Here is a 134,166-nt window from a genome sequence, read left to right on the forward strand (position 1 = left end):
GACATTATAGACCATTCTGTGCTTCCAACTTTGTGGCAACAGTTTGGGGAAAACCCTTTCCTGTTTCCGTATGACAATGCCCCCGTGCACAAAGCGAGGTCCACATAGAATTGGTTTCTCGAGATCATTGTAGAAGAACTTGACTGGCCTCCACAGAGCCCTGACCTCAACCCCATCGAACACCTTTGGAATGAATTGAAACACCAACTGCGAGCCTGGCCTAATCGCCCAACATCATTGCCCGACCTCACTAATGCTCTTAAATGGAAGCAAGTCCACGCAGCAATGTTCCAACATCTAGTGGAAAGCCTTCCGAGAAGAATGGAGGCTGTTGTAACAGCAAAGGGGGGACCAACTCCATATTAATGCCCATGTTTTTGGAATTAGATGTTTTACGAGCATGTGTCCACATACTTTTGTTCATGTAGTGTATTTTCCATGGAAACTAAGGGTTTGTATGGGACTACAAAATGTATCTATTCTGGCAATGTTAGAGCAGACAACTTTCAGATTTCAATCTTTCAACCAAAAGTGTTGTTTTTTAGATTGTGACCATTCTGTCCCAAACCAGAATGCACCAATTGTTTTAACATGGGTAATCTCTTTGGGTATATCGTGCTCTATCACTAAACTACTAGTTTACAAAAAGCCGTATGATTCTCTCCTAGGTGACCACAGTAAGTACGTCAACACGGAGAAGTTATTCCAGACGTGTCATCGTAGAGGAGCCCTGGCTACTGGGGGAATGGCAGCCCTGCTGCTGCCTCAGGACAAGGACCCCTATAGAGCAGCCTTGGTAAACATCACCAGGCAAGGACCTGTTCTACAGTCATTTCAGACTGAAGTTACTGGAGATCAAAGCTGGTGTTGATGGCTTCATGGTGTATGACCTAGGCTTGATAGAGCCCATGCAGAAAGTAAGTCCTTGATGTTTGACTCATTGAGCTGTTGTGCACAAGCTATACCTTTCAAGGAACTGTTGTCCTTCTCACTTGTCAGTCTCACACTATCTGTATCCCCACTCTTTCTCTCCCACTTCCTCCTCAGCCCTTCCAGCTGCATACTCAGGGTGACAACCAGATGCACCTGCTTAGAGATGACCTCCTGGTTACCCCTGATGAGCTGCTCTGGATTCCAGCTGATAGTTACTCAATAACATTGTGCTACTCTATATTTATACTACACAATGCTATACATTTCTCTGGAATACAATTCCACATCTCATGTACTGTTCTGCTCAAAACGTTATTCTAGGGTGGAGTAACCCTGACCGGCTTGAAGTATATTGCTGTAGGAAACCTGTTCATAGATGCTTGGCTCACAGGTGAGAATTCAAGGGTATGCATCATCCTGATGAACCATCGTACTTATTTGGAACGGATATGTGATTGAGTAATGTTGATGTAATGTTCCATGGCTCTCCCCTAGGCAGAGGTCACTTATATTACAGGGGACAGGTGGAGGATTCCATGGTCCATTTCATCAAAGATGTCTGTGTAGTATTTTGTGTCCAGGTGTGGCAGTGGATCTGCCATCAAACACGGCTGGAGGATGATGGGAGGGTGGTGACCTGGGATCTGGTGACAAAGCTGACCCAGGAGGTCATGGGGAAGCTGAGGGGTGTCACACACTGTCAGGTAGGAGTAGGACAAGCGCTTGAGGTTTCCAAAATAACTTTGAACTCCTTTAACATTCCACCATCCTAGAAATGTATTCTGCCGTTCTCTTCCCCCTCCAAGGAGGAACAGTGGTTGTTGACGGCTACAGACATGGGGAAGAGAGGTTTCCCCAGAGTTCCTCACCACCGACAACACCATCCTCTCCTCACAAGCCAAAAGGCTGGAGGGTGGGGCAGTAGAAGACGTGCCCAGGCTGAAACTTCGAAGACCCAGTCCAACCTAGCATGGTATTTACACCCCTCATCTCCCCCATGACCTCCTGGGTCAGCTGTCACCAGACCCCAGGTCACCATCCGCCAGCTGGGTTTGTAGGCAGTCATTGTAAATACGAATTGTTCTTAACGGACTTGCCTAGCTAAACAAAGGTTCAATTAAAAAACACCCGATAGTTCATACAGCCTATGCATGTGTTCCTCTTGAAGATCAAACTATTTAGTCTTTCTTGGCATTTGGAATGCTGATCCTGAATCCTACAATAAAATACAAACTTTTGCAGGAAAAACAATCAGGAAATATATTTTTATTTAACTTTAGTTTTATTGAGAACTCCTTGGTGTTAGAGTGGTGTGGTCTATGTGCAGAATTCAGTATGATTGAGAAGGCCCCCCCCCAAAAAAAAAAAGAAAAAAAAAGGGGGGGGGGACAACTTGGATTAAGCCTTTTTCAACATTTGATCAAGAAACAGATCCCAAAACAAACATTTGTTTTATCATGGTGGTTTTATGGGACTTTCACATGGGTACAACTAGAAAGGAAAATACTGAGCGGAAAATAAAATAATACCCGATAAATCTGCACGTCAGTCATACAGCAGTCCAGGTGAGCTTTGAGTTCTGTCTCCCTGCATTCAGATCAGCAGTCCTGTCCCCTCCTGCAGGCCACGCCAGGAACTACCACTGCGCCCCCTTGTGGCCAAGCAGAGGACCGTTTGAGTGCGTCGCTCGTACGCCTCCCCCAAATAAGTGATGTCTCCTTTTAAAAGTTCCACCTTTCTTTATTGGCACACGCCAGCCCACAAGTACAACCACAATCCTCCATCACCACCACTACAATTGATATCTTTCAACTTTTGCAAACTTTTTTATTCTTTGTCATTTTTAATATATAAATTACCTTTAAAAACGTGAGAAGCAGATGCACATACAGGAGAAATACAGGCGTGAAAACACAGGAGTAAAAACCTGACTTAACGGCAGCCACCCTAACCACTTAACACTCTTCTCATACTGTTTATTTTGTTTCAGTTAAAGAATAGAGTTGTCAACAGGGTTTAAAAAAAGTAAAATAGGCATTCGTTTTTTCCTCCTCTTCCCTCTGCGGCTCTCAGTCCAGGTCAGTGCACTGCAGGGGGCATTCACGAACAAACAACCTTTGCTGGGGTTTGTCAGACTGCCGACTGGCAGCATGTGTGCTCCTCTACTCTCTCGCTCTCTTCTCACATGTCATTTGCCATGTCGTCGTGCTCGCCGGCTGACAGGTCTCCATTGGCGTTGATGGTGGAGGCGTTGTCCTCGTAACCAGGGGGCATGAAGGCCAGGGTGTGGGGGTACAGCTTGTTACATGCGGCGCGGTACACCTCCGCTGCCTTCTGCTGCCCGTCGCCCAGATTCCCATCACGCAGCGCCTCCAGCACCTCTGTGCAGATCTGACAGGAAAGACAAGATAGGGTGTCTGCTTAGACTTGGGTCACACCACATTCACAATTGTTCCTTGCCTTTGTTTTTCCGAATACTGTTTCAGGCATAGATGTGGTAAAGAGGTCAATGGAACTCGACCAAAACTATGGAAAATGCCATGGAAATGTTTGGGGTAAAGATCCCAAATCTCCATTGCTCCCCAGTAAAATGCTTTTACGGATGTCAACCGCAAGACATGTTCATGTCATCTTAACCAATCAACTGCATTACAGTTAAAAACAACAACTGACTACCGCCACTGATTTCTGTATGCTAGCTATTCAACCAGTTTATACGAACGGGAGCTAGCATTTTGCAGTCACTTCTTGCAAACCTAAAAAGTGACAACTTATAAATGTTATGCAGTGAAAACAGACAAATCAGACTTCAGTAACCACATTGTGGGTCTGTCAGTCATGACAAATTTGACGAATATCTACTATGTTAGATCAGATTCGTTGAATGTGCACCAATCAGTGGTCCTATCCCCCCTGGTCTACGTTCCATTGACCTTTACCGAATCTATGGGACTACCATGCCAAAAGGTACTTGTTAAAATAAAAGCGCAGTGAGTAAGTGCTCACCGTGATGCTTCTCCCATTGAGGGACTCATCCAGCGCTGTAGCCAGCTCAGAGGCCATCTTGTCTGAGGACGGGTCCAGATAGAACATCATCTTAGCCGCTGCAGGAGGACAACATGGTGCTGATCAGTCACAAGTTCACACTGTGTGTGAGTGGTAATGGTACAGTCTGATGTGGGCTTGGTTGGGAGTGTTGGCTCAGGTAGTGTGTGTACGTACCAGCCACACGGTGTGGTATAGAGTTGGAGTGTTGGCTCAGGTAGTTCTTGTTGAAGCTCTGTGGGTTGCTCTCCCCAAACAGCCGCGATATCTCCTGCTTCAAAACAGTCCGCACAGCCTGTGGTAGGTCCTTACTGTCTGACACTGAGGAACACACCCATTACAGTGGTCACCAATCGGAGTCAAGATCACTTTCGCATTCAAAAAGTAAGCTTAGATCTACTGCTCAGACACATTTTTTTATATTCTTTAAAATGTAATTTAAATTTTTTTTTTTTTTAAACCATTAACCTAATAAAAACAGTTCTGTACAAACCTAGTTGTTATAGTAGGCGTAATACATTATCACAGCATATTGGCTATATGCCCGGTCTATTGTTGTTTTCAGACCAGATTAGATTTCAAAACAAGTTTGATTAGAAAATAAGATTAATTTAACCTTTATTTAACTAGGCAAGTCGGTTAAGAACAAATTATTTTCTAGAATGACGGCCTACACCGGCCAAACCCGGACGACACCGGGCCAAATTGTGCGCCACCCTACGGGACTCCCAATCACGGCCAGTTGTGATACAGCCTGGAATCGAACCAGGGTGTCTGAAGTGACACTTCAAGCACTGAGCCACTCAGGAGATCAGTTGGTATACCACTTGCGAGGCACAGCTGAGCATAAATTGAAATTAGATTTTTTTTATTTTACTGTACTGATGGTACCTGCATCTGAGGGCCATGGTGCTTTCAAGACAACAGGGAACTTGGGGAAAAAACAAGGTCAAAACATTACGTCAATACTCTTCAGGTCGGAGGACTAGAAAGATGCCAGTTTCCGAGTTGTATAACCGTTCAAATCTATTTTTCCCAGTTGGACCTCATGAGCCGTACGATTGGCCAGCGCAGTAGGCACACTCGATTTGGCCACAGATCTTCCAGTCCGCCAGGAAGTTGAGGAGTTCAACATGGGAACCCTTTGCTTACCTGGTGCACAGGGTTCCCGAATCAAGTGCACCTCCCTCCAACAGCACAACACAAATAAATGCCTCGATCACACCGACAGAGTTGAAAATTGCTACGCAGCATCATCTGGATGTGTGCAACAAAAGTTCAACATTCACCTTCTGCTACCATTTCTGTCAAGCCGTGTACGCATACAGTCTGAGGCATACGTTCAATAAATCCAACGTATGCACCACCCAGAACGCACTGCAACGAGCTCTTCTAGCAACGCTGCAAGGCAAACGCAGCGTTCCATTGGAAATTAATGTACCTCTGGTGAAGGAGTAAAAAAAATAAAGAGCGCAAGCCGTTATCATGGGCTTTTCTCCAGAAATGTTTTGAGATCCACTAGGAATGCCTCGCGATCCACTGGTTGGTGACAACTGCATTACATCATAGAATCAGAACGTAGTAGAGATCTTTGTAGCAGAACACAGACAACTATTCAACAAAAGGGTTCAGAGAGAGAGAGTTGTGGGTATAATGACAAGGCCCCTCAGCCTGGCCGTGTGACAGAAGACCTACTCTACCGTACCTCCTTTGAAGAAGCGCACTAGACACTGGTGCAGCCACGGGTGGGAGGGCTCCATGGAGAACGCTCTCTTCACTGACTGCAACATCAGCAGGTACTTCTCTACGAGAGGGAAAGACACTTTGTTTTCACTGACAAAAGGTACCGGGATTCTTTGTGTGTCAGAATGTCAATCCACATCTTGTTCCTTTACCTTTCCTGAAATAGATCTCAAAGGCCAGGAGGTGGGTCTCAATCTTGTTCTTCACCAGGTTTTTCAGGGGGGTTAAAAACTTCACTGCCTCCTCGAGTGGGTTCTCCACCTGTAGGGGGAAGAAAACAAATGGGTCTTATTCCAAAAACAAACAGACACTCAGTCTCCTAATTGGTGTAATATCACCATGTTCTGCAGTGATATCCCACAAGGCTAATGGTAGTAGTCATGCGGGTAAAGCGTTAAACCACAGGTTTGTTCTTTGAGACATTTCCAACGACTAGGGCTCACTGGGAGGAGTCTGCCGGGATAGGCCTCAGTGATTCCTTCCATCTTCTACAGGCTCCACACACGCACCTTGGCTAGTTTGTCTGGTATGAGCTCCTCCTTGGGTCCTCCGATCTCCTCGTCGTCGTCCTCTTTCTTCTTCTTCTGGTTCTTCAGCTGTTTCTCCTTCTCTGCGTTCTTCTTCTCCTCTTCTAGTTGGGCTTTCTTCTGGGCTCGTCTCTGCTTGTTCCTCAGCTTCTTCAGCTCTTTGTCATTCAGGTTCTCTGTGGGACACATGGGTTCACTCAGAGATCACGACTCCACCAAACCCTCCCAAAATAAAACATTGTAGGAAACATTAAATTAGTGATAATCAAAAACACGTGGCGGTTTGGGGTATCGCAGACAGACTCCCTCTCTCTCGCACAGACTGGCGTTGACACACACACGTACCGGCGTCAGCCTGGTGTTCCTTGTTGTCGTCGGTGAGGGGGTTGTCGTGCAGGCCAAGGTAGATCTGGATGGCGGTGCGGGCAGCTTTGTAGTAGAAGGGATGCATGCGCAGCACGTCCTCCAGCTTGAGCAGGTCCACGTAGGATCGCAGCGTCATCTTCCTCATGCAGTACGTGTGGAAGTCAAACTGGTCGTCCGTGATCTCCACAAAATGCTGATGGGACACAGAACAGAGATGGTTTATGATGAAATCCAAACAGAGCAGACCTGCACTACCACTGAGCCATCAATACAGGTTTAACCCTCAGTGAATCTGCATGAGCATCATGAGCAAAAACAGGGACCAAATTGCTGTTTTTAATTTGAGCACATTTTAAGGGGGAGGAAATCTAACTTACTAATCACCTTCATCATAAAAAAATAATAGTAAGTGCCTGCTTCCCACCCAAGTTAGAAAACGTACCCTCTCGATCTCATGGCACTTCTTGAGAGCGTCTCCAAATTTGTTCATGGACTTGTAGGCCAGAGCACATTCTGTCTGGTACCACATACACTGCATCTCATTGAGATTCTCTACCGCCGACGCACCCTCCTGAAACAGACCGATAGCGCCACACACAAAGGGTTTCAAGGCAACAAGCATTATGTGGAGTCTACACAGACAGCTTAACACACACTGACTGACCCGTGTGAACTTTGAGCACATCTCCTCAGCCTCTTTGACCAGGCCGGCCTTCAACATGTACTTGGCACATTTTGAGTTGATGAAGCGGTCAGCAGTGTCCAGAGCCTGGGCCTCGTCCATCCACCTGGCTGCTTCCTTTATGTTACCTGCATGCTAGAGACACAAAGATGAAGAGTAATAGTCAAAATCAACAGAGATACCTTAGCAGAGAAGAACGCTATAATCACATTGAGCTACACTAAATGTTCACCATGATGGCAGCACTAGAAAGTGTGTGTTACCTTGTATATCTTGGCCTTGATGAGGAACAGTTCTATGAGCGTGGGTGTGCTCTCGATGGCTGTGTTGATGTAGTCCAGGGCTAGCGTCTGCTGGCCCACGTGGTCAAAGTGCTGGGCCAGGAAATACTGGACCCACAGTAGTGTGGTGGGGGGCTCCTCCTTACCACCATCTACACAGACACAATGACATTCTAATACTACTCCGATTAGATTTCCTAACACATGAAAATCTGATTGCACTCACCATTTTGATTGAACATTCGACAACTTTTCAAACACGTCTCGTATCCAACCACTAATTCTTCAACGATTGACACCTACACAGATGGGAACAAGGATACACAGGATTACCCAGACTTCTCAGCCCAGGGCAGGCATGTTATTTCAGTGACTTGCTGGGGCCAATGGAATGGCGGTGGTTCTCCCTCACCTTTTCCTTGTCGTGATACAGGGACTTCAGAGTGGTGAAGACAGGCGGACAGCCTTTACTGAAGTTGGTCCTCAGATAGCAGTCCAGGCATTCACGGAACTTCTCACCTGAAAAGAAAAGTGAATGGAGCTCAGACACTCCAGCGTTCCACAAACCACACGTTTCAACATGCTTGTGTCTACCCACCGTTGTCTTGAAAGGTCCTCATTCCAGGGATAATTACACTGTAATGATAATGGCAGGCTTATGTACCTGTGAGGAAAGTGAGAGGCAGCCTCCGGGGAACCAGTCCTTTGGGATACTTCACCCATGCCTCCTCATAGAGCTTCTGCCTCTCCTCTATGCTAGCTGGGGACACACAACAAGCCAACAGTCAGAGCATGGCATTCATACACCGATTCAATTCTAGTCACAAAATCTACCAAACACATTAGTCAATGTAGTGAGATGACTCATGCTAAAGAGGGGACTGGTGAGATGGTCCAGTTGGAATGGGGTGATGGGGGGGTTCAAAGGTTACCTGGTTTCAGTGCTTTCTCCAGACCCTGGTAGTAGGCCCAGTTCTCAGGGTTCCTCTCCTGGAGTTGTCGGTAGACTTCTGTGGCCTCCTCCGAGCGATCTAGCTGCAGCAGCAGCTCTCCTGCATGGATACAGAATCATGTTAGATCTACACATCTCTTCCCCCCCAGATGCAAACACTCAACACACAGGCATTCTTTCACACACCCACACACACACCCACCTCTGGTCTCCTCCACAGCAAGCTTGTCACAGATCTGTTTCTCGTAGGTGGTGAGGTGCTCCAGTGCTTCCTTGAACAGCCCCGCCTCCCTGAGCACCTGGTTCTGGTACAGCAGCAGCTCACTGTACTCGTAGTCCACTTTGTCCGGCGATGTCTGAAACACAGCACCACCAATCACATTTACTGAAACAGGCAGAGTGACCAATCAGATTTGCTGATACAGGCAGGGGGATGAATGAGATTCACTAATACATAACCAACAAATAAATTACTGACAGTCAAGTTAAAAATCAGGTGTACTGCTCCAGGCAGGGTGCCCAATCAGAATAATTGACAGACAGGTGATACAGGAACACCACAGAGTAATCAATGATACTTCTTTGACTCAAAAACAGAGGTCAGAGAGAGGTCAAGGCCAGCTCACCTGTTGTGTTTTGCGGAATTCTTCGACGATCTTGGCGGCCATCTCAAAGTCTTCCAGCAGGTGGTAGGCCACGGCGTAGCCGATCCACGAGGCCCTCTGCGCTGGACGCAGCTGCAGGAGCTGATAGCGGGTCTCCTGCAGAGAGAGCGAGAGACAAAATTATACACAAAGCAAGAGGGAATAGTTCAGAGGAGACAGACTCTATCCCGGTCCTCACCCTGTAGCCCTCCAGGTCTCTCATCTGGATTTGGAGCAGTGAAAGATCCCTGAGGATCTGCAGGTTGTCTTTGTCCCACTTCAGAGCGTTGCGGTAGCACTTGATGGCCTCGTCGTACTTCTTATCCGACCGCTGCAGCAGACCGTACACATGCCAGCCTGGGAGAGGATGGGTTAAGGAGGCAAAACAGACATACCCTCGGAGAAAAAAAATCCTTGCAAAAAAACAAATATTTGAAGGACTGAAAGGACATGGGAACAGAGAGAACGTAATACTTATGGTGACAAATCAAAACAGTGGACCCTGTATTAATGCAACCAGGCCTAGACTATTAGCCTCAACAGTAACAATCAGAGCCAATCTAGCTCTCTCGCATTCCCTGTCTGAATTACGTGGAGTAGACATGGCGCAGTATGGGCTTGTGGGATGGAGTAGAAAGTTTGGGCTTATTATGAGCCTTTGGTGAATGTCCTCACGCCTCTGAGTAGGAACTTCATACAAAACCTCACCTCATTAGCCCTAGTATAGAAGGATACAGACATGGCTCTTGAGGTCGTTGCGCAGGCCTCGTCTCACCAGCTCATACGCATCCTCCTTCTTCCCCAAACAGTTCAGGGTCAGGCCTTTCATCGCCAGTGTCTCTGAGTGACAGATGATTGAGAGAGGGATTAGTGTTAGTCACAGCCTAAACACTACACCAGCAGAGGATTTACCATCACGCATGTTCTAAACTGAGTAAAGGATATGAAAAATGTCCATGGTCACCCAGTTTGGATATCAAACCTGGACCAGACGGTTGTTGAGTCATTAGCTAATACAGCCTGATAGCAGTACTGGTGGAGGCTGAAAATCAGCATGTTGTTTGTACAACAGTATCTTCTAAATCAAAGAGAAATAGACAACCACGAGACACTTTCCAACTACTGAATGACAAGTGAGAGTAGCAGCTGTTGAAGCGGGCCTCACCTCCATGCTCTGTGAACTTTGGGTTGGAGAGGATCTGTTTGCAGAACTTGAGTCCATTTCTGTACTGCTTGTGCTCGTAGCATCTCTGCAACAGGGGAGAGGTGTTGTCATCAAGGTTTTTGTAAAGCTTGTTCTTAGAGTTCTGATCTGAGGAACCCCCCAAATATATGGTTACAAAAATGTACGCAAATATTCTAGAGGGGTTGACAGTATACCTTATTTTACGATATACCGATGTTTATGCACAGACCGGTCTATAACGGCATTTGAATGTTTGGTTTGCTAAATGTGATAAGCCGTGTGTAATGTCCATTTTTACAGTTTACTCCACTACCAGTCAACTCTCTCTCCCCACAGACATGGTCCCACCCACTCACTGAAGGAGCGCATTTGTTGTTGCTTGACCACGAGACACTTTCGTTCAGTTTGCATGGTCAATGCAGCACATGCAACAATGTTGATGACAACGATGTTTCCACTGATCTTAATATAAATCCACAAGCATTCTATAATTACTATATTAGTTTGTTTCTTACATCTGCAAACGGCTAGTTTGTATTTTCTTAGCAAGTTAAGCTAAAATTGTGTTAGCCACTAAAGCTAATCACTAGTTAGCTGGCTAGCGAACAAGCTTAATAAAAGTACAGAGTCAGAGCAAACGTAGCTAGCTAATACAGCCTGATCGCAGTACTGGTGGAGGCTTAAAATCAGCATGTTTGTACAACAGTATCTTCTAAATCAAAGAGGAATAGACGAAGCATGAATATGTTGCCTATATGAATAAAGATTTAATGTAGGCAAAGATCAGTCACCTAGGAAATACTGATCACTTTGGTTTCTTCCCTGTCACAATAACTCGTCCATGGCATTTTTCGTTTGTTGTCATGTCAAACACTGTATTGAAAGTACCCACTATTATTTATATACTAACTATAGAATTATAATAAACATTCTATTGCCATGATTCCAAAAGTTCACCCAAGTGTTTTGATCCAAATCGTAACATTTGATTAAAAATAAGGCCTAGTATTTTTGCCCATATCGTGGCAGTGTGGAAATAATCTTACATGAGTGCAGGAAATACAGAAATTTATGGAAATGCAGGAAATTATTTTAGGTTGAAGTTTAATTGAACAGTATAAAACAATCAGAATGGAGAAAGACCCATTGAAATAATGTATAAATATGTGTCACCACCCTAGGTTCACGCACTACTCATAAAGCAAATTTAGAACTTTATTATTTATTAATTTTTTAAAAAATGGTCAATTTTGAAAAATATATTTTTTTGGTATGATATTTTTGCCATGTCGCCCAGTCCTAGTTGACTGTCTATATAGGGTTGTGCATGAACACTTGCAGGTAGATTGTCTGGTGATAATATCCAGCAAGCAAGCACAGTAGCACGTCACAACCCCAATACAGTAAGACGTCTCTTGATTGAGTCTGAAAAAAAATCAGCTAGCCTTCTTTGTGGGAATGTATGGTCAGATGGGTGTTAATATGCAGTGATTAGAGAATCGGTCAGAGATTCCCATCTGCCTGGGTCAGCAGTGGCCTACCAACCCGGTAACCAGCCTGCCAGCTCCCCACACAAAGATAATGCCCAGGAATCCCCACTGGCATAGGGAGAGGGAAGTGGCTACGATAGAACTTGGGAGTGCTCAACACAGCAACTAAAACAAACGTTTTTATAATGTTAAACAGAAAGAGTGGGAACAGAATTCACATCTATGCAAAACATTACACTTGTGGTGAGTATTTAACAGGGAAACTAGTCCCGCCCACCATCACCTTAAGCGCTTCCAAAAACAGACGTGGCTTTTCCCATATGCAGAGTAAAATTTTGCAAGGATCTAGCCGACTAAACATAAATATTTACAATGGAGTAGAGGCGACTTGTGTGGGCGGACTAACACCGACTCGATTTTTGGCTGAAATAGCCAAATCCACAAATTTGAAGGGGTGTCCACATACTTATGTGTATATATAGATCTACTTAAGATATTTATTCAGTGTGTGCTCGGTTAAAAAAAGACCACTGATGCAAATCAAACATCTCTACCATATAATCCTTGCTAGACGATTTAACTCAACCTGCGATTTATGATGGAGTTGAGCGGCGACTAATGTGGGCGGACTCAAACGCAGAGTTCACGTAAAATTGTGTTTTGTTAAAAAATAAAAAAAATACTGATTTCAGCACCCAAAGAATAGCCCGCAATTAAACAGACCAATGTAGTTTGTAATTGCGGGCTATTCTTGTGGTGCTGAAACCAGTTTTGATAAAAACGTGATTTTATGTGAAGTTCAAGATTGAGTCCGCCCACACTAGTCGCCGCTCAACTCAAACATAAATCGCGGGTTGAGTTTAATCATCTAGCAAAGATCATATGGTAAAGACAAGTTTGCTTTGCAGCAGAGTGGTCTGTTTTTTTGGTACAGAGCAAACCCTGAAGAAATAGTCAGTTGGTCTATACACACACACAGATGTGGACACCCCTCCATTTCAACCAAAGATTGAGCACACAGCCATGCAATCTCCACAGACAAATAATGGCAGTAGAATGTCTTACTGAAAAGCTCAGTGACTTTCAACATGGCACCGTCATAGGATGCCACTTTTCCAACCAGTCAGTTAGTCAAATTTCTGCCCTGGTCAACTGTAAGTGCTGTTATTGTGAAGTGAAAACATCTAGGAGCAACAACAGCTCAGCAGCGAACGGGACCGCTGAGTGCTTAAGTGTGTAAAAAATTTCTGTCCTCAGTTGCAACACTCACTACCAAGTTCCAAACTGCCTCTGGAAGCAACGTCAGCACAAGAACAGTTCGTCGGGAGCTTCATGAAATGGGTTTCCATGGCCAAGCAGCCGCGCACAAGTCTAAGATCACCATGTACAATGCCAAGTGTGCCTGGGGTGGTGTAAAGTTCGCCATCATTGGACTCTGGAGAAGTGGAAACACATTCTCTAGAGTGAAGAATCACACTTCCCCGTCTGGCAGTCTGACAGACGAATCTGGGTTTGGCAGATGCCAGGAGAACGCTACCTGCCCGAATGCATAGTGACAGCTGTAAAGTTTGGTGGAGGAGGAATAATGGTTTGGGCTAGGCCCCTTAGTCCAGGGAAGGGAAATCTTAATGCTACAGCATACAATTAGATTATTTTACCCCTTTTTCCTCCCTAAATTTGGTGATATCCAATTGTGACCCAATAACAATCATCTCATCAAGGCAACTCCCCAACTGGCTCGGGAGAGGCAACGGTCGAGTCATGCGTCCTCCGAAACGTGACCCGCCAAACAGCGCTTCTTAATACCCGCATGCTTAACCCGGATATGCTAGCTGCCCCAATGTGTCGGCGGAAACACTGTTCAACGGAGGTCAGCCTGCAGGGCAATAAGCCAAGCAAAGCCCCCCAAACCCAACATCAGTGCCCGACCTCACCAATGCTCTTGAATGGAAGCAAGTCGCTGCAACCCGCAGCAATGTTCCAACATTCAGTGGAAAGCCTTCCCAGAAAAGTGGAGGCTGTTGTCACAGCAAAAGGGGGACCAACTCCATATTAATGCCCATGATTTTGGAATGAGATGTTCGACATGTAGGTGTCCACATATTATTAGTAATGTAGTGTACTTTGCTGAAATAAATATAGAAGTCGTATGAAAGAATATGTTTGTAACCAACAGGTTGTAGTTCACACTGTAGACGTGGGTTATTTTCATTTGCAGGCCCTAAGATATGGCGAGCTAATTACACCACCTAACTGGATAATAACTACAACAATTGTTCAACACCATGCCCAGAAATAGGACAAACGTGTGAATGGTACTCAATATTCAGCAGAGAAAGTCGACTAAATGTGTGCAGTTCGTTGGCATCATAGGACGCAAACTGTATAATTAGTCCCCATCTGATCTGTGGTTCAGCAAAGCGTGAGTGACAGCTAGTTGGCCGGCTAGCTAGCAAGGTTTTGTTAGCTAGCTAACTCTAGTAGTTGTACAATCAGTGGCAAATGATTGCATTAGCTAACACACCCAAGTTTGCAGTAATATAGTTGGGGACATCATGCAAACACGTTGTGCATGTGAAATGTAACGCGTACATGGTTACAGATAATCGTGTTGCTAAAATGCTGAGTAATGACGAAACACCTGTGCTTTTGGACGTAGAATGAGTTTGCAGATAGCTATAGTTCGCGTAGCTAGCTAACTGATATAGCCGTAGCTAGCAAGCATTTGCCAACCGTGTTTTTGAGTCATACATTTATTTTAAACTATCACCCTACAACAAACTGGGACCACACATAAGCCAAAGTTACCTAGCTATATGCCATGTTGCATGTTACCTAACGTTACCAGTTGCAAACAAACTGCTAACTAGCAGGCTAATGACAAACCGGCAGGCCATTTCGAGTGCCTCGAAACATGTTAGTCCACACGAGTTAGCTAAAGTTAACGTTCGTTGAGCAGGCGATGGAAGGAACAGCAGATGTCAGCTAACAAGACGACATGATTGCATGCTGTTTTATTACAAGCAACGCTACTCGAATCAGACCTTTAACGTTATAGTTATTTGAAATGGATTTAGCTAGCGACTGCTAGGCACTTAACGTTACCAATATTCTCTTGAAGAGAGCATTCTCCTTCGGCGGTAGAGTAATTGAGGGCATTCTGTAAACTGGCTACTCTTCTGTAGCTTCAAGCATGAATCGACGTTTCCTCTCTCTCCCCTCTCGGTCTTTTTGAGGCAAAGTTCCCGGAGTTGTCTTGCTCTATTTCGGGCTCTTCTTCCTCACGTGGTGACAGCCAAGGCCCCCTTTAGACCAAAATGGCCGAATACCTTCTCCCCCGGGTCAAGCTGTTCTCCGCGTCTGCGTGCGTGCTGTGCAAAATGATCGAAATGAAAAGTTGCAAATGTAACCAATCAATCAAAGACAGTTACAGAAGGGGGGACGTGTTATAAAGTATAGTGCATCGCTTCGGGAATAGACGTGATGTAAAATGGATTCTTTACTGATAAGGCTGCATTGCACTTTCAGCCCTTTTCTTAACTCCAGCCTTGGATTCTGGAAAGGTACTTTCATATATAGCCAGTCAATGAGAGGTATATTGCACTTAGCCAAAAGAAACAGACTCTCCTTAATTTATCTATCCCGAGTCGGAACCGTGCTATGCCGGGAAAGGTGGTCAGCCAGAGCACAGCGCGATATATGGCTGGGAAAACGTAGCTCAATCCAGGGATGGAATACATAGTTGTACTCATAATCATCCCGCAATTATTAAAGGTAAATCTAGAAGATCGAAATCCTGCTGTTTTTATTTGTAATAAACTGACGATTTCGCTGGCATAGCCGCGGGAGGTAGGGGGTGGTGAGGGTGCAGCAGCACCCCCCGAAAAATCTAAATAGAAAAGATATATACTAAACAAAAGTAGTGCATTAGGCTTTTACTAGTATTAGTAGACTGATATAGATGTATGTATTGTGGGAAACAAACACAAAATCAGCATCTCTGCTTTGTCTAACAGGGTACTTGTATAATTAAGAACAGTATCTTTCTGGATTCAATAGTTGGAATTGTAAGAGTTGTTGCCCTGTCCCCTTCTCTGGGATTATCATTCTAATGGAATCCAGAAAGAACAAAACCCTGTCCTTAAACAGGTGCAAGGTTATGAGCAAAAAGCATCCACAAAACATGCTATTTTATATTTTTCTTGACCAAATAACATGGAAAACAACCACTTTTTGTGCTGTATTAATTTACCATCCTTACAAACCACTTCATATAAAATGTACATGACTGTATTGTACACAACATAACCAAAATTATATGGACACCTGCTCGTCGACATCTCTTTCCAAAATCATGGGCATTAACTAGGAGTTGGTCCCCCCTTTGCTGCTATAACAGCCTCCAATCTTCTGGGAACGATTTCCACTAGATGTTGGAACATTGCTGCTGGGACTTGCTTCAACCACAAGAGAATTAGTGAGGTCAGGCACTGATGTTGGGCGATTAGGCCTGGCTCGCCATTCCAATTCATCCTAAAGGTGTTCGATGGGGTTGAGGTCAGGGCACTGTGCAGGCTAGTCAAGTTCTTCCACACCGATCTCGACAAACCATTCCCTCAATGGACCTCGCTTTGTGGATGGGGGCATTGGCATGCTGAAACAGGAAAGGGCCTTCCACTGCTCCAGAGTCCAATGGTGGTGAGCTACAGCACTTCAGCTCACACTTGGCATTGCACATGGTGATCTTACACGGTGCCTAAACCGGACGCGTCGCAAAATAAATGCACACATACATGTTATTCAATCATTGCACCTACACTGATCGCACACGCCAATGAGCGTCTGCGTTGCCGGGCGCTAAAATAGATGTTGCTTCTATTTGTGACGCAGAACATGATGCAAGTCCTGCCTCTCCCATCTCCTCATTGGCTTTTAGAAGCATATACCCAAGTGCCATCTCCTCATTAGTTATACCTACATGGGTGATTGAAAGATGAACTGAGGTCAGTTGTGGTAATACACCTTATTATGAAAGTTAGTTGCCAATCACCATATAAAGTCCAAAGAAGAAAAAGCCTGGAAGGAGGACAGATGACTAGAAACAATTTGTTTTTGTTTTTGGACCATTTATGTGTGGATTAATTGTCAGAGTAGAGGACCTTGTGCATTTCAGGTAAAATAACAACTCAATGTTTATATCCCAGGACAAATTATCTAGAAACTGCAAGCTAGCTAACTAAATTGCTATAAATGTTTAATGCTTTTCGACATGTCCCCAAATTAATATAATTGGTGCAGAGTTTGTTTTGATATACAGTGGGGCAAAAAAGTATTTAGTCAGCCACCATTTGTGCAAGTTCTCCCACTTAAAAAGATGAGAGAGGCCTGTAATTTTCCTCATAGGTACACTTCAACTATGACAGACAAAATGAGAAGAAAAAAATCGAGAAAATCACATTGTAGGATTTTTAATGAATTTATTTGCAAATTATGGTGGAAAATAAGTATTTGGTCACCTACAAACAAGCAAGATTTCTGGCTCTCACAGACCTTCTTTAAGATGCTCCTCTGTCCTCCACTCGTTACCTGTATTAATGGCACCTGTTTGAACTTGATATCATTACATTTTACATTTAAGTCATTTAGCAGACGCTCTTATCCAGAGCGACTTACAAATTGGTGCATATCAGTATAAAAGACACCTGTCCACACCCTCAAACAGTCACACTCCAAACTCCACTATGGCCAAGACCAAAGAGCTGTCAAAGGACACCAGAAACAAAATTGTAGACCTGCACCAGGCTGGGAAGACTGAATCTGCAATAGGTAAGCAGCTTGGTTTGAAGAAATCAACTGTAAATGAAATGCAATTATTAGGAAATGGAAGACATACAAGACCACTGATAATCTCCTTCGATCTGGGGCTCCATGCAAGATCTCACCCCGTGGGGTCAAAATGATCACAAGAACGGTGAGCAAAAATCCCGGAACCACACGGGGGACCTAGTGAATGACCTGCAGAGAGCTGGGACCAAAGTAACAAAGCCTACCATCAGTAACACACTACGCCGCCAGGGACTCAAATCCTGCAGTGCCAGACGTGTCCCCCTGCTTAAGCCAGTCCCAGGCCCGTCTGAAGTTTGCTAGAGAGCATTTGGATGATCCAGAAGAAGATTGGGAGAATGTCATATGGTCAGATTAAACCAAAATATAACTTTTTGGTAAAAACTCAACTCCTCGTGTTTGGAGGACAAAGAATGCTGAGTTGCATCCAAAGAACACCATACCTACTGTGAAGCATGGGGGTGGAAACATCATGCTTTGGGGCTGTTTTTCTGCAAAGGGACCAGGACGACTGATCAGTGTAAAGGAAAGAATGAATGGGGCCATGTATCGTGAGATTTTGAGTGAAAACCTCCTTCCATCAGCAACGGCATTGAAGATGAAACATGGCTGGGTCTTTCAGCATGACAATGATCCCAAACACACCGCCCGGGCAACGAAGGAGTGGCTTCGTAAGAAGCAATTCAAGGTCCTGGAGTGGCCTAGCCAGTCTCCAGATCTCAACCCCATAGAAAATCTTTGGAGGGAGTTGAAAGTCCATGTTGCCCAGCAACAGCCCCCAAACATCACATCTCTAGAGGAGATCTGCATGGAGGAATAGGCCAAAATACCAGCAACAGTGTGTGAAAACTTTGTGAAGACTTACAGAAAACATTTGACCTCTGTCATTGCCAACAAAGGGTATATAACAAAGTATTGAGATAAACTTTTGTTATTGACCATATACTTATTTTCCACCATAATTTGCAAATAAATTCATTAAAAATCCTACAATGTGATTTTCAGGATTTTTTTCCTCATTTTGTCTGTCATAGTTGAAGTGTACCTATGATGAAAATTACAGGCCTCTCATCTTTTTAAATGTGAGAACGTGCACCATTGGTGGCTGACTAAATACTTTTTTGCCCCACTGTATCAACATGTGTGTTGTGATCGTGTTTGGTGTGGGGGGGACAAAATCAATTTGAGGTCACAGGCTCATGGCAACCAATTTTATGAGGCTCCCAATGAACCGTTCTTGTACGGACATTGCTTCCAGAGGCAGTTTGGAACTCGTGAGTGTGTTGCAACTGAGGACAGACGATTTTTACGCGCTTCAGCAGTCCCATTCTGTGAGCTTGTGTGGCCTACCACTTTGAGGCTGAGCCGTTGTTGTTCCTAAACCTATCCATTTCACAATAACAGCATTTAAAGTTCACCGGGGCAGCTCTGGCGGTGCAGAAATTTGCTGACTTCTTGGGAAGGTGGCATCCTATGACGGTGTCACGTTGAAAGTCACTAAGCTCATCAGTAAGGCCATTCTACTGTCAATGTTTGTCTATGGAGATTGCATGGCTGTGTGCTCGACTTTATACGTCTGTCAAAACAACAGGTGTGGCTGAAATAGTGACAAATCCACTTTACACTGAACAAAAATAAACCCAACATGCAATAATTTCAAAGATTTTCATGAGTTACATAAATTAGGTCCTAATCTATGACTGGGGATGATATGCATCTGTTGGTCATTAACAGGGATACCAAATTTAAAAAATGGTAGGATTGTGGATCAGAAAACCAGTCATATTTCATGCCTCATGAAACATGGACAACACATCTCCTTCGCATTTTGTTGTTCTTTGAATGTTATCCACATACTTTTGTATAAATAGTGTACATAGGCTGGTATCTGGTTTGAACTGGAACACACTGTCGTAAAAAATCCAGAGCATCCCAAACATGCTCAATGGGTGACATGTCTGGATTGTGATGAAGGGCTCAGTGGAAGAACTGAGACATTTTCAGCTTCCAGGAATTGTGTACAGATCCTTGCGACATGGGGCCGTGACATTAAGACGCTGAAACATGAGGTGATGGTAGCAGAGGAATGTCTACTATAATGGGCCTCAGGATCTCAAGTTCAGACATAAGTCTGCATTCAAATATTTTAAGCCAACTAGAAAAAATGCAATTGTATTTTTATATCCGTATTATAAGATGAACTGTTTCCCATATCTGTAACCCCACCGCCCCTTGACCAATGGGGCAAAATATCTGTTCAAAACTCATTGACTTCAGCAAACCGCTCACCCACATGACGAGATCTGTTTCTTCTTTGCTCAAAAGGACACCATTGAAAGGAGTCATCTGCAGAGAGGGAGGAGGGGAGGTGGAGGGGAAGTTGAAAATTCCTGGTGGTTCAGGAGGGAGGATGAAGGTGGCAAAACAGAGCACTTCCTAGGGTTTTGAGGCAGATGCTTGGAATTTCATGTGGTAGAAATTGGCTTTAGCAGCAGAGACAGAGGAGGAAAAAAGCTCTAGATCCACTCCAATTTGCATAATGCCCAAACCATAGCTCAACACCATAGTGCCCACAAAGCTCACCACTAAGCTAAGGACCCTGGGACTGGGTAAACACATCTGCCACGCTGATCCCCAACACTGGGGCCCCTCAGGGGTGTGTGCTTTGTCTCCTCCTGTACTTCCTGTTCACCCACGACTGCGTGGCCAAGCACAACTCTAACACCATCATTAAGTTTGCTGATGACAACGGTGGTACATTAGGCCTGAACACTGACAATGATGAGACAGCTTATAGGGAGGAGGTCAGAGACCTGGCAGTGTGGTGCCAGGACAACAACCTCTCCCTCAACGTGAGTAAGAAAAAGAAAATGATCGTGGACTACAGGAAAAGGAGGGCCGAACACACCCCCACTCACATTGACAGGGCTGTAGTGGAGCAGGTCGAGAGTTAAGTTCCTTGGTGTCAACATTACCAACAAACTTTCAAACACACCAATAATGTTGTGAAGAGGGCACAACAATGCCTTTTCCCCCTCAGGAGGCTCGCTGTTTATTATCAATGCATAGTCACTTTACCCCTACCTACATGTACAAATTACCTCAACTAACCTGTACCCTCGCACATTGACTCGGTACCAGTACCCTTTGTATATAGCCTCGTTAATGTTTTTCATTGTTACTTTTTAATTTTAATTTTACCCCCTTTTTTCTCCCCAATTTCATAGTATCCACTTATATTAGTAGTTACTATCTTGTCTCATCGCTACAACTCCCGTACGAAGGTTGAAAGTCATGCGTCCTCCAAAACACAACCCAACCAAGCCGCACTGCTTCTTAACACAGCGCGCATTCAACCCGGAAACCAGCCGCACCAATGTGTTGGAGGAAACACTGTGCACCTGGCGACCTTGGTTAGCGTGCACTGCGCCCAGCCCGCCACAGGAGTCGCTGGTGCGCGATGAGACAAGGATATCCCTACCGGCCAACCCCTCCCTAACACGGACGACGCTAGGCCATGTTACAGTACTTTTTCTTAAGTACATATTTTTTGTATTCTACAATTATTTTGTGAACTACAATTCCGATATGCTGATATTCCCCTTATCTTTCATATCAGCGAGAAAGAATCTTTCAAATAAAGATACAGTTTTGCGCAGATCCATACGCTGTATGCCTCCAGTGCACACGTGTTCGGCATGCTAGACAGCTAATTTGCACAGGTGGCCGCTTATGTCTTCCGTAAACAAGTGCTGTTCAGTGGCGACCCGTCATTTAGTGCAGGTGGGTGGTGGGGTGGGGGGGACTTGCCTGTTTTGCTTGTGGCATTAATACGTATCACATATCAGTTTGCAAACAGTGTAAAAATATATATATATCATTGAGTTAATAAAGCCCCATACAAACATGGTCTCTTTTTTGTTTTCTTGAGTAAGGGAGCTCCAAAATGCAGGTGTTTCAGCCCAACTCAGTGCTTTCTGTGGTGGTGGTGCAAGCCAGCAGAAAATACAGAGCATTAATCCGTGATTGGATAAGTGTTCTGTCACTCAGGGGACAATACTTCACCGCCAAGTTTAAGGGTAGAGCTAAAAAATGAAAGCCTCTTGGTTGCTGCCATAGAGTTAGAAGTGCCCATCCAAGAAGGCTCAAGGTCATTCGCCACAGATAAAATGACATCAAATCACGTTATATCTACAGTATCGTTGATTGGACTGACCATGTCAACATCATATTTTCCAAATCTTAGCTAGCAGTCATCATCATGAATTAAGTCTACAATCTACCTTTTTAATCCTTGTCATATGAAGAGAAATGATAGATAAAATGTATCGGTTCTCATCGGCCATTGGACATAAACATTGCACAACAAGTTGGAAATTGCAAATTCAGCAATGAGTCGTTTGGATGGAATCAGTTGCTAACTTTAAGCATTACACATTGCAAAGCAATCATTAGCCTGCTATTCAGTGGAGTAGCTGTGTATTCCCAAGTCTAAGATTAAGGGTCTCTTTTCCTAGTTTAAAATTATAAACAATCAACATTGGCCATACTGTCAATGAAGCATGATTTCTGCCGCGCTCAAAACAACTTAACTCGGAACTGCAAAATCTGACTTTAGTGAGTTCAAGACAACTGGGAACTCGGGAAAAACGAGCTTCGACTGAAAAAATACATTTTGAACTTTATTCTTAACTCGGAATTGTTAATCAGGAACTCGGGCCTCTTTCTAGAGTTACGACCTGAAGATCACTGACGTCATCATGGTTAAACCTTTTTCGAGTTCCCATTTGTCTTGAAAGCACCATAAATCCAGAGAATGGCAGACAACATTTGCCCACGAAGGACCTCCGCTCCACCTTCCTGTTCAAGTGGGTCCAAAAATGTATTGTATGCTAATGCATAAATTATGTAATATGCCAGAGAGATATGTATACTGTAACAAAGAAAGTATTTCTATGTGGATGTTGTGTAGTAAGCTGTTAATAACCCATGTGCCTTACCCTAATAATTTGGTCTATTTACACTGCTTGATTTCACCTATTGTTCTGACTTGGTGGTGAACAGGTAGCCTATAACCTGTTTTGGAGAAATGTAATAATCAAATATTGTAAGAGCTTTCATTGTCTGCTTATATGCCCCCTTTATTTATCCTACAGCTCTGAATTGGTGTACAGGGAGAACACTGTAAGAACAGTCCATGTTCTGAATTCTGCCGCTGTACATGCTGAACAAATAGTTATATTGACTACGTCCGTCCTAGCTCGCTCATTAATGTCTTAAACGAAATTACGGATTGACGGTTATCCACTTATCGTACCCTTATGCCATAGTTTGTACATCACAATTGTAAGAAGAAACCACATTTGTTTAAGCAAGTCAGCCACATCAGCTATGTTTTTTTTAAAGGCAGTAAATGAGGCTTAATGAACTGTTTCATTGCCAGACAAGGCTCATCTGATAGCCAGGTGGAGCAGTGGTAAGGTTTGTGGGCAACAGTTCACCATTATAGTGCAATGAATGTATTGTTTAGGGTTGTGTTGTGTAGTGGCTTTGCTGGCATGCGTCCCACATGTTTTGTTTACATGCTAAATTCGCCACTGGTGCAGTTACATGGAGATATGGCTGTGTGGGAACACTACATAGAACCCTATAAAGGTGCGTAGTAATTTAACGCCTCGCCTGGTTCATTTAGTGTAGGGTTGAGAAGCTACTGGAAGTCTTGTTGAATCCAATGAGTTGCTTTACCATTAGCTGAGGCCCAAAATGACTGCCTCGCCTGGTTCACCAACTACTTCTCAGATAGAGTTCAGTGTGTCAAATCGGAGGGCCTGTTGTCCGAACCCCTGGCAGTCTCTATGGGGGTGCCACAGGGTTAAATTCTTGGGCCGACTATTTTCTCTGTATATATCAATGATGTCGCTCTTGCTGCTGCTGATTATCTGATCCACCTCTACGCAGACGACACCATTCTGTATACTTCTGGCCCTTCTTTGGACACTGTGTTAACTAACCTCCAAATGAGCTTCAATGCCATACAACTCTCCTTCCGTGGCCTCCAACTGCTCTTAAATGCTAGTAAAACTAAATACATGCTCTTCAACCGATTGCTGCCCGCACAGCATCACTACTCTGGACAGTTCTGACATAGAATATGTGGACAACTACAAATACCTAGGTGTCAGGTTAGACTGTAAACTCTCCTTCCAGACTCACATTAAGCATTGTAAGTCGCTCTGGATAAGAGCGTCTGCTAAATGACTTAAATGTAAATGTAAATGTAAAATCTCCAATCCAAAATTAAATCTAGAATTGGCATCCAATTTCGCAAAAAAGCCTCCTTCACTCATGCTGCCAAACACCCTCGAAAACTCACTATCCTACCGATCCTTGACTTTGGTTGATATAATTTACAAAATAGCCTCCAACACTCAACTCAGCAAATTGGATGTAGTCTATCACAGTGCCATCTGTTTTGTTACCAAAGCCTCATGTACTACCCACCACTGCGACCTGTATGCTCTCGTCGGCTGGCCCTCGCTACATTTTCATCGCCAAACGCACTGGCTCCAGGTCATCTATAAGTCTTTGCTAGGTAAACCCCCCCTTATCTCAGCTCACTGGTAACCATAGCAACACCCACCCATTGCACACGCTCCAACAGGTATATTTCACTGGTCATCCCCAAAGCCAACAGCTCCTTTGGGTGCCTTTCCTTCCAGTTCTCTGCTGCCAATGACTGGAACGAATTGCAAAAATCACTGAAGCTGGAGTCTTATATCTCCCTCTCTAACTTTAAGCATCAGCTGTCAGAGCAGCTTACCGATCACTGCACCTGTACACAGCCCATCTGTAAATAGCACACCCCATATATATTCCCATATATTTTTGTTGTTGTTGCTCTTTTGCACTCCAGTATGTCTACTTGCACATGTATCACGCCAGTGTTAATGCTAAATTGTAACTATTTTGCCACTATGGCTTATTTATTGCCATGTGTAAGTAACTCTGTTGTTTGTGTCGCACTGCTTTGCTTTATCCTGGCCAGTTTTGCAGTTGTAAATGAGAACTTGTTCTCACCTGGCCTACCTGGTTAAATAAAGGTGAAATAAAAAATAAAATAAAAAAAACGCATCTTATGTATTAACATGCAAAAACATGTAACACTTTCATTCAATACTCTCTCAGACACAACTAGACCTTCATAACGTTTTTATTTGATTGCAAAACGTTACAGTAACTGGTTTAAAGTTGTACTTTATTTGAAGAACGCAGACTCTCATGTCGCTAAATAAAATCATACCTGTTTGAAACCGATTATTCTGTGTTCAATTACAATTATACTAGGCGCTAGTGATGGGCATTCCGGCGCTTTTCAGTGAGCCGTCTCGTTTCAGTGAGCTGACTCGTTCGGCTCAGCTCACAAAAAAAGAGCTGCTCTTTTGGCTCCCAAACGGCTCTTTTAAAAAATATATGTTCTGTATTTTTTCAAGTCAGAAAGTTTGCGTTAGTTTGACTATGATTGGTGTTAAAACAGTTCTAATTAAATGAAATCATACTCTACCTTAACAAACCAATGCATTTTTAAATACACGGTGGTTATGAAAAAGAATGGTATTAAACATTTGCATTTAAAGTACTTTTGAGTGTTTTATTTTGAATGTATATAAACAAAGTGAATATAAATCTAACCATTCAAAACGAATACAATATGAACAGCATAATAGAATATTGCACCATATCTAAGAAAAATAAATGTGCATAACTGCAGCATCCCACAAATTGAAATGTAGAAAAGATGCTATTACACATGTGCATTTAAAGTATAACTTTAATGTACATAAATAAAGTGCATATAAATGTAACAATTCAAAACGAATACAATCTGAACATAATAATAGAATATTACACCATAAAGAATAAAAAATTATGTGCAAACTGCAGCATCCCACTTAAAACATTAAACTAGTCCCTCTTTTCTCTCTGTTCATTATTGCTATGCTATAACCAGCAGCACACAGCAATGCTGACCATATTTAGCTTTTATGAGATTTGCATTCAGAAATGCAAGCTGCCTCACTTTCGAGGGGCTGATGCGGTTTCTTCTCTCAGTAATTATTTACTGTTTACTGTTTTCGAGAAGACCCTCTGAGAGAACAGATTTGGCAAATATGCAGAGTCTCCCTGTCATGACTTTAGTAAGCCGTGGGTAGACGGAGGCCTTGTTCTTCCACCAGCTCAGAAGATCTGCAGATCTTCTTGCTGTTTCCCTGGTGCCTGAGCCAGCGGACTGCTGGGGCTGTCCCTCCCTGCAGCGGTGGTTATTCTTTGAAGTGCCTTACCAATCGCTCTGGCATCACTGAAGGCTAACTTCTTAAACCTGTGGTCAAGTGCAGCAGTTTTTGATAGCATGTGATTATATTCCATTCTGTGGAACCTTCTGTCTATTGATAAACATAGGGTGTCCATCAACTCTGTCACATGTCGAGTGGTTACATTTGCTTCTCTCTGGCGGCTGGCTGTGATTCGCTGCAGACCCTTACACAGGAGTATCATTTGAGGATGTCACATAGCTGAAAAGAGAGAACAGTAACTTATTAGTTCAGGTTTATGTTTGTCTACTGATACTACATAATTTAATACTGGATTAAATTATGTAGTAATAACTGCTTACTCCACTGATCTCCACAGCGACCTGCTCAAAGGCTTCCAGGACTCTGCACACCTCCTCTGCCACCTCCCATTCCTCTTGGGTCAGAGCATCAACAGGTGTATTGACAATGGCCAGGGTAGAGATGATGGCATCCTTTGACTCAAGAAACCGCTTCAACATATAACATGTTGAATTCCACCTGGTAGTGCAGTCTTGTTTAGGCCTCAGCTCAGGCATCCCCATCTGGCATTGTGTTGATTTGAGTTTTTCAGCACCTACTGTGGTCCTGTGGAAGTACTCCACAGCTGCTTTCACTTTGTCCACAGTGGTCTTCACCTTCAGAGCATCTCTTACAATCAGGTGGATTGTGTGGGCAAGACATGGATGATGCGTAAATTGTAAAATGTCCATGGCTTTGGTTATGTTAGCTGCATTGTCGCTAACACAACAGACCACTTTTCCATCTACTTGCCATTCTCTGGCCACTCTCAACAGTTCCTCTGCCAAGTTCTCTGGTGTGTCTGTCACTGAACTCAAAGCAGTCCAGAAGACAGGTCGACATTAAAATCTTCAATGAAGTGACATGTAACCGACAGGTACGAAGTGGTTACCCTTGATGTCCAGCAGTCAGTGGTAAGGCAAGCTGCAGTAGCTTTCTGGACTCTTTCCCACACTGAAGCCTGTGTGCTCTTGTACAGTTGTGGAATAAGTGATTTTGAAAGGGTTTTCCTGCTTGGAATTGTGTACATTGGATTTAGACTCTTGTTATAATTTCTAAAAACTGTCCTCCACGATCGAAAATGGCTGGAAATCGGTGGCAATCGTTTTAGTCAATGAATTAGTTAATTCTATTAATGTAAATATTTGGATTAGTCATATCTTAATTGTTTTTTAAAAAAATTTTTATGAATAGATTCGGCACTTCTGATATGCGATCCGGCTCCCAACGTTCACCTACAAGAGCCGGCTCTTAGAGCCGACTCGTTCGCGAACGAGCCATCACTACCACACATCCAGTGCTAAGCACAAGTGAGATAGGGCTCTGCTTCGTTCATCACAGGCTCGCACAACCTGTCATCTCCAGCCATTCATTCTGCCCTCCCTCGCTTCGGCGCACGCTGCATTCCTCTGGTAGCTTTTGGATAGCGCATAGCGATGTTTTTCTGCAGAACGGCCTGGCAAAGATGTGGGCATTTGGCAAGGAAGTCAGCCTACCAGTTATCTAGAGATGGTGAGTATGACAAAATCGGTTCAAATGATAGCGAAGTCTTACCACGTTAAAGTTGTAACGTTACGTGATACAAGATGGCAACTGTGTATCCCTGTTGGCTTTTCTTTCCTCTGTATGTATAAGCTAAGGGTAGCCTATGGGTAGAGGAATATTCGTACATTTCAGAATATAACATTTTGTTCTCATGTGGTTTGGCTTTACTGAAACCGTCTCATCCCAAATTTGAAAGATGGCACCTGTTTTACAGTACAAGGGACGTGAAGGTCAATTGGAATGTTGGCCAATTAATTATGTTCTAAATCTTTTCATTGTGTTAATTTTGATATTGGAGCGTTAAATTGTTACATTACACGTTTTAAAGAGAAACTTGTTTTCTCCATGTCTAATCCACTCCCCCCCCCCTCATTATACAAACCAAACAAGATAGGCCCATGTCATTTTGTTACGAAACGAAGTGCAAGTGTTACTATGCAGACTCCGTGGTGGACTGTGCCAACAAATCTTTAATCCTATCGTGAATTACTTTGTTTCCTTGTCGGTACCAGCTTGTCACTTTTGTCGAGGACGATGGCCTAGGTGTGCATATCATACATTTTAACTGTATTTACGAACCACGAGCTTGGAAGGTAACAACTGGTTACATAACCTTATTGTTATTAAACATCCTTAATATTTGACCTTAACTAAATCGGAGGTGGCATACATAAGGTTCCTACTTTGGCTCACGTGGTAGAGAACGTGTCACTGGCGTCTCAATGTATGGACTGCGGACAAAAGCACGCGTCACCATACAGCGCCCTCTGCGGGAACACTCACCAATGAACTTGCATTCTTCTGAACAGAACACGGTAACTCATGCATTTCGACGCCGCTTTAAACCTTAATATAAAAGAAATTCAATAGGCATAGATTCAAGAAATCAGGCAACCATATGCTGTGCTGACAACTACAGGTAACTGCCTAAATCACGAAAACAAGCTAGAACTGGGCGCTTTTATACGTGACCTTAAGCATGATGGGATGTTAATTGCTTAATTAACTCAGGAACCACACATTTTTTCAACATACTTCGCATTAATCAAGTGTTTATTTTTATTTTGGTAGTTATTTACAGGTAAGCTTCTGAGAGAGAAACATACTAAATGATCAACCCCCCCTAGTTTCCCTGTGTACTTTACCTTGCACTATTTTCCTTCACCTTTCAGTGGAATCTACACACTGTTTATTGGCACCATGGCATTCCTCATTCTTTGCTGTAGCCCCTGCAGAAACTGGTTTAGCTACTCTTAGAAATGGCCCAAGGGCTAAGCAAAGATAGCAACATGAACATGACATGCCTTGTGCTTTTGCTCCAGCATTCTCCCCACTGACAACACACACACACAAATATGAGCTTGTCCGATGTCCTGCTGCCAAACACCATTGGCGGCATTTTAGGAGATTACGGAACACTGGCCCCTGATTTGCGTTTGTACAGCATACAACTCTACATGCACAAAAGGGACTCCTGTTATAGCAGTGGGACCCTTCCTGCCCACTCCCCTCTCTTGACCAGTACTGAGCCACAGAGCGGGTATCATAGCTTAATCCTATGACATTGATCCACGGCCACTTGTGTTATCACAATCCCACGCCACTATAACCCTGGTACTGCAGTGGGGGTTGAACAGATTAGCTGGTCTAGAGCCTTGTTACAGAGGTAGGGCCACAGTGATTGGATTACAGGGATGAGAACTTTAAGGGTTAAAATTCCCCTGCAGTGACACTCCCTGTTTTGTCATTGGGGTGTTCCTTTTTGAAAGGAGAACCTACTGGTGCTCTTCCAATGGAACTAGTTATGTCTAGACTCAAATCTAGACTGAACTTAATTTGAGCCTAAATAACTGGTCCCCCACATATGCTCACTCAATGTGAAAGGCTTGCAGGCTCTCCTGTTAGTTTGGGGTGTGCTTGTTTGCTGGACAAGTGAAACCGGGGAGTGACTACTGTACATTGTGTCCTCAACTGTAGCAAGTTGACACATTTTTATTTTCACCATGGCAAAGCTGTGACACTGTTTTTGTGCTAGTCTGTCTGCACGATGGCTGTATATGCATGTCTGTCTTCGAAGGGTTGTGTTGTGTGGGTCACAAAAACAATCGTCTAGAGGTGTGTGTTTGTGGTGTTCTAAGTGGTGTGTAAGATTGTCTGCGTCTATGGCGTTTGTGTGCCTGTCTGCCATGAGGGCAGGGCACTGACCAACAGCAGCGTTAGGACAAAACGCTGACTCTGCTCCAGGTCTTGGCATAAGTAAGCAAAGCGCCTGGCTACACTGTTTTTTTTCTGCCGATGTAATGGCTCTCTGGGGAAAGCACAGTCAAAGTGAAAGAACTATGTCAAATGACAAAGCACCCCCTTGTGCTGATTATCATAAAAAATATGCTGCAGGAGAAAGATGAAAATTGGTGGTGGGTCATTTGACCTGCTGTTGAATATTGCTATTGCACTGACCTTCTAGGCAAATTTACGTTAGCTCGAATTCGACTAAACTTTTATTTTACACTAGCCTATTTCATTTTATTCCTTTTGCCTAGTGTTAGTCTGGTTGGCGTTCTACCAGCCGAGCACTGTTTTTCAGTTGGAGTCAAATGAGCTCTGACAGGCATATTCCTGGACACCTAAACCCATTCCACCTAATCCAATAAAAATCCAGGGCTCATGCTTCAACAAATCCTCTGTCCTCATGCTTCCCTCTCACTGCATTAGGTCTGTCCTATTGTAATCTTTTTAAACCAATCTTGTGGGGTCAAGATCAAATGTTGAATATCCTGTGACATCTACCTTGTTTCCTGATTCCCTCTGAAGGCCGGGTGACCTTTACCTAAATGGTGACCTTTATTGTTTTTTTGTTGTTGTAGTACTGCCACGGCGACAGATGTCGTCGCTCCCCGGTGGTACTGGTGATAATATCATCTATGCCCTGCTATGTGGTGGGGCCTTCGCTGGAGCTGTCGCCTATGTGAGTCTACACCTGTCCATTTTTACTTTGATCTGTTTGAGTTTAGATGACGTAGCTCATAGGGGGAAAAACAATACCAGACTGGCCTTTTCCCATAAACCTTGAACTTTATAATGTGCTCTTGTATTCTGTTACATGTCTAAAGTTGCCCTCAGAAGACTGTTATAATGTGTTTCATTGGTAGAGGAAAATATGTAACTATTTTGAGCATTGATCTTTTGTTTCTTCTAACAGACGTACAACACTGTGACCACAGACCACGCCAGATTCACCGACCGTGTAGCGGATATCAACGCTCGTCCCAAGACCGAGTGGGTTCCCAAACCATGGCCCCCCAAGAGTAAGTCTCACCTCACCCATTGTCTTACCTCACAACCTCACCCATAGTCTTACCTCACAACCTCAACTAACCCCTCGTGTCATTCACCTCCCAGATTATTGGATTAGACCCTGTTTGGTATGGGGTCCAACGACTGTGACCCCCCCCCCCCCTCAGTTCAGTGGCCTCAACTCTCTCTATTCATGAGTCATGGTTGGCAATGCAGCTCGACGGCCGTCCTGTCTGTGTGAGGCAGAAATCCAAGCTAGGGTTTGTGGGACAGCAGGCCTGGATAATCCTCTACTTACGACCAAGGAATGTCACTGAGTGACCACGCACCTAAAACTATAGCCTGGCTATTCTACACCCCCCTTTCTGCTGCAGTAGACAGCCTGCTGAGTTCATTAGAATTCACACACACACTGATAGTTGTCTCCGTCCTCCCCCTGTCGTTGTCATAGTTTATTAATAACTGTTGACATAGACGGGACAGCCCAGTCAACTCTGTGTGCTGCAATAACAAGCAGGCAGTGCTTTTGGCCAGACCACCATTGACTCTTAGCCAAGCGGGCCAGCCAACCCCCCCCCTCCCCTCACGTTCTCTGGTCATTGCTGTCCAGGCAGCTGTCAGAGCCCTGTATATCGTTCTCAAGTCATCCCACTATCACTCCTCGCTTTTTCCATAATCACTTCCTGAAAACACAAACACACTCTCATCCAATACCATTCTATTTATATGACCAGCTATTATGTCATCCAACAGTGGCCAGGCAGTAAGGTATTGATACTGGGAGAGGTCCATAATTGACTACTTATGCTGTATAAACGGTTGAGATAAGATGTATAATTACAGTACCTTTTGTCGTCCAGTGGTAATGGATGTTTACTTTGGCAGGCTACAGCATAACCATAAACTCCCAGCTACACAGCTTTCACACAAGCGCACGGCTGTCACGCTCATACAAGTGTGTAAAGATAAAACCCACCATGTCTGTATCATATATCATAACTGGGTACAGATCAGACATGGCTACTAAGACAACCAACCTCATTCATATCCATACACCAGTTATACACGTATCAGCCGGGTCACTATAATCATACACTCCATATAATCCACATGTAAACCTGTGACAATGCGTTTCTGTCTGTTTCCAGGCAGGGATGAGGAAGAGGAGGGTGAGTTCCTATGTGTGGCTTTTATAGCTAATGTCCTTGATTTATTTGAAGTCACAGCTTGTTAAATAACTCTTTCTGAATGACCAATGAAATGTAGTTTTTAGACTGACTAAGCGTACCTTGGCATGGATTAGAATTTTTTTTTCACTCTCTCACTGATTGCCTTGAAATGTATCTGTTTCTCTATAGTTACACTCACAAACCTAGGTTTTCCTCTTGACACGTTCAGAAAACGCATTCTGAGAACCAATGTTGGCGAAAAGGAGTGGATTCAGAAATGGGTGGAATCTTCACGTATTGCATTTCAGTGATTTAAAAAAAAGAATGCTGTGAAATGCCACGATAATCTACTTTATGGTTATTAGTGACGTCTCCACTCATCATAGGGTTCCTTAATCCTCATTGGTTATTCACTGCGGAGCACCAATCGCATCGATTCTTACACCCACGCTAGAAGGTCTCCCTGTTCTGGTTAATAACTGCCTGAGCCATTTGCCTCATCTGATCAATCTTCTGTCAATGAATTGATCAGCAACGAGTTCTAAGTGCTTTTAACCTTTTTAGTCTTTAATGTGTTAATGCATAGTGTAAATAGGATAACTGTCTGAGATTAACTCATTTATTTGAATTGAAACCCAGATAAGATGTCGGGTCTAGAACAGGTTCTACTCTTATAGTTTTCTGGAGTTGCTCTTGGCTTTCTGTCATTAGCTAGGTTTCCATCCAGTTCGCAACAGTCTGCAAAAATATAATTTGGATTTTCCCACCAGAGATGTTTCCATGGGTTAAATTCCCATGTACAGACAACAAGTTCATTGGGTTTCCATCGCATGTGCGCTCTAGCCAACCGCTTACAGATACAGTGCTGGTATAGCCTACATGAGATTATTATGGACAATAGAGCAAGATTATTTTAATTTGTGAAACTGCAGCCTAGCATCAATCCTCATGTAACCAGAATAAGACCCTTGCACTTTCACCACCCTGTGAAGTTCATAATATATTTAATCTGTAGCCTAATAAACTGCATGATTTCCCGAGTCATAGTGGGAGGACCACACAATTAAAACATTTTTACTTCACCTTTATTTGACCAGGTAGGCTAGTTGAGAACAGGTTCTCATTTACAGCTGCGACCTGGCCAAGATAAAGCAAAGCAGTGCGACACCACCAACAACAACAACACAAGAGTTACACATGGAATAAACAAACGTACTGTAAATGATACAATAGAAAAAGTTTTGCATTGTAGAGGAATTGTTAGTGTGTGCAAATGAGGTAGGATAAGGGGGTTAAGGCAATAATAGGCCATAGTGGTGAAATAATTACAGTATAGTAATTAAACACTGGAGTGATAGATATGCAGAAGATGAATGTGCAAGTAGAGATACTATGGTGCAAAGGAGCAAAATAAATAAATGGCAGTGTGGGGATGAGGTAGTTGGATGAGCTATTTACAGATGGGCTATGTACAGGTGCAGTGATCAGTGAGCTGCTCTGACAGCTTGTGCTTAAAGTTAGTGAGGGAGATATGAGTCTCCAGCTTCAGGGATTTGTATGTAGCAGCAACGAATATGTAGTGAGGGCCAGCCAATGAGAGCATACAGGTCATAGTGGTGGATAGTATATGGGGATTTGGTGACAAAATGGATGGCACTGTGATAGACTGCATCCAATTTGCTGAGTAGAGTGTTGGAGGCTATTTTGTAAAGGACATCGCCGAAATCAAAAATCTGTAGGATAGTCAGTTTTACGAGGATGTTTGGCAGCATGACTGAAGGATGCTTTGTTGGGAAATAGGAAATCGATTCCAGATTTAATTTTGGATTGGAGATGTTTAATGTGAGTCTGGAAGAAGATTTTAGTCTAACCAGACACCTAGGTATTTGTAGTTGTCCACATATTCTAAGTCAGAACCGTCCAGAGTAGTGATGCTGGACAAGCGGCCAGGTGCGGGCAGCGATCAGTTGAAGAGCATGCATTTAGTTTTACTTGTATTTAAGAGCAGTTGGAGGCCATGGAAGGAGAGTTGTATGGCATTGAAGCTCGTCTGGAGGTTAGTTAACACAGTGTCCAAAGAAGGGGCCAGAAGTATACAGAATGGTGTCGTCTGCGTAGAGGTGGTTCAGAGAATCACCAGCAGCAAGAGCGACATCATCGATGTATACAGAGAAGAGAGTTGGCTCGAGAATTGAACCCTGTGGCACCCCCATAGAGACTGCCAGAGGTTCGGACAACAGGCCCTCCGATTTGACACACTTGCCAGCCGTAGAGAAATGCTTATTGAAATTCTCAATTATCGTGGATTTATCGGTGGTGACAGTGTTTCCTAGCCTCAGTGCAGTGGGCAACTGGGAGAAGGTGCTTCTATTCTCCATGGACTTTAGTGTCCCATAACTTTTTGGAGTTTGTGCTACAGGATGCAAATTTGTCTGAAAAAGCTAGCCTTTGCTTTCCTAACTGCCTGTGAATTTTGGTTCCTAACTTCCCTGAAAAGTTGCATATCGCGGGGGCTGTTCAATGCTAATGCAGTATGCCACAGGATGTTTTTGTGTTGGTCGAGGGCAGTCAGGTTTGGAGTGAACCAAGGTCTATGGGGCATGCTTATTTAAGATGGTGAGGAAAGCACTTTTAAAGACTAACCAGGCATCCTCTACTGATGGAATGAGGTCAATATCCTTCCAGGATACCCGGGCCAGATTGATAAGAAAGGCCTGCTCGCTGATGTGTTTTAGGGAGCGTTTGACAATGAGGGGAGGTCGTTTGACCGCAGACCCATTACGGACGCAGGCAATGAGGCAGTGATCGCTGAGATCCTGATTGAAGACAGCAGAGGTGTATTTGGAGTAGAGGTCGACCGATTAATCGGAATGGCTGATTTAATTAGGGCGTGCCGATAATTATTTTTTTTTTTACACCTTTTATTTAATCTTTTTAACTAGGCAAGTCAGTTAAGAACACATTCTTATTTTCAATGACAGCCTAGGAACGGTGGGTTAACTGCCTTGTTCAGGGACATAATTACAGATTTTTACCTTGTCAGCTCAGGGATTCAATCTTGCAACCTTACGGTTAACTAGTCCAACGCTCTAACCACCTGCCTCATGAGGAGCCTGCCTGTTACGCGAATGCCGTAAGAAGCTAATGTAACTTGCTAGCTAGCATTAAACTTATCTTATAAAAAACAATCAATCAATCATAATCACTAGTTATAACACATGGTTGATGATATTACTAGTTTATCTAGCGTGTCCTGCGTTGCATATAATCGATGCGGTGCGCTTTCGCGAAAAAGGACTGTCGTTGCTCCAACATGTACCTAACCATAACATCAATGCCTTTCTTAAAATCAATACACAGAAGTATAGATTGCTTATATTGTAGGATGGCTGGGGTGTCAAGCATGTCTACGTTTAGGTCACCTAACAGCACGAGCACTGAAGATAGATTGGCGGCAATCAATTCACATATGGTGTCCAGGGCACAGCTGGGGGCAGAAGGTGGTCTATAGCAAGCAGCAACGGTGAGAGACTTGTTTCTGGAAAATACATTTTTAAAAGTAGAAGCTCAAATTGGGCACAGACCTGGATAGTAAAGACAGAACTCTGCAGGCTATCTCTGCAGTAGATTGCAACCACACCCCCTTGGCAGTTCTATCTTGTCAGAAAATGTTATAGTTAGGGATGGAAATTTCAGGGTTTTTGATGGTCTTCCTAAGCTAGGATTCAGACACGGCTAGGGCATCCGGGTTGGCAGAGTGCGCTAAAGCAGTGAATATAACAAACTTCGGGAGGGGGCTTCCAATGTTAACATGCATGAAACCAAGGCTTTTACAGTTACAGAAGTCAACTAATGAGAGTGCCTGGGGAAGGGGAGTGGAGCTGGGCACTGCAGGGCCTGGATTAACCTCTACAACACTAGAGGAACAGAGGAAGAGTAGGATAAGGGTACGGCTAAAGGCTATAAGAACTGGTCGTCTAGTATGTAAAAGGAGCAGGTTTTGGGGCACTGTAAAATGCATGTCATCGCGTGACTCCCAAGTTTACTTCCAATATGATGGTTATTATATCAATATTTGCGCATAAAAAGCATTTTCATCACCATTTCTCTAATTAATTGTACAGACACAAAGATCCCACCTTGTCTAGCGTGTTTTGTCGACATTTGGGAAGTTTAGACTTGCTGTTTCATTCAGGCCTGTCAAACTAATTCTGACATGTACTTAACGTGCATAAAAGGGTTGACTGGAAACCTGGTTAATGCCAGAAAGATTGTTAGGGGACCATAAGCATCTGGTTGGTGTAAAACCTACTGTTGATGGTAATATTTGGAAGGACCTGTTCGGTAATGCCTGCACAAAATATTTAGGTTTCTCAAGATGGTTAACTTCAGACGAATGCTGTTGATGATTTTATTGGTGGTCCTTTGGATTCTGAAAGGAAAGTAGTTTTTTTCCTATCTGATCCCACCCCATCCAGCTTCTCCTGTCTGACCCTAACCTATCCTTTTGTCTGAAATACCTGTTAATCAGAACAGGGGGTCCCCCTCCTTGACACTACTCCTTTCCTATTGGACGATCCATTCCAAAACATGTGTCCCCCTTCTCTTTCACTTTTAATCCTCTGTCTCCCCTTACCTCTTTAAAACCTGTACCTCTTTATTAGAGGCTCTTTATTTGCTACCAAACAGAGACAACAGGTGATGTTATCTTAGTGCGCCCTCAAGTCGGTTATGCACCTAGAATGCTAACGCACTGTTAGCATTATCAGTGCATTGCACAAGCAAGAGAATCACGTAGGGAATTGATTATCATATTCTTGGATGTTGAACTTGAATTTTCAATAATGGTGAAATTTTTCTGATTTGAAAGTTATTTTGGTTAAAGGTTCTCTTCCTCCCTTTCCGCTAACGCTCCTATTTTTACTCTTTTCAGTGTAAAAGTAAATTGCCTACACGTCAGGGGACTTTATAGCCTACTGGACTGTTTGGATGAATCTGAAAAGGGGGAAATCTCTTCTACTTTCCTGCTTCGTCCCATACATTCAACTATTGTCTGTTTCTGAAAGTTTCTCTGCTGGATGCTCCCTTCTCTTATTTCCCCATTTTTGATTTGATGAACTCTTGTATGTGGCCTCTTCCAGGATGGATTAATGTTAATGGGTACATTTGAAAATTAAATGTGCACAAACCACCTTGGTTGTCTCTGTGTTATTGTTGGAATTTCCAGGTACTGGTAGCTTTGATTGGATGGTAAGATTTGCCATCTTTATCCTCTCACCCTCTACCCTCTGACCTGACCCTGTCTACCTTCACTATGTCACTTTAATTTTGCCTGCCTCCCTCTGTCGTTTTTAGTCTTCTTTCCCTCCCTTTCTGTCTTTGGGTTTGCATGTGGTTCTGTCATGAATTCTCCTCTGCAGTGATTTGCTTTGCTGGGGTTTTCCCCTTCTAGGTGGAGTGTGGTATGAGCCGGAGGTGTGGTAAGAGGAGTGGCATGGGCATGTGTGACGTGGTGTATGATTGAGTGTGTAGTTGTGCACACGGCAGCTCAGGATACAGAACTAGATCAGAGCTGTACATGATCAGATATGACTTAGAAAAAGGACTTTATGTGAATAGTCTGTTATTGTAGGTGTTATGTAGGGTAATTCACATGCTCTGTAAATCCACTTATTTCTTTGAGTATTGTGTTGTAGAGCATGGCTTACTCGGGCAGTGTGGTGTTGGTGCCCTTCAAAGATCGATGCCATCTTTACTGATTTATACATTTTTCCCTCCCTCCTGTTTTAGGTGAGGAAGCAGTAGCTGATGGAGAGGAGGAAGCAGTAGCTGATGGAGAGGAGGAAGCAGTAGCTGATGGAGAGGATGAGGCGGCGGCTGGAGAGGAGCCTGCAGCTGAAGAGGCTGTAGAGGCGGAAAACGTAGCAGAACTTGCTGAAGAGACCGAGGCAGTCTCTGAAGAACCTGCTGTGGAGGCAGCAGTAGAGGAAGTGGCTGTAGTAGAAGCAGAGACTGTGGTGGAGGAGGTCGCAGAGGCTGTCGCCGAGGCTGCTGAAGTCATCGCCGAGGTTGCTGAAGAGGTTGTTGAGGTGGCCAAGGAAGTAGAGGCGGCAGCAGAGGAAGTGGTCATAGTGGCCGAGGCCGTGGAGGATGCTGCAGAGGCCATTGCCGTGCCTGCCTTCCCAGAGGAAGCAGTTGCTGTGGTAGAGCCAGAGAGCAATGGTACGGCCGCACAGGAGGAGGTAGCCCCCGAGGCTTCTGTTACTGCAGTGTAACGGGCGCGTACACTGTCCTTCACCACCAGCCCAACACGCATACACACTGATAGACAAGCAACTAGAGGAAGGTTAGGTGTGCACTATTTACCCACACCATATAATACAGTACCACCTAAAACTGATCCCACCTTTTCCAAAAAACACTTTAGAGCTTGACTCCTGAGATGTAAAGGTTCTTCTCTGGAAAGAACACATTTTATTTATTAGAGTTTATATAGATGGCAGAGGTGTAATTTAATGATATGACTGATTAAGTTAGTGAGAAGACTGAGTAGAATATTGTTATTTCCCCCCTTCACACTAGAAGCTTCCAGACTTTGTGGGGTTTGATTACTTTATGTAGTTCAGTCTCTCCTGGCTGTGTACAGTATAGTTGTTGTGATTCCTGGAGATGGTAAAAGCACTAAAAAGCTTTCATTGCTGAGGCTGTGTTTTCCTGAATTCCCAATCCAAACAGAACAGCAGATCGCCACAGTGAGACCCTTTAGAAAGTGGCAGTGATGTCATCAATGCTATCTCTTGCACAGTTAAGGATGCAATGGTTTCAACCTTGTGTCATTACAGTAAGGATAAAAACACAGCTGCAAATCACTTCTCCCCCAAACTACCTTTTCACCCTTCTCCCTTCCTCTCAACCATGGCCCACTCATCTTTCACCATTCTGTTTATGATCTCCACTGACCATCAACAGTCTTTAACCTCTCACCTGCCTTGCCTCAGAGGCCCGCCGCCGCATGCAACCAAAAACAGGAAAAACGCCTCAAATGAACCATTTGATTATTTTGTTTGTAATGTGTACGCCCAGTCCACGACTAACCAATCACGACTACTCAGGGTTTATGTGGGAGATATTACATTTACTGTACTTTTTTAAGCCTCTTTTAATATGCTTCTCTGCCAGATATCACGGAGTTGGTACACGCCGACGTAATGATGACAGCTTTGTTTAACCTAACCTGCTGCACATCTCGTGCAGCCGTGTGATAGCTTCTGCTAGTACAGACAACCCTACCTGTGCACGCTCTGTGACTGTAACACAACAAACTGTTGCCGTGTGTTTTATTCTCCACTGTAAAGTTGGAACTTTGAGGGAATGACCTCGTAAGGTTAACTTGATGAACTCAACCATGTGGTCATTCAGATTTTGCTCTTTTAAAAAAAAAAAACTGGTTCAACACAGTGAGTAGTTGTGTAATGGGATTTCATCGAGCCAAACAATAAAAGTATTGAGACTGGAAAGATCCCCTCCCGTGTTTTAATTTGTCTGGATTTGGTTTGCTTGCGCTAATACGCTACGCTTGTAGGGCTTTCGGCTGCAGAAAACAAGTGTCTTTCCAAAACAATGGTTTCCATCACAAGGTCAAATGACAAGACAATCTGCCTTCAGAATGTTAGAAATGTGATAATTGCGTAAATATCAAAACACCTTTAACCAAACGTTCTAATATATTTTGATACAATATACTATAGTTTTATCATTAAGGACCTGGGGATAAATTCACCACACTGACACGAGTTAATTCATCTCTGCCCTGTTGCCCCACGAGTCGACAAATTATTTACTTTAGAGTAGCACACATCCGAATCTCCCTAGTTGTGAAAATTTGTCAAGACCAATGTATTTCAAATCAAACCATTATCTAGTGTGTGTGTGTGCCTTTGTGATATTTGGCAGGAAGGCATCTTATTTGAGGTGGCCTCTTTTTATAAAGGGTGGTTGGCAACATGCAAAATGATGGTCTTTACATGTATATTCTGATACACTTATATTAATGTCTGTATTCACATTTAGAAATGACTCAATCATACTTCTATTCTTACAAGGCATTTTGTGCTGCGTACATGAACTATGTGGAATTTTTATGCTCTATTCCAGACACTAACGTCATCACTTTCTGTACCCTCATCTGCTCAATGGAACAATGTGGTGGTACACGGCAATGCCTTTCTTTGCTATGCCTGCTATCTGCACCCATGCCACTGCTGGTTGGAGGTGCTATAGCAGGACTGGCTCAATGGAATGGAGTCAAACGTGGTTTCCATATGTTTGAAACCATTCCATTCATGCCATTCGGACCTTAAAATGAGCCTGTCCTATAGCTCCTCCCACCAGCCTCCACTGTGTAGGGGTTGAAATTCTGCACCTGTAGGCTCCATCCTAACCCACTCAATACCACCCATTCTCCTGCGGTCACTCAGTGCTCTGGTGGGTACTTCTTTCCATTGTCTGCTAGCCTGCATTGGTCAAATGCATTTCTGCTTTGCATTATTCACCAAAAATGTACATGTCTTAGTTGAAATGTGGGAATTTTGGAAAACAAGATGAATGCAATAGAGGTCAATGCCACAATGCATGGTGAAGGTCTATATTCACCTCCAACTGGACAATATTGATGTAAATGCAAGAAATGGTCTCAACCCATTCGGATTGCCTTTTTCTCCTTGTAGAAGCTCTAGCTAACGCCTGTCTTGTCTTTAATTTTTGCAAAGATTTTTTTACTTTATTTGTACAACTCAAGCTACCTTTTTCGGATTAGTCTCACTGAGTCTTTCAACTAGCATGGCTTCCCTGTAAGTCATCGACATCTGTCTGGCTGATAGCTAAGTGGTGTTTGTCTGCACTTGCTCGTATTCCCCCTAACCCATGAAGTCAAGTGATTGTAACGTTTCTGGTAAAACTGCACTTTTCAAACAAGAATGTGTCACCATCTCTTGGGAATTGTACACAAAATACTACAACTTCCATGTTGGCATGGCTAACTGCTTCTGTTTTTCTCGGTCGCCTTTTTACACATCACATTGGGTGAGTGTGGTACAGTGACTTATTCCACATTTTGTTATGTTAGTCTTATTCTGAAATTGATTTTTTTTAAAGAAGTTAAATCTAGACACTACCCCATGATTAAAAACAGGTTTAGAAATGTTTGCAAATGTATTAAAAAATAAACTGAAATATCACATTTACATACAGTACCAGTCAAAAGTTTGGATGCACTTACTCATTCCAAGGTTCTTTATTTTTCCTACATTGTAGAATAATAGTGAAGACATCAACTATGAAATAACACATGAAATCATGTAGTAACCCAACAAGTATGAAACAATCAAAATAGATTTGAGATTCTTCAAAGTAGCCACCCTTTGCCTTGAAGACAGCTTTGCACACTTGACATTCTCTCAACCAGCTTCATGAGGTAGTCACCTGGAATGCATTTCAATTAACAGGTGTGCCTAGTTAAAAGTCAATCTGTGGAATTTCTTAAATGGTCAAATAAGAAAAGAGAAAGGACAGTTCATCATTACTTTAAGACATGAATTTCATTCAATCCGGAACCTTTAAAGACTTCAAGAGCAGTCACAATACCCGTCAAGCGCTATGATGAATCTGGCTCTCACCAGGACCGCCACAGGAAAAGGAAATCCAGAGTTACCTCTGCTGCAGAGGATAAGTTCATTAGAGTTGACTGCACCTCATATTGCAGCACAAATAAATGCTTCACACAGTTCAAGTAACAGACACATCTCAATATCATATGTTCAGAGGAGACTGTGTGAATCAAGCCTTCATGGTCAAATTGCTGCAAAGAAACTACTACGAAGAAGTGACTTGCTTGGTCCAAGAAACACAAGCAATGGGCATTAGACAGTGGAAATCTGTTCTTTGGTCTGATGAGTCCAAATTTTAGATTTTTGATTCCAACCGCTGTGTCTTTGTGAGACGCAGAGTAGGTGAACGGATGATCTTATGTGTAGTTCCCACCGTAAAGCATGGAGGAGGCGGTGTGGGGGTGCTTTACTGGTGACACTAGTAACCATCATGGCTACCACAGCATTCTGCAGCGATAAGCCATCCCATCTGGTTTGCACTTATCATTTGTTTTGCAACAGGACAATGACCCAAAATACACCTCCAGGCTATGTAAGGGCTATTTTACCATGGAGAGTGATGGATGGAGTGCTGCACTAGATGATCTGTCCTCCACAATCATCTGAATTCAACCCAATTGGAATGGTTTGTGATGAGTTGGATCACAGAGTGAAGGAAAAGCAGCCAACAAGTGCTCAGCATATGTGCGAACTCCTTCCAGACTGTTGCATTCCTCATGAAGCTGGTTGAGAGAATGCCAAGAGTGTGCAAAGCTGGCAAGAGTGTGCAAGGCAAAGGTTGGCTACTTTGAAGAATCTGAAATATAAAATATATTTGGTTGAACTTTTTTGGTTGATACATGATGCCATATGTTATTTCATAGTTTTGATGTCTTCTATTATTCTACAATGTAGAAAATAGTAAAAATAAAAACCTGAAATGATTAGGTGTGTCCAAATTTTTGACTGGTACTGTAAGTAGTTAGACCCTTGACTCAGTACTTTGTTGAAGCACCTTTGGCAGTGATTATAGCCTTGTCTTGTTGGGTATGACGCTACAACTGCCGGTTATGGGGCCAACCCCCAGGACTTTGGGCCTCTCGTCTGACTTGCACGGTCCCTCCAGCACCACGACAATGTACTCTATATTACAGAGAATAAGACAACTGTATTTGGGTAGTTTCTCCCATTCTTCTCTGAAGATCCTCTAAAGCTCTGTCAGGTTAGATGGGTTGTGTCACTGCAAGCTATTTTCAGGTCTTTCCAGAGATGTTCAAGTCCCGACTCTGGCTGGGCCACTCAAGGACAATCAGAGACTTGTCCTGAAGCCACTCCAGCATTGTCTTGGCTTTTTGCTTAAGGTCGTTGTCTTGTTGGAAGGTGTTCCTTCGCCCCAGTCTGAGCGCTTTGGGGCAGGTTTTCATCAAGGATCTCTCTGTACTTTACACCGTTCATCTTTCCCTCGATCCTGACTAGTCTCCCAGTCCCTGCCACTGAAAAACATCCCCACAACATGATGCTGCCACCATGCTTCACTGTAGGAATGGTATTGGCCAGGTGATGAGTGGTGCCTGGTTTCCTCTAGATGTGACGCTTGACATTCAGGCCAAAGGGTTCAATCTTGGTTACTTTTGACCAGAGAATCTTGTTTCTCATGGTCTGAGAGTCTTTTAGGTGTTTGTGGCAAATTCCTTGTGCCTTTTCTTGATTAGTGGCTTCCGTCTGGCCACTCTACCATAAAGGCCTGATTGGTGAAGTGCTGCAGAGATGGTTGTCCTTCTGGAAGGTTCTCCCATCGCCACAGAGGAACTCTGGAGTTCTGTCAGAGTGACCATCAGGTTCTTGGTCCCCTCCCTGACCAAGGCCCTTCTCCCCCGATTGCTCAGTTTGGCCAGGCGGCCAGCTCTAGGGAGAGCCTTGGTGGTTCCAAACTTCTTCCATTTAAGAATGATGAAGGCCTCTGTGTTCTTGGGGACCTTTAATGCTGCAGAAATGTTTTGGTACCCTTCCCCAGATCTCTGCCTCGACAGGATCTTGTCTCGGAGCTCTACAGACAATTCCTTTGACCTCATGGCTTGGTTTTTGCTCTGACATGTACTGTCAACTGTGGGACCTTTTATATAGACAGGTGTGTACCTTTCCAAATCATGTCCAATCAATTTAATTTACCACAGGTGGACTCCCAAGTTGTAGAAACACCTCAAGGATGATCAATGAAAACAGGATGCACCTGAGCTCAATTTCGAGTCTCATAGCTCGAATAGTTATGTTTTGTATTTTTAATATATTTGCTCATTTAAAAAAAACAACCTGTCTTCGCTTTGTCATTGTGTGTGTTGATTGAGGAGTTTTATTTATTTAATCCATTTTGGAATTCGGCTGTAACGTAACAATGTGGAAAAATTTGAGCGGTCTGAATACTTTCCGAATGCACTGTATGTTGATTGAGTTGGAGATATTGAGTCTTTTTGTAACATGAGCGTGAGTGATGTATCGGCGCTTGGTTTTATTTTTCAGTGGCACCAGTCGCTATGGCTGCAGCCTCTGCTTTGGCAGTGACAACAGTCGCTGAAGTAGTTTTAGAAGTCAAGGAGGCTGCCCCTGTAGAGGTCCCAGCTGCAGAAGAAGCCGCTCCAGTCGAGGCCGCACCCATAGAAGAGGCTCCAGCTGCAGTCGAAGAAGCTCCAATTGAGGCTGCCGCAGCAGAAATTGTGGAGGCAGACGCTGCTCCTGTGGAGGCAGACGCTGCTCCTGTGGAGGCAGACGCTGCTCCTGTGGAGGCAGACGCTGCTCCTGTGGAGGCAGACGCTGCTCCTGTGGAGGCAGACGCTGCTCCTGTGGAGGCAGACGCTGCTCCTGTGGAGGCAGACGCTGCTCCTGTGGAGGCAGACGCTGCTCCTGTGGAGGCAGACGCGGCACCTGTGGAGGCAGACGCTGCTCCTGTGGAGGCAGACGCTGCTACTGTGGAGGCAGACGCTGCTCCTGTGGAGGCAGACGCTGCTCCTGTGGAGGCAGACGCTGCTCCTGTGGAGGCAGACGCTGCACCTGTGGTGGAAGACGCGGCACCTGTGGTGTTAGAGACGCCAGCAGCTAAGGAGCGTCTCCACAGGAGCAGCGTCTGCGACATTGTCGTAGTGCTGGACGGAGCGGGCAAGTCAGACAAGAGGCCCAAAGTCCTGGGGATTGGCCCCATGACCAGCAGGATTATCCCAGACGAAGATGAGGCCCCTGCTGCTGAGGTGACAGGTAATTTGACAAATTAACAGGATGCAACTGATCAGGTAACCTAGCCTAGCAGCAGGTAGCCTAGTGGTTAGAGCATTGGACTAGGAACTGAAAGGTTGGAAGATCGAATCCCCGAGCTGACAAGGTAAAAATCTGTCATTCTGCCCCTGAACAAGGCAGTTAACCCACTGTTCCTACGCCGTCATTGAAAATAAGAATTTGTTCTTAACTGACTTACCTAGTTAAATAAAGGTGTAAAAAAAAGTAACCGATGATGCGACCAGTCATACTGGTACACGAAGTTGTACAGAGGTAGGATCTAAATTTGACCCGTTTCTCACAGCAGGAAAATAATCCCACAGCAAACGGAAATGTGGATTGTAATTCATTGATGTTTTTGGTAGGGGTTGATACATTTTTAGTTGGGGCAAATTAAGTCTGAAATGTTTAAAAAGAAATTACAAACTTCAGACGCCTTTTAATAGACTACACGATTGCATTTTTGTCCTGCAACAAACCGGGTGATCCTGTATCAAATTTAAGATCCTGTATCTGAAACCTAGATTAACAGGCTACTGCTATTTCAGTGTTAGTCAGAGTATTGTGATCTAATGTGATCTCACCACGTTGGTCTTCAGGGCAAGCGACGGCTGCTTAGGATACAGATGCAGTTGAACCAACTGACAGGTATTGAACTTCTGTAGTCACTTCTCTAAGTAGGCATCTATTCACCAGGGGAAAACACTACACAGGTTTAGGTTAGATTACAATACACAAGGAACATTTTCCTTTTTGGACATAGTGTAACCTAAAACGATAGTGTTTTCCCTTGGTGATTAGATGCATACTTGTTTGACTTTTTCTGTCTGGTCTGTCATGCACCAGTCTTGATACCATGTGTTTTTATTTAACTTTTCTTCTCATTCTGTTCTTCACAGTAAGCACTTGGAGACCCTGGATGATATATCTACTCTGAGGAAGACAAGGGATGTGCCTTCCCCCACACTTGAACCCTTCCACGCACTTTGACCCCTAACCCCTGACAGTCGACCCTTGATTTTTATCTGTAGTATAAACTTTTCTCCCTGTCTTGCATAAGGGAATTGTCTGTGTATATGTTCAGATAATGCCTGCTTTCTCTCAATGGGAGTTATTTTCTTAGTATTCAGTATGGTTGCAGCTGTGAAGGCTAAGGATACTCACAGCATAGTATGTCATAGTTTACTTCACCCAAGAAACCTCACACTAGACTCACTCCAATGGTGTTTTCTGATTCTCACCATCCAAGGCAATACTACACATCCGATGCTCAGCCAGCAATTTCCTCATGGCCGGGTAGGAATGTGACCAGCATTCTTCAACTATCCTCATGTTTGAACTCTTTGGGCTGATTCCAATGTGAACATCACAAGTATTTAACTCAAAGGGAATGCGATCAGACTGCTTTTGTAAATCAAATCAAAACAATCACTCTTTCTGTGTCACTGACTTGTTTTTGGGAGACCAGATCAATTAGGCTACCTTACCAGCTCAGTATTCCTCCAGCTTGTGATCCACAGACCTTTTATTCATGCAGTATTACAGTTGAACAAACCTTCGCAGTTGCATGCCAGACAAGTGATTCATATTGGGAAAAGAGCATGACAACGAATCAGTCAGGTTTTTACAGTCGGCGATGTCTCTTCAAGCTAGACTCCATTGCGTAGTCCATGATGTCGCTCTTCAAGATTTCACAAGGCAGACATTTTCATCTCTCTTTTAACTTTTTCCCTCCCCCTCTGTTGTAGAGCCTTTCTCTGCTCAGCACCATGACTATAGAGTACACAGCTGTTAGATAGTCCATTTATTTAAGTGACCCACTATAGCTTATTGTGGTGAAAAGCTGAATCTGAAATAGGAAAAGCCATGATTTGAGTGTATAGCATGTTTTCCTAGGCTGGTATAAACAGTTGAGTGTTGTGCTTGTTATCATATGAAAGCAGATTTTCTTTTTTACTCTGCAGTCAGGCTTGTGTGGTGGCATACATTCAGCTTTTCAAATTAGATGATTTGCTAGTTAGTTTAGATTCCCAAATACATGTTCGTAAGTTTGTCAGAACCAGTTAAAATAATCTGCAGGCCCTACAAGGCTTTCACTGTAGACATACTCTACATATTTGTTGTAGGACTAGTTCTCTTCTCACTTTCCTCACATATTATATTTCATTTTTGATATGTTAAGCATATTTGAAACGGTTCCGAGACAGTTGATAAGAAGTGAATGTAGGATCATTCCTAATTAAGGAGTGGGATAATTCAGTGTGTCTGTCCTAATGTTTGCATGCAGGTTTTGAATGGGCTATATAGTGGCTTGTCCTGTGAGTGGATGGCTTCACGCTGTGCATCTGGCCTAGCATGGGCTACAAACTGTGACTATTTGAAACATTGCTGTTTTTCTGAAATAAAGAAATATTTCAGTTTTGTCTACAGCTTTATTTTGTGTGTGTGTGTGTGTGTGTGTCAACTTTGAAACCTCTGCTATTGAAAATACACCATGACAAATTATGTCCTATATATGAGCATTCACTATCGTTGTCGTAGTAAACCCCAAAACCTCATTGCTACCATATATATAGTTAAAATTGTGAAATACTCAGGCAGTTATCCAGCAATCACAAAGGATGTATTCATGCAGCAATTTGTATTTGCAGAAGTGTGTCTGAAATCATTTATTTATCGATAAATTATTTTTTGTAAAGCTAGGGCCACGTTTGGATGGGTCCACTGCCAGGGGACAGTAGCGCGATGCTCTGACGTCATCGCGGCCAATGTGTCATCGCTAGCGGGCTACAGAAGGTTGGCCCGACTTCCCCCAGCAAAGAGACGGCGCGCAGGAAAGTAGTGAGATCGAAACATCCTGTAAAATAGGACTAACTTAAAACAAATGCAATATACGGAATTTCAGTATTGTTTTGTCGGTGAAAATCAACATAAGAGCACATAGCAAGCTATTTGGCTGAAATATTGTGCTTGCTACAGCAAGCTTGCAAACACTTGAGAGTATTCAAATTAAGGAGCGCGTCGACGTCGGCCTGGTCAATTTGGCTAGCCAGGTAGCTTACAGAGCTAGACCTATCTTGAAGTTATCGACTGCAGGACAAGCAACATAAGAGGTAAGGAACGTTATTTTGCCAAATGTTACTTAATAACATGATTGGATCTGTGGAGTTCAACGGGCAAGGATGGCCATATGACAGCCAACCGTAGTTAGTTGGCGCTGCTAACTATGTAGCTAACAAGCGAGCTATGTTAGCCGCTAACAAACGAACTAAAATATTATTAAGCATTTCCTGTGTAGTAGTTAGTTCGGCAAGTTAACTTAACGTGTCATCTCTCTGATAACACAACTTGGAACACACCTATCTACCAATCAATGTACATTAAAGCTACAATGTAGAACCTATAGTTAGCTAGTTCGCTAACGTTACTAGTTAGCTGGCTAATGAAGCTACAACGGATACTGCACAAATGATGTAAACATTGGGGTCACGCTTGTGAACGTGAAGTGCTTGTGAACGTGATGCGCAAAAAGCAACTATCGCGTTCTACAGAGTGTAGAGTTTCCTCAGCCCTATTGCTGGACATGGTCAAATTTTTGCCAAATTGACGTTTGTGTTCTTGTTACTGTTGCAGTGTAAGCTAGCTAGTTTCGTTTCTCCGTTAGCTGTGATGAGTACGCTAGTGCATACTTCAGAAATCAGGGCCCAATACAGAACTGTTCATAGTCTGTGTGATGGACTGTGGTTGGGGAAGAGGCTGGCTCTGATTCCCTGTTTTATTTCCATAGGAATGAGTGATGACCTCTGTTGTGGTGGCAGACGGTGGAGGGAATATGGTGGAATACGTCACTGTCATGGAAGAGACTGAGCAGGTAAGAGACAACCGGTCCTAACCTTCCCTATGCAACATTTAAAGGGTGTTTTAATTGTAATACCAGTGCCACACACAATCCCATTCCAAGCTTAAAGCTGGGTCAGGGCTGATAGAAATATATTATTGACATTAATAATATTGTGACATTAATAATATTGTGAAGTGAACCAATGAATAACATGTTTTTCTCGTGATATTGGCATCTCTGTTATCTCAACATTATAAATGATTCAACAAATGTTCAAATACACACAACACATGATGCATGTTTCAACTTGCTCTTCCTTCAATGTATCTGTTCATTCTCCAGAGTCAGGAGAACCTCTGTGAGGAGGGGGAGGTGGTGCAGGAGATAGTGGAGACTGTAATAGGGGAGGATGGGGAGGAGTATCCTGCTGTGGTGGTGGAAGAGGTGCCCAGTGCCCAGTTGGAGCAGTGCTACGCTGCCCAGGTGTTGGTCTACGATGACGGGACCTATCTGATGCAGGACGTGGGAGACGAGCAGGAGGTGGTCACCGAGGTAGTGGAGACAGGTGAGAGGGAGGGTGGTGCAGGACTGGACAGCAATATTTTTTTGTTGCTGTTAGAGGGTTTGGATAGTGGTTTTTTTTGATTGAGTGATTGCTTTAGAGGAGTGTGAGTGTAAAAGACTCTAGCCCTGTACTGGCCCTCCCGCACTCACCTATCGTCAAACCAATCATGTCCATGCGGAGCTATATGGAGCCCTCTGCATTGTTACAAAATTTGGGAGGTGCACAGCGATGCGGTGCTCGAGTTGGCCTCCGGAAGCTCCACAATTGTGTCACACAGAGCCCCTGGATCGCATTGCCTGAACAAGCATAAATGGGCTTTTAGACTTTCCAATATATCACAAGTATTATTTTCTTCTAGGACCATCTCAAGAAGGACATCTAGTGGTGTATGAACTGAGCCCACTGGAAGAGTGACAGAAGTCATGAGGTTTGAGGGAGGGGACAGCTTTTTAGGATGTTGACCAATGACCATCCTCAAGATAGATCTTCTGTAGGCAGTGGTTACTATGCACAACCGAATGCGGGAGGGTTGTGAATGAGTGAGATAAAGAGCGGCGAAATAGAAGACATGGGGTGATAGCTGGTACAGGCTACGTCACTCCTTCTCTCCAACGCCACAAGGATAAAGGCTACACGGTTTACTATCAGTGTCCCAAAAGTACAGGTTCACTTAGCCTAACCTCTCATTATTTAATGAAAGGAAACATCCATCTTGCCCAGCTAACTCCTTCCAAGTGTGAACGTCTGTGGTATCTACTGCTGTAGGGCCCCAGGCATAAGAAGATACGGTTGAATACTCATTGAAACAAAGTAATTGAACGAACATTACATTGAAATGAAATGTATTTTCGACACTCCTTTAAACTACCCCCCCGTCTCATGTGTTGTTGTAGTAGAGGTGTCGTCACACGGGGGCATGGTGTGCTTTGATAAGACCTTCGAGGCGGCCGAGGCCCTTCTTCACATGGACTCCCCCAGCAGTTTCCATGGAGACCGCAACAACACAGGTAACAACTCAACCCCTCCTCCATTGGCCTTGCCGGGGGCCAGGCATTATAAGTGTGTGGCGGGCCATGATGGTAAAATGTGTCAACGTTCGTTCTACCACAAAGTTACCATTTGGCAGTCTGAGTTGAATCTTCACACTGCTCTGTGGCTGTAATGATGAACTATTGTCTGTCTGTCTCAGTGGAGGATGTGATGATGGAGACGGTGGTGGAGGTGTCTACAGAGTGTGAGCCCATAGAAGAGGACAGCTTCCCTATACCCCCCGACTATGAGCCTCCGTCTGCCAAGAAGAAGAAAGGTCTGCCTCAAACACAACCACATGCGTTCTTGCCATCTGTCTCTGTGTTGGTCACTGTGTGCAACCCAGTATTAAAAGTTAAGTTGTATATTATATCAAATGTACGAAGTTATGTTTGGTTGGTTTCCTTGCAGGGGGACGGAAGCCGAAGACGCAACAGCCTCAGCCTGACACCAACGGCAACATTGACCTGGGGATCAGGCAGAGACCCAGAGAGGGAAAAGGTACCACACACACAGCGAGGGCTAGGGTTTGTCAAGCCCACGAAGGGATTCTCCTCTACGTAGAGCAACTCAAGATGGGGCCATATCCCTTCAGTAGATAGCCGGTGTGTGGGCCATCCTCTGTATGAATGACATTGGTCTTCTCTCTCCCTCCGTCCTCCAGGGAGCACCACCTACCTATGGGAGTTCCTGTTGGATCTCCTCCAGGATAAGAACACCTGTCCCAGGTACATCAAGTGGATGCAGCGGGACAAGGGCATCTTCAAGCTGGTCGACTCCAAGGCCGTGTCCAAGCTGTGGGGCAAACACAAGAACAAACCTGACATGAACTATGAAACCATGGGCAGGGCACTCCGGTAACTATGGGATACCATTCTACTATATTGGCTAGCCAATTCCTCACCATAGTTAGTGTGTAAGGCTTATTGTTGACCCAACATATCTTTACTGTTTTTATGCTAAGGAATGAGTAATGCAATTTTTGATTTGTCTTTTTAAAATGCATGCATTTAACCCTTAAGTTCCCCTCCTTAAAATGCATGCAATGGTATGCCACTTAGGTTAGGTAAACTGAGAGTACGGTTGTTCCTGTCCAGGTATTACTACCAGAGGGGGATCCTAGCCAAGGTGGCGGGCCAGAGGCTAGCCTACCAGTTTAAAGACATGCCCAAGAACATCAGGGTGATCGACGATGACAGGGAGGAGGAGGAGGGAGAGGGGGAACCCTCTGAGCACCACCAGACACTGATTATTGACCCTGCCACCTCCACCCAGACACAGCAGAGCTACGTCACCGTCATACCCACCTCGTCCGGCAACAGGTGAGGCATGATTGGAGAAGTCATGAAATAATGAATACATTTTTGTAGCAATTTTTCCCCCCAAGAGAAAATCTGCGGTATTTATTTGAAAAGGTGTTAGGGGCAGCAGACATAAGAGAACTTGTATGTGTGATTCTGTCTGTGTCCATTTTCATCCAAATGCACTGTGAAGTAGTTACATCTTTGTTTCTGTCTTATGTACAGGACCATGCGTTTGGCCATGCCCATGGTCATGACGACGACACTGGGTCAGATGACCCTCAACTCCTCCACCGTCTTCACCACCCAGGCTCCCATCACCCTGGGCAACGCCCACGCTGGCGGGCCCAAGCTGGTGATCCAGACCCTGCCTGCCATGATGCCCGCCGGGGCCAAGAGCGGAGAGAAGATCACCATCATCACCATCCCGGCGGCCCAGCTAGCTCAGCTAACGCAGGGCAACCTTTCAGCCCAGCTCTCAGGCCAGCTAGCTCAGCTCATACAGGCTAAACCAGTCACCCAGCTGGTGCAGGCTAAACCAGTCACCCAGCTGGTGCAGGCTAAACCAGTCACCCAGCTGGTGCAGGCTAAACCAGTCACCCAGCTGGTGCAGGCTAAACCAGTCACCCAGCTGGTGCAGGCTAAACCAGTCACCCAGCTGGTGCAGGCTAAACCAGTCACCCAGCTGGTGCAGGCTAAACCAGCCCCTCCACTCATACTGGCAAAGCCTGTGACTGTGACCCAGCAGCCACCTACTGCCTCCCCTGTAGGTAAACTACAGCTCCCTCCCTCCACCACCATCACAATCCCTGTAACTACCCCCTCTACACACCCTGAAAAAGAAGCCATCTCACCCCACACAGCCCTTCCAGAGTCAACTCCTACAGTCAGCACGGAGCTTCCCCAGTCTAGCCCGGGAGACCCCTCTGACTCGGGAGTCGGCACAGAACCCAGTGGACCCTGAATCTTGAACTCGAGGCCAAGGGGCCCGACAGCTACTGACTCCATATTGACCCTGTGTTTTGAAGTGGAGTCTTCCCTTCCCATCCTCCAATCACTGGGCAGTGGAGCTGTAGGACCATACAGAGGAGGAGAGCTCTGAACCTCTGCTATGGAGCTCCTAGTTACCAGGGAGCTAGTCTTCAAACTGGAGCTGCAGTGCCATCCCTCCCTCCACATCAGAAAACCAGGAAAAGAGATGGGGATAAAGGGACTTTGTATACATAATACATAGCTACACTCTCCTACGTATTGATTTGGACAGTGAAGCTAAAACGTTTAATTTGGCTCTCTACTCCAGCATTTTGTATTTGTGATTAATTATTTCATGTGAGGTGACCGTACAGAATGTCATATTTATTTGAGGGTATTTTCATGCATATCTTTTTCACCGTTTATAAATAATAATAATAATAATATATGCCATTTAGCAGACGCTTTTATCCAAAGCGACTTACAGTCATGTGTGCATACATTCTACGTATGGGTGGTCCCGGGAATCGAACCCACTACCCTGGCGTTGCAAGCGCCATGCTCTACCAACTGAGCTACAGGTCTGCCTGTAAATAATCACTATATGTATCTAGTCCCCCAACTTGAAGGTGTTATACATATTTGGTCAAATTCAGTAGTATGTGTATTAAAGTAGTCAAAAGTTTAGTATTTGGTCCCATATTCCTAGCACGCAGTGACACCAAGCTTGTGATTCTGCATTTGCACTTTGCTTTGGCTGTGTTTCAGAATGTTATGTCCAATAGAAATTAATAGTAAATAATGCATTGTCATTTTTAATTTAAATATTGCAGAACATTTCTGAACACATACCTTAATCGTGAATAAGTGAGAGAGTGTGAGTTAGAGGCATAAATATCATACCCCCCCAAAAAGTGATGGTGAGAGGTTAGCCTTTCTTGGGGGTCTGATCTTTGTGCCTCTAGCTTATCATTATTCACAGTTCATGCAAGATTATCAGTAATTATGGTAGCATCCACATTTAATGTAGAAGTGTTCACAAACATATTCCATTTGTATTTTTTTTGTGACTCCAAAATGACACATTGTTGTGCCAAACAGAAATGGTAAATAGTCTGAAACACAGCCAAAACAAACTGCAAATGCATCCAACAAGTTTGTAGAGTTACAAGCTGATGTAGTCATTGCATGCCAGGAATATGGAACCAAATACTAAACTTATGTATATTAAATACTTATGATACCTTTCAAATGGACTGTTTTCATTTAACGGTAAAACATATGTAGGAAAATACCCTCAAAACAGGTGACATTCTGAACGGTCCCCTCATATGAAACATTTAATTTTAAATGCTGGAGTATAGAGCCAAATTAAAAGTTTTAGCTTCACTGTCCAGATAAATATGTAGGGGAGTGTACATGCTTTAGAAGCTCTTTGGATCTCAAACGATGGGCAAGCCTTAGATTGTACATTGAACATGCTTCTTTTAATCAAAAACATAATAAAGGAAGCCTGAAAGATTTGTGTAAACTTTTTGATACTCTTCACAGGTTGCGTACAATGTATTCTAAGTTCAATGCAAGTTTAGTTCTTTTGTCTCGTAGTTGAAATTTTTGGGTTTTCCTCTGACTGGTTGGTTCCCATCATCTGGCTATGGAAAGTAGTCTAGTCCTCCACAGCACTGTCCCTCCACACTCAATGTTTTTTGTGTGTTTATTATATATATTTTTTACTGTTCAGAAAAGGGAGCGAAAGGATGTTTGTGTTAAGAAAAGATAGATCCAGATGGTATATTCCCACATTTTGAAGCATATGCTATTTTCATGTACTCTCAAAGTGTATTGATGTAGATTTTACTGAAGTATGTATTATATAAAAACATGAATTGAAACATCTTGTGTTGGTCAATACTTGTTGGCACTGAATCTCTTTCAGACGGAGTTGAAAAACATAAAGGACTAGGCAAACAAACTGTGTGAATGAATGGTGACGTTTCACCAAGTAAAATCATCAAATGATAGCTGGTGTTCTGTGGTCAAGTACCCAATTGCCATACTTGAGTAAAAGTATAAATACATTTTTTAATAGAAATTTACTCAAGTGAAAGTCAGCCAGTAAAATACTACTTGTCTAAAATTATTTGGTTTTATGTATCAAAAGTAATTAAAATTAATATAATAATAATAATAATAATATAATATATGCCATTTAGCAGACGCTTTTATCCAAAGCGACTTACAGTCATGTGTGCATACATTCTACGTATGGGTGGTCCCGGGAATCGAACCCACTACCCTGGCGTTACAAGCGCCATGCTCTACCAACTGAGCTACAGAAGGACCACATATACCTCATATACATTTACAATTCCTTATTAAGCAAAGCAGACAGCACCATTTGTTTTGTTTTTAGTGTATGGATAGCCAGGGGCACACTCCAGCGCTAAGACATTTAAAAAAGATGCATTTATGTTTAGTGAGTCTGCCAGGCCAGAGTCAGTAGGGATGACCACCTGTTATTTTGATAAGTGCTTGAATTTGACTGTCTTGCTAAGCATTCAAAATGTAACTTTTGGTTGTCATGGAAAATGTATGGAGTAAAAAGTACATTTTCTTTAGGAAGTAAAAGTTGCCAAAAATATAAAAAGTAAAGTACAGATACCCCAAAAAACTACGTAAGTAGTACTTTCAATTATTTTTACTTTACACCACTAGAATGGTAACCCACAGCTGATGTTTGTATTGGTCTTCAAACTCAGCTGGATACCTTTTACTGTCAATGGCCTTGTATTCTATATACAGTGCATTTAAACTATTCAGATGCCTTCCCTTTTTCCACATGTTATTACATCCTTATTCTAAAATTAAAGAAAACATTTGTCAATCTATGCCCCATAAGCAAAAACAGTTTTTTTAGAAATGTTTACAAAAATAATATATACTGACAAGATATCCCTATTTGGTAAAAGAACAAGTCCATATTATGGAACAGCTCAAATAAACAGAGAAATGACAGTCCGCCATTACTTTAAGACATGTAGGTCAGACAATCTGAAAAATGTTTGCAGTCACAAAAATGATCAAGGGCTATGATGAAGCTGGCTCTCATGAGGACCACCACTGAAAAGGAAGACCCAGAGTTACCTCTGCTGTAGGGAATAGGTTCATTGGAGTTAACTGCACCTCAGATTGCAGCCCAGAGTTCAAGTAAAGACACATCTCAACATGAACTGTTTAGAGGAGACTGCGTGAATCAGGCCTTCGCGGTTGAATTGCTGCAAAGAAACCACTAAAGGACACAAAATAAGGAGAGACTTGCTTGGGCCAAGAAACACAAGCAATGGACATTAGACTGTACTTAGGTCTGATGAGTCCAAATTAGATTTTTGGTTCCAACCGTCATGTCTTTCTGAGACAGTAGGTGAACAGATGATCTCCACATGTGTGGTTCCCACCGTGAAGCATGAAGGAGGTGTGATGGTGTGGGGGTGCTTTGCTGGTGACACTGTCAGTGATTTATTTAGAATTCAATGCACACTTAACCTGCATGGCTACCACAGCATTCTGCAGTGATACACCATCCCATCTGGTTTGCCCTTAGTGGGACTATCATTTGTTTTTCAACAGGACAATAACCCAACACACCTCCAGGCTGTGTAAGGGCTATTTGGCCAAGAAGGAGAGTGATGGAGTGCTGCATTAGATGACCTGACCTCAACCAAATTGAGATGGTTTGGGATGAGTTGGACCTCAGAGTGAATGAAAAGCAGCCAACAAGTGCTCAGTATATGTTGGAACTCCTTCAAGACTGTTGTAAAAGCATTCTAGGTGAAGCTGGTTGAGAGAATGCCAAGTGTGTGCAAAGCTGACATCAAGGCAAAGGGTGGCTACTTTGAAGAATCTCACATATAAAATATGTTTTGATTTGTTTAACACTTTTTTGTTACTACGTTGATTTCATGTGTTATTTCATAGTTTTGATGTCTTCACTATTATTCTGTCCAAAACCAAGCCATGAGGTCGAAGGAATTGTCCGGAGAGCTCTGAGACAGGATTGTGTCAAGGCACAGATCTAGGTAAGGTTACCAAAAGAGAGAGAGAGAGAGAGAGAGAGATCCTTGATGAAAACCTGCTTCAGAGCGCTCAGGACCTCAGACTGGGTCGAAGGTTCACCTTCCAACAGGACACCAACCCTGAGCACACAGCAAAGACAACGTAGGAGTCGCTTCGGGACAAGTCTCAATGTCCTTGAGTGGCCCAGCCAGAGCCCGGACTTGAACCCAATCGAACATCGCTGGAGAGACCTGAAAATAGCTTGGACGCTCCCCGTCCAACTTGACAGAGCTTGAAAGGATCTGGAAAGAAGAATGGGAGAAACTCACCAAATATAGTTGTGCCAAGCTTGTAGCGTCACACCCAAGAAGACTCTAGGCTGTAATCACTGCCAAAGGTACTTCAACAAAGTACTAGGTAAAGGGTCTGCATGCTTAAGTACATGTGATATTTCAGATTTTATTTTCCAAAATGTCTAAAAACCTCTTTTCACTTTGTCATTATGGTTTATTGTGTGTAGATTGAAGAGAAAAAATAAACAATTGAATACATTTTAGAATAAGGCTGTAAAGTAACAAAATGTGGAAAAAGTCAAGTGGTGTGAATACTTTCCGAATGCACTGTACATGTCCTATCCTGGCCTCAAGAACATCTGAAACTACTTGACACATGAATGGTATGGTAATGCACACAATATTGGTAGTAACCCATCCAGTCACATCACATTTACTGTCAAAGTGCCTATTTACGAGGATAATTTTTTATTTTACCAGGTAAATTGACTGAGAAAATATTCTAATTTACAGCAACGACCTGGGGAATAGTTACAGGGAGAGGAGGTGGGATGAATGAGCCAATTGGTGCAGACATTCTGTGCAGTCGTATACCCATCATTGCAGATGGAGGAGAAATGCTAAGGACTTGGATCACTGCACACTGTGCTATTTGGTATTAATTTACCTGCTGGGCTCCATCATCTGTTATTTCCCAGTGTTATGTCCTCTCACGGTATGGCCTGATGGGATTGGAAGGGATCAGGTGAGATCAGGGTTAGAAGCCCCATGTAACTTCCTGTCCACCCATTCCCTCACACTCATCCTATTCCGACTCACCATTGTGTCCAGAGTCATGCTCAAGGGCAGCAGACTTAAGGGCTAACCAGCTGAGAGGTCATTACCACACACACGCACTTACCTATGGTCAGCCTCCGATGCAACTAAATGTTTTCTTTATTATCCATCTCTGTGTTGTCCACTGCCCCTGTGTGTCTGTAATAAACATTAAGTTGTATATTATATGAAGTGTACTAACTTATATTTGGTTGGTTTCCTTACAGGGGGGAAGGAAGCCGAAGACACAACCTCAGCCTGACACCAACGGCAACATTGACCTGGGGAGACTTGGAGAGGGAAAGGTACCACACAAACCCGATTACTTATGCAGGGTGTGGGGGTCTTTCTCCAGTCCCTGTGGTGCTGGTTGGAGGGCTGTGATGGTCTCAAGGCCCTCTCAAAGTGCCCAGTTTCACACAGTGACAAGTATCCCTGTGAACAGTGTACAAAACTAAGAACACCTGCTATTTCCATGACATACACTGACCAGGTGAAAGCTATGATCACTTACTGACGTCACTTGTTGAATCCACTTCAATCAGTGTAGATAAAGGGGAGACAGGCTAAATAATGATTTTTAAGCATTGAGACAATTTAGACATGGATTGTGTATGTGTGTCCATTAGAGGCTGAATGGGCAAGACAAAATATTTAAGTACCTTTGAACAGGGTTTGGTAGTATGTGCCAGGTGCACTGGTTTGTGTCAAGAACTGCAATGCTGCTGGGTTTTTCACGCTCAACAGTTTCCCGTGTGTATCAAGAATTGTCCACCACCCAAAGGATATCCAGCCAATTTGATACAACTGTGGGAAGCATTGGAGTCAACACGGGCCAGCATCCCGTTAGAACGCTTTTGACACCTTGCAGAGTCCATGCCCCGATTAATTGAGGTTGTTTTGAGGGCAAAAGGGGGTACAACTCAATATTAGGAAGGTGTTCCTAATGTTTTGTACACACACATATAGATAGATATACAGTGGGGCAAAAAAGTATTTAGTCAGCCCCCAATTGTGCAAGTTCTCCCACTTAAAAAGACGAGAGAGGCCTGTAATTTTCATCATAGGTACACTTCCACTATGACAGACAAAATTAGAAAAAAAAATCCAGAAAATCACATTGTAGGATTTTTAAATAATTCATTTGCAAATTATGGTGGAAAATAAGTATTTGGTCAATAACAAAAGTTTATCTCAATACTTTGTTATATACCCTTTGTTGGCAATGACAGAGGTCAAACGTTTTCTGTAAGTCTTCACAAGGTCCTCCATGCAGATCTCCTCTAGAGCAGTGGTGTTTTGGGGCTGTTGCTGGGCAACACGGACTTTCAACTCCCTCCAAAGATTTTCTATGGGGTTGAGATCTGGAGACTGGCTAGGTCACTCCAGGACCTTGAAATGCTTCTTACGAAGCCACTCCTTCGTTGCCTGGGCGGTGTGTTTGGGATCAGTGTCATGCTGAAAGACCCAGCCACGTTTCATCTTCAATGCCGTTGCTGATGGAAGGAGGTTTTCACTCAAAATCTCACGATACATGGCCCCATTCATTGTTTCCTTTACACGGATCAGTCATCCTGGTCCCTTCGCAGAAAAACAGCCCCAAAGCATGATGTTTCCACCCCCATGCTTCACAGTAGGTATGGTGTTCTTTGGATGCAACTCAGCATTCTTTGTCCTCCAAACACGACAAGTTCAGTTTTTACCAAAAAGTTATATTTTGGTTTCATCTGACCATATGACATTCTCCCAATCTTCTTCTGGATCATCCAAATGCTCTCTAGCAAACTTCAGACGGGGCTGGACATGTACTGGCTTAAGCAGGGGGACACGTCTGGCACTGCAGGATTTGAGTCCCTGGCGGCGTAGTGTGTTACTACTGATGGTAGGCTTTGTTACTTTGGTCCCAGCTCTCTGCAGGTCATTCACTAGGTCCCCCCGTGTGGTTCTGGGATTTTTGATCACCGTTCTTGTGATAATTTTGACCCCACGGGGTGAGATCTTGCGTGGAGCCCCAGATCGAGGGAGATTATCAGTGGTCTTGTATGTCTTCCATTTCCTAAGAATTGCTCCCACAGTTGATTTCTTCAAACCAAGCTGCTTACCTATTGCAGATTCAGTCTTCCCAGCCTGGTGCAGGTCTACAATTTTGTTTCTGGTGTCCTTTGACAGCTCTTTGGTCTTGGCCATAGTGGAGTTTGGAGTGTGACTGTTTGAGGTTGTGGACAGGTGTCTTTTATACTGATAACAAGTTCAAACTCTGTCCAGTGTGTGTTCTTTTGTCCATCTTAATCTTTTATTTTTATTGGCCAGTCTGAGATATGGCTTTTTCTTTGCAACTCTGCCTAGGCCGGCATCTCGGAGTCGCCTCTTCACTGTTGACATTGAGACTGGTGTTTTGCGGGTACTATTTAATGAAGCTGCCAGTTGAGGACTTGTGAGGCGTCCGTTTCTCAAACTAGACACTAATGTACTTGTCTTCTTGCTCAGTTGTGCACCGGGGCCTCCCAAGGGTTTTCTAGTGATCAATTAGCCTTTTAAATGATAAACTTGGATTAACTAACACAACGTGCCATTGGAACATGGAACAATCTGCCGTTTCCAGCTACAACAGTCATTTACAACATTAACAATGTCTACACTGTATTTCTGATCAAGTTGTTATTTTAAATGACAAAGAAAATGTGCTTTTCTTTCAAAAACATTTCTAAGTGACCTCAAACTTTTGAACGGTAGTGTATGTATATATATATATATACATTTATATATATATATATATATAAAACATTTTTTAGGAATTCAGTCAGGTCTCAACCTACAGTTGAGTTAGTAGTAGAATACACAAGGTACAATTTCGAAATTTACATTTTCTTATGTCAGTCACTCAATTAGCATGTCAATTCAATATTAGGAAGGTGTTCCTAATGTTTGGTACACTCAGTGTATGCTGTCAAGCTGTTAGTTCTGCTTTCTACAGTACATGGCAGTATTGTTAATAGCCTGCTGTTGTTGCCTGATAGTCCACAGCACCAACTGCCCAACCAAAGGCTGCAGAAGTGAAGTGGGAAGCTAAAGTCGTGCATGTTTTATTCTCAATAGAGATTTGAGGGGGAGGCCCCAAGACAACGTGGCGCAGAACAATGGAGACTGAGCTCCAACCATATATATATATATATATATATATAAAAAACTGTTAAATTGTCGATGGCTACAACATCATCAGCAGAACTGGGTTACAGTGGAGAAGATGGCCTCGGATGGGGCCACAGTGTCTCCTGACCCCTCCTGTCTCAGCCTCCAGTATTTATGCTGCAGTAGTTTGTGTCGGGGGGCTAGGGTCAGTTTGTTATATCTGGAGTAATTCTCCTGTCCTATTCGGTGTCCTGTGTGAATCTAAGTGTGCGTTCTCTAATTCTCTCCTTCTTTCTTTCTCTCTCTCGGAGGACCTGAGCCCTAGGACCATGCCCCAGGACTACCTGACATGATGGCTCCTTGCTGTCCCCAGTCCACCTGGCCATGCTGCTGCTCCAGTTTCAACTGTTCTGCCTTACTATTATTTGACCATGCTGGTCATTTATGAATATTTTAACATCTTGGCCATGTTCTGTTATAATCTCCACCCGACACAGCCAGAAGAGGACTGGCCACCCCACATATGCTCTCTCTAATTCTCTCTTTCTTTCTCTCTCTCGGAGGACCTGAACCCAAGGACCGTGCCCCAGGACGACCTGACATGATGACTCCTTGCTGTCCCCAGTCCACCTGACTGTGCTGCTGCTCCAGTTTCAACTGTTCTGCCTTGTTATTATTCAACCATGCTGGTCATTTATGAACATTTGAACATCTTGGCCATGTTCTGTTATAATCTCCACCCGGCACAGCCAGAAGAGGACTGGCCACCCCACATAGCCTGGTTCCTCTCTAGGTTTCTTCCTAGGTTTTGGCCTTTCTAGGGAGTTTTTCCTAGCCACCGTGATTCTACACCTGCATTGCTTGCTGTTTGGGGTTTTAGGCTGGGTTTCTGTACAGCACTTTGAGATATGAGCTGATGTAGGAAGGGCTATATGAATAAAATTTGATTGATTGAGACCGTCAGAAGTGGAGAACAATTGTTGCTTGCCTATGCACTAGCCGGAAAGACGGGGGATGAGTGAGAGAGATTTTTCTGAATGTTTGTAGTTTGTGCTTAAGTATTTAGTAAGTACACTGGGCAAATTTGACATCAAGGACATTGTCACAAACAATATTAACAGGGCTGGGAATTTCCAGCGACCTCACGATACCATCACGATCCTTGGGTGCCGATACGATATGTATTGATATTCTCGCGATTCTATACTGCGATTTGATGTTCCAAACATATTGCTCATGATATGTCTGCTGCAGAGAGACATGACAAAACGAGTTTTAAATCAGTCATGAAGTACGTGCTGAAAACATGTTGGCTCACAAAAAATAAGCAAAACAAAAACAATGGTCACATACATTTTACTGTTTCAAAGGGTCAGCCATAGCAGAGCTACTGGATATAATGACCAGATGCTTGTGTCGCCGCCCTAACAACGGGATTCGTTGTCCACAGAGCAGAATGGTGGGCTGTCAAACTCCTGCAGAGTCCTCTCTTTGGATTGGTGGATACATCTTATTTGAATATTTGATGAGGGTTGTTTGACTTCAACTACCTGTAATCAATGGAGAGCGAGATGTTACGCTACCCTCCTGAATATGCATAGACTGTCTCAAATTACAACATGTTCATCTTAGATATAAAGTGTTGCCGGGATGTCATGTGCATCACATTTATCAGGACAGTCGTAACAACCTAAGGATTGCAACATTTCTATTAGATCAAATAAGAAATTCATTTTTATTTTTGACTAAATTCGACACATTGCCCCCGCATACAATAACTTAACAATTAATGATCTGCCTAATGTGGACAGATCTTGGGCGGAATAAACCCTCTCGCGGCACCCCTGGAGCAAATTAGATTTAAGTGTCAAAGTGCCATGCTCAAGAGCACATCAGATTTTTCACCTTGTTGGCTCGGGTATTTGAATCAGCGATCTTTTGGTTACTAGCCCAACGCTCTAAGATGGAGAACAAGCTATAGGATGAAAAATACCGGAGTTTTGGCCCAGGGAAAGCAGACCAGCGCTAACAAAAAAAAAAGTGTTTTTACAAATTGATATTTGTAGTCAAAGTATTGCATTAATATCGTCCAAAAATTATTTGATATATGTAACTGTATCGACCCCCATCACTAAATATGAACATACAGAACTAACCAAAGTATTAAAACACTAAAATAAAGAAGTAAACATGACATGAACAAAAACAAGATGTCAGAATGTAAGTATTTTATTTTGACATGCTCATTGGCATTCTTGTTGCCACAGCACTGAAAATAATATCAGTTACAGTATTGATAGGATCCTATTCTCCAATTACTTTAAACCAGTTATACACCTCATATGAAGAAAAACGATCATGAGGGATAACATCTCACTTGACAGAAAACAAGTACTGGTTTAAAAAATAAATAACTACTCTCTGGTGTAAAGTCTGCAGAATCAAATTTCAGCACCAGTTCAAGTAAAATAAGCATTCACTTCTCCAGTATCACACTCCCACATGTTGTTTGATCCAGTCGATTCTTCCAGGACTGTCCTGAACTGGGACCCTGTTGCACGAAGCCTCGGATAGGCAACCTACATCAGCCTATGAGGTTGATCCCGTGGCTCCCTGAAGCTGACATCACAGAGCAGTGAGAGGTGGTCGGAGGGGTAGTGGTATGAGGGCAGGCGGTCAGGTCCTATCTGTTCCTCAGTGGGTATGTCCAGCAGGGTGTCCACAGTGAAAGCACCGTGAGAGTACCAGATGTAGTCCAGTGTACTGCAGCTCTCCCCCGAGGGACGGATCTTCCAGGTAGTGTAGGCCGGCTCCGTCTGCCCATCTGCACTCAGCAGCTTATAGGCGGAGTCCAGACCCAGGGGGGAGGAGATAAAACGCCTGTACACATCCTCTGAGGGCTCAGCGTTAAAGTCCCCACACACTAGCAGAGGCACCCCCTCTGTCCCACTCCCTCCCCCAGGTCCCCTACTGACTGGGTCTGACCCAGCCGCCCTCGAGGTGATAGCCTTTAGGCTCTGCAGCAGGTCAGCCCCTTGGGCCCCCCTCAGCCTCTCCCAGCCACTCCTCGCCTTCAGGTGGGTCACAGCCACGCACAGCCTCTGGCCCGTCTCCCGGCAACGCAGCGTCTGCACGATGGCCACCTGATTGGTAGGCAGCATCATGGCAGAGAGGCGCAGGTGGGAGGTGTGGAGGAGGCTGAAGCGGGCACGGCGGTAGAAGAGCGCACAGCCATCAGGGCCGTTGTTGCTGGCCACTTCCAGGCAGGGGGACCAGGGCTTGGGAAGGAATGTGCTGTGGTAGCCCAGGCTGGCCAAGATGGGCTGGAAGGTGTCGTAGTAGTGGTCCACTTCCTGGAGACACAGGATGTCAGGGCGGTAGGTGAGGATCTCTTCCAGGATCAGGTACTTCCTCTCAGCCCAGTTCAGAGCATCCAGAGGACATTGCACAAAGCCATCCTTACCCTCCCCTAGAGCTGAGAGGAGGAGAGAGGACGGTTACCAGACATTAGCAGTAGACATTACTGTATAGAGTTGAACACTTCTCCCCATTTCTAATCGAAAGCCATTGTGAGCACTAAGCAGTATCATGGTCTGAAGTCTTGAGAGCTAGAATCTTGGATATTCATAGAGTGTACAAAACATTAAGAACACCTGCTCTTTCCATGACATACTGACAAGGTGAATACAGGTGAAAGCCCTTATTGACACCACTTGTTAAATCCACTTCAAATCAGTGCAGATGAAGGGGAGGAGACAAGTTAAAGAAGGATTTTTAAGTCTTGAGACAATTGAGACATGGTTTGTGTATGCGTGTCATTCAGAGAGTGAATGGGCAAGACAAATATTTAAGTGCCTTTGAACGGGGTATGGTAGTAGGTGCCAGGCACACCGGTTTGTGTCAAGAACTGCAACGCTGCTGGGTTTTTCACGCTCAACAGTTTTCCATGTGTATCAAGAATTGTCCACCACCCAAAGGACATCCAGCCAAACTCAATACAACGTGTCAACTGTGGCAGGCATTGGAGTAAACATGAGCCAGCATCCCTGTGGAACGCTTGACACCTTGTAGAGTCCATGCCCCAACAAATTGGGGCTGTTCTAAGGGCAAAATGGGGGGGGGGGTGCAACTCAATATTAGGAAGGTGCTCATACAGTACATGTTCTGGTGGTCTTCTGTATTCTATAGTACTCTATCATCTATCAGAGATCTATGTACCTTGAGCTAGGATGTTCCATGTCATGACCCGTATAGATGGTGTTTGCTGTTGCTCATTGTTCCTGTATTGGTGCTGGTGTTTAGGGTCTACAGGGTAGACCAGGTCCCTGTGTGGTCGGGCCGGCCGGTTCTGGAGGATCTTCTCGCACTCCCTGAGCAGCTGGTCTGGGTCGGCCTGCTCCAGGCCCTCCGGGTCCTGGTCTGAGTCCTGGTGCTCTGGGTCGTAGTCCTGCTGGGCCAGTGGAGCACTGTTCAGGGTCTGGGCCAGGGTACCAAACAGCCTGCTGCTGCTACTGCTGCCCATCAGACACACTGAGGACAAGGAGGCAACATATTAGAGAAATACAAAACACTGCACACATACAGTGTGCGCACATAATCACACGCACACACACACAGTAAAACATGAGCCCTGTCATGTTACCCTGCAGTCAGCAGAGACGGTGGTCTCTCTCAGGCTCTCACATGAAAGACCATGTCTGAATCAGACTAAATAAATCATCTGTCACCACTTGTATATGTGGCATGCAATATGCTCTTAGGTGGACGAGTCAACAGCGATACATTATTTTGCTCCATTTACCAAAACAATGCCCACAGATTAAGGCAAGCACATTCACAGGACGACAGACAGGCAGACACTCCCTCGTGAGTTAGGCTCCGACTCATCCTCTGCGTTCCTTGGAAGCCATTTTGTGAGCGAGAGCAGCTAGAAAAAGAATAGTTAGACAGAGTGGATCTAAAGAGAGATATACATAAATAAGCTTGATAGAACTGTGGTCTAACCGATCATCTGTGGTGTCGGATCATCTGTGGTGTCACTGTGGTTTAGTGAAATCCTCACCACTGTTTTGTCTAGGTGTCGGAGAACAGCAGCACTACTCTCTAGCTCTATTCCTCTCGCTGTTGATGACTCCTTCACTGTCTTTCTCCTCCTTGTACTTCAGTTTCTTCTCATTTTTTCCCCCTCAGTCGTTTTTCGGACAATCCGAGTGCTTCCACTTTAGTTGTCTGCTGCTTTCAGTTTGTCGTACTCAGTCTCTCTCCCCCTCTGTCTCAGTCCCTCCCTCTGTTTCTGTGTCAGTGGGACATTCCAGCTAATGACAGCGTAACTGTCTATACACAGTCTGTGTGAGACTGATGGGAGGACAAGGGAGAGAAAGGAAAGGAAGGGGGAGGGGAGGATATGAGGTCATCACCATGGCTTGTCATATGTCAGGTGGAGCTGACAGACTGATGTATCCGGATACTTGGAAAACACACAGAGGTTTGGAGTGCAGGGGTGCAAGGGTTGGAGAGTTACTCAATACCCAGGACACAGTGTTCGAGTTCAGGATCATGTTTACACACCATAAACTCCAGAGAGAGAGAGAGAGAGAGAAAAGCAGGGAGGAAGAGCACAGTATTTATTTGCCACCATTTGCTGACCTCTAGCTGCAGTTTTATTACTTATTCTCATCTGAAACATTTTTTTTAACCTACAGACACCTTTCAGATGTGAACACATATCTTCACATCTTACAACTATTTCTTAGAGCTCTCTTAAATATGGTCCAGAAAACTCTCAGTCGAACACTCAGTTTTTCCGATTGAGTTGAGAGATGATAGACAGTTACTCACAGAAAACGTAGAGTCGATGGAGAAGAATCACACACGCCCTCTTTTTAAAATCTTGCTTTTTGACTCACGCTCGACCCAGTGTCCAGGCTGTCTCCATGGAGCACTCTCTCACCTCTCCTCTGTTTCTCTCTCCTTCTCCAGGGGTTCTTTCTCCTGAGAGAGATTGGACTCTTCTGAAACTGATGTATTGACGTAAAAGAATGTTCCGGAGCACGCGGATGTGACTGGATTGCTCGGTGTGTGTGAGAGTATAAGAGACTGGACTGTTCTGTGTGTGAGTGAGAGAGTTTTCGAGAGATGGGGATTCTGCGAGCTACCGAGCATTCCTGAATAGACCAGTGTCAAACCCAGTCTCCTCTCTTCATCCCCACACTGCTCATTTGGCTGCCTCAATGGCTTATTATAACTGTCCCGTGAGGGTCACACACATGGCATACAACCACTCGCATAGAGATATGGCACACAAACACCACAAATGACCAAATTAAATGAGATTAGTGTGGCTTGTCCTTAGTTAATCTGTGTGATAGAGGAGAGACTCAACTGAGTGGAATGTGATTCAATAAGCTGACTCAGTCTGCTGCTCATAGAGCACATACACTGGAATGCTTCAGGGCCCCATTCAGCACGAGTATTCTACATGTACACTATGTAGAATGTACATACGGTATGTGGCATCAGAGAGTAGGTGTTTCCCAAACATAAGATTAAAAATAGCTGGAAACACCGGTGGAGTGGACATTATGTTTCTGACTCAACTGAGAAAGAACATGATTGTTTCTGTGTTTTCAGTTGGCTATACTTACTTTACTTACCATCTCCCTAGAGGACAAAAGCTAAAAGAAAGGAGACGAAGGAAACCGTTTCAATAATTGGTAGCTAGGCCTACTCAATTATACTGTAGACCTAAAATCTGTTCTTCTCCATAAAAATACTGCATTGACAGCACAGCAAACCAGGCCTATCTACGGGCCTACATTTAAACATCAGTGTTGAATGAGACAATCACATGACTGCTCCAGGCAATTATCAAGTGAAGGATGGGAGCATGACAGAGGCTAGGTAGCCAGGTAGACTAAAATTAAAACATTTGGGAAGCAGGGGGTCTGGCCCCGAATGCCCCTTGAACTCCTGTCCATGGACATGAGGGAGATGTAAGGGGAACAGCAAAATAGCCTGGCCCCCTCATTTTCAGAGTGTTTCTGAGCGTGTGCGTGTTTCAAAGATTGTCACTTGCACAGGATACAGCAGGTGTAAAACAGTACAGTGAAATGCTTACTTGCAAGCTCTTTACCATCAATGCAGTAATAAAACTAATAATATAGGTAAGAAAACACAAGAAATATGAGACAATGAAGTAACGAACTGTGTGCATTCTTAAATCTGGACTCCTTAATTGAAATAAAGTGGTCAACCGGCCTGTGTTTCGGTAAACAGCTGAGGGATGAACCTGGAGAAATATTCAAAGTGAGAGCTATGTATGCAAGAACTGACCATCTATGACATCACAATTATAGTTTTGACCATGTTTTGGAGGCAACAGTATTTGTTCACATTTACTTTGTTTACAAACATTGGCGTATAACAATCTTATATTTTGGGTTCTGATAAGGTACGACAGTTGAACTAAGCTCATGAGACATTTAAGTTAAAATCTTCAAGAACCAAAGTGCAAAATGGATACAGCAACTTAGGACTCTAGCTTTAATAAGGAAACCTCTCGAGTCGTAACACAGTTATGCACCACTAATCTCATTAAAACAGGCAGCACTCCAAGGGAGAACCCAAATTAAGCTATTTTGGTTTATACTTTATACCCATCATCATTAGATAAGTTTAACCCACTGGTGGAGTCAAACCAATAAAATAATTTAATGTTAAATCCTCGGGAATAGTGGGTTAATTTAGATGAAACCAACTCATCCACACTCTAGACATTAATATATCAGTGTACTATTAGCTGAGAGGTACAAGGGCTTCTCTCACCATGACCTGATTTTACAGACATGACAGAACCTAAAATAACTCAACCCTTCTGATCACCTCCTCAGTCACCATGGGTAGGAAAACGTGTGCTGCCAGTTTTAATGAGATTAGTGTTGCATAACTGTAATGAGGTCGCCATTTATTTTTTGGTCTAACCTTTTGTCTTGTTGGAGCCATTTAGCGGAGTGGTTGAATAGAGATGGCCTAGGAAGCATACCTTTTTTTATACTACAGTACCTTTTTTTATACTACAGTAAATGGTTAGAGGCTAGACCGGGGGTCTTGAGCGGAGGGTCAGAACATCATAAATCATTTGTACAATGCAAGTTGACTGCAAGTAGCCCAAACAGATATAGTATGACAAAAACAATGATTTCAAACATGCTTACATTGGGAACAGATTTCCTAAATTAAAATCACTGATCTGATTACTCTGTGCTCCCGAGTTCATATGCTAACTCTGTAGCTCGCTCAAGCGTTTCAAAGACTTTGTGGCTGTGTTATCTAGTGGGAACTCATTAGCACGGCAGGCTCTTGTGCCTTCTTGCGCTAATTGTGTAGTACCTTGTCTTTTCTCCATTTTGTTTTGTCAACTTTTTGGCATGTTCTCTTTGAAGTAGGCTATGGGAGTTCTGTAACCTTTCCCACCTTGGCTTAGTGCTAGTGCCCTATTTGACTGACATCTGGAATCTATCTATTTTGGTTCTCTCTCACTATATAGCTATTGGATTTCCCTCACCGACTCTCCCTCGGCCCGGTAAAGCACCTGCCTCCCCTGGCTTTGGTAGCCAACTCAGCCTGCCCTCTTTCACTATTGGATGGGCCCCAACCAACAATCTGTAAGTCTCTGCTCTCTCTCTTTGCTTGTGTTCTGTGGTTATGTTTTAGTTGTGTTCTAGCTGGTCTCCAGTTATTGGGCCCTGGCTTGCCGACCATAACCGTGATTGTTGGCTAGGCTGGCTAATATCTAGTTGGCTAAAAAGTCTGTCCCACGGTAGGGTAATCAAGGTACCAAGGATCACAGTCAGTGCTCGGTTGTCTCCACCAAGTCTGTCCACAAACAATTTTATTTGCTGGTTTTAAGCATTATCTCTTCATTGACTGTTGCGAGGTGTTATCATCCTTCATCAGCACCGGCCTGTACCCTACCTGCCCTAAGCTCTCTCCTGGCCTGAGAAATACGTGCACTCAGGCTATCCGGAAGGCAAAAGTTAGTTACTTTAAGGAGCAGTTCTCTCTCTGTGGGTCTAGCACCAAGAAGTTCTGGAAAATGGTTAAAGATCTGGAGAATAAACACTCCTCTTCACAGCTGCCCATGTCCCTTAAAGTTGATGTGGTTGTTACTGACAAGGAGGACATGGCTGCGCTCTTTAAAATCACCACTTCATTAAGTCAGGATTCCTATTTGGCTCAGCCATGCCTCCTTGCCCATCCAACATTTCCTCATCTCCCACCCCTTCTAATGCGACAAGCCCTGATGCTCCTCCCTATTTTTCCCCTGCCCTACTACAAAGTTTTTCCCTGCAGGCGGTCACTGAGGAGCTCCTTAAACTTGACCCCAAAAAAACATTGGGATCAGATGATTTAGACCCTTTCTTCTTTAAGGTTGCTGCCCATATAATCACAAAGGCTGTCTCTCCTCTCTGGGGAGGTTCCCATTGCTTGGAAGGCAGACACCGTTAGTCCTTTATTTAAAAGGGGGAGATCAAGCTGATCCTAACTGTTATAGGCATATTTCTATTTTGCCCTGTTTATCAAAAGTGTTGGAAAAACTTGTCAATAATCAACTGACTGGCTTTCTTGATGTCTATAGTATTCTCTCTGGTATGTAATCTGGTTTCCACTCAGGTTATGGATGTTTCACTGCAACCTTAAAAAGGTCCTCAATGATGTCATCATTTCCCTTGATTCTAAGCAATGTTGTGCTGCTATTTGTATTGACTTGGCCAAAGCTCTTGATACAGTAGAGCATTCCATTCTTGTGGGCCGGCTAAAGAATATTGGTGTCTCTGAGGGGTCTTTGGCCTGGCTTTCTAACTACCTCTCTCAAAGTGTGCAGTGTACAAAGTCCGAATATCTGCTGTCTTAGCTACTGCCTGTCACGAGGGTGTACCCTAAGGCTCTATCCTATGCCCCACATTCTTCTCAATTTACATCAACAACATAGCTCAGGCTGTAGGAGGCTCTCTCTCATCCATTTATATGCAGATGATACAGTCTTATACTCAACTGGCCTCTCCCCGGATTTTGTGTTAAATGCTCTTCAACAAAGCTTTCTCTGCCCTTAACCTTGCTCTCAACACCTGCAAAACAAAGGTCATGTGGTTTGGTAAGAAGAATGCCGTCTCCCCACAAGTGTAATTACTACCTCTCAGGGTTTAGAGCTTGAAGTAGTCACCTCATACAAGTACTTGGGAGTATGGCTAGACAGTACACTGTCCTTCTCTCAGCACATATCAAAGCTGCAGGCTAAAGTTAAATCTAGACTTGGTTTCCTCTATCGTAATCGCTCCTCTATCACCCCAGCTGATAAACTAACCCTAATTCAGATGACCAGCCTAGATTATGGAGGTAAGGGTACTCTCGAGCAGCAGGTAAGGGTGCTCTCGAGCAGGCTAGATGTTATTTACCCTTCGGCCATCAGATTTGCCACCAATGCTCCTTATTAGATCACATCACCGCACTCTATACTCTTCTGTAAACTGGTCATCTCTGTATACCCATCGCAAGACCCACTGTTTGTTGCTCATTTAGAAAACCCTCTTATGCTTCACTCCCCTTACCTGAGATATCTACTGCAGCCCTCATCCTCCCACATACAACACCCGTTCTGCCAGTCACATTCTGTTGAAGGTCCCCAAAGCATACACATCCCTGGGTCGCTCATCTGTTCAGTTTGCTGCTGCTATCGACTGGAACGAGGTGCAACAAACAAACACTATCTCAATCTTTTCATTCAAAGACTCAATCATGGACATTCTTACTGACAGTTGTGACTGCTTTGCCTGATGTTTTGTTGTCTCTAACTTCTTGCCCTTTTGTGCTGCTGCCATGTTTGTACCCTGTTTTGTGCTGCTGCCATGTTGCGTTGCTATCATGTTGTGTTGCTACCATGCTGTGTTGTCATTTTAGGTCTCTCTTTATGTAGTGTTGTCTCTTGTCGTGATTTGTCCTATATTTGTATTTAATTTATTTTTATTCCTAGTCCCCATCCCCACAGGAGGCCTTTTGGTAGGCAGTCATTGTAAAAAATTATTTGTTAACCGATTCTACACTGTGGAATAATAGTGAAGGGATCAAAACTATGAACACATATGGAATCATGTAGTAACCCAAAAAATTGTTAAACAAATCAAAATATATTTTATATTTGAGATTCCTTGAAGTAGCCACCATTTGCCTTGATGACAGCTTTGCACATTCTTGGCCTTCTCTCATATCACCATAACCCTAATTGCTCAATGGTATCTTGAAACATACTAGACAGGTGATACAAAATTAATGAGGCAGAGGCAAACCTGTATGCTAGGAGGAAATAGCCTACCCATACAAACAAAATGTCATTTTATTTCTATGGAATACCCTCGGACTGTTTTTACTGGTCCAGTCCTTAGCGGTGAACAAGCTGTCCAGGACAAGCAGCGTGAGGGAGAAAGGCCACAGGAAAGGAGACGCCGAAGAGTGTTGGAGAAAGGCCACAGGAAAGGAGACGTGACCTTTCTCCCTTGATTCCTTACCGTTCAAAAGATATGACCCAAAATACTAGCGCTACGTTCTTTCTGTCTGTTGTGAATTGGCGTGCCGCATTTGACATTTATCCCGGACCATTTTAAAACTAGGCTACTTGCGGATCGGACCGTTAACCATGTTTAGGCTACACCTTGTTCAGCCATGTTACCTCATTAGATAGCTATAGCTAACAACCTGGGGCGTATTCAGCAGGATGCAATGTTTTGTAACATTCAGGTTTAAGCTACATAGAACAAACATGCCTCTCTGACATGTTGAATAAGGAATAACTTTGGCTCTACTCATGGGATTTCTATCTGCAACGTTTAATTAAGAATGGTTTGCAACTGGTCGTGGTCCAAGTAACATTACCAGTAGACTATATGCAAACATTTGGTGCCACATAAAGAAAGAAAAAGGGATAGCTAAAATGTTTTGATTAAATTCCTCTTGCCACTACACTAACTTTATTTTGAGTTAATGTGGAGCCAACGACTCAGACTTGAGCACTGGGACTTCAGCCTTAGGGACTTGTGACTCAAGCACAGGAGACTCAATTCGGACCAAGGTTTAGTGACGCGACAACATCGCTGTTTATTAGCCCCCATTCTACCTTTGGACATCAAAAAATAAATAAAAAGTGCCAAAAATTAAGTATTGAACTAACTTTGTTATGGAAGTGACATGGGGCAAACAAACTAAAAACAATCAAAAAACAAACCAGTTCACACACACACACACACACACACACACACACACACACACACACACACACACAAAACATTTTTTGGTAATGATTCAGCCTCTACTACATATTTACCACGTCTGAGGATGTAGAAGCGCATGAGACTTCACATAGGCCTAATCGTTTTGAATAATCATTTTGGCCAAACAAGAGAAATACACCCCTCCCAACCGTAGGCTATATCGTTCCGAATGTTATTTAAACATAATCCAATAAAATTATATAATTGTAATTTTTTTTAAACAGACACGAGAAAGGTCTTATAAGATGCCTCCTGAACACTGAAAATGCCTACCTGGTATAGAGCTTGCTGACGCGGGCGAGGAGCCGCGTGATTTCACCTGTGGCTTGCCGCCTTCTCCTCCGGTGTGACAGTGCCGTGGAGCCGGGAGGGATAATTTCTTCGAAGGTGTCTGTTTCTTAGCTGCCGGCCCCAGGGAGGAGAGACACAACGCTGCCAAGTCTCGGTGAAGGAACGAACACCGACGAGCCGGATACATGTCTCGCGCCGGTTCTGTCACAACTAGTGTTGCCAAATGAACGAGAGAGCGGTGAGAAGCTACCCTAACAGCCTCACTTCAGTCCCAACACTCGATTGTCCTGTCAAATAATAACTATTTGCATAAAAATAGAGATCATTATACGGACACAAAATGTTGGTCACTGCGGCATTCTTTCACGTTTGTATCAGTAACAAAGTAGCCGGCAAATTTTTCATCATATTTCTGACAGGCTCTTTGAACTAGAGTTTAGAGGGTGGATAACGAAGAAGGAGGATTTCAAAATCCTAAATACAGAGGCTGGAAAATATCTTGTCAATACACATATATCCTTAGTAATTATTAGTTTAAAGATACCCGTAATCAAACCATATTCCGCATTATATTGAGAGATTTAAAGCAACTTCCCCAAAGAATTCCCCTGATTCAAACTGCCAATGGATTGATCTGTACAGTAGAGTTTTCATGACAAACCAGGAAGAGGGCGGGTTTAAGGGTAGAGGGAGGGTGTGTTCTCACCTCTGATCTAATCAGAGGCCAGTGCGCGTGTTGGAAACACAGCATAATGACGCAAATCTCTCCAAACAAAACGCCACCTCCCACGACCACATGCTTATGCAATGTCCTGTTATGTCAGCAACTGGACGTTTGGACTAGGCTCATAGCTTTCTAAAAACAGATTTACCCACAACATAACCTACACAAGCATTGTAATACAAATAGTGAAATAAACAATATCAAATAAGGTAGGCCTAGTGAGCAAAACAACCGTTTTACAAGGCGTACTTAGGGCTTTTGCATTCAGACATTTCCTATCAGTAAAATATCCATTAAAGTTGGGCATGCCACATAATCTATGACATTGGTTACCAGACTTGTGGTCTGTACCCCATGTGCGGTCCCCTGATAATTGAAATGTTGCCTGATTGAGAAAATCTGTAAATTATCAAACAAATGAATAACCGTTTTCTCTTTAAATGGGTTGACACCTTTTAGTGTCAACTAAGGACCTCTTAGACTATTACAATATGGTTTCATGTCATGATTATCTGTTGGGGTAGCCTGTGGGACCTAAAATGGAGTAAATATGCCCTAACAAAGTGGAATTAATAATGTATTATCTAATGTTGTTATATAACCAGGTGTGTCAGGGGTCTTCAGTAGGCAAAGTTTACTCCAGTTAATCATTGATCAGGGGGATCATTTACATACACACCACCCAGACAGGGTTTTCTAGTGCAGCAATTCTGCCTTGAAATATCTGCATTTATGTAACATTGTTATGAACAGCAGAATAGACCAATCAACAACAAATAACAGGTTTCTTGTTGCCTGCACATGTACAGTACGCTTTGCTGTAGAGAACAGGAGCTAAAGTAGAGAACAAGTTCTATAAATGTTGGCACATAGAAGATGAATGAGCGTTATATATTGTGTGTGTGTGTAATACTGACAGGTTTGCGGCTGAATTAAGACACATGCCCATGTCTCTCTCTCTCCGTTCTAAACACAGGGCTGCAGGTGGTAAAACTGATTACATTTTAATCTGGTTTCATTGAGGGGGACAATGGCTCTGTAAGTACAGCTGCTTGGCAGAAAGAGACTGAGATTAAAAGAGAAATCTCCCCAGCGATAGTATCTCTCTCAATCAGGCCTATTAAATTATGAATTATGAAATTAATGGGCTAAAGAGGAGAGCTAACGCACACACACACACACACACACACACACACACACACACACACACACACACACACACACACACACACACACACACACACACACACACACACACACACACACACACACACACACATTTCCCTCAATGGAACATGAGTGAACCTTAGCCCCAACCTGCGTACCATCTGTACAAATGTACGGTGCATTTGGAAAGTATTCAGACCCCTTGACCTTTTCCACATTTTGTTACGTTATAGTTTCTCTCAAGCTATGTTGGGTTGGATGGGAGCATTGCAGCACAGCTACAGTGGCAAGAAAAACTATGGGAACCTTTGGAATTACCTGGATTTCTACATAAATTAGTCATAACATTTGATCTGATCTTCATCTTAGTCACAACAATAGACAAACACAAAGTGCTTAAACAAATGACACACAGATTATTGTATTTTTCTTTTCTATATTGAATACATATATAAGTAAAACACACACAATTTGAGTTTGCTATTCACAAGAAGCATTGCCTGATGTGAACCATGCCTCAAACAAAATAGATCTCAGAAAACCTAAGATTAAGAACTGTTGACTTGCATAAAGCTGGGTTTCAAACGTATCTCTAAAAGCCGTTGATGTTCATCAGTCTACAAATAGAGAAAGTTCAGCACTGCTGCTACTCTCCATAGGAGCGGCCGTCCTACAAAGATGACTACAAGAGCACAGTGCAGAACGCTCAATGAGGTTAAGAAGAATCCTTGAGTGTCAGCTAAAGACTTACAGAAATCTCTGGAACATGCTAACATCTCTGTTGAAGAGTCTACGATAAGTAAAACACTAAACAAGAACGTGTTCATGGGAGGACACGACGGAAGAAGCCACTGCTGTCCATTAAAAAACATTGTCACACGTCTGAAGTTCACAAAAGAGCACCTGGATGTTCCACAGTTCTTCTGGTAAAATATTCTGTGGACAGATTAAACTAAAGTTGAGTTGTTTGGAAGGAACACACAACACTATGTGTGGAACAAAAAATGCACAGCACACCAACATTAAAACCTCATCCCAACTGTAAAGTATGGTGGAGGGAGCATCATGGTTTGGGGCTGCTTTGCTGCCTCAGGGCCTGGAAAGCTTGCTATCATCGACAGAAAAATTAATTCCCAATATTATCAAGACATTTTGCAGGAGAATGTCCGCCAATTGAAACTCAATAGAAGTTGGGTGAGGCAACAGGACAACGACCCAACACACAGAAGTAAATCAACAACAGAATGACTTCAACAGAAGAAAATGCGCCTTCTGGAGTGGCGCAGTCAGAGTCCTGACCTCAACCAGATTTAAAATGCTGTATCATGAACTCAAGAGCGGTTCACACCAGACATCCTACGAATATTTGTCACGCCCTGGTCTAAGTATTTTGTGTTTTCTTTATTATTTTGGTCAGGCCAGGGTGTGACATGGGTTTATTATGTGGTGTGTTTAGTCTTGTTTTTTTTGTAGGTATTGGGATTGTGGTATAGTGGGGTTTTCTAGAGAAGTCTATGGTTGCCTGAAGTGGTTCTCAATCAGAGGCAGGTGTTTATCGTTGTCTCTGATTGGGAACCATATTTAGGCAGCCATATTCCTTGAGTGTTTCGTGGGTGATTGTTTCTGTCTCTGTGTCGTTTCACCAGATAGGCTCGGTCACTTTGGTTTTTCTTTTTTACTTGTTTTGGAAGAGAAGAGAACGAGCGCCATTCTCCTTGCGGAGATGGTGCAAAATACATCAACACGGTCGGTCCCTGGGATTGGGCTGGCCAACATGATTTGTTTGCTTGGAAGGAAAAGGAGTTGGAGCCTTTAGGACGGGAATCTTTTAGAAGGATAATATTGATGGGGATTCTAAAGCTGACGGTGAAGGATGTGTTTTGTTTCCAAGGCAACTCGTTGGAGGGAGCATACGACGTGGCACTATATACAGAGGAAAAACACGATGATATCCTGAGAAGGGCAAGAGCAGTGGGAGGTGAGAGGCCGATGTGCCACTACAAAATAACAAGCCTGGCGAAGAATAACTTTAGGGTTGTAACTGTCAACATTTTACAACCCTTACGTTAAGGACGAAGAGGTGAGGGCTTTTCTGGGGAGATACATGGATAACGTCTCCTCAGCAAGGCACCTCAAAGACTCCCTTGGGTTTTGGAATGGGAGGAGAGGCTTCCAGGCCCTCCTCAGAGAGGACCCAAAGGGACATGGTGGCTACCTCCATCCTCCTGCTATGTTCTCCCTAGGGGCTGACAGGGGGACGTTGTTTTATGCACGTCAGCCCCTATTTTGCAGGCGCTGTATGGCCTACGGTCACATATTCGCCTCGTGCAGTACAAGAAAATGCAGATTTTGTGCATCTGAGGATCACGAGGCGAGGGATTGTGACAAGCCTAAGACGTGCCATGGATGTGGCTCGTCAGCACACCTGTGGCGGGGGTGCCCGGCCCGTCAGAGGTCATATGCGTCTGCGGCTGGGGGGGGAGCAGGAGCGGGGGATGGGGGAAGAAGAGGAGGGGAAGGAAGCACGCCTCATGGTCAGAGTACAGGTCCAGAGGGGAAGGCCACAAAGAAGGAGGAGGAGCAAGAAGCGGCGGATGGAAGAGAGAAGGAAACGGAAGGCACGGGAGTAGGAGAACCAGGAAAAGCGGCGGAAGAAGGCAACCGAGTGGAGGAGCATGTGAGAGAAGAAAGCGAGGGAGGAGTGGTGGAGAAGGAGACGGTGGAAGATCAAGTGGACTGGGGGGAAAGTGCCCTGGTGGAAGAGATGAGGGGTATGGTGGAGGAGCTGGCGGGGGGGAGGGTGGTATCTCTCCACTGCCGCCATCACCAAAGAAGAGAATGAAGAGGAGGGTGCGATTGGCCGACAGTGAGGGGGAGGGGATGGCCAAGAGAGTGATGGGGGTGGGAGAAACCTCTGGGTTGCTGCTGGTTTCCCCAGGCCCTCAACTTCTGTTGGGTGGGGACACACCTAACAAGACTCAGGACTGGGTACAGGAGGAGGTGGGAAGTTTTTTGTTTGGGGACTCAGCCTCCCCAATTTTTTTCCAAACCAGCTGCAGCACAGGGGAGGGGGAGGAGTGTGGGGGTAGACCCAGGGTGCAGGGCACCCCGGAGCCAAACACTATTCCTGCATCCTGGGTTGGTGAGATGGAGGAAGAGGGGGGGATGTCGGGAGTACGGATGGTGTTCTCACCGGTAGATATGGAGCAGGGGAGCATCGGGTGAGTCTCCTGTTTTAGTTTTTTTCTGTCGGCGGGTCGTTTGACTGGGAGAGCTCAGGGAGTTGCAGGAGCGGAAGGCTCGAGCTTTCCTGGAGCGTGCGCATAGTGGCTTTCTAGAACATAATGAGACTTGTTCTGCTATGTTCTTTAAGTCGGTTAGGGCCAGACAGAGTAGGAAGGTAATGCATGGCGTTAGGGAAGAAAATGGTAGTATAGTTAGAGAACCAGAGGATATGGTCAGGGTGACAACTGATAATTTCCAAGGTTTATTTAAGGAAAGGGAAATAGATGTAGAGCAGGGAAATGTGTTTTTAGAACACTTGTCCAGGCGGTTGCCGGAGGACATTATATAAGTGATGGAGGCCCAGATTTCACTAGAAGAGGTTGAGAGCGCTCTTAGGAGGATGGGAAAAGGGAAGGTGCCTGGGATGGATGGGCTGCCGGCTGAGTTTTATCTTAAGTTTTGGGGCATACTTGGACCAGTGGTCCTCGAAGTCTTGAAGGCCATCCTTGAGACGGGGGTCCCGGGGGGATCAATGGCTGTTGGTGTGCTGTCACTTTTATATAAGAAGGGGGAAGTAACAGACCTTGGCAACTGGCGGCCGTTGACCATGCTGTGTGTAGATTACAAGCTACTTGCAAAGGTTTTAGCAGACCGGTTGCGCACAGCCCTTCCCTACGTCGTCCATGAGGATCAGACGTGCGGGGTAGAGGGCCGCTCTATTAGATGGAACCTACAGTTAATCAGGGACTCCATCGCTTGGGTTGAGGATAGAGGACTGCCTTTAATGGTAGCAGCGCTAGATCAGGCGAAAGCCTTTGATCGCGTGAATAGATCCTTTTTATTCAGAGTGTTAGGTCGATTAGGATTTGGGGAGAAGTTCATAGGATGGATTCGTACATTATATGTCGGAGCGGGGTGCCGAGTTAGTGTAAATAGTCACTTGGGTGACGTTTTTGACCTCTCGTCTGGGGTCAGGCAGGGGTCCCCACTCTCGGCTCTCCTCTTTGTTCTGTACATGGAGCCTCTGGGGGCTGCCATTAGCAGACACAGGGGTGGAAGGCTTGTTGATCCCTGGAAGTGGTGGGCTGCGTGTTAAGATGACGCAGTACGCCGACGACACTTCCTTGCTGCTGTGCAAGGACTCGTGCCTGACAAGGTCCCTTGCCATCTTTGGGGATTTCACCCGAGCGTCGGAAGATGGCGCGGTAGAACGGATGTGCCTGGGGGGTTATCTCTCTGTGAGGGGGCCCTGAGGATTCTCGGGGTCCATTTTGAGACCTCCGGCTCAGCGACGCTAAACTGGAACATGCGTATCGCAGTGGTACAGAGGAAGCTAGCAATGTGGAAAGCTAGGTATTTGTCTTTTATGGGCAAAGTCCTGGTCCTAAAGATGGATGTGTTGCCGTCTCTTTTGTATTTGGCATACATTGGGGAGAAGTTCATAGGATGGATTCGTACATTATATGTCGGAGCGGGGTGCCGAGTTAGTGTAAATAGTCACTTGGGTGACGTTTTTGACCTCTCGTCTGGGGTCAGGCAGGGGTCCCCACTCTCGGCTCTCCTCTTCGTTCTGTACATGGAGCCTCTGGGGGCTGCCATTAGGGCAGACACAGGGGTGGAAGGCTTGTTGATCCCTGGAAGTGGTGGGCTGCGTAGAGACACAAGAAAGGAACTAAGGTCAGGACGTGACCCCCCCCCGCAAAGGTGCGGACTCCGGCCGCAAAACCTGAACCTATAGGGGAGGGTCTGGGTGGGCATTTCACCGCGGTGGCGCCTCCGGTGCGGGACGTAGACCCTATTCCACCTTAGTCTTGGCCCACTTAGGTGGCGCCTCTGGAGTGGCGACCCTCGCCGCGGGCCCCGAATAGGAGGGAGACTCTGGCGGCGCCGGACCGGCGGGAGGCTATGGCTGCGCCTGGCCGGAGGGAGGCTCTGGCAGCGCCGGGCTGGAGGGAGTCTCTGGAGGGAGGAGACGGATAGACAGCCTGGTCCTTGGAGGAGGCACAGGATAGACCGGGCCGTGGAGGCGCACTGGAGGTCTCGCACTAAGGGCCTGCACAACCCGTCCTGTCTGGATGGTGATTTTAGCCCGACACGTGCAGGGCGCAGGTACAGGACGCACTGGGCTGTGCAGACACACGGGAGACACAGTGCACAGCGCCGACGCAGGATATCCTGGCCCAAGGAGACACACTGGAGGTCTGGAGAGCAGGGCTGGCACCATCCGTCCTGGCTGGATCCTTACCCTAGCCCGGCAGATGCGGGGAGCTGCCATGTAGCGCACCGGGCTAAGAACACGTGCTGGAGACACCGTGCGCTCCACCGCTTAACACGGTGCCTGACCAGTACAATGCCTGCCATGGTAAGCACGTCTTGGAGAGCTGTAGCGCTGAGCTAGCACAGGACGTGTAGGGCTAGGGAGGCATACAGGAGGCCTGGTGCGTGGGGCTGGCACAGTCTTTACCAGACGGTTAGCACGCACCTCAGGACGAGTATGGAGAGCTGACTCAGGTGACATCAAATCCCGGACACGCTCCGTCGGGCGGATGTCGTGGCTCATGCACCAACACAGCAACTCCCTCATTACTCTCTCCTCCAATCTCCCCATTAACTCCTTCACTGTCTCTGCTTCGCTTCCGTCGCTCACCTCCAATTCCTCCCTGACAGGCTCTGGTTCCATCCTTGGCTCCTTACGGTAAGCACGGGGAGTTGGCTCAGGTCTGACTCCTGACTCTGCCACGCTCCCCGTGTGCCCCCCCCCAAGACATTTTTGGGGCTGCCTCTCGGGCTTCCTTGCCAGCCGTGCCAACTCCTCGTAGTGTTTCTGCTCAGCCTTCGCTGCCTCCAGTTCCTCCTGTGAACGGCGATACTCCCCAGCCTGTGCCCAGGGTCCCTTGCCTTCCAGTATCTCCTCCCATGTCCATTTCTCAAGATAGCGCTGCTGCTCCTCACCACGCTGCCTGGTCCTTTGTTGGTGCTGGGTAGTTCTGTAACAGTTGTCATAGGTGGAAGAAGATGAGGACCAAGATGCAGCGTGGTAAGTGTTCATCATTATTTTAATAAACTGAACACTAAATACAACAAGGAACAAAAGCAACAACCGAAACAGCTCCGTCAGGTGCAAAACACACTAAAACAGAAAATAACTACCCACAAACACAGGTGGGAACAGGCTACCGAAGTATGGTTCTCAATCAGAGACAATGATTGACAGCTGCCTCTGATTGGGAACCATATCAGGCCAAACACATAGAAATACAAAACTTAGAACAAAACAGAATGCCCACCCCAACTCACGCCCTGACCAAACCAAAATAGAGACATAAAAAGGAACTAAGGTCAGGACTTGACACACAGACATCACTTTAACGTCTAGTTTTGATTTAGTTTAGTCAGGTTGAGTTATCAACTAACGTGAATTAAATGTGAAATCAACAAAAAAGATCACCGTCATTGGATTTAGGTTTAAAGTTTGGTGAAAGAAATATGAATTTCCCTGGCATTTGCAAATCCAATCAGTATTCCACATTGAGTTAACGTCATCACATTTAATTTTGTTGTTGAAAGGATGTAGAAACAACATTAAATCAACCCGTTTTTGCTCAGTGGGTCACTTCTCTTTCACTTCTACCTCCTCTCTTTCTCCTGCAATCTCTCTTCCATTCTTTCCTGCGGATTTAGGGAGAGAACCAGCTAAAACGAGAACAAGCTGTAAGTGAGATTTATACCTCGGTCTCACCTTCCCTTCCCTCATCACATGATGAGCAGGCAGAGCTCCGCTCCCCTCAGCATGCTAACAGCTTACAGTACCTGAGCAGAGCTTTCTGTAATTAGTATCTTTTTGAAGCCTGTCTGGGAGGGATTGCTGCTGTGCTGAGTAGGAGAACAAGAGGACTTAGAGGGCATACAGCAGATCCTTACCCTAACGAGCACGCTCCACAGCACTGACTCCAGCAGAGAAACCTGCTCCCCGCAAAATGTGTGTTAGGTGTTTGAAGAATGTGTTTCCTTTGAAAAGAGAGATTATGGTTCAGCCACTCTGTGCTAATTATTACTTGTCGGTTTGACACGAGAAACATGCATTCATTCTTCTTCTTCCGTCCCAAAAGAGCTTTTAGATCTTAGGAAAAATGTGAAAAAATTAGACTGTTGAGGGGGGAGAAGGAGAGAGATTCATACATTTTAGAATAGGGCTGTAATGTAACAAAATGTGGAAAAAGTCAAGTGGTCTGAATACTTTACGAATGCAATGTATGTTTTCCCATGGTTTGACCACGCCCCTCACATGGCTGTCCTCTCATCACCTCCCCACTGGGCACAGACATCATTTTAACGTCTAGTTTTGATTTATGTCTGGTTTTGATTTACATTACGGGGCGGCAGGTAGCCTAGTGGTTAGAGCATTGGGTCTGTAACCGAAAGGTTGGTTGATCGAATCCCTGAGCTGACAAAGTATAAATCTGGTGTTCTGTCCTTGAACAAGGCAGTTAACCCACTGTTCCTAGGCTGTCATTGTAAATAAGAATTTGTTCTTAACCAACTTGCCTAGTTAAATAAAGGTTCTAATAATAATTCAAGGAGCTAATTTATCTTCATGAAGAGGTTGTGCATGTAGGTACAGAACCAGACATGCATAGGGTAGCTACCTAACACGTGATTCAGCTTGATAAATGACAACAGCTAACATCAAATGTTAGGCCGTGTCAGTATGGTGAACAGTGTGAGTTTTTGACCTTGGATTCTAGTGAGTGGTTTATGACCAACCTGTTCTAGCCTGCTTAACATAAGAGCATTTCCTCATGATTTTCCAAGCCATTGCCTTGGACATGCTGCTAAAGCAAAAATGGCTTATTGTGTGTGTGTGTGTGTGTGTGTGTGTGTGTGTGTGTGTGTGTGTGTGTGTGTGTGTGTGTGTGTGTGTGTGTGTGTGTGTGTGTGTGTGTGTGTGGTCAATGGCCATTGACTTGCCCCCTTGTCTGACACTAACCTTCTGGTTCATTAATCATAACAGGTCCTCAGTCATTTAAGTGGAGATTTAGTGGACCCCATTTAGATCGATACACATTGAATGTGATCTGACATTACTATTAGAGATTTGGTTGACTTATAACAACTAACATTAGCCTAAATGTATGAAAAAGAGGAACCGAGCATCTAACCATTGAATGAAGAGCTTACCGTCTCTATATGAGTAGAACGGGTGGTGTTCAGTGGTGGTTATAATTTGCATGGATAACAGCTATCACAAATCACACTTAAAACTGCTAGACTGTGTGTCAATTTTGATATTTTATAGATGATTGAGCACTGTGTGTGTGTGCCGCAGTTTTAGAAATTATACTTGTTATATCTATACTCAGCACTGGGTGGCGCTCCAACCCCACATTTGACTGACGTTCTGATAACTGCTCAGAAAAACAGGAAACACTCTTGCATTATCAAGTGCCACACCAGAAAAGGGTGTTTCCTACATAACTATACCATGTTGTATGCTCTTTGTCAAATTACAAAGTAGGCCTAAAGTCTTGATATGTGTAGCTTGAATTGACAGGTACATGAACACCCACCTGATATGTAGTTCCAGGACTGAAGCTGTGGCACAATGATCTATCTATCTATCTATCTATCTATCTATCTATCTATCTATCTATCTATCTATCTCTCTATCTCTCTATCTCTCTATCTCTCTATCTCTCTCTCTCTCTCTCTCTCTCTCTCTCCCCTCTATTGGACTTTCTATAATTCCCTGTATTACTACCCCATCGCTCTGAAGACGTCTGAGATCCAGAGAGAGATCAGACATCTGTTCATCACACACAGTGGTATAGATATGGAATAAACTCAATTCAATATGAACATAGAAACAGTAATAAAAGTGATGCCCTGAAGCAGCTCTCCTAACAGACACAGATAGCTAAGGCATACGTACAGACAGACACAGGATTGTACTGTGAGACTATCGATTATTTTTCTCTCCGCTGTTAGACATTGCCTGCATTGATTAATTCTCCCTGTGCAGCGGAGGTGTTGGCTGAGTGAGGATGTTGCCTGAGGGAGCGGAGAAGAAAAGATTCAAAAACTGAAAGCAGCCATGGGTGCCTACTCCTATCTCCTGTTGAGATGTGGTGTGGCCTGACGAGACGAGAGTGGGCTGCCAAGGTCGCAGGGGGACACTTCGTAACCTTTCCACACCGAGAGATGGATAGTTTCTGAATTCAAGAAAGCTTTTTGGAAGACAACACAGATGCACTCTCGGCTCCTGCGATCGCCTCTCTCTGTCTCTCTCGCCTCTCTCACCTCTACATTTGAACGTGTCTCTTCTCCTGCCGTTCTTCTCGGGTGGAGAAGTTCTTAACCCAGAGGCGCCTGAAAGGAAGATGACGTGTTGTGTTGTAGCTCAAGGCTGGAGGCTACAGAGGCTCCTTCCAGGACAGACTCAGCTCCTCGTACATACGCTCACAACCAACAGTTTTTTTGATGAGTTTGACGTCTTTCCGCTTGACATCTAAATCAAAAGGGTTGAGCGCTCTAAAAGCTCAGGCAGAATCCACAGGGGATCATTTTCATCTTTTTGTGTCTTTCCACCTCCTCTCTCTTTTTCTCTTGTTTCCTTTTTTCTCTCCCCCTCCCTCTCTGTGTTTGATTGATTTTTCACCGTAGTGTGTGCAGGTGCTAACACGACCCAACCCATCAACCCTTCATCCTGCCCTGCCCCCCCCCCTCTCCCTCTATCGCTCTTTCTCCCTCCTTCTTTCTCTTTCCCTCTTAACATGGTCCCTGTTCTCCTCATCTGATGCAGAGAGCTGAGAGGACAGGAGGAACAAACAGGGGAAAAAATCAATGCTGGAGTAGATTAGCTATGAACAGTGTATGTTTCAAGACGTGTTTGTTTTTGGTGTGTGCGTGCGTGCAGTGGAGGTGAGTGGTGAAAAGGTGTGAGGGACAGCTCAATGAGTGTATTAAAAGGGGAGAATGAATATGTCATAGTATATGTATGTGCGTGTATTTGTGTGAAAGGTGAATGAACAGCCTGGTCACCAGAAACACACACCGATTCCGGATGTTTGAACCCGGTAACCATGCAAAATGAACCCTGTAACCACGCAGAATGAATGAATGGGTTAAAATTAGACGTTCATCCACATTACGTCAAACTTGAAGCTATGAGATCAGGTTGCAGTGAACTGAACAGAAGAGAATGAGTGCTATTTAACTTTGACCTCTGATGCTCTCTGTGCTCTGTGCTTTGGCCTTCAGATGCTGGTAAGGAAGAGGATTGTCAAAGAGGAGAATACACATTAGCAAGTCCTTTATTTTCCAAAGTAGGGGACGCTCTGAGGCATTGACACTTGTACAATTTCACACACACGCACACGCCCACACACATACAACCAAACCTACATATTCAGAATAGAAACATCTCTCTTATCGCAGACCAGGATCCCAGCTCATATTTCCTCCTTCTCTCCCTCATCTATCTCCTTGTAAGTTATTATGAGCCAGTGTCCTGTGGGCTCTGGCTGCCCTCTGTTTTGTATTCAGGGTTGTTGTAAATTAACCAGTAGAGTATGTTTTTTTATATAACAGCCTCCATGGGCTAATGAGAGAGGACCGAGGACCGATGTACTCACACATAATGCATGCTCTGACGCATATGCACACACATGACACATACATGCATGCCAGAGTAAGCTGGTGGGAGGAGCTATAGGAAGACAGGCTCATTTTAATGGCTGGAATGGAATTAATGGAACAAAGTTAAACATGTGCTTTGACACCGTTCTATTTATTCCATTCCAGCCATTATAATGAGCCCGTCCTCCTATAGCTCCCCCCACCAGCCTCCTCTGATGCATCTTTACACACACTTTGATTTAGCAATAACATTTTCTCTCAGTTTTACCTGCAGCCTGAGTAGGCTATTTATCAATTAACATTATAACTGAATTTTGTTCCCCAAGAATAGATCATCTTCTAGGTTTACAGGAAGAGTAGCAGATACGCCATTGCTCCAGGCTGCTTATATATTACGGTAAACTAACCACTACTCGTCTTGCAATCATCTCAAACTCACTTTTATCCTTAAGCCTTTCTTTCTAGAGTACCCTCCCTCTCTCCGTTCCTCTCCTCTTCCCTGCCTCTCTCTGTATCCTCTCTCTCTTATCCTCCTTTACCTCTCTCTGCATCTTTTCTCTCCGTTCAGGGAAAGGAAATAGCACATAAACACATTCAGTGTTATGAATTAAATATGTAAAATAAATAATGTATTCTTCTGTTATTGGGTTTGCTTGTCATCCTTTTATGCAAACTGTGTTGTGAGGCGACTATTGAGTTGTGTTGCAGGCCCATTAAATTTGATTGTTGCCGCGGTTACATGACATTTATTAAAATGTCCCTGGCTGGCTCTGCTCTGGCATGTGTTAAGTTGGTTATTTTTAGAGGGTGTTAATGGCTTACAAATTGTAGCGGGTTGTGGAACGGACCGCAGAACTTTGTAATAAGACTTAATGGAAGATGAACCTTTCAGATTTGCTCTGGTTTCAGAAGTGCTGTGTGATCCTCTCTCTCTCTCTCTCTCTCTCTCTCTCTCTCTCTCTCTCTCTCTCTCTCTCTCTCTCTCTCTCTCTGTGTTTGTCTATGTGAGTGTGACTAGGTGTGCCATTCTCTTTGATCCTGCTCTCTCCCTTTTCTCCTCTTGCATCTAGATAAGTAGCTGTTTATCAAACCAACCGGATGGAGAAAAAGAATGATACTAACATAGAAATGTCTGTTAACGATTCGGGAAAGAGGGGAAAGGTTTTATTCCTCAGAACGCTGCTCCCATAGGGCGGCGCACAATTGGCCCGGCATCTTCCGGGGTAGGCCGTCATTGTAAATAAGAATTTGTTCTTACCTGACTTGTCTAGTTAAATAAAGGTTAAATACAATTAAAATAAAATTAATGTTTGCAGGAAAACATAAAGACGGCACAATGCTAGATCCTCATTTGAAAGCGTCACTCAGAGATGTGGATGTTTGTCTGGCACACGTATGCCAGACAAACGAAGAAGAAGGCTTTTTAGGACAGGGACTCTGAAGAGGTTGTGGCCTTTCCCAGTCTATTGGTGATAACTATTGGTCAAGCGTAAGGGACAAAATCCTTTTGATAAGAGATGCCACCTATATCTATCCTACCATGCCTTTCTAAGGTCTTCGAAAGCCAAGTCAACAAACAGATTACCGACCATTTCGAATCTCACCATACCTTCTCTGCTATGCAATCTGGTTTCAGAGCTGGTCATGGGTGCACCTCAGCCACGCTCAAGGTCCTAAACTCTGGATAAGAGCGTCTGCTAAATGACTTAAATGTAAACGTAAATGTAAACGATATCTTAACCGCCATCGATAAGAAACAATACTGTGCAGCCGTATTCATTGATCTGGCCAAGGCTTTCGACTCTGTCAATCACCACATCCTCATCGGCAGACTCGACAGCCTTGGTTTCTCAAATGATTGCCTCGCCTGGTTCACCAACTACTTCTCTGATAGAGTTCAGTGTGTCAAATCGGAGGGTCTGCTGTCCGGACCTCTGGCAGTCTCTATGGGGGTGCCACAGGGTTCAATTCTTGGACCGACTCTCTTCTCTGTATACATCAATGAGGTCGCTCTTGCTGCTGGTGAGTCTCTGATCCACCTCTACGCAGACGACACCATTCTGTATACTTCCGGCCCTTCTTTGGACACTGTGTTAACAACCCTCCAGGCAAGCTTCAATGCCTTACAACTCTCCTTCCGTGGCCTCCAATTGCTCTTAAATACAAGTAAAATGTATTTATATAGCCCTTCGTACATCAGCTGATATCTCAAAGTGCTGTACAGAAACCCAGCCTAAAACCCCAAACAGCAAGCAATACAGGTGTACGGTGGCTAGGAAAAACTCCCTAGAAAGGCCAAAACCTAGGAAGAAACCTAGAGAACCAGGCTATGTGGGGTGGCCAGTACTCTTCTGGCTGTGCCGGGTGGAGATTATAACAGAACATGGCCAAGATGTTCAAATGTTCATAAATGACCAGCATGGTCGTATAATAATAAGGCAGAACAGTTGAAACTGGAGTAGCAGCACGGTTAGGTGGACTGGGGACAGCAAGGAGTCATCATGTCAGGTAGTCCTGGGGCATGGTCCTAGGGCTCAGGTCAGTTGAAACTGGAGCAGCAGCACAGCCAGGTGGACTGGGGACAGCAAGGAGTCATCATGTCAGGTAGTCCTGGGACATGGTCCTAGGGCTCAGGTCCTCCGAGAGAGAAAAAGAAAGAGAGAATTAGAGAGAGCATATGTGGGGTGGCCAGTCCTCTTCTGGCTGTGCTGGGTGGAGATTATAACAGAACATGGCCAAGATGTTAAAATGTTCATGAATGACCAGCATGGTCGAATAATAATAAGGCAGAACAGTTGAAACTGGAGTAGCAGCACGGTTAGGTGGACTGGGGACAGCAAGGAGTCATCATGTCAGGTAGTCCTGGGGCATGGTCCTAGGGCTCAGGTCAGTTGAAACTGGAGCAGCAGCACGGCCAGGTGGACTGGGGACAGCAAGGAGTCATCATGTCAGGTAGTCCTGGGGCATGGTCCTAGGGCTCAGGTCCTCCGAGAGAGAGAAAGAAAGAGAGAAGGAGAGAATTAGAGAACACACACTTAGATTCACACAGGACACCGAATAGGACAGGAGAAGTACTCCAGATATAACAAACTGACCCCAGCCCCCCGACACATAAACTACCGCAACATAAATACTGGAGGCTGAGACAGGAGGGGTCAGGAGACACTGTGGCCCCATCCGAGGACACCCCCGGACAGGGCCAAACAGGAAGGATATAACCCCACCCACTTTGCCAAAGCACAGCCCCCACACCACTAGAGGGACATCTTCAACCACCAACTTACCATCCTGAGACAAGGCTGAGTATAGCCCACAAAGATCTCCGCCATGGCACAACCCAAGGGGGGGGGGGGCGCCAACCCAGACAGGATGACCACATCAGTGAATCAACCCACTCAGGTGACACACCCCTTCCAGGGACGGCATGTAATAGGGTTAGAGGCAGAGAATCCCAGTGGAAAGAGGGGAACCGGCCAGGCAGAGACAGCAAGGGTGGTTCGTTGCTCCAAAGCCTTTCCGTTCACCTTCCCACTCCTGGGCCAGACTACACTCAATCATATGACCCACTGAAGAGATGAGTCTTCAGTAAAGACTTAAAGGTTGAGACCGAGTTTGCGTCTCTGACATGGGTAGGCAGACCGTTCCATAAAAATGGAGCTCTATAGGAGAAAGCCCTTCCTCCAGCTGTTTGTTTAGAAATTCTAGGGACAATTAAGCGGCCTGCGTCTTTTGACCGTAGCGTACGTGTAGGTATGTACGGCAGGACCAAATCAGAGAGGTAGGTAGGAGCAAGCCCATGTAATGCTTTGTAGGTTAGCAGTAAAACCTTGAAATCAGCCCTTGCTTTGACAGGAAGCCAGTGTAGAGAGGCTAGCACTGGAGTAATATGATACTTTTTTTTGGTTCTAGTCAGGATTCTAGCAGCCGTATTTAGCACCAACTGAAGTTTATTTAGTGCTTTATCCGGGTAGCTTGAAAGTAGAGCATTGCAGTAGTCTAACATAGAAGTGACAAAAGCATGGATGAATTTTTCTGCATCATTTTTGGACAGAAAGTTTCTGATTTTTGCAATGTTACGTAGATGGAAAAAAGCTGTCCTTGAAATGGTCTTGATATGTTCTTCAAAAGAGAGATCAGGGTCCAGAGTAACGCCAAGGTCCTTCACAGTTTTATTTGAGACGACTGTACAATCATTAAGATTAATTGTCAGATTCAACAGAAGATCTCTTTGTTTCTTGGGACCTAGAACAAACATCTCTGTTTTGTCCGAGTTTAAAAGTAGAAAGTTTGCAGCCATCCACTTCCTTATGTCTGAAACACATGCTTCTAGCAAGGGCAATTTTGGGGCCCCTTATCTCAGCTCGCTGGTCACCATAGCATCTCCCACCTGTAGCACACGCTCCAGCAGGTATATCTCTCTAGTCACCCCCAAAACCAATTATTTCTTTGGCCGCCTCTCCTTCCAGTTCTCTGCTGCCAATGACTGGAATGAACTACAAAAATCTCTGAAACTGGAAACTCTTATCTCCTTCACTAGCTTTAAGCACCAACTGTCAGAGCAGCTCACAGATTACTGCACCTGTACATAGCCCACCTATAATTTAGCCCAAACAACTACCTCTTTCCCAACTGTATTTAATTAATTAATTTATTTTGCTCCTTTGCACCCCATTATTTTTATTTCTACTTTGCACATTCTTCCATTGCAAAACTACCATTCCAGTGTTTTACTTGCTATATTGTATTTACTTTGACACCATGGCCTTTTTTGCCTTTACCTCCCTTCTCACCTCATTTGCTCACATTGTATATAGACTTGTTTATACTGTATTATTGACTGTATGTTTGTTTTACTCCATGTGTAACTCTGTGTCGTTGTATCTGTCGAACTGCTTTGCTTTATCTTGGCCAGGTCGTAATTGTAAATGAGAACTTGTTCTCAACTTGCCTACCTGGTTAAATAAAGGTGAAATAAATAAATAAAATACAATTGAATGTTTTCAGTACATCCTGTAGCATAACACAGCCCAACGCATTGCCTCACAAATATGAAAGCTGACACAGTAACAGATTTCCATTTATTTGAAGTTTCCTCTTCTCTCTATGAGCTTGCCCAGCCAGCCAACTGCCCTTGACTCCAACACCTTCATTCTGTGACTGTTCGGGCTGCTTTCCTTCTTTGTGAAACATTGACATGTCCTTGTGCTACAGAAGATTGTTATAAGTGTGAATTAAAAAATTTGTTCGAGTGATTCGGCCCCTCCCATTCCTCTCTTTCTCTCTCCCGTCATATCCATCCCTCTCTCCCTCTCCCTCTCTCTCACACCTTGCTCTTTGTCTCTCTCCTGCATCCTCTGTCTCTCCTCCTCTCCATCCATCTCTCTCTCAGCAGGGTGCAGCCAGGCTGGTGGGGTGATATCTGCTGTGGAGCTGGCTGGCGGATCCTGGTGTGAGGTAGAATGAATGCGGACACAGAGAGAGCACAGTGTGTTTGTCTCTGGCTGCACTCTCATCTACGTGAGCCCCTGTAGCATTACAACAATAACACACCTCTCCTGCATTCATCAATAACACTAAAGACAACATGGCACAGATGCCAAACCATAATATTTATGATGAGACCGTGTTGAGATAGACTTACGGGGCCCTGCATATGGAAGTTCAAAGATTTTCATTTTCATTTGACAAGAATACATTGTTTTGAAATGTGAACCTTGACTTTTATAATCAGATGGCGTGTCTTTGTATTGGTGAGTGTCCTGTGTGCATCCCCCCCACACACACGCCCCCCTCCCCCCCACACACATACAATCAACTCCTCTCTGTTTCAGGTGTCTGTTGTTTCTCCCTCTGAGTTTCCAACTCATTTAACTTGATCAGTTCATTAAGGCCCCCTAATGAGTGCTTAATTCTGAGAGAGAGCAGATTGCCTCGACTGGCTCACAATCTAATTGGGAGGGGAGAGAGGGCAAACCAAAAAAGATGAGAGAGAAAAAGAGAATGGGAGAAAGGGGAAGTGAGTGATGTGAAAAACAACTTTCAGAGATTCTCAGAGACATGCTGATTGAAAACCAAGCAGACTGTGTTTTTGTGTGTGTTTTTGTGTGTTTTTTTTGTGTGAGAAAGAGAGAGAAAGAGAGATATGAGCTCATGCTGTGTGTGTGTGTGTGTGGTGTGGGAGGGTGTTTTTAGGAACATATTGGTTCTTGTGAAATGAAAACATTCAATGAGACCATTTTGTGGATGGTTTCTATTCAGCGGTAATTGACCCTTGAACTAACTTTCAGAGAACCCTGCCGTTTCTCAGATACCAAGGTCACCAACGTCACACACACACATTCAACTCTGGACCCCCGTAAGGTCAGAGTTCCACCCCTCCCCTAAAATAAAAATAAAATTAGAATGCATCAGCCAGACAGCCACTCACAAAGAATAGACTACTGATTGCTGTCCATGGTGCTGAAATTGCTACATGTCTATGCGGCTGCCTTTCGAATCGATGAAAGGCTTTCTGTGGTGCCAGGGCATGTAGCCTATAGCTTTGCTTTTGCTAATGGATAAATATTTATTGGTAGAACTATTTGAACATCATTTTCATTTTCATGTTATGCCTAACATTTCACGAAGCTTTAAATGATGTTGCCAGGCTGCCATTTAGACTGCTGTCTGGCAGCAATAATGTCATTAACTTCTTCGATATAGGGGGCGCTCTTTTACTTTTTGGATAAAAAAACGTTCCCGTTTTAAACAAGATATTTTGTCACGAAAAGATGCTCGACTATGCATATAATTGACAGCTTTGGAAAGAAAACACTCTGACGTTTCCAAAACTGCAAAGATATTATCTGTGAGTGCCACAGAACTGATGCTACAGGCGAAAGCAAGATGAAATTTCAAACAGGAAATGCCCCAGATTTTGAAGGCGCTGTGTTCCAATGTCTCCTTATATGGCTGTGAACGCGCCAGGAATGAGCCTACACTTTCTGTCGTTTCTCCAAGGTGTCTAAAGCATTGTGACGTATTTGTAGGCATATCATTGGAAGATTGACCATTTTACACTACATCTACCAGGTGCTCGCTTGGTGTCCTCCGTCGCAATTATTGCGTAATCTCCAGCTGCATGTATTTTTCCATTTGCTTCCGAGGAGAAACCCAACTGCCACCAATGATTTATCATCGAATAGATATGTGAAAAACACCTTGAGGATTGATTCTAAACAACGTTTGCCATGTTTCTGTCAATATTATTAGTTAATTTGGAAAAAAGTTTGGCGTTGTAATGACTGAATTTTCAGGTTTTTTTCTTAGCCAAACGTGATGAACAAAATGGAGCGATTTCTCCTACACAAATAATGTTTTTGGAAAAACTGAACATTTGCTATCTAACTGGGAGTCTCCTTATTGAAAACATCTGAAGTTCTTCAAAGGTAAATGCTTTTATTTGAATGCTTTTCTTGTTTTTGTGAAAATGTTGCCTGCTGAATGTTAGGCTTAATGCTATGCTAGCTATCAATACTCTTACACAAATGCTTGTGTAGCTATGGTTGAAAAGCATATTTTGAAAATCTGAGATGACAGTGTTGTTAACAAAAGGCTAAGCTTGTGAGTGACTATATTTCTTTCATTTCATTTGCGATTTTCATGAATAGTTAACGTTGCGTTATGGTAATGAGCTTGAGGCTATGATTACGCTCCCGGATACGGGATTGCTCAACGCAAGAAGTTAAAGATAAAAAAAATAATATACAACTGTCCTCTACAGAACCTGCATGTTGTGAGCCTTCCTTCCACTCTCTCCCAGCTGGGATAAAATGGTTTTATGCACAAAAACAATCTATTAAAACTCGATGTCTGTGGTCTCATGGAAATCAAATTAGCATATTTTAAAGATCTGTAAAAATAAGCTTGAGATATATAGATATTTGTTTGCATTGGGTGCGTCTCAATCTCAAAATGCGTCTCAATCCACAACATCCGCCTATGTATCACTTCTGGATCTGCGGTAAAAGGTGACAGAGCTAGAGCGGTGTTTGTCAGACCATGAGACATCCAGAAAATCGGTCTTCTCACAAAATCGTCTGTAGTGTACGAACGGTTCGGCTGCCTTGGAGGATCACATCGCTCACGTCCGAGTAGTCCTGAAATGCCTCCAAGCTAACCAACTGTTTGGCAAGGCCGAGAAGTTCCAGTTTCATCAGGAGACTGTCTCCTTCCTTGGCTACCAAATCAGCCCGCAAGGAGTGAAGATGGACGACAAGAAAGTAGATGCGGTCAGGTCATGGCCAGTCCCAACCACCATAAAGGGGTTACAACGGTGCTGTTTCATCAGGAACACCAGCTCCTCCGCTGCTCCTCTCACCTCTCTCCTCAAGGGTGGTCCCCATAGGTTGGTGTGGAGTCCAGCAGCTGACGAGGCCTTCAGCCTACTGAAGGGACTTTTCTCCTCCGATCCATTGCTTAAACACCCAGATCCCACGATATCATTTGTGGTGGAGGTGGACGCTTCAGAGGTGGGTGTGGGGACAGTTCTGTCTCAACAACATGGTAATCCACAGAAATTGTATCTGTATGCGTATTACTCTAAGAAATTGTCCCCTGCAGAGAGGAATTAAGACGTTGGTGACCGAGAGCTCCTGGCTGGGAAGTTGGCATTAGAGGAGTGGAGACGCTGGCTGGAGGGCGCCAAGGACCCATTCATCATCCTCACTGACCATTGGAACCTGGAGTACATACGGACAGCGAGGAGGCTGAATCTGCACCAAGCAAGGTGGTCTCTTTTCTTTACAAGATTTGACTTCACGCTGACCTATTGCCCAGGTTCAAAGAACACCAAAGCCAATGCCCAGTCCCATCTCTACAATTCAGGAGAGGGTCCAGAATGCACCCATAGTCCCTTCCTCTCGAGTCGTAGCCCCTGTGGTCTGGGATGTAGATGTGGACATCCGCCAGACTCTGGAGAGGGAGTCCGCACCCACTACCTGTCCTCCTTTGTGCATCTACGTTCCCACGGGGATAAGGGATCGGCTGCTGACCTGGGCGCACACAGCTGTTGTTGCTGGACATCTAGCTATTTCTCTCACTACCCAATCCATCTCCGAGAAGTATTCGTGGCCTACCTTGGCGCAGGACGTTAGTCGCTATGTCAACTCCTGTTCAGTATGTGCTCAAACCAAGTTGCCCGGCACGCTCCAGCAGGGAAACTCCTTCCCCTGCCTCAGCGTCCCTGGTCTCATCAATCCATTGACTTTGTTACTGATCTCCCCTCTGACGGTTTCACCACCATTTTGGTGGTTGTGGATAGATTTTCCAAATCCTGTCATTTCATTCCTCTCTCTGGTCTCCCTACTGCTCTCCAGATCACCGAGGCACTATTCCAGCAGGTCTTCCGGCATTATGGCCTTCTGGGGGACATTATCTCAGACCGTGGGCCCCAATTCACATCATGGGTATGGAGAGCCTTTATGGAGATGCTTGGGATCAAGGTCATTCTCATTTCTGGGTATAGTCCAACTGGCCGGTGGAGAGGATGAACCTGGAGCTGGGGAGGTTCCTGAGGAGTCACTGCCAGGACCGGCAGGGAAGGTGGGCCCGATTCCTTCCATGGTGTAGTACGCCCAGAATTTGTTCTGGGTTTTCAGCCAGCTCTGGCTCCCTGGACCTCGGGCCAGACCGAAGCTCCTGCGATTGATGAGTTCAGGCACGCAGAGGAAGTGTGGCGCGAGGCTCGCATGAGACTCCAGCGCACCGTTCACCACCAGAAGGAGCAGGCAGACTGCCACCGCAGTTAGGCGCCCGTGTTACATCTTGGGGATAATGTCTGGCTCTCTACCAGGAATCTCCCACTCCGCCTGCCCTGCAAGAACCTGAGCCCCCAGTTTGTTGGGCCATTCAAAGTTCTCCGGAGGGTTAACGAGGTGACGTATAGGCTACAACTTCCCAGTGACTACCGTATCTCACCTTCTTTTCATGTCTCAGGCCGGTGGTTCCTGGTCCCTTGGCTGATGCTGTCCCCCACGACAACTCTCCTCTCCCTCAGATCTCTACTGGATTCCCGACATCGTGGGTGTCGGGTCTAGTACCCAGAGGAGTGGTGTTGGATTCCAGTGGAGAACATTCTGCATCCCAACATCATCCATGATTTCCATCTTCGCCTGGACCGGCCCGCTCCTTGTCCTCGGGGCCGTCCCCCTGGCTGGCGTCATCCTGCGGCTGGAGCCGCGCGTCAAAGTGGTACTGTCATGACTACTCCCGCTCCTCCCCTCCAGTGTTTGACGTCGCTGATTTACTAACCACCAGTCCTGGGAACCATCATTACGCACACCTGGCTTTCATCATTACACACACCTGCGCTTCATCTTTAAGCACATCTGGACTCCATTACCTCACTCATTACCTCCCCTTTATCTGGAACTCCCTTAGGTTCCTTCCCCAGGCAGTATTGTTTCTGTTTTTCATGTCTAGACGCTACTCCTACGTTGTATCGTTCCATGTTATTTGTTATAACCTACGTTACACTATATGTGACTCACCACCTGGATTCGGTCTTATGTAGCAACATTAGAATTTCATTTTTTTTTACATTGGATAAAAGTAGAGACTCAGAGCTACAAAATGGTATATCATTCACTGCATTTGAGGAAGCAATGGGAAAGTAATTATGTTTTGAAAGTTGATCAACTTGTGACCTCACTTTTGAGAAAACTGCCTGTAAATGTTTTGGTATTACTAATGGAGATTAATTCTTTGTCTACATCCATTCAGCATTGTTTACACCTTCTTAAGCCTTAGCCCCACCCATCTCTAAGGGTTGATCTAAACGTTAGGTACTAACTTGCCAGCTACGTACAGACATCTAAGAGAGAGAGAGAGAACAGCTCAATGAACATTACTTGCCCTATCGCTCTATCTGTGGTTTCGCGCACACTGGATGCTCTGGGCAATAAGTAGGGTTGTTCCGAAAGCTCTGACCTCACAACTACAGTCAAACACCCATGCTAAATGGCTAACATTGGCTAGCTACCTCCAGACACATAATGAAAGAACACCCCACTCTGACCAATTTACTCACCCTAGCAGAGCTGGTTAGGCTTTTTTCATGTTATCCAGAGTGTTGGTGACTGTAACATTTACTGACACCGGACATATTCAATGGGTGTTGAGCGTGAAAAAATGCATCAGTTATTCTGTGCTCTGGAACACTAAGACGAGAGTATTTTGTTAAGAAATGTAGCTAGATAGCTAGGTAAAAAATGAATCCCAACGCATGATGTAACATTAGTTAGCGAGCCAGCCAGCTAAAAATAGCTAGCTTGTTAACAGTACACTTTAACTTGAAATTAAGATACTTTCTCAAAATTAGAGTGGAGTCTTTTGTTAAGACATGTTGCTAGCTAGCTAAACAATGGACCATAATCACAACTCATGACATTACTACCCTGCATGAATCTGCAGGTAGCTAACCAACCAGGTTCTATGGCTATAACTAGTCAAGAAACTGTGTCTGAGATACGAAGAATAAGATCATATGCATAACGTTAGCTAGCGACCCAGCCAGCTAACGTTAGCTAGCTAACAGTACATTTGAAATTAAACCACTTTCTGTCAACATTAGAAATGTGTAATATCTGAAAATCTTACCAGTATACATCATGGTTGGACACGTCTTCTGTCTGATGTCATGCATGGTTTCCTTAGTTTGACGATGTAATCCAGACTGGTGCTTTCTCCATCTCCTTAGCTATCATACTCGAATTCCACTGATTTCAAAACTCCGTCCTCCAGAAAGTGGAGAGCATACACATGACGTTAGCTAGCAAGCCAGCCAGCTAATGTTAGCTAGCTAACAGTACACTTTAACTTGACATTAGGTTTATGCAGTTTTACTACACAATACATTTTTTTTAAAGCCGTGTTTGACACGATTACCTAAACATACTGACCAGATCCAATAGACAGACGTGTGCTATATGGTAGACCAATCCAAACTCATCTCTCGGCATGTCCAGCCCACTCATTATCTCAGCCAATCATGGCTAGCGGGAAGTTTACTCACTTTGTCTGTGGCTAAACCAACTAGGCTCGAAATGTATTTTTTAAAATTTGTATTTACAGAGAAGTTTGACATTAAGGCACATGAAAGTTTACATGTTCGAGAAGACATTTCTGCCAAAAAACGCATTTTGCAAAAAATTTTTTTTTACGTTCAAACAGCTCTCCTGAGAATATGTGACTTGTGACATACGCCTACTTTCCTGAATCGGGTCACCTATATAGCATTTAGTTGCTATTTACATGCTTTAAAAAAAAAAGTAGCACATCAAATAGCCTAACAATGAAGAAGAAACTATTTATTGTTGGGTTTTGTCTGGCTAATAGCCTACAGAAATGGGATGCGATCAAGGCAAATTAAATGTAATCAAATTAAATTAAATCCAACTTGAGATACTCCCCTGGTCTACTGAAGAGCTCCTTGCTTATTCTATCTCTCTCCCTTTTCTATTTCCTTCTCTTACATCTCTTTGTGTCTGTGCTTATCTCTCTCTTTTTCTTCTACGTAGAGGCTTATTACCTACAGTATGCTACTGTGTCACTTGCATTTGTGAGCAAATGTTTTCACCACAGCCTGTCGGTCCAGGTTGCTGGCCCAACTGTTTTCTATAGGCCTGCTGAGTATTGTCAACCCAGACAGTCTTTCCTGATACATTGTGCATTATATGTCCCTTGCGCTGCACACAATTGAAACTTTGTCTTGAATGATCCCTGCCAAGATATACCAGAGATAAGGGACTGTTGATATTGCAACCACACAACTCAACTCGGGGGCTGCGCGGGCGTCCAGTACGCCAGTGCATCCTTTTAGAAACACAGATAGGATTATCATCATGACTCATTCGTCTGTGTTGATTCTCTCTCTCCATGGCTGTGCCCACACTACTCCTCTCTCAGACTGAAACAGAGCACAGAGCAAAAAAAACACATCAATGTGATTATTTTTATGTGATAGGGTCCATTGAATAGAGAAGAGAATCAGTTAATAGTATATATATTTTTTAAATTGTACCTTTATTTAACTAAGCAAGTCAGTTATTAAGATCAAATTCTTATTTTCAATGACGGCCTAGGAACAGTGGGTTAACTGCCTGTTCAGGGGCAGGACGACAGAGTTGAACCTTGTCAGCTTGGGGATTTGAAATTGCAGACTTTCGGTTACTAGTCCAACGCTCTAACAACTAGGCTACCCTGCCGCCCAGGTGTTGTATAGAATATATTGTAGTTGATACTGTGATTAAATTCTAAGTTAGTTGGAAAGGTATTCAAAGGCATTCAATGGCAAGTTCCGTCACAATTAATTATCCTAACTATAGAAGTATTTCATGAGAGTGTCACGACTTCCACCGAAGTTCCTCTCCTTATTCGGGCGGTGTTCGGCGGTCGACGTCATCGGCCTTCTAGCCATCGCTGATCCATTTTTCATTTTCCATTGGTTTTGTCTTGTCTTACTTCACACTTGGTTTGAATCCCATCAGTTACATGTTGTGTATTTAACACTCTGTTTCCCCTTTGTTGGTGATTGTTTGTTGTATGTTTTGTGCAAGTCATGTTCTGGTGTGCGATGGGTTTTGTACCCTTTTATATGATTTTTTGTATATATTGGTTATTGGAGTTTTTTAAACATATATACTCCGTTTATACCAAGTTCACTCTCCTGCGCCTGACTTCCCTGCCACCAGCACGCAGCCATTACAGAGACATTTATATTTTCTAAGTCACTGTTGAGTAGCTCTAATATGTTGAGTCAGTTGTTTGCAATTAAAGGGGTAATTGATGATCTACACAGCAACTACTTGATCTATTCTGATTGGTCAGATGTTCGTTAACTTCTTATGGTATAGGGGACGCTTGCGTCCCACTTGGCCAAAAGCCAGGGAAAATGCAGCGCGGCAAATTCAAATAAAATGATATAAAAATCAAAGTTTCATTAAATAACACATGTAAGACATTAAATTAAAGCTACACTTTTTGCGAATCCAGCCAACATGACAGATTTTAAAAAGGCTTTTCGGCAAAAGCATAAGAAGCTATTATCTGATGATAGCACAACCGTAAACAAAGAGGGTAGCATATTTCAACCCTGCAGGCGCTACACAAAATGCAGAAATAAAATATAAAACATGCCTTACCTTTGACGAGCTTCTTTTGTTGGCACTCCAATATGTCCCATAAACATCAGAATTGGTCCTTTTGTTCGATTAATTCCGTCCATATATATCCAAAATGTCCATTTATTTGGTGCTTTGATCCAGAAAAAAACAGCTTCCAAATTGCGTAACGTCACTCCAAAATATTTCAAAAGTTGCCTGTAAACTTTGCCAAAACATTTCAAGCTACTTTTGTTTGGCCCTGTCCGAGGGTGTCCTCGGATGGGGCCACAGTGTCTCCTGACCCCTCCTGTCTCAGCCTCCAGTATTTATGCTGCAGTAGTTTATGTGTCGGGGGGCTAGGGTCAGTTTGTTATATCTGGAGTACTTCTCCTGTCCTATTCGTTGTCCTGTGTGAATTTAAGTGTGCTCTCTCTAATTCTCTCTTTCTCTCTTTCTTTTTCTCTCTTGGAGGACCTGAGCCCTAGGACCATGCCTCAGGACTACCTGACATGATGACTCCTTGCTGTCCCCAGTCCACCTGGCCGTGCTGCTGCTCCAGGTTCAACTGTTCTGCCTTATTATTATTTGACCATGCTGGTCATTTATGAACATTTGAACATCTTGGCCATGTTCTGTTATAATCTCCACCCAGCACAGCCAGAAGAGGACTGGCCACCCCACATAGCCTGGTTCCTCTCTAGGTTTCTTCCTAGGTTTTGGCCTTTCTAGGGAGTTTTTCCTAGCCACCGTGCTTCTACACCTGCATTGCTTGCTGTTTGGGGTTTTAGGCTGGGTTTCTGTACAGCACTTTGAGATATCAGCTGATGTACGAAGGGCTATATAAATACATTTGATTTGATTTGATTTTGTAACACAACTTTAGGTATTTTAAATGTTAATAATCAATCAAATTGAAGACTGGTCAATCTGTGTTCAATACAGGAAGACAACAAGCCAAGCTACTTTTCAAGTCTTGCGCAACTCTCAACAGTGTTACGCAGTTCCTAGATGGCCATACTTCTTCATTGCACAAAGGAATAACCTCAACCAAATTCCAAAGACTGGTGACATCCAGTGGAAGCGGTAGGAACTGAAAACAAATATCGTTTCCCAATGAGAACCCAATGACCAGACAGAGATCTCAAAAAACATATTTCTGAACGGTTGGTCCTCAGGGTTTTGCATGCTACATAAGTTATGTTATACTCACAGACATGATTCAAACAGTTTTATAAACTTCAGAGTGTTTTCTATCCAAATCTATGCATATCTTATATTCTTGGCATGAGTAGCAGGAAGTTGAAATTGGGCAACCTATTTATCAAAAAGTGTAAATGCTGCCCCCTATACCTTTAGAAGTTAATGTGGAAGAGAATAGAAAGTAGTTTCCCCCAATGCATGGCTGTGAATTACTGGTGTATATAAACTGGAGCAGAGAGGAAGAGGTGAAGCGAGAGGGTCCACTCCCATCAAAATATGTCCACAGGGAAATACAGTGATAAGCAGACTGATAACTAAACCGATAAGCAGACTGCCTTTTGGACATTGACTCCCATTGTTAGGGTGGAGACAAGACCATCTTGTCGTCATATACTGTCTCTTTGACTGGAGACAGCATCCAAGATGGTCGAACAGTGTTTTCAAAATAATCTACTCACGTTCTCATACACTGTTTCGTGGTGGTTGCCATCTGCTTTACAGAGCGCACAGGAAGCAGCGACGACCTCATCACGTCATCCAGAAACATGACAGACATTGGATTAATTAATATAAAACGTAAATATCTTCTGCTGTGAGTGATGACATTTTTTTTTTTGACTCAAAGACAATTACTTCAATAATGCAATGGATACTTTTGCCACAAAGCTGATAACGAAAGTGTATTTTAAAATTTGACTTCTCTGTGGGTCTGTCTATGGGAATTGTCCTTTTGGGCTCAACTTCAGCTTAACTACAGTACTGAAAGTGCCCTCTGACCACAGTGGAAAGTGTGCTTCCAGAACGGATTCTTGGCCTCCTGTGAATGTGGTCAGTTCATCATTAATTACTGTCCATCCTGTGTTAATCTACATAGACAGTCATCCATCTACTTTCTAAAGAACCTTCAAAGTACACATATAAAGAATTGAAGTTGAAGACATCAGATGGGTCTATTTCCTGCTGAAAAGCTCTGGTATGTGTCTGGCCAATGGTGAAAGCATTGTGATATTCTATACTTACTCATCTTGTAAGGTCATTTCATCCACATAGAGAATAGAGACACCTGTGACCTCCTTTTACCCGATCACATCTTCAAAAAAATATCTTCAGAGAGAAAGAGAGAGAGAAAGGGAGTTTATTCAATAGGTAAAGAAGGGAAATTACTGGTAGAGAGAGTACAGGTGCCACACAGCAAATGGCGGTCCCTTTGAATCTCTGAAATTGGAATCTGAATGTCTCTCCTTTGCCCCAAGGGAAATAAACACTGCAGCTAACTCACTCTCCAACCAAGGTGCATGAATTGAGGAGCAAACTAAAGTGAAGAGGAAATCCTTGGGCCCAAGGCAGAGGAAGGTAATTAAAGTCATGGTACAATCGTGTTGGATTGAAAGGAAGAATAAAAATATGAATAATCACAGAGAAACTTCCATTTCATGTTGTACCAGGAACTGCAGCTAATTTCTCCGTGTGTGGGTGGAGGAAAGAGACAAACTCACTCAAGCTCAAGCCTATTATGTTTTGTGTTTTTATATGACTTTTTATTTCTATTTGTTTTCAGTTTTTTTTACATTCAGTTTAGTTTCAGTTAGTTTTCTGACTTGATTTACTAGTTTTTATTCAGTTTGATAGAAACATTGCTATTTATTTTTTATGATATTTCAGTTTCAGTTTTAGTGTTAGGGACAGGAAGTAGCCTATGCATGGGAGGCTAGCAGCCATTTATGTGTTCTCGGTTGTATTTCTTACATTAGCTAGTGATAGCTAGTAGTCTCCTGTAAGCTAGTGATAGCTGTTGGTTTCCTGTTAGCTAGTTGTATCTAGTAGTCTCCTGTTAGTTAGTGATAGCTAGTAGTTTCGGAAAATTCCAGACATAGAGCAACAGCACTAGCTCTGGGGAGGCTGTCGGATTCTCTTGAACATTTCAGATTATTTTAGACTGACAACTCTCCCAACAAATTACATTTACATTTACATTTAAGTCATTTAGCAGACGCTCTTATCCAGAGCGACTTACAAATTGGTGCATTCACCTTATGACATCCAGTGGAACAGCCACTTTACAATAGTGCATCTAAATCTTTTAAGGGGGGGGGGGTGAGAAGGATTACTTTATCCTATCCTAGGTATTCCTTAAAGAGGTGGGGTTTCAGGTGTCTCCGGAAGGTGGTGATTGACTCCGCTGTCCTGGCGTCGTGAGGGAGTGTGTTCCACCATTGGGGAGCCAGAGCAGCGAACAGTTTTGACTGGGCTGAGCGGGAACTGTACTTCCTCAGTGGTAAGCTTCTCACCAGTCGGGCCCCAAGCGAAAGGCTAACTATTCGCTGGCTCTATAAGAGGGACACTAAAGGCTGAGGAGTTAATTTCACACATCCCCCCCATGAACAGCATCACTCCACTGATCACGAGTTTGGGTAGGCGGGCCAAGCTTGAAAAAACTTTTTCTGTAGCCTTTTTCTGTAACAGACATCTCAGAACATTGCGATTTGAAACCAAAGTTTGCAGGCAAAACCGTGCAGTGGTTTTAGTGAAGGTAGATGATTTCTGTAGCCTGTAGACAGACATCTCAGAACATTGCGATTTGAAACCAAAGTTTGCAGGCAAAACCTGGCAGTGGTTTTAGTGAAGGTAGTTGATGCAAACCATCAAACAGGCAAAGCGTCAATACATGACTAAGATTGAATCGTACTACATCGGCTCCGACGCTCATCGGATGTGGCAGGGCTTGCAAACTATTACAGACTATGAAGGGAAGCATAGCCGAGAGCTGCCCAGTGACATGCGTCTACCAGACGAGTTAAATAACTTCTTAACTCGCTTCAAGCTAAGTAACACTGAAACATGCATGAGAGCATCAGCTGTTCCGGACGACTGTGTGATCACTCTCTCTACAGCCGATGTGAGTAAGACCTTTAAACAGGTCAACATTCACAAGGCCACTGGGCCAGACGGATTACCAGGATGTGTACTCCAAGCATTCGCTGACCAACTGTCTTCACTGACATTTTCAACCTCTCCCTGTCTGAGTCTTTAATATCAACATGTTTCAAGCAGACCACGAATGTCCCTGTGCCCAAGAACACTAAGGTAACCTGCCTAAATGACTACCGACCTGTAGGACTCAAGTCTGTAGTAATGAAATGCTTTGAAAGGCTGGTCATGGCTCACATCAACAACATTATCCCAGAAACCCTAGACCCACTCCCATTTGCATACTGTATCAACAGATCCACAGATGATGCACTCTATTGCTCTCCACACTGCCCTTTCCCAAAAGGAACACCTATTTGAGAATGATATTTATTGAGTACAGCTCAGCGTTCAACACCATAGTGCCCCTCAAAGCTAATCACTAAGCTAAGGACCCTGGGACTAAACACCTCCCTCTGCAACTGGATCCTGGACTTCCTGACGGGCCTCCCCCAGGTGGTAAGGGTAGGTAACAATACATCCGCCACGCTGATCCTCAACACACGGGCCCCTCAGGGGTGCATGCTCAGTCCCCTCCTGTACTTTTTGTTCATTCATGACTGCACGGCCAGGCCCGACTCCAACACCATCATTAAGTTTACCGATGACACAACAGTGATCACCAACAACGATGAAACAGCCTTCAGGGAGGAGGTCAGAGACCTGACCGTGTGGTGCAACAACCTCTCCCTCAACATGATCAAGACAAAGATGATGATTGTGGACTACAGGAAAAGGAGGACCGAGCACGCCCCCATTCTCATCGACGGGTCTGTAGTGGAGCAGGTTGAGAGCTTCAAGTTCCTTAGCGTCCACATCACCAACAAACTACCATGGTCCAAGCACACCAAGACAGTCGTGAAGAGGGCACGACAAAACATACTCCCCCTCAGGAGACTGAAAAGATTTGGCATTGGTCCTCAGATCCTCAAAAGATTTTACAGCTGCACCATCAAGAGGATCCTGACGGGTTACATCACTGCCTGGTATGGCAACTGCTCAGCCTCCGACCGCAAGGCACTACAGAGGGTAGTGCGTATGGCCCAGTACATCACTGGGGCCATGTTTCCTGCCATCCATGACCTCTATACCAGGCGGTGTCAGAAGACGTCCCTAAGAAATGTCAAAGACTCCAGCCACCCTAGTTTTAGACTGTTCTCTCTGCTACCGCATGGCAAGCGGTACCGGAGCGTCAAGTCTTGGTCCAAGAGGCTTCTTAACAGCTTCTACCCCCAAGCCATAAGACTCCTGAACAGCTATTCAAATGGCTACCCAGACTATTTTCATTGCCCTCCCATGCTGTTGCTACTCTCTGTTATTATCTATGAGTAGCCACTTTAATAACTCTACCTAGATGTACATAATTACCTCAATTACCTCGACACCGGTGCCCCTCGCACAATGACACTGTACCGGTACTCCCTGTATATAGCACCGCTATTATTATTTACTGTTGCTCTTTAATTATTTTTTATTCTTAGCTCTTACTTTTTGGGTGATTTTCTTAAAACTGCATTATTGTTAATGGCTTGTAAGTAAGTATTTCACTGTAAGGTCTACACTTGTTGTATTCGGCGCATGTGACAAATAACATTTGATTTGATTTGAGTGGACAAAACACCTACCGGTTTTAATTGGCTGATCTCTCAGTCCGTCACCATCCAGTTTAAGCCATAGAACCTACCCCTGTGTTCTGCATCCGGGGGCCAGTACTGTTTTGTTTGTTTGTGTGCAATATGTATGCAATATGGATATTCTCTTTCTCTAAATAAACTGCCGTTTCTCGCTGATTCACAGCAGCTTTTATAGTATCTTCTAAGAAGTGCAACCCTTTTTGCAAGCTGCCAGTGGCATGCCATCTCCCACAGAGATGGGTCCAACAATCTCCAGTGCTTTACAGTAGTCGTAGCCTTCTGCATCATTGCCATTGGTATGGAAAAGACTGTGCTTGTACTTTTTACTGCAATAGCATTCTGCACAACCACGACATCATTCTGCCTTTTATGGCGTCTTTACTTTTTCTATTTGAATACATTAGTGTTCACTGTACATCACGTTACAGGATGGCTAGCAGAGCTACGCTGGCTATCCATTAGCATCAACGGTGATGCCAAAGTTGGTTTAGTAGTTTAAGAACTCTGTGGCGACATGTTCCTACTACCTCGGGTTCCGGGGAATTATTTCCATGGTGCACCATAACAAACACTTTTCCGCCTTGACTTGGAGCCACAAGCCTCATAGTCGTGTGAGTTACTCAGAATTTGATTTTGATTATCATGTCACTCAGTAAATCCACACCCCCTAAGTCCTAAAACAGTTGCACACTGTAACCAGGATCTATGTGCTAACAATACATATGCGTCTACTTCTGCATTGCTTGCTCGTTGGGGTTTTAGGCTGGGTATCTGTATAGCACTTTGTGACTGCTGATATTTAAAAAGTGATTGATTGGTTACAGACACCATAATGGGACAGATACAACGCTGTGCTCTCTATACATCTCTATGGTTGGAACATTGTTACATTGCGTGAGGCAACCTGTCTATCTAGAGACTAGGTAACTAGTGACAGTGAAGCTTATTTGAAACATCACCATCTCCTGTCAGCATTTATCTGCCAGATTCAGAAGCTTTAAAACCCCATTAGAATAGAAATGATTGAAAACCTCATTAGATTTTTCTTCAAAGTTTTGAAAAAAATTAAATAAAACTGATCATAATTAATCATTTCAGTTCTAACAAATCTTTGGTATTTGGTATTTTATTAGGATCCCCATTAGCTATTGCAAAATGCAGCAACTACTCTTCCCGTGGTCCACACAACACATGAGCTTTTATCCTCTCCTGCCCTACTGGAGTCTCCTGTATGTTCAGCGCTATCAGAGCCTTCCTTCCCCCCTGCGCTGTCGGAGTCTCCCGCCTGTTCAGCGCTATCAGAGCCTTCCTTCTCTACAGCGCTGCCGGAGCCTCCTGCCTGTTCGGAGCAGCCTGAGCTGCCAGTCTGCAGGGAGCTGTCAGTCTGCAAGGTGCTGTCAGTCTGCATGAAGCAGCCAGAGCTGTCAGTCTGCAAAGAGCTGTCAGTCTGCAAAGAGCTGCCAGTCTGCAGGGTGCTGTCAGCCTGCATGGAGCAGTCAGAGCTGTCAGTCTGCATGACGCAGCCAGAGCTGTCAGTCTGCATGGAGCAGTCAAAGCTGTCAGTCTGTTCGAAGCAGCCAGAGCTGTCAGTCTGCATGAAGCAGCCAGAGCTGTCAGTCTGCAAAGAGCTGTCAGTCTGCAAAGAGCTGCCAGTCTGCAAGGAGCTGTCAGCCTGCATGGAGCTGCCAGAGCTGTCAGTCTGCAAGGAGCTGTCAGTCTGCATAGAGCAGCTAGATCCGCCAGTCAGCCATGATCTTCTAGATCTGCCAGTCAACCAGTCTCTTTCAGATCTGCCAGTCAACCAGTCTCTTCCAGATCTGCCAGTCAACCAGTCTCTTCCAGATCTGCCAGTCAACCAGTCTCTTCCAGATCTGCCAGTCAACCAGTCTCTTCCAGATCTGCCAGTCAACCAGATTCTACCAGATCTGCCAGTCAACCTGAATCTTCCAGATCTGCTAGTCAACCTGAATCTTCCAGATCCGCCAGCCAGCCAGGATCTACCGGAGCCTACTACCTACCTGGGCTTCATCTCAGTGCTGGGCTTCCTCTCAGTACTGAGCTTCCTCTCAGTACTGGGCTTCCTCTCAGTACTGGGCTTCCCCTCAGTTCCGGGCTGCCCCTCAGTTCCGGGCTGCCCCTCAGTCCTGAGCTGCCCCTCAGTCCCGAGCTTCCCCTCAGTCCCGAGCTGCCTCAGTTCCAAGCTGCCCCTCAGTCCCGAGCTGTCCCTCAGTCTAGAGCTGACCCTCAGTCCCGAGCTGCCCCTCAGTCCCGAGCTGCCCCTCAGTCCCGAGCTGCCCCTCAGTCTCGAGATGCCCCTCAGTCACGAGCTGCTCCTCAGTTCTGTGGGGTTCTGGGTGAGGACTATGGTCGGCGGCGAGGGTGGATTATCCCAGGACGCGAAGGGGAGGAACTAGGACATTAATGGAGTGGGGTCCACGTCCCGAGCCGGAACCGCCACCATGGACAGACGCCCACCCGGACCCTCCCTATGGTTTTGAGGTGCGTCCGGGAGTCCGCACCTTAGGGGGGTTCTGTCACGCCTTGGTCTTAGTATTTTGTGTTTTCTTTAATTATTTGGTCAGGCCAGGGTGTGACATGGGTTTATGTTGTTGTATTTCGTATTGGGGGTTTTGTATTATTGGGATTGCGACTGAGTAGGGGTGTTGTATGGGCTTGGCTGCCTGAGGCGGTTCTCAATCAGAGTCAGGTGATTCTCGTTGTCTCTGATTGGGAACCGTATTTAGGTAGCCTGGTTTCGCTGTGTATTTCGTGGGTGAATTTTCCTGTCTCTGTGTAGTTTCACCAGATAGGCTGTATTTAGGTTTCACGTTCCATTTGTTGTTTTGTATTTTTGTATCGTTATTTCATGTGTCACTTTTTTCTATTAAAGTCATGAGTAACCACCACGCTGCATTTCGGTCCGACTCTCTTTCGACAAACGAAGAACGCCGTTACAGAGATGCAGTCAGTCTCTCCTCAATTCTTAGCCAAGAGAGACTGGCATGCATAGTATTTATATCAGCCCTCTGATTACAATTAAGAGCAAAATGTGTCACTCTGTTCTGGGCCAGCTGCAGCACTGGACCACACGACTGGACAATAATCAAGATTAGACAAAACTAGAGCCTGCAGAACTTGCTTTTTGGAGTGTGGTGTCAAAAAACCTTAGATTGTAACCATTGAATCTATATGTTTTGACCATGACAGTTTACAATCTAAGGTAACGCCAAGTAATTTAGTCTCCTCAACTTGTTCAACAGCCACACCATTCATTACCAGATTCAGCTGAGGTCTAGCACTTGAGGAATGATTTGTATCAAATACAATGCTCTTAGTTCTAGAGATGTTCAGGACCAGTTTATTCCTGGCCACCCATTTCAAAACAGACTGCAACTCTTTGTTAAGGGTTTCAGTGACTTCATTGGCTGTGGTTAATGATGTGTATATGGTTGAATCATCAGCATACATGGACACACAATCTTTGTTTATTGCCAGTGGTAGGTCATTGGTAAAAATAGAAAAGAGTAAAGGGCCTAGAGAGCTGCCCTGCGGTACACCACACGTTACTTTTTTTTTTACATTAGAGACGCTTCCATTAATGAAAACCCTTTGAGTTCTATTAGATATACCACGATATGGCAGAGGTTGAAAAGTCATAGCACTTAAGTTTTTTCAACAACAGATTATGGTCAATAATATCAAATGCTGCACTGAAGTCTAACGTACAGCTCCCACAATCTTCTTATAATCAATTTATTTAAACCAATCATCAGTAATTTGTGTCAGTGCAGCACATGTTGAGTGCCCTTCTCTATAAGCATGCTGAAAGTCTGTTGGTAGTTTGTTTACAGAGAAATAGCATTGTATAACACACATTTTCCAACAGTTTGCTAAGAGCTGGCAGCAAGCTTATAGGTCTGCTGTTAGAACCAGTAAAGGCCGCTTAACCACTCTTGGGTAGCATAATTACATTGGCTTCCCTCCAGACCTGAGGACAAAGACTTTCCTCTAGGCTCAGATAAAAAATATGACAGATAGGAGTGGCTATAGAGTCAGCCACCATCTTCAGTAGCTTTCCATCTAAGTTGTCAATGCCAGGAGGTTTGTCTTTATTGATCTTTAACAATCATTTTCCCACCTCTTCAACAATGTGCTGTAAGTGTTACTATAAGGGCACAAGGCTAGACCCAAATACAGACACAGGAGGCAGATGGTTGAGCTCCGATATTTGTTATAACAAAAGGGGTAGGCAAAAGGCAGGTCGGGGACAGGCGAGAGTTCATAAACCAGGTCAGAGTCCAAACAGTACAAGGCGATAGGCAGGCTCGAGGTCAGAACAGGCAGAATAGTCAGGCAGGCAGATACGGCATCAGGACAGGCAAGGGTCAAAACCAGGAGGGCCAGGAAAAAACAGAGACTGGGAAAAATAGGAGCTAGGAGAAATGCTGGTTGACTTGACAAAATAAGACGAATTGGCACAGAGAGACAGGAAACACAGGGATAAATACACAGGGGACTAATGGGGGAAACAGGAGACACCTGGAGGTGAGTGGAGACAATCAAAAAGGTGAAACAGATCAGGGCGTGACAGTTACTGTACAATACCTTCAGAAAGTATTCACACATTTTGTTGTTAGAAAGTCGGATTAAAATGAATTTAATTGTAGTTTTTTGTCAACGATCTACACTAAAACCTCAGTGAAAGTGGGAGTTAAATTCTTACCATTTAATAAAATGTAGAAAAAAGAAACCACTAACAGTATCTTGATTAGATAAGTATTCAACCCCCTGAGTCAATACTGTACATCTTAGGTTTTACCTTTGGCAGTGATTGCAGCTGTTTGTCTTTCTGGTCATGTCTCTAAGAGCTTTGCACACCTGGATTGTACATTATTTGCAGATTATTCTTTGTAAAATTCTTCAAGCTCTATCAAGTTGGTTGTTCATCGCTGGACAGCCATGTTCATGTCTTGCCATAGATTTTCATGCCGATTTACATTAAGTCAAAAAGTTTATTTGACCTTGTGCTTTAGGTTATTGTCCTGCTGAATTTGTCTCCCAGTGTCTGTCTGTTGGAAAGCAGACTGAACCAGTTTTTCCTCTAGGATTTTGCCTGTGCTTAGCTCTATTTTGTTTATTTTTCTTATAAGAAAAACTCTCTAGTCTTTGTGGTTGAATCGGTTGAAATTCACTGCTCGACTGAGGGTCCTTACAGATAATTGTATATGTGGGGTACAGAGATGTGGAAGTCATTCAAAAATCCTGTTCAACACTATTATTGCACACAGAGTTAGTCCATCCAACTTATTTAGTGACTTGTTAACCACATTTCTACTCCTGAACTTATTTAGGCTTGCCATAACAAATGAGTTGAATACTTATTGACTCATTTGTAAACATTTCAAAAAACATTTCAAAAAACAGAATTCCACTTTGACATTATGGGATATTGTGTGTAGGCCAGTGACCCCCATTTTTTTTTTAACATAAATCACAATTTAATGTGTTTTAAATTCAGGCGGTAACACAACAAAATGTGAAAAAGTCAAGGGGTGTGAATACTTTCTGAAGGCACTAACATACACTTACAGTACAAACAGATGTTCACGATTTCACTCATGCAGAATCATTAAGCTTGAAAATTGTATTGAAAACAAAACACTTAAACTACCAGTGAACCCATCTTTGAAAGCATATCCCAATAGGATATATAAGTAGATATGGTAGTAGATATGTCTTTCATCTTCTTGACTAGATTATAAAATGTTGGCAAAACATTCCATACAGACTTGCTGAGCTGAACACTTTCCGAGAGATAAAACTAAAAACTCAACATCCCAAACTGTAGATAAGCATTTCTTCGTAAACTTCCATTAAGGTTTTTAATTTTCTCCACCTTTTGAGAGACAATCTGACATCTGACAATCGACCTTGATATGTCCTCTAGTTTCTAACTGTTTTTCAGACCGTCATAAATAGTCAGTCCCAATCCCCTTCAGATAGCAGGGGTTTAGTTCCCAGATTAGTTTATAATTCTCCCTGTGCACTGCCATTTGATCCAGCATGTTGGATGGCATTCTAGGGTAATGGGCTATAAGCTGTTAAAACTCAAAGAGTCTTTCTTCTTAAATGAGAAGCTCAGGGGCTACAGCCTCATCTAGCTTTTCCTCCTCCTCTCCTCCTCTCCCCCTCCTCTCCTCCTCCTCTCCCTGGGTTTGGGAGCACTCTAGCACTCGATTAAAGGGCTCAGGTTGCTGTCCACATGGAGCATTCGCCTCGCCTTGCCCGCCTCTCACCTGTTTAGACACCAGCGTTTTCAGGGAATTAAAATCTCAGATGTGACGGCCCACTCTCCTCTCCACTGGTGGGCGAGGATGATTCTTCTTCTTTCTCCCTTTCCCTACATCTCTCCTTGTCTTGTCTGTCCTTTTGTTCTCTCTCTCTCTTTTCTCAATATCGTCTTTATTTTTTGCCTCTCTACCTCTCTATGTTATTTCTCCTCCTCTTCTTTTTGAGCGGCAGCCATTCAAGTGGTTGTGTCCTTGAGCTGAAAGCTGCTTGGCAGCGATAGAAACAGGAGAAAGCCAGCAGGTCAGAGTGGGACATGACTATCACTATCATTACCTTCCCACAGCTGACACTTTCAACATGCCCAAAAACTAACGACACAACGCAGAAAAGCAGTAGATTTTAAAGAGAGGAAACACAATCTTTGTATGTCACTGTCTGTCTTTTTCTGTCTCTCTCTCTATCTCTTGCTCCGTCACTTTACGGCCATTCTCTTTCCATCTGTCTTTTTCTGTCTCTCTCCCCCTCTCTCTGAAGTTTCTCTCCAAGTCAAGTTGGGAAAGATTTTCTCAAAGGCATACATTATTGAAAAAGGAATGCATTCTAAGTTCTTTGAGTGATCACCAGTTTTTGCCAGAGTACTTTTTCCCAAGCGGGTCTTTTTCCCTTTGACAGCACACTGAGTTGCGAGTTAGTTCTCCGACAGCCAAATCACAGCAGTAAGGCTGAAGGGAGGTCAACTTCTCCAACGTGAATAGGAACGACGGGAAAAGTTGAAGATCACCAAGTGATTATAGAGCAATCCAACCTGTCAAAGCTCAGGGATCAACTCTGAACGCTTTTTGACAAAGACCAGGACGGACTGTGCAAAATATGACACATTAAACTAAAGCCTGTAGGAGCTTGCCTGTTTCAAACTTGAGCTATTATGGTGTAATAGTTGTTTCTTGTGCACGGCACCCGTGAGGTGAACAGTGACAGTATTACAGTAAACAACCCGAGGCAGTGTGATTGATGTGTGAACAGGTGTCGTATTAGCAGGGGGGAGAACATTGTGTCAGGTCGCTAATTTAGACACGACAACATAAACCACATATATGAATGCTCGGAGGGAAGAATCATGTCAGTCTCAGCGCCATGCCAAACGCTACCAAAGACAACCCTAATTGGGACATCAGACTTTGTCTCATGTCAAGATAATTCTTTGTTTTATTTGACACATGCACTAAGTAAATGTAAGATCATGTGACAGTATTGAGTTGAACTTAATGGTGATAAAATGTCACCCTAAAGGGGCTTGTGTATCCATTTAATTCCTGTGTGTTGTGTTGATCCAGGTGTCTGACTTGGTAACAGTCTCCAGTTTTATCCAGAACAGCTTTTCCTTGGAACGCTGAGGCTCTACAGTCTGTAAGTCTAATGTTTTCATGTCTTGTTGAAGATGTGAATGATCACTCTTTAATCATTCAGACCAGGGCCCGGTTTCCCAAAAGCATCTTGAGGTTTAAGTTAATCGTTAGAACCATAGGATCCTATGGCGCTAACGATGAACTTAGCTTTAAGATGGTTTTGGGAAACTGGGCCCAGTTCAGTTCATGGGCGCAGTAACTTAGGGAACCAGGTAAAGGGACTCTGGCAGACCTGTTGAGCACAAAGCAGAATCCATCAACCAGAATCTATCGCTAGCTGAACCTCTACAGTCTGGGACTGCAGATGCTCCTCCACTGACAGACTGAGTGTGATGATGAACAAAACTCAGATGTGTGAAGTTGATGTGTTGTGTGTATATGATGGTGATTATAAATATTTGAAACTATTTCTTGCATTTCTACACCATTTCTTTAGAGGGGGAATCCATATTTATTAACAGAAACCTCCTAAAATTCGTAGGTTCTGACACAATAAATTATATTGAATTAGTACTAAAAAAAATAAAAAATAAAACATGTGGTCATTTAAGGGCCTTACAATTTACATTTGAATCATTTAGCAGAAGCTCTTATGCAGAGCGACTTACTGACTTACTGCATTCATCGTTAGATACACTACCATTCAAAAGTTTGGGGTCACTGAGAAATGTCCTTGTTTTTTTTAAAGAAAAGCTTTTTTTGTTGTCAATTAAAATGACATCAAATTGATTAGAAATACAGTGTAGACATTGTTAATGCTGTAAATGACTATTGTAGCTGAAAAAAAATATTCTACATAGGCGTACAGAGGCCCATTATCAGCAACCATCACTCCTGTGTTCCAATGGCACGTTGTGTAAATAATCCAAGTTTATAATTTTAAAAGGCTAATTTATCATTAAAAAATAATTTTGCAATTATGTTAGCACAGCTGAAAACTGTTGTCTGATTAAAGAAGCAAGAAAACTGGCCTTCTTTAGGCTAGTTGAGTATCTGGAGCATCATCATTCTTGGGTTTGATTACAGGCTCTAAATGGCTAGAAACAAAGATCTTTCTTCTGAAACTCATCAGTCTATTCTTGTTCTGAGAAATGAAGGCTATTCCAAGCGAGAAATTGCCAAGAAACTGAAGATCTCATACAACGATGTGTACTACTCCCTTCACAGAACAACTGTGCTAACCAGAATAGAAAGAGGAGTGGGAGGCCCCGGTGCACAACTGAGCAAGAAGACAAGTACTAGTTTGAGAAACAGACATCTCACAAGTCCTCAACTGGCAGCTTCATTAATTAGTACCTGCAAAACACCAGTCTCAACCTCAACAGTGAAGAGGCGACTCTGGGTTGCTGGCCTTCTAGGCAGAGTTCCTCTGTCCAGTGCCTGTGTTCCTTTACCCATCTTAATTTTTTTATTTTATTGGCCAGTCTGAGATATGGCTTTTTCTTTGCAACTCTGCCTAGAAGGCCAGCATCCCGGAGTCACCTCTTCACTGTTGACGTTGAGACGGGTGTTTTGTGTCTGTTTCATCATGGTTCTTACAGTTAAAGTGAAAGGACAACATTTGCTCGTGGTGCACAACACCCTGAGTGCATCGGACATGAAACAACGATGCAAATGTAACAGCACAACAAAATAGATCAAACTCGTGCTTTCTATCTGCACTGAACCAAAAGAGTGGCGAGCGGGAGGAGAGCAAAGCTTTCTCGTGGGCAAAACCATTCATCTTGGGGTGAGGAGGTGCAAAATACAATCTGTTAATTATTATATAATATATACATGGACATATCTATTTTAATACAGACTAGCTCAAAGCATGACTAATCATTGAAAATGACAAATTACCCAATGGGTCATGATACTTTTCTGCAAAAAGTATAACTTGCACCCTTATTCTGAAAGTGGGGAGGCAGCAGCTCCATTTGCTCCATTGCTCAGGCACCTATGGTGGTGATGATGGTGTGAGGATGATAAATAATCAGCATATGACACTGAGAGATGTGTTGATATTCTGGGTGTATCCACAGAGGATTGTGGAGATGGATGGAGGGATGAATAGGAGATGATGAAGTCTGTCTTAAGGGAAAGAGAGAGAGTGAGTGATGAGTGTGCCAGTAGAGTAGAATGATAATAGAAAAGTCAAGATTGATTTTCTACGCTTTGCTGTTTTGAGTGTTGAGACTCTGAAACTGAAAGAACTTCTGGACAAACATAATTGTATGAATAGAAGTGCATACAAACAACACATTCTCAGGACACACTGAGAGAAGTAGAAAATAACTTGCACGGTTATAATCGGGTTTGTACAGGAAGAACAAAGACCAAACAAATAAACAAACAAAGACACAACACCACAAAGCGCTGTGTGCTGTGTACAGAGCAAGACGTGTGTGTGTGTGTGTGTGTGTGTGTGTGTGTGTGTGTGTGTGTGTGTGTGTGTGTGCGTGTGTGTGTGGGCAGCCTAGGAAGCTCTCTATATTTGTGAGACTTCACTCACGTTGACTGTTTGAAACATTCCGTTTGAAAAATCACTAGGCGTTTGAGACTTCAGTTCCTCCACTATTTCCAGTTCCACCCACAATACAAACACAATAAAAACATGAATAAGGGACACCTGGACAGTGCTTCATAGGTACTCCCTCCTCAACCCTGCCCCACACCCCCATTTTTACACCCACTGCTCAGTGTCGTCCCCCTGTTTACCTCAGAAGGTCTCCCCTCTAGTCCCCCTCTCCCCCTGAAATTATAGTCCCTCTTTCTAAGAGCTGTTTGTGCCTTTCAACCTCAAAAACGTTGTTTTTTTCACACTGTTCTTTCATCTGCCCATCTCTCTATTTACCCAAGCTTCTATGGTAGTGAGATCTATCGATGCAGTTCAAATGCTGTCCTTTTCTCTTTATGTGTTCTGTCTATCGCCATCTCTCCTCTACCCCCATCTCTTCCTCCCCCTCGGTGTGGAAAAAGGACAAATGACATTTCCCTAGATGCCACGTTTATAATGATTTAAGTAGGACTTTTGCTGATGAGGAGGGTTAGTGGGTATCGAAGCCTGGCTCCATAGAGAACTATATATTACACCTATCTGTTCTCTCCCAAATGACAGTCCATTGGGCTCTATTTCGGCTGGCGTTAATGCGGCGCTAGTGTCAAACGCATGTTAGTTTGCAATTTCGTCATGTAAAAACTGGCTAACTGGCATTTTTCAGCCCTAACGCCAAGGTTGATCATTTACTTGCCTTAAAACAGCTTGCTTGCACTGAGGTGGTAAGGGTGGCAATATTTGAAGTGTGTCAATTTCAATCAGTGCTACTGGTGATATTAAAGACTCACTAAAAGCTGGTCTTCCAACACACCGACACTGTTGTTGCGCAAAATAGTACGCAGCATCATCTGGATGTGTAACAACATTTACCAAAGCTATCATTTCGGCCAAGCCTTCTAGGCATACAGTTTGATGCATATGTTCCATAAATCACACCGAACGCACTGCAACTGCCTCTGCATTGCAATGCTGCAAGGCAAACACAGCGTTTCATTGGAAATAAATGTAATTCTGGTGTACCAAAATGCAACGACGCTGTCAGTGTGTTTGAAGCCAGCAGATGAGCACAGTAGCCTAATCACTAGGTTATAACCAATGCTCTATTAAAATATCACGAGCAGCAAAACAGTCAACAGATAGTGAAGTTCTTTCTTCATTTTGGACATTATTTTCATCCATGCAGCTTGTGTGGACACATTGGTCCTATGTGTGATGCCCATTGAATGAAAGGTGTCAGTGACTGTAGCTTTAACGTGGAAAAGTCACTGACAGGGGATACATTATGATATCATGCTTTGATCCGATCCTATTTAGAAATATTGTTGCCTAGACACACCCACAACTTGTTTATGCATCAAAACCCAACCCTTTAGCGCCACCGCCAGCTACTGCGCACAATTCCGGTTGTGAAAATAGCAAAAATATTTCTGACATGTTTCAAGTTTTGTTAGTTGTATGTATGCACGGGATAAACATGGGATACACCGTCCACGAAATGCTAACTTGCAGGTTCCTTCTCAACAATGCAACAATAAATGGCTTAGTAGAATAGAATACATTTCTGAGCATAAGTATAACACAGGAAGGCACAGTTTATGTGGCTGGGGTGTGTTGGGTCCTTGATGATGCTGCGTGCCTTCCCCATTTTGAGTAGATGTCCTGGATAGGTGGGAGCACGATCCCAGAGACATACTGGGCCATCTTCACCACCCGCTGGAGGATCTTGCGGTTGTGGTTGGAGCAATTCCTGTACCACGTTGTGATGCAACCGGTCAGGACGCTCTCGATGGTACAGTGGTAGTATCTGGAGAGCACCCAGGGCGGCATGCCGAAATGTTTCAGCCACCTTAGGAAGTATAGACGCTGTTGCGCCCTCTTGACAAGAGTGGTGGTGTTGTTGGTCCATGTCAAGTCCTCTGTGATGTTGACGCAGAGGAACTTGAAACTGCTGACTCTCTTTACTGTAGTCCCGTTGATGTGGATCGGGGCATTTTCCATCCTCTGCTTCCTGAAGTCAACAATCAACTCCTTTGTTTTGCTGACATTGCAGTAGGGGTTGTTGTCCTGTCACCACAATGCCAGTTCACTTACATCCTCCCTATAGGCTGACTTGTCGTAGTTGGTTATCAGGCCTACAACTGTGGTGTTGTCAGCAAACCTGATGTGTTGGTGTTGTGCAAAGCCCACAGTTGCAGGTTAACAGGGAGTACAGAAGAGGGCTGAGAACAGACCCCTGATGGGCCCTTGTGTTAATAAGAATCAGTGTGGAGGAGGTGTTGTTGCCAATCCTCACAGCCTTTGGTCTGCCCGTCAGTAAGTCCAGGACCCAGTTGCAGAGGGTGGTGTCCTGACCAAGGGCTCTGAGCTTGGTGTCGAGCTTGGAGGGAACAATAGTGTTGAATGCTGAACTGTAGTCAATGAAGACCCCCAAACCTATAACACTATGGCCAGCGCTAAGATTTACCATTGTATTACTTTGTTAAAATAGAGCCCATTAAATACTTGATCTTAGAAAGACATCTATCAACTAGGAAGGGAGAGAGGGATGTTGACAGAGTAAGACAGTCTGATAAAAATACGCTAGCTATAGAGAAAAGGGGAGAGTGTCATGGTACGTATTTCGCTGGCAAAAAAGGCTTGTGTGCCATCAATATGTCTAGTTCTCACAAACACTCAGACAGACACAGTGAGTCTAGAGCAGAGGCTTCTCACATCTCAACAGTCAACCTACTGTTCCAGTGGTATGAGAGGAAGACTGGTATCATGCACTGCTCAACTCGGACAGCAGGGGGCACTGATGGTCTATCACACACTGACTAGGAGGGGGTCTGCTGAGTTCATAGGGCTGTGCCTTACACATACACTTACACAAATAGCATATAGTATACACCCACACACACACTAACGCAGGCACACGCAAGAAACCACCTAAACCCAGACACAGGCAGAGACACAGACAGAAACAGACAAACGTACATACATAGACAAAGTGAGCCAATACCATGTAAGGCACAGTATGTCTTGGGTATATTGTATGTTTTGTATGTTTTAGGTATATTGTATGTTTTGTATGTTTTAGGTATATTGTATGTTTTGGATGTTTTAGGTATATTGTATGTTTTGGATGTTTTAGGTATATTGTATGTTTTGGATGTTTTAGGTATATTGTATGTTTTGGATGTTTTAGGTATATTGGATATTCTGGGAATATTGGATGTTTTGGATGTCTTCGTGCCCCTTGAAACATCAATACACAAAATCTCAGACTGAGCATGTGCAGGCTGTCATATCAAAGGCACTTCTTCGATATCATGTTGTTTTTGACGGAAATGAAAACATGTAAGTTTGTCACTTTCACAAGGTTTTCGTCGTGACAGTTTCAGCCTCTGAAGACATTGGCTCCAATCTAGGTTTTGCCTTTAGACTTTGAGAGAATGAACAGCTAAGGATAACTTTTTCACTTCTCCCATTGACCTGCCAAACACCAAACCCTGTTCTGTTGAGTATTCTTCGTGAGGCATTCCTGGAAGTATTAGCCTGTTGGGCCTCTGGGTTTGAAAACTGCGGATATGCGATCCAAGCAAAGGTTTCAAACTTAAACATGAATAAAATAAACACTTCTCTCTTTCTCAACCTGGTAAGACCTTTTCTCCTCTAAGCTACAAACAAACAACCAAAAACAAACTCAGAATAATTCAAATGCCAGGATGTAGATAATAAACAGATGATAAACAGAGGCTGTGTTAAAAATAATGATATGGATGTATCTAATTGGCTGCACTGTCCATTACATCATTCTGCCCTCACTCCCTCAGAAAGTGATAAGGAAAGCCTATTAAAAGGAGGCGCGGCGTGGAAGAAGGCAGCTGACAATTTGCCGTGCCAAAAAGGGAGAAATTACGTGAAAAATAAACTAATTGGGTTCCCATCAATTGTGCTGACAGCCTGTGCCTTGCAGCAGGAAATTATTCTGATTTTTGACGCACACAAACACACACAGACCGCGACACATGTACAGACACACACAAACACACACAGGCCGAGACACATGTACAGACACACACAAACAGATTACTTGGAGCTCAGTGTGATAACGCTAGAAAGTCACGCTACACTACCACTGACCCACATGCATTAGCTCACCAAGACCTGTATCTGTGTGTGTGTGATCTTGTGATGACACAGACCTCTGTCTCATCCCCTGCCTGTCCACACAGCTCCCAGAGTCGTGGTGACCAAACTCTCCTAATCAAAGATGGCACTTGTGACCTTCAAGACAATAGACATGAGACTTCTCCCACAACCTCGCTATACTCAAAACCCTTAACATGCTACACACACATCCTGCCACTCTCTCCTATACAACCTCTGTCGCCCCCTTGTCCCCTCGTTTATTCTCCATACACCCTACCTAAACGGACTTCCTAATGCAACCTTTAATGTCATAACCTTTCGGTGTTAGTGTAAAAGCATACCTCTCCTGGATCCATTGCAATGAGAAAGCAGCAGGGGAAGTGCGTGCCTGTCTATTGACAGCGGCTGCAGGGAATCACAGTGGCTGTATTTCTGGATCTCTGGATCTCAGCTGTGAATGAAAGCGGTCTCCTCAGCTCGACCGCAGGCGGAGAAGGATAGGAGCGTAACAAACCCACACTTTCTCATTAAGACATACTGTGTGTGTGTATGTGTACTGTATGTGTGTGTGTGCATTTGTGTCAGCCCTGACTGGGACTAAATAAGCGTGACAGACAGAGACAGCAAAAGGAAAGGAAAAGAGAAGGAAAGGAGAGAGGAGGAGAGGAAAGGAGAGATCGAGTGGCACTATATATGAAGACAGATAATCATTGTCTCGCTCAAACGATAATGAACTTGGAGCTCTTTTTTCATTGCTTTCATTGCTAAGGCCTAACCATACGGTGGGGCTGTGAGTGACATATTGGGGAATGGCTTTTTAATGAGACCCAAATGGACATGGAGGTAATTTGAGGGAAAGGGGAGAGAATATGACCTCATCATCATTTCAACTTCCCAAGTACTTATCATCAACATTAACTACCATAGAAAGAGAGTGACACACCAACACACACAGACTCATAAGGCAGGTTTCCATTGACCCAGGTTTATTAGACAAAAGCGATGTCACGGGAAAAAAATCATAGCAACGTGTTGGAAATGGCCGATATAGGAGAAATGTTCTTAAGAGCAACAATATTTTTATCGGTTCGAGAGGGGTCAATTTTTCTCTTGTCTTACTTTATTGCCACAAATGATGATGGAAACTGTGTTTTCAAATAAATTAGGTTTGCCAAATAATTTTGGAGGTATAAAGGGCACGTGATGCCAACACTTTAAACACATTTTTAGGGGGTGTAATTGTCTGCATCACTTCCAATAGTGAAAATATATATATATATATATATATATATATATATATACACACACACACACACACACACACACACACACACACACACACACACACACACACACACACACACACACACACACACATTCAGTTGAGGTCGGAAGTTTACATACACTTAGGTTGGAGTCATTAAAACTTGTTTTTCAACCACTCCATCAATTTCTTGTTAACAAACTACAGGTTTGGCAAGTCGGTTAGGACATCTACTTTATGCATGACACAAGCACTTTTTCCAATAATTGTTTACATACAGATTATTTCACTTGTAATTTACTGTATCACAATTCCTGTGGGTCAGTAGTTTACATACACTAAGTTGACTGTGCCTTTAAACATCTTGGAAAATTCCCGAAAATGATATCATGGATTTAGAAACTTCTGATAGGCTAATTGACATAATTTGAGTCAATTGGAGGTGTACCTGTGGATGTATTTCAAGACCTACCTTCAAACTCAGTGCCTCTTTGCTTGACATCATGGGAAAATCAAAAGAAATCAGCCAAGACCTCAGAAAAATAATTGGAGACCTCCACAAGTCTGGCTCATCCTTGGGAGCAATTTCCAAATGCCTGAAGGTACCACGTTCATCTGTACAAACAATAGTACGCAACCACGCAGCCGTCATACTGCTCAGGAAGGAGACGCGTTCTATCTCCTAGAGATGAACGTACCTTGGTGCGAAAAGTGCAAATCAATCCCAGAACAACAGCAAAGGACGTCATGAAGATGTCGTATGAAACGGATACAAAAGTATCGATATCGACCGTAAAACAAGTCCTATATCGACATAATCTGAAAGGCCACTCAGCAAGGAAGAGGCCACTGCTTCAAAACCGCAATAAAAAAGCCAGTCTACAGTTTGCAACTGCACATGGGGACAAAGATCGTACTTTTTGGAGAAATGCCCTCTGGTCTGATAAAACAAAAATAGAATTGTTTGGCCATAATGACCATCGTTATGTTTGGAGGAAAAAGGGGTAGGCTTGTATGCCGAAGAACACCATCGCAACCGTGACGCTTGGGGGTGGCAGCATCATGTTGTGGTGGTGCTTTGCTGCAGGAGGGACTGGTGCACTTCACAAAATAGATTGCATCATGAGGCAAGAACATTTTGTGTATATATTGAAGCAACATCTCAAGACATCAGTCAGGAAGTTAGGACTTGGTCGCAAATGGATCTTCCAAATGGACAATGACCCCAAGCATACTTCCTAAGATGTGGCAAAAGGGCTTAAGGACAACAAAGGCAAGGTATTGGAGTGGCCATCACAAAGCCCTGACCTCAAGCCTATCGAAGATTTGTGGGCAGAACTGAAAAAGCATGTGCGAGCAAGGCCTACAAACCTGACTCAGTTACACCAGCTCTGTCAGGAGGAATGGGACGAAATTCACCCAATTTATTGTGGGAAGCATGTGGAAGGCTACCTCAAATATTTGACCCAAGTTAAACAATTTAAAGGCAATGCTACCAAATACTAATTGAGTGTATGTAAACTTCTGACTCACTGGGAATGTGATGAAAGAAATAAAAGCTGAAATAAATAATTCTCTCTACTATTTTTCTGACATTTCACATTCTTAAAATAAAGTGGTGATCCTAACTGACCGAAGACAGGAAATTGTTAATAGTATTAAATGTCAGGAAATCTAAAATACTGAGTTTAAATATATTTGGCTATGGTGTATGTAAACGTCTGACTTCAACTGTACATATACACATACTTACATATACATTTAAATATAAATTTATACACATATTTTAAAAAATCTTTTATTTTCCTTTAACCCTACCACCTCTCCCCTAATTGGAGTAAAGTAGTGAACACCACCCCTTAGGCTTCTACTTCCAGCTTATACATACTATATACATTTTACGGGCACAGTCTATTTTACAATTGTTATATTTTATTTGTTTTACTCCTGTCCTGCCTCTATCCTCAACCACTCCCATCTATTTATTTCACAAAAGTTCAGAACCTATATATGTTTTACAGACATAGTATGTTTTACATGAGTTATCTTGATGTAATTAGTTATTATTCCCAACCTTCAGCTCCATCCAACCCCCCTCTATCTCTTAACACCATCCACATTGGATTTATATTTGCCATATATTTTTCAACTGTGCTATGAGGTTTCACAAAAGCAGAACCTTTCTATAGATTGTAAATGAAAAATAAATATTTGATGCCATCACTTCGCCCTAACTATGAAACTTCACTCCACATGTAGTTCTAAATGCCTGCTAAATAAAATGTTCAACTATAAAAACAATGTTTCTTTGCAGGATCTTTGTCCTGACTTTCAAGAATGGCTGAATTGCTTCGACTTGCTTTTCTGCTTGGATGGATGGATGGATGGATGGATGGATGGATGGATGGATGGATGGATGGATGGATGGATGGATGGATGGATGGATGGATGGATGGATGGATGGATGGATGGAAAACAAAACAGTCCTGTCAGTTGCAGAAACACAAAACAGAAAACAACTACCCACAAAACCCATGAGGGCAAGAGCTACCTAAGTATGGTTCTCAATCAGAGACAATGACAGACAGCTGTCCCTGATTGAGAACCATACCCGGCCAAAAACAAAGAAATACAAAAACATAGAAAAAATAACATAGAACGCCCACCCTAGTCACACCCTGGCCTAACCAAAATAGAGAATAAAAAGCCTCTCTATGGCCAGGGCGTGACATACAGGCTGTCACCAATATATTATTTTTCAATTTGCTTAAATGGGTAATGGAAACACTTCAACCACTTGAAGTGCCACACAAACCACTGTCCAGCTGTTTTTATCGACACAATATTGTTAAATGGAAACACACCATCGCAGGCAGCTGTCAACTCTATTATCTATGCAAACTTTCTAAATGTTCAAATAGTATTTGAAATCCTAAATCTTTTAAGTGCTTTCGTTGTGCTTGATTGAGCTTGCCTTGCGCAACGGAACCAATGCAATAGTGCCAAACGTGCAAATCCTGCTCATCTGCCACTCCAGGCAGATGGATTTTTCAAACTATTTTCTAACTATTTGAACCTAGTAGGTCGGTTTGATAATGCTCTATGTAATCTATGTTAGCAGAGTTTTATTCTCACTCTGAAATATGAAATAATGTCTTGGAAGTATTAATAAACTCACCTTTGATGCCCCGGCCTATGCTCATTAGTAGAGTTCCAATGTGTGTGTGTGTGCGTTTATGTGTGTGGTGCTATGTGTGTGTGTGTGTGTGTGTGTGTGTGTGTGTGTGTGTGTGTGTGTGTGTGTGTGTGTGTGTGTGTGTGGCCCTTGGGTGACGGTTGTGCCAGAATCACGGAAATGTATAATTAAAGTCCTAACTACCTTTGACCTCTGACCCCTGCCTGTGTCACTTCTGGTTAGTGACTGGGCTTCTAATTGCTGACCCTCTCCCTCACTTTCCTCAGGTTGGGGCCAGTCATACCTCCTCTAGTCTTTCATCCCACACAGACAGGCTGACAGACGGGTCATCAATTAACCTCAAACCTGCATGTGAGTGGCGTGAGTGTGTGTGTGTGTGTGTATGTTGAATATCAGTTAATTTACCACTGTGTGTGCCTCAGTAATAAACACATCGAAAAAAACATACTCAATTTTCATACTTGAGGAAATGACTCAAGTGAAAGTTACCCAGTAAAACACTACTTGAGTAAAAGTCTAAAAGTATTTGATTTTTAAATATTCTTAAGTAGCAAAAGTAAATTTTATTTAAAAAAAATATACATAAGTATCAAAAGTAAAAGTAAAGGTATAAATTTCTTGTTTTTTAAATTTATGAATAGTCAGGGGCACACATAATTGACAAATTAAGCATTTGTGTTTAGTGAGTCCGCCAAATCAGAGGCATTAGGGAGAAGCAGGGATGTTCTCTTGATAAGTGCGTGAATTGGCCCATTTTCCTGTCCTGCTAAGCATTCAAAATGTACCGAGTACTTTTGGGTGTCAGGGAGTAAAAATGTAAGGAGTAAAAAGTACATTATTTTCTTGAGGAATGTAGTGAAGTAAAAGTAATTAAAAATATAAATAGTAAAGTACAGATACCCCCAAAAACGAGTAGAGTATTTTCTTGAGTAAAGTATTTTTACTTAAGTACTTTACAACACTGAAAATAGTGTTGTGTGCATGAACAATACCAATAAATGTTGTTCCATCTTGTTATTTAGCAAAATAACAATTTGACTGTGATGACAACCCTAATAAGTATATTTGAATTCTAATGAATACACAGCAGGTTTTATTACGTCCCTCCTGGTGCTTTTATTAGGCTTTTCTCGGTGTGTTATCCTCGTTCTTCCTCACATAGTATTTGTTCTATTGTTTGTCTAGGTGTTTATCAGGGTGCATTGTGGGAGAGTGACAGAAGGACAGAGATAAACGTTGCATTGTTTTGATCCCTGTTTGTGCTACTAATGTATTGGTCTCCATGGAGACAGAATTAATGAGCACTCCTGTGTATACTCAGGGATTAAAGTTATTATATTTGTTATATTCTGTGAAACAAAAAAACACATTGTTTTGGGTAAAACACACTTAAAACATTCTCCTCTCTCTCCCCCTGGGTATTTAGTGTGTCAGCTTCTCCCTAGTTAGTTCCTTTATGTTGTTTTGTTGTTCATGGCAGAAATCCACCACGAAAACAAGGGTAAAATCTGAACATAGCTGCCAGCACCAGTTATGAGTTTCACCTTCTAGAAGATGGAGACTTTAATGGAAGTGTAAAAATTCTAAATAGCGGTAAATGTAAATTGGTTTGCAGGACATGTTGTGAACATTTGTATTTTTGGTATTTTATTAGGATCCCCATTAGTTGTTGCAAAAGCAGCAGCTAGTCTTCCTGGGGTCCACACAAAACATGAAGCATAATACAGAACACTAATAGACAAGAACAGCTCAAACCTAAGCTGCAAGTGTTGAGCTACAGTTGAACTAGCATTAAACTACAACGCAATAAGTTCAAGAAGAAAAGTAGCCTAATCAAAGTATTATCTTATATTCTTTACTTCTATGAAATAGAAAACAATTGATGTTCTGCCAAAATAACTTATCCTCACATTGTTTTATGTTTTAGACCTTCAGCATGACTTTCGCTTATTTTACCGAAAGTCCTATTTTGGTACTATTTTCACAAGCATGTGGTACATTTTTCACAACTCTTAGTACAAAACTCCACACTGGTCACACCTGTAACACAGCCAGTCTTTCATTCAAAACCTGCCATTGTGCATTCATTTGGATTGTAAACATCACTCACAACACAACCATTGAGTCAAAAATGAGTTTATTGTGAAATGTAATGAGAACATTGGTTTAATCACCAAAACACAACATAATTATATATTTTCAATGTAGTCCTTTTAACTACCAGTTAACCCAATAGCAAACAATACAAGATACCGGTTTCAAATCACCCTTAGAAGTGCTGAAAGTAATATGCTACAGTCCTGTAAATGACAGTAGATTACACAGTTCAAATTAGGCAATAGACTTACGTTACCCAACAAAACTGACAGAAAATCTACAATTCACATAATATCTATCCAATGTGTAATCAAAGGGTGGGATCAATGAAGACATCCTCGACAATCATTCATGCAATTTTTTCTCTCCCAGATATAATTGCAACATAGGTGTACTGTCTGTAATCAAATGTAAGAAATTCAATAAAACAAATTAAATAAATGAAAATAAAACTTAACGTTTAGCACACATTCATTTGCTTCAAGCCTGTCTTATCATCCATAACACGGTGAATGTCCTCATTGGTCACGCACCGCAGGAAAACACTTTTGGAATGGCGAATCCACTGTTCAAATAAACCTACCATTAAAGTTATAGACTGATCATTTCTTTGTCAGTGGGCAAACGTACAAAATCAGCAGGGGATCAAATACTTTTCCCCCCTCACTGTACATACTAGTACCAGAGCCATTAAACAAACTATAATGAGGTCTGAAATGTGGGCTAATAGGCTCATCATAACAGGTTGTCTCTGGGTTTGACTATTCATGCCTGGGCCTGTGCTCAAGGATTCTGTGACAGCCAGGCATAATACAAAGGAAAAATGATTACCTGATTTGACTGATTGGGTGATCAATCGAGCGACGAGCGATCATCTGACTGCAGCCTTTTAACGAGGCGGATCAATTCTGCCAGTCAGAGCGCTGCCTGGGTCTGAATGTAAAACATCCGAATGAGGATCAGCTCTGCCTCTTACAACAACAGGTGACACACAGGGCTTTAAATTAATGAGCTGTTTGATTTCCTGTGAAGCCCCCCTCATGCCCCACTCCCTTCCCCTTTACCTGCGGTCTGCTAAGCAGTCCACGCCATCTCTCTGCTCTAATTGGCTGTTTGCCTCAGCATAACAATAGGCGGGCAAGAGCTCAGGAGTTCACCCAAAGTCACTCTAAATGTTTCCTTTGCAGTCTTGTCTTTTGAATATTCCGATATGCATAGTCACTGCAGCTATCTCTCCACTACTCTGCATCCTCTGATTGCTCCTTTCAAGCTAGGCAGTATTCAAAACGAGATATTCAACCCTTCTGACCCTGAAAGTATGTGGGTGCCCTGAAAGTATGTGTGTGTGTGGCAGTTGGTGGTAGCCAGAATGTGAATCATTGTTCTATTCCAACAGCTGCAGGAGATGGAGTTGGGTTGATCCATTTAGGGTTTCTTCCCATTTGTCAAGACAGTGCTACAATGACTCACCTATACCTAAATGTCCCTATTATTCTGGAGCCCATTCATTGGAGAAAGCTTTAGTGTTCTGTGCTGTGGAGAAATTCAGAGAAAGGAGTGCTTTCTGTGGTCCAAAAAAATCCCGGTAAATCTTCAAAATTGACTGTATTTGCAATCCAAAAGATAGATTTATGTCAGTAAGTGTTGGTTTATTCCTGTGATGGGAAAATCACAGCCCTCAATCACAACGCTGGCGGCTATAAGCCCTGGGGCCGGCACAGTGAGGGAAGTCATGTTCAGCTGATGAGTCAGCTTTTAAATAGACCTGTTTCATCCTACTGCCCCCTCCCCGCCTTCTACCTCCGCCTTCACTCTACACAATCATAGGCCTATATAAGCTATGTGATTGAAAACACAGAGGGAAGGAGAAAGGTGGTGGGATGCAAATAGGAAGTGTGTTTGGGTTGTGAAAACGTGTGTGTGTGTGTGTGCGTGCGTGCGTGCGTGTGTGTGTGCGTGTCTGTGTGGGGTGTCTAAGACAAAGAACGACATAAAGAGAGAAACATTTACTGAAATGAAATCACTATCTTTGGGCCCGGCTCCAGAAAAAGAAGAGGAGAGGGGAGGTCTCTTGGGGCTGTCATTTGATTTCGTCGAGATGGTGTAGCGCTTTAAACTGATCATACTGGAGCCCTGTCTTCACATTTCCCTACGAACACCTTGTCTTATCTCCCTCCTTTTCTCATTGCATTCAATGGAAAAGCAGAGTGTGCGAAATAGAAAAGGCTGTATGAGACTGTAGGAGATGAGGTTAAAAAAGGAGAGAGCAAGAAGCAAGAGCAAAATGTTTGGCATTGTATTCCGTGTGAATGTTAATGTACTGTACTTGGCTAAGGGGATTTGTGGGGTATGGTTGTGTGTCCGTTTGTGTGTTTGCTCACTGCTCCTTTCCTTGCTGTGCTCAAGCAGGATTATTGGTATTCGACGGGCAGCAGCAGCTTTGCTGATTTAAACTGTCCTTCCTCTCTCTGTCTGGGACAGATCACAGCTATTTGTTAGCCTTTAGAGCCTCAAGCCTCTGTGTGTAAGAGAGCATGTATGTATGTGTGTGTGTGTGTGTGTGTGTGTGTGTGTGTGTGTGTTTCAACGTATGTTCTTTCATGTTCGTGTCTTCCTTTGCGTCTATCAAGCCTGAACATATTGTACAACATGTCACCAAAGATCATCTCTTTTTACTGTGCACTTACCTCACACCTCCACATATGAATTGAAAATACCTTCCATGTTTCTGAGAACCCAGCAAGGGAGAATGCAGGAGAGCGAGTGAGAGGTTGAAAAAAAACGGGAAAGAGAAAATTAGAGATAGGGGACAGAATGAAATGAGGGGGCAGAGAGGGAGAGAGAGAGAGAGGAAGCAAAGCGAGAGAGAGAAAGAAAGAGGGAGAAAGAAAGAGACAGGGAGAGCGAGAGAGAGAGCAGAGAGAGAGAGAGAGCGGAGAGAGGGAGAGCGGAGAGAGAGAGTGGCTGGGAGAGAGAGTGGCTGGGAGAGAGAGTGGCTGGGAGAGAGAGAGAGAGCGGAGAGAGTGAGTGGCTGGGAGAGAGAGAGCGGAGAGAGTGAGTTGTGTGAGAGAGGTAGAGAGTGAGTGAGTGGCTGGGAGAGAGAGAGAGCGGAGAGAGTGAGTTGTGTGAGAGAGGTAGAGAGAGAGAGTGGCTGGGAGAGAGAGAGAGCGGAGAGAGTGAGTTGTGAGAGAGAGAGCAGAGAGAGAGTGTGGCTGGGAGAGAGAGAGAGGGGAGAGAGTGAGTTGTGTGAGAGAGGTAGAGAGAGAGAGTGGCTGGGAGAGAAAGAGCAGAGAGAGTGAGTTGTGAGAGAGAGAGCAGAGAGAGAGTGTGGCTGGGAGAGAGAGAGAGGGGAGAGAGTGAGTTGTGTGAGAGAGGTAGAGAGAGAGAGTGGCTGGGAGAGAGAGAGAGCGGAGAGAGTGAGTTGTGTGAGAGAGGTAGAGAGAGAGAGTGGCTGGGAGAGAGAGAGAGTGGAGAGAGTGAGTTGTGTGAGAGAGGTAGAGAGAGACAAAGAAAGCTTAGTGTTGGCGTTGGCCCCTGAGTTTGAGGGAAGGCAGTTATTTCAGAGGAAATGAGCTGTCACCCAGATGAAACTGGCAGCACATAATGAGGCTGAGCTGAGCTGGTCGCCTCACAGTGAAGTAGTGCTGATCATTCTCTCTCACTGAGCAGAGCTTGGGCTAAACGCAGGTATTATCATGTTAGGGTGGTCTTTCTACCTCTCACCAATGATTCCATTTCTCTGTCTCTCTACTTCTCTCTCAATTCAATTCAATTTCAATTTAAGGGGCTTTGTTGGCATGGGAAACATATGTTTATATTGCCAAAGCAAGTGAAATAGATGAACAAAGGTGAACTAAACAATAGAAATTAACAGTAAACATTACACTAACAAAAGCTCCAAAAGAATAAAGACGTTTCAAATGTCGTATTATGTCTATATACACTGTTGTAATGATGTGCAAATAGTTATTAAAGTACAGGAGAGAAAATAAATAAACATAAATATGGGTTGTATTTACAATGGTGTTTGTTCTTCACTGGTTTCCCTTTTCTTGTGGCAACAGGTCACAAATCTTGCTGCTGTGATTGAACACTGTGGTATTTCACCCAGTAGATATGGGAGTTTTTCAAAATTGGATTTGTTTTTGATTTCTTTGTGGCTCTGTGTAATCTGAGGGAGAAATATGTGTCTCTAATATGGTCATACATTTGGCAGGTTAGGAAGTGCAGCTCAGTTCCCACCTCATTTTGTTGGCAGTGTGCACACAACCTGTCTTCTCTTGAGAGCCCGGTCTGCCTTTGGCGGCCTTTCTCAATAGCAAGGCTATGCTCACTTAGCCTGCACATAGTCAAAGATTTCCTTAAGTTTGGGTCAGTCACAGTGGTCAGGTATTCTGCCCCTGTGTACTCTCTGTTTAGGGCCAAATAGCATTCTAGTTTGCTCATTTTTTTGTAAATTCTTTCCTGTGTCAAGTAATTATTTTTCTGTCTTCTCATTAGGCTACCCTGGGGTGGCAGGGTAGCCTCGTGGTTAGAGTTTTAGACTAGCAACTGAAAGGTTGGAAGCTCGAATCCCCGAGCTGGCAAGGTAGAAATCTGGCGTTCTGTCCCTGAACAAGGCAGGTTAACCCACTGTTCCTAGGCTGTTATTGAAAATAAGAATTTGTTCTTAACTGACTTGCCTAGTTAAATAAAAATAATTTGTTTGTGTGTAATTGTGTTGCTGTCGTGGGGTCTGTTTGTGTTTGTGAACAGATCCCCAGGACTAGCTTGCTTAGGGTTCTCCAGGTGGGTTTCGTGATGGTGATGGCTTTGTTATGAAAGGTTTGAGAATCGCTTCCTTTTAGATGATTTGTAGAATTGAACAGCTTTTTTCTGGATTTGGATCATTAGTGACCTAATTCTGCTCTGCATGCATTATTTGGTGTTTTACACTGTACACTGAGGATATCTTTGCAGAATTCTGCATGCAGAGTCTCAATTTGGTGTTTGCCCCATTTTGTGAATGATTGATTGGTGAGAGGACCCCAGAAACCATAATGGGCAATGGATTCTATAAATGATTCAAGTATTTCTAGCCAGATCCTATGTCAAATGTTATATTCCTTTAGATGGCATAGAAGGCCCTTCTTGCCTTGTCTCTCAGGTTGCCCACAGCTTTGTGCAAGTTACCTGTGAAGCTGATGTTTAGGCCAAGGTATGTATAGTTTTTGTGTGCTCTAGCGCAACGGTGTCTAGATGGAATTTGTATTTGTGGTCCTGGCGACTGGACCTTTTTGGGAACACCATCATTTTGTTCTTCCTGAGATTTACTGTCAGGGCCCAGGTCTGTGCAGAAGATCCAGGTGCTGCTGTAGACCCTCCTTGGTTGGGGACAGAAGCACCAGATCATCAGCAAACAGTAGACATTTGACTTCAGATTCTAGTAGGGTGAGGTCGGGTGCTGCAGACTGTTCATTGATATATATGTTGAAGAGGGTGGGGCTTAAGAGCTCTCTCTTTCTCACTACATGTCTCTATGTAGACTACATGACCAAAGGCATGTGGACACCTGCTTGTTGAACATTAAACATCATTCCAAAATCATGGGCATTAATATGGAGTTGGTCCCCACTTTCTCTGCTATAACAGCCTCCACTCTTCTGGGAAGGTTTTCCACTAGATATTGGAACACTTCTGCGGGGACAATTTCTATGCGCTACCCGCTTCAGCACTCTGTGGTCCCGTTCTGTGAGCTTGTGTGGCTTACCACTTCACAATAACAGCACTTACAGTTGACCGGGCAGCTCTAGCAGGGCAGAAATCTGATGAACTGACTTGTTGGAAAGGTGGCATCCTATGACGGTGCCATGTTGAAAGTCACTGAGCTCTTCAGTGAGGCCATTCTACTGCCAATGTTTGTCTATGGAGATTGCATGGCCGTGTGCTCAATTTTATACACCTGCCAGCAATGAGTGTGACGGAATAGCCAAATCCACAAATTTGAAGCGGTGTCCACATACTTCTGTATATATAGTGCATGTCTCTCTTATCTCTCGCTCCTTTTCCCTCTCTCTTTCTCCCTCTCTCTCCCTGTAGAGCATTGTGAGGTGTGCTATTACTCCTGTGAGGTCCTGGTGGGTTGTACAGGTGTTGAAGGATACAGGGTCTAATTCTTTTCCTAAAGGTACACCGTGTTCATATCCCTCTATCATGTAATCATAATGGAGTCTACCGGTGGTTCAGCCACAGGGCCTAATTTCGCACTCTGTACCCTCTCTCTCCTTTCCCCCCTCTCTCTGTATGTCACTTTCTTTACATACTCTGACCAGTAGTGCACTCAGCTCTGGTTCTCAGTACTTCTGAAATCTCCATCTCTGCTAAAGGAGAGTCATTATCTACTGTTCAGAACAGAGACTGGGAGGTGGAGGCTGGGGCAGTAGGGGAAGGGCTGGGTGAGTAGGGGAAGTAGGGGGAGGTAGGGGAAGTAGGGGGAGGTAGGGGGAGGTATGGGAAGTAGGGGGAGGTAGGGGAAGTATGGGGAGGTAGGGGGAGTAGGGGGAGCTAGGGGGAGTAGGGGGATGGCTGGGTGAGTAGGGGGAGGTATGGGAAGTAGGGGTAGGTAGGGGAAGTATGGGGAGGTAGGGGGAGTAGGGGGAGCTAGGGTGAGTAGAGGGAGGTAGGGGGAAGTAGGGGGAGGTATGGGAGGTAGGGGGAGTAGGGGGAGGTAGGGGGATGTAGGGAAGTAGGGGGAGGTAGGGGAAGTAGGGGGAGGTATGGGAGGTAGGGGGAGTAGGGGGAGGTAGGGGAAGTAGGAGGAGGTAGGTGAAGTAGGGGGAGGTATGGGAAGTAGGGGGAGTAGGGGGAGGTAGGGGGAGGTATGGGAAGTGGGGGAGTAGGGGGAGGTGGGGAAAGTAGGGGAGGTAGGGTAGGTAGGGGAAGTAGGGGGAGCTAGGGGAGTAGGGGGAGGGCTGGGTGA

At 43.9% G+C, this 134,166-nt stretch overlaps 5 protein-coding genes and 1 non-coding gene across 19 annotated transcripts; 2 read left to right on the top strand and 4 right to left on the bottom strand.

Moving 5' to 3' along the window:
* Positions 1–2,379: 2,379 nt before the first annotated feature.
* Positions 2,380–15,511, bottom strand: LOC118377896 (N-alpha-acetyltransferase 15, NatA auxiliary subunit-like). Its single transcript, XM_035764835.2, has 20 exons — positions 14,955–15,511; positions 10,339–10,423; positions 9,909–10,013; positions 9,373–9,530; positions 9,156–9,290; positions 8,732–8,885; positions 8,510–8,629; positions 8,242–8,337; positions 7,990–8,096; positions 7,804–7,876; positions 7,560–7,729; positions 7,279–7,431; positions 7,057–7,185; positions 6,594–6,807; positions 6,231–6,424; positions 5,874–5,982; positions 5,684–5,782; positions 4,156–4,299; positions 3,940–4,037; positions 2,380–3,324 (listed from the first exon to the last, which is right to left on the bottom strand). Exons 1-20 carry the CDS (start codon positions 15,006–15,008, stop codon positions 3,115–3,117), a joined length of 2,607 nt encoding a protein of 868 aa, XP_035620728.1. The 5' UTR covers positions 15,009–15,511; the 3' UTR covers positions 2,380–3,114.
* On the bottom strand, positions 6,059–6,194 carry LOC118384099 (small nucleolar RNA SNORA18). Its single transcript, XR_004825801.1, has one exon. It is a non-coding gene; the product is annotated as a small nucleolar RNA SNORA18 (small nucleolar RNA).
* Positions 15,512–25,503: 9,992 nt separating the features above from the next.
* On the bottom strand, positions 25,504–28,535 carry LOC118377952 (zinc finger BED domain-containing protein 4-like). 2 transcript variants are annotated; one of them, XR_004824366.2, is made up of 2 exons: positions 28,391–28,535; positions 25,504–26,263 (listed from the first exon to the last, which is right to left on the bottom strand). XR_004824366.2 is itself a non-coding variant. In XM_052509926.1 (2 exons), exons 1-2 carry the CDS (start codon positions 26,752–26,754, stop codon positions 26,243–26,245), a joined length of 411 nt encoding a protein of 136 aa, XP_052365886.1. In that variant the 5' UTR covers positions 26,755–27,165; the 3' UTR covers positions 25,504–26,242. The 2 variants fall into 2 exon arrangements, 1 of the variants encoding a protein (XP_052365886.1); XM_052509926.1 differs by lacking the exon at positions 28,391–28,535 and adding an exon at positions 26,365–27,165.
* LOC118377907 (fibrous sheath CABYR-binding protein-like) lies at positions 27,340–47,375 on the top strand. Of its 6 annotated transcripts, none has more exons than XM_035764844.2 (8): positions 27,342–27,574; positions 30,472–30,572; positions 30,807–30,912; positions 32,050–32,070; positions 37,861–38,292; positions 44,232–44,960; positions 45,578–45,626; positions 45,878–47,370. In XM_035764844.2, exons 1-7 carry the CDS (start codon positions 27,499–27,501, stop codon positions 45,595–45,597), a joined length of 1,485 nt encoding a protein of 494 aa, XP_035620737.2. In that variant the 5' UTR covers positions 27,342–27,498; the 3' UTR covers positions 45,598–45,626; positions 45,878–47,370. The 6 variants fall into 6 exon arrangements, with proteins under 6 accessions (XP_035620742.2, XP_035620737.2, XP_035620761.1 ...); XM_035764856.2 differs by lacking the exon at positions 27,342–27,574 and adding an exon at positions 28,263–28,422 and having other exon boundaries at positions 45,878–47,374; XM_035764862.2 differs by lacking the exon at positions 27,342–27,574 and adding an exon at positions 28,380–28,526 and having other exon boundaries at positions 45,878–47,375.
* A 363-nt stretch (positions 47,376–47,738) lies between these two features.
* Positions 47,739–54,578, top strand: LOC118377959 (ETS-related transcription factor Elf-2-like). 2 transcript variants are annotated; one of them, XM_035764898.2, is made up of 9 exons: positions 47,739–48,091; positions 48,766–48,849; positions 49,162–49,384; positions 50,281–50,391; positions 50,574–50,690; positions 50,825–50,914; positions 51,078–51,270; positions 51,511–51,735; positions 51,940–54,578. In XM_035764898.2, exons 2-9 carry the CDS (start codon positions 48,775–48,777, stop codon positions 52,676–52,678), a joined length of 1,773 nt encoding a protein of 590 aa, XP_035620791.2. In that variant the 5' UTR covers positions 47,739–48,091; positions 48,766–48,774; the 3' UTR covers positions 52,679–54,578. The 2 variants fall into 2 exon arrangements, with proteins under 2 accessions (XP_035620791.2, XP_035620783.2); XM_035764890.2 differs by having other exon boundaries at positions 47,742–48,091; positions 50,278–50,391.
* An 8,612-nt stretch (positions 54,579–63,190) lies between these two features.
* On the bottom strand, positions 63,191–74,228 carry nocta (nocturnin a). Of its 7 annotated transcripts, none has more exons than XM_035764906.2 (4): positions 74,133–74,228; positions 73,571–73,798; positions 65,196–65,507; positions 63,191–64,452 (listed from the first exon to the last, which is right to left on the bottom strand). In XM_035764906.2, the coding sequence occupies exons 2-4, from the start codon at positions 73,773–73,775 to the stop codon at positions 63,557–63,559; spliced, it is 1,413 nt and encodes a 470-aa protein (XP_035620799.2). In that variant the 5' UTR covers positions 73,776–73,798; positions 74,133–74,228; the 3' UTR covers positions 63,191–63,556. The 7 variants fall into 7 exon arrangements, with proteins under 7 accessions (XP_035620799.2, XP_035620835.2, XP_052365928.1 ...); XM_035764942.2 differs by lacking the exons at positions 73,571–73,798; positions 74,133–74,228 and adding exons at positions 65,779–65,904; positions 66,040–66,754; XM_052509968.1 differs by lacking the exons at positions 73,571–73,798; positions 74,133–74,228 and adding exons at positions 65,779–65,904; positions 65,982–66,754.
* Between the last annotated feature and the right edge of the window lie 59,938 nt (positions 74,229–134,166).

Source organism: Oncorhynchus keta, chromosome 4, assembly GCF_023373465.1.
Source record: "Oncorhynchus keta strain PuntledgeMale-10-30-2019 chromosome 4, Oket_V2, whole genome shotgun sequence".
Taxonomy (NCBI): Eukaryota; Metazoa; Chordata; class Actinopteri; order Salmoniformes; family Salmonidae; genus Oncorhynchus; species Oncorhynchus keta.

What these genes read in the sequence shown, in the direction of transcription:
- LOC118377896 (XM_035764835.2), bottom strand. Translation starts at nt 15,008, where the DNA reads ATGCCCTCAATTACTCTACCGCCGAAGGAGAATGCTCTCTTCAAGAGA. An exon ending in GCCTCTCACTTTCCTCACAG is followed by an intron (nt 8,097 to 8,241) that starts GTACATAAGCCT and finishes TTTTCTTTTCAG; the next exon opens with GTGAGAAGTTCCGTGAATGC. An exon ending in TGAGATCTATTTCAGGAAAG is followed by an intron (nt 5,783 to 5,873) that starts GTAAAGGAACAA and finishes TCCCTCTCGTAG; the next exon opens with AGAAGTACCTGCTGATGTTG.
- LOC118377952 (XM_052509926.1), bottom strand. Translation starts at nt 26,754, where the DNA reads ATGGACATTTTACAATTTACGCATCATCCATGTCTTGCCCACACAATC. An exon ending in TCGCTGTGGAGATCAGTGGA is followed by an intron (nt 26,264 to 26,364) that starts GTAAGCAGTTAT and finishes CTCTCTTTTCAG; the next exon opens with CTATGTGACATCCTCAAATG.
- LOC118377907 (XM_035764844.2), top strand. Translation starts at nt 27,499, where the DNA reads ATGTTTTTCTGCAGAACGGCCTGGCAAAGATGTGGGCATTTGGCAAGG. An exon ending in GGTAGAGCCAGAGAGCAATG is followed by an intron (nt 38,293 to 44,231) that starts GTACGGCCGCAC and finishes TTTATTTTTCAG; the next exon opens with TGGCACCAGTCGCTATGGCT. An exon ending in CCCTGCTGCTGAGGTGACAG is followed by an intron (nt 44,961 to 45,577) that starts GTAATTTGACAA and finishes GTTGGTCTTCAG; the next exon opens with GGCAAGCGACGGCTGCTTAG.
- LOC118377959 (XM_035764890.2), top strand. Translation starts at nt 48,775, where the DNA reads ATGACCTCTGTTGTGGTGGCAGACGGTGGAGGGAATATGGTGGAATAC. An exon ending in CACCGAGGTAGTGGAGACAG is followed by an intron (nt 49,385 to 50,277) that starts GTGAGAGGGAGG and finishes GTGTTGTTGTAG; the next exon opens with TAGAGGTGTCGTCACACGGG. An exon ending in GAGACCCAGAGAGGGAAAAG is followed by an intron (nt 50,915 to 51,077) that starts GTACCACACACA and finishes TCCGTCCTCCAG; the next exon opens with GGAGCACCACCTACCTATGG.
- nocta (XM_035764906.2), bottom strand. Translation starts at nt 73,775, where the DNA reads ATGTATCCGGCTCGTCGGTGTTCGTTCCTTCACCGAGACTTGGCAGCG. An exon ending in GTCAGCAAGCTCTATACCAG is followed by an intron (nt 65,508 to 73,570) that starts GTAGGCATTTTC and finishes CCTTGTCCTCAG; the next exon opens with TGTGTCTGATGGGCAGCAGT. An exon ending in ATGGAACATCCTAGCTCAAG is followed by an intron (nt 64,453 to 65,195) that starts GTACATAGATCT and finishes TCCTCCTCTCAG; the next exon opens with CTCTAGGGGAGGGTAAGGAT.